General features: G+C 36.4%; 2 protein-coding genes and 1 non-coding gene across 3 annotated transcripts; 2 read left to right on the top strand and 1 right to left on the bottom strand.

Annotated features, from left to right (window-relative positions):
* Nucleotides 1–23,018: 23,018 nt before the first annotated feature.
* Nucleotides 23,019–24,191, bottom strand: Tent5d (terminal nucleotidyltransferase 5D). Its single transcript, XM_055592740.1, has one exon. It carries the CDS (start codon nucleotides 24,189–24,191, stop codon nucleotides 23,019–23,021), a length of 1,173 nt encoding a protein of 390 aa, XP_055448715.1.
* A 42,812-nt stretch (nucleotides 24,192–67,003) lies between these two features.
* LOC129665391 (charged multivesicular body protein 1B2) lies at nucleotides 67,004–117,415 on the top strand. The gene is made up of 8 exons (XM_055592027.1): nucleotides 67,004–67,217; nucleotides 76,155–76,252; nucleotides 95,127–95,273; nucleotides 95,637–95,705; nucleotides 95,793–95,900; nucleotides 111,736–111,779; nucleotides 116,528–116,600; nucleotides 117,018–117,415. Exons 1-8 carry the CDS (start codon nucleotides 67,202–67,204, stop codon nucleotides 117,060–117,062), a joined length of 600 nt encoding a protein of 199 aa, XP_055448002.1. The 5' UTR covers nucleotides 67,004–67,201; the 3' UTR covers nucleotides 117,063–117,415.
* Nucleotides 117,416–138,507: 21,092 nt separating this feature from the next.
* On the top strand, nucleotides 138,508–138,627 carry LOC129665948 (small nucleolar RNA SNORA65). The gene has a single exon (XR_008718463.1). It is a non-coding gene; the product is annotated as a small nucleolar RNA SNORA65 (small nucleolar RNA).
* The last annotated feature ends 5,552 nt before the right edge of the window (nucleotides 138,628–144,179 follow it).

The following is a 144,179-nucleotide window of genomic DNA, read 5'->3' as shown; positions in this document are numbered from 1 at the left end:
CAAAAAAAAAAAAAAAATGAAACTAGATCCATATTTATCACCCTGCACAAAACTAAAGTCCAAGTGGGTCAAGGACCTCAATATAAATACATACACTCTGGATTGGTTAGAAGAAAAAGTGGGGAAGACCCTAGAACTCATTGGCACAGGAGACAACTTCCTGAACAGAACACCATCAGCACAGGCCCTAAGAGCAAGAATAAAAAATGGGACCTCATGAAACTGAAAAGCTTCTGTAAAGCAAAAGACTCTGTCGTTAGAACAAAATGACGAACTACAGATTGGGAAAGGATCTTCACCAACCCTATATCTGACAGAGGACTGATATCTGGAATATATAAAGAACTAAAGAAGTTAAAAGGCAATAAATCAAGTAACCCAATTAAAAAAAATGGGGTATGGAGCTGAAAACGGAATTCTCTGTAAAAGAATATAGAATGGCAGAAAAACACATAAGGAAATGTTCAACATCTCTAGCCATCAGAGAGATGCAAATCAAATGACCCTGAGATTTCACCTTACACTCACCAGAATGGCTAAGATCAAAAACTCAAGAGATAATGCATGCTGGAGAGGCTGTGGAGAAAGGGGAATCCTCCTCCATTGCTGGTGGGAATGTCAACTGCTACAACCACTATGGAAATCAATCTGGCGCTTTCTCAGACAATTAGGAAGCGTGCTACCTCAAGATCCAATTATACCACTCCTAGGCATATATCCAAAAGATGTTCAAGTACACAACAAGGACATTTGCTCAACCATGTTTGTAGCAGCTTTATTTGTAATAGCTAGAACCTGGAAACAACCCAGATGTCCATCAACGGAGGAATGGATACAAAAATTGTGGTACTTTTACACAATGGAATACTACTCAGCAATTAAAAACAAGATAATCATGAATTTTGCAGACAAATGGTGGGATCTAGAAAAAATCATCCTGAGTGAGGTATCTCAAAAGCAGAAAGTCATACATGGTATATACTCACTTATATTGACGTATAAGATAGGATAAACATGTTAATATATGTACACCTAAAGAAGATAAACAAGAAAGACATCCAGGGATAAGATGATCAATCCTCATCTAGAAAGACAAAGGGGATGGACATTAGAAATAGGAGAAAACAAATAACAGGACAGTAGCCTACCACAGAAGGCACCTGAAAGACTCTACCTAGCAGTGTATCAAAGCAGATGCTGAGACCCATAACCAAGCCTTCGGCAGAGTGTAGGGAATCATATGAAGGAAGGAAGAATTAGTATATCCTAGAGGGGACAGGGAGCTCCACAAGGTCGGAATATATCTGAGCACAGGGGTCTCCTATGAGACTGTTTATCCAACCAAGGACCATGCATGGATATAACCTAGAACCCCTGCTCAGACATAGCCCATGGTAGCTCAGTATCCAAGTGGGTGCCCTAGTAAGGGGAAAAGGAACTGTTTCTGACATGAACTCATGAGTTTCCCCTCTCCCCTGAGAGAGGAGCAACCTTGCTAGGCCATAGATAAGAACATTGCAACCATCCTGAAGATACCTGATAAGCTAGAGCCAGACAGAAGGAGAGGAGGACACCCCCTCTCAGTGGACTTGGAACGGGGCAGGGAGGAGATGACAGATGGAGGAGAGGATTGGGAGGGAAAGGAGTGGGCTACAGCTGGGATACAAGTGAATGTATAAAATTATTTAAAAATAAAAAATATTAATAAAAAATATATTGTGGCACTACTCTACTCCATACATGAGATTGTCCAGGTACTCAAAAATTTTCAGAATTTCTGACCATGAGTAATAATAATAATAATAATAATAATTTGTTATTTGTAATAATTTGTAATAATTATTTGTAATAATAATACAATTTGTTCATTTTTATCCCAACTGTAGCTCCCTCCCTCAACACTTTCTGTCCAACCCTCCCTCCCTTTTCTCCCATCCCCTTCCCTTAGTCCACTGATAGAGGGAGTTCTCCTCCCTTGACCCTGACATCTGTCTCTAGTTTATTAAGTTTCATCAAAACTGCTTGGATTTCCTCTTTAGTGGTCTGGCATCGCCAGAGGGAAATGATTTATGAGGAGACAACCAAGTCTATGCCAAAGCCAATGCCTGCTCTCCTTAGTCGGGAACACACATGGAGACAAAGCTGCCTATGGGTTACATCTGAGCAAGGGATCTAGGTTCTCTCCATTCATGGTTCTGGGTTGGTGCATCAGTCTCAGTAGGACACCCTGGGCTCATATTTTTAAGCTTTGTTGGTCTCCTTATGGAGTTCCTGTCCCTTTTGTGTCCTTCTATCCATCCCCTTTTCCATAAGACTCCCTGCTTTCTGCCCAAAGTTTGGCTGTGAGTCTCAGCATTTGCTTTGATCAGCTGTTGGGTGGAGCCTGTCAGAGGACCATCTATGTTAGGCTCCCATCCTGTTCCTACTCTTCCATCTCTTTTGGTGTCTTCTGTGAGTACTCTTGAGATGTGTACTTATGGTGTTCCTTGACTCCAGGACTAGACAAAAAATTCAGAGTAAAAGTCGGGTGAGTTCACACTCTAGCAGACACAGTAATTCTTTTGAGGAATTCAGTGACATCAGGGCAAAACAAAAATAATAAATAATGCTGATTCTGAGCTACCCTCAGTTATGTCAGATAGAGGACAAGCTTTTAACCACATATGAGAGTAGTGGGATAGCAGCAGGTAGCCCTTACTCTATGTAGTCGCCAAATTTTAGGAGTCTGAATAAATATTTTCAGCCCCTCCCTATGCCTCACATTATACAGCAGGGGTGTTCCTAGACTATTTGCTCCTATATAGTACATGCCTTCTCACTTGTTGCTTCTAAAGTGTCCATTAGATCTTCTGATAAATGTTCTTTTTTGCTTCCTGTTGATGTAATGAGTCTGCTCTCCCCACAGACAGTACTAAACGAGTAAGTGATCAATAGCTGTTACATGTGTACATAACAGTGTTCTCCTTATGCGACTCTTGCTGATTCTTCCCAATGGTGTATGTCAGGTAGAATTGTGGGTCAACACTTAAGAAGTCACATTCAAGAAATGCTATGACTGAAATCTAAAGCATTCGAGGAAGTACATAGTAAATGTGATACTCTACATTTGTATAATAAAATTTCAAATTTAGTTATTTGTTAAGGCTACAGTAACAAATGAGTAGTACATGAAAAATAATTTTATTACACAATTATTTAGAAAAGTGATCAGATGGAAAAGTAAATAAGCTAAGAAATGATTATATGCTGAAATATACTGCTATGAAAATAATGCAAAACATTATTTTAAATACTTGGAATATAATTTCAATAAAATGATGGGAATCTCCTGCTTCCAATGTCCATCCCATTTGTCTTTTTTAGTGAGGGTTGATCATCTTACCCTGGGACCTCCTTCTTGTTTAGCTTCTTTAGGTGTACAGATTTTAGTATGTTTATCCTATCTTATAGGTCTACTATCCACATATAAGTGAGTATATACCATGTGTGTCTTTCTGCTTCTGGGATAACTCACTCAGGATGATCTTTTCTAGATCCCACCATTTGCCTTCAAATTTCATGATTTCCTTGTTTTTAATTGTTGAGTAGTATTCCATTGTGTAAATGTACCACAATTTCTGAATCAATTTCTCCGTTGAGGGACATCTGGGTTGTTTCCAGGTTCTGGCTATTACGAATCAATCTGCTACAAACATGGTTGAGCAAATGTCCTTGTGTGCTTGAGCATATTTTGAATATATGCCTAGGAGTAATATAGCTGGATCTTGAGGAAGCACTATTCCTAATTTTCTGAGAAAGCGCCAGATTGATTTCCAAAGTGGTTGTACAAGTTGATGTTCCCACCAGCAATGGAGGAGGGTTCCCCATTCTCCACAGCCTCTCCAGCATGTGTTGTCCCTTGAGTTTTTGATCTTACACATTCTGATGGGTGTAATGTGAAATCTCAGGGTCATTTTGATTTGCATATCCTTGATGGCTAAGGACATTGAACATTTCTTTTAGTGTTTCTCTGCCATTATATATTCTCCTACAGAGAATTATCTGTTTAGAAACAGGATAGGAGCCTACCATAGAGGGCTTATGAAAGACTCTACCTAGAGTATATCAAAGCAGATGCGGAGACTCATAACCATACCTTGGGCACAGTGCAGGAAATCATATGAAAGAAGGGGGAGTTTGTAAGACCTGGAGAGGACAGGAGCTCCACAAGGACCAAATATATCTGGCCACAGGGGTCTTTTCTGAGACTGATTCTCCAGCCAAGGACCATGCATAGATATAACCTAGAACCTCTGCTCAGATGTAGTCCATGGCAGCTTAGCATCCAATTGGGTAGCCTAGTAAGGGGAACAGGGACTGTCTCTGACATGAACTCAGTGGCTGGCTCCCCCACCGAGGGATAAGCAGCCTTGCTAGCCCACAGAGAAGGACATTGCAGCCAGTCCTGATGAGACCTGATAAACTAGGGTCAGATGGAAAGGTAGGAGGACATACCTTATCAGTGGACTTAGAGAGGGGCAAGGAGGAGATGATGGAGGAATGGTGGGATTGGGAGGGAATGAGGGAGGAGGCTAAAGCTGGAATACAAAATAAACTGTAACTAATATAAAAAATTTATTTAAAAAAGATGGAAATCAAAGAAAAAGAATCAACTCAATATAAATGAGATATGCTGAATAAAAAGACTAAAAATAGGTGAGCCAAAGTGTCAAAGTGTATGGCTGTGGCACTATGAAGAAAATTCATATTCTTTTAACTTCTAGGTATTTCATATTTTAGTAATACAAACTTCTTTCTCTGTTAAAAACAACAACAACAAAAAAAAAAAAAACAAAAAACCACTGTATGGTTATTAAAGTCTAACCTTGCTCCCTACAGAACTGTAAAATTTCATTAAATCCTTGCAATTATAATTTGAGAAGAAACCTTTTTCTTTCTCTACTCTAACACTATTTATCCTTGAACAAACTACATATCCATACTTGTGGGGACCTTAGTTTCTTTACTGATTACTGAGTTGTTTTAAGTGGTATACTAACCTGAAATGTGAAAGAGAAGTAATTCAGAGTGAGAAAAAAAACTAAATTTAATCTAAATGAGGTCATAGAGTTTGGTCCTAGACATAATTTGTACAGAGATAGAAGAGTTTGTTTTGTCTTTCTTCCTTCACCATGGAAGAACATAAGAAGAAGACAATAATTTAAAAGCCATAAAAAGGTCATCACCAGAATCCTGGTGCTGGCAGCTTGGTCTCAGACATTTCAGTCTTCAGAACCATGAAAGATACTTTTCTGTTATATAAGACACCCATCCTATAATATTTTGCTATGGAAACTTGAACAAACTAATGTATTTGTAAAAGCAAAAGTGTGAATGTTACATTTTTAAGATTTTTATATGATTAACTGAAATGATACTTATAAAGTACCTATGATAAATATTGGCATATATACCTATGTGTAAAATGTGTTTCATCTAAAGGTCTCAAATTTAAAAATAAGAAAAATAAATAAGCATGAAAGAAGAAAATGTCTACCATAAGGCTAATGGATACTACAGAAAGTGTAATTGGCAGGCAATATTCAATTAGTTAGTGGCTAATAATGTTCATTGCTGATGGCAGCCTGCAATTCTCTCACCCTAGAACTGTAGGTTGTAATAAAGATGAATGATATAAATTAGAAACCAATAAAGTTACAGATTTCTAATGGGAAAAGGTACACTTATAAGCAAGCAACAAAAATGAGAAAATGATTGTAAAGGTGCAGAAAGGACAGGAAAATATTTCATTTAATATAAAACTTGCATATTCAACTGCTAGGAAGGTAAACTAAAATTTCTGTACATTATACATAAAGCACCTCTCAAGACTTTAATAGGTGGGCCCAAAGTTAGGTGAGGACTTAACAGTTAAAAAAGACAAATTTGGTGCTGATTTTTATATTTTGTTTTTTTCCTCCACTATTTCCCAGCTTAGAATTAAAGTAACTTAAATCCTAAAAATGTAGTCCAATATGTGCAAACTAGATGGTTCAAGGCATAGAATGCCTTATATAGCTTTAATAGTTTGCAAACATTAAATTGAACTTAAAAGGATTCTTCTTGTTGTATTCTGGAAAGCTAATAACAAAACCAAAGGCCTTGGGTAAGTTAGACAATCCTCTCTCTGAGCTACGTTTTAAAATCAAGTTTCTTTATTCACTTTACATCCTGACTGAAGCCCCCTCACTCCTATTTTCCTGGTCCCACCCTCTTACCCTGATTCTCCTTTTCCCCCTTCACTTCTTCTCAGAAAAGGAAGTGTCCCCAATATCAACCCACCCCACACATCAACTCTCATCAGGACTGAGTACATCTTCTGCTAAGGCCAGGCTAGGCAGTCCTGCTACAGGAAAGTGATCCAATATCAAGCAACAGAATACATGTCAGAAACAGTCCCAGAAACAGTCCCTGTTCCACTTGCTAGGGTATCCCCATGGAGACTAAGGTGTTCATCAGTTACATATATGTAAGGGGCCTAGGTCCAGACCTTGCATTCCTTTTGGTTGGTGCTTCAGTCTTTGTAATTCCCCATGGGTCTTAAGTTAGTTGACTCTGTTGGTCTTCTTGTGGAGTTCTATCTTGTGCCCCTCAGGGCCTTCTATTCTTCCCCCCACACTTCCACAAGCCCTCTCCCCCCCCGAACTTCACCCCATTTTTGGCTTAAATTCTCAGCATCTCTTTCAATCCACTGCTGGTTAGAACCTCTCAGAGGGCAGTTATGCTAGGCTCCTGACTGTAAGCATAGTAGAGTATCATTAACAGTGTCAGGGGCTGGCACTCTATGGTGGATTAGGTCTCAGGTTGGGCAAATCATTGGTTGGACATTCCTTCAATCTCTGTTTTATCTTTATCTCTGCACTTCTTGTAGGACAGGGTAAATTTTGGGTTCAAAGATTTGTGGGTGCGTTGGTGTTCCCTTCCCTCAACTAGGAGTCCTGCCTGGGTCTAAAAGGTGGCGATTTTAATCTCCTTGTCCCCTGATCTCAGACTTTATCTGAGATAAAGTCACCCCATTTCCTCCCAGGACCCTGCCCTATGGAACGTCTCCAGCTTGTTTCAGAGATGCCTCCTCCCTTGGTTTCCTTTCTCTCTAAGCTAAATAGCTCCATTCTTTTTTTTCTTCTTCATGAAATTTGTTTTTCCTTAATTTTGAAAACTAAATCGATTTATTTACAGTTAGATTCCATTTTTTCCTATTTTTATGCTTTATTTCTCTGTATGACTAAGGAATCTGCTTTTGTATTTGTGGTAGTAATAACTACATTTTCTAAATACACATATGAGATGTTAAATCCTTATTTTAATTTGCATGTGGCCTCAGAGACTGAGAACTAATCAATTAGTATCAAAATATCTTCAGTGGATTTTAAACAGAAGAGGTAAATGAAAACTGGCTTTCCAACCTTTATCTCCATTTCTATTGCTGTGACTAAACACCAGGGCCAAGGGGCAAGTTGGGGAGGAAAGCATTTATTCAGATTACACTTCCATATTGTCGTTTTTCACCAAAGGCAGTCAGGACAAGCACTCAAACAGGGCTGGAACCTGGAGTCAGGAGCTGATGTAGAAGCCAAGTTCATTGGCTTGCTTTCCAAAGCTTTTTCAGTCTGTTTTCTTATAGAACCCAGGACCACCAGCCCTGGGTTGGCATTACCAACAATGGGCTGGGTCCTCCCACATCAATCGATCACTAATTGAGAAAATACTTTTCAGCTGGATTTCATGGAGGCATTTCCTCAACTGAGGCTTCTTCCTCTCTGATGATTCTAACTGTGTCAAGTTGATACACAAAGCCAGGCAGTACAATCCACCTCTATCTTATACAGTAGTTGAAGGTGAAGATAGCCGGATGAGTAATTACTTCGAACAAAGTTGTTAGAGTATTGTGGAATTCTTTGATTGTTGTTTCATCTTTAAAAACAGGTCTCATAACATTATATTAAGAAAATTATTCTGAGGGTTTGTTGTATGTTCCCTTGAGTATGGAAGAAACAAAAACTAATGCTGATTAACACCTCAAAACTCAGTAGAGTAAAAGTATACCAACAAACCAGTGTCACTGATGTAAGGGACAGTAAAGGGAGTCAAATATCTTTTTGCATATGATAGGAGTTTCAATTGCATTTTAATTTATATGAACCCCAAAGATGACAGTTTATCTGAGTCACTTTGGAAGGCAATCCATGGAGTAGTACTTAGTGGGGCATCACTAAAGTACCACTGCAAACAGTTGACCTCTGACATCTGTACATGCATGCACACATGAACATGTGTGCAAACACAAAACTAAAACTTAAAGCATTTCATCAGAGACTGAGGTAGATGTCATAGTTTCTTTTCCTGTTGCTATAAAAAAAAAATGCCCTGACATAAGTAACTTAAGAAAAAAGGGCTTATTCTGTTTATCAGTTTCAAAGTAATGTCTATCATGATAGAGAAGTCAAAGCGGTAGGAGCTTAAAGTAGTTGCTTGTAGGACATCCACAATCAGGAGATGAAGAGGGATAGGTAGTCATACTTAGTTCACTTTTCCCATTTTATTGAGTCCAGAACCCAACCAAGGAAAAGACACTATTCACCGTAGAGAGGTCGTTACCGCTCAGTTAATCAAGATAATTCCCACAGACCTCCAAGAGGTTAATCTTTATCTAAATAATTTTTCAGGCATGCCCAGATGGATGCCTGTCTCCTAGATGGTTCTGTCCTGTCAAGGATTAACTCCAAACATCAGAACAGATCTAAACTCCTCATGGTCCCAGAAAAAAAATAGCCAAATCATCATAATTCACAACCCTCTTAGTTTCAAGCTTTCAAGTTCTGACATAGTTTAGAGCTGGTATAAAAATAAAATGTTTAGACTGTTCCAAAGACTAGATTATTTAAATGACAAAAGTCGGTAAGTTTACGAATATGATTTTCATTTAGACACATGTATTTCCAATTATTATCTAGGAATAACTGAAAAAGATGTAGTTAAACTTTCATTTAGAGTAAAAGGTAAGCCATAGAGTATAATTCAAGGACTAGTAGAATCTTAAAATAATACAGATGATTCAATGTATACTCTATAATTTCCTATTATTTTGTTCATTTCAGATATTTTCATAATAAATTACATTTTCCCTTTTTATTGAAAATAGATTATTTTCTCATATGTTATATTCTGATTACAGCTTTTCCTTCCTCTACTCCTTCTAGTTCCTTCCAACCTCCCCACCCTAAGAATCGACTTGGCTTTTTTTTTCTGTCTCTCATTAGAAAAAAAACAAAACAAAAACAGGCTTCTAAGAGATAACAACAAAACACAACAAAGTAAAATTCAATAAAATAAAACAAAAACCTCATGGTCCTCTCCCTGTCTGTGGAACTTTCCTGCTCAAAACACCAGGTTTCATTTTTCCTTTTAGCCTCAGGCTTACAGTACATATCATGGCAGTGTCTCTAGTAATGTGCTTCATACTCATATATTGCAGAATGAAAATTTTGTTGAATAAAAACTTGAGAAAATGTATAACAAATTGTAGGAAAAGATCATTTACTTTATGATAGTCAATTTCGTTGAGAAGCAGTTGCTTGCAGAGTTATGCTATGTTTCCTATCTTCCCTTTTATTCTAAACAGTTGAAGCCTAACTTCCCTCATCACTTGACCCATAAGCAAACTAATTTTGACAGCAATATTGATCACAGTTTAAAAACAAAACAAAACAAAAATCTCCTACTTTATGGCAACAGTAGCTAGCATAAAATATACTTGCAGGAAATAGGTAATCATCCAATTTAAAAAATGTTCTGATCTTTTCATCTTCTATTCATTATGTTACAAAAATGAAGAGTTTCTGGCTCTGTTCAATATAAAATGTGATACTTACAAAAATGTGAATCTTACAACAAATAAGAACAATTGTCCATTTAGTTAAGTACTTGAACCTTACTCAATACCATAATAGAAAAACCAATTTACCTATTTCCTGCAAAGCAGGAACAGGCAAAATGAGAGAGCAATTAACTAACTCCTCTTGATTGATCTGTGCTGATAAAAGTTTAAATCAGATTGTAGATGTCTGGTATCTACAGAAAAACTTAAGGATTACAGAGGAATTTATAAATATTTCCTATCATATAGCATGATGATTTGTGAGCAACTTCCTTTTGAATTAGAGATGCTTTACCCAAGTTTATTTTCTTTTTACATTTTCACAAAATATTGTAGCTGATTGAACCACTCATCTAAAATGTTACTTGCTTTTGTCTGTAGAGGAAGAGATTGCAGTGGGAAACTCATGCTGTGAAAATTTCTCTGAATTACATTCTACTGGAATAATGTTGTTTAAGAAGTTTAGCATTTCCCACACAATTTCATTTCAACAGAAAATGATTCTTTTTAGTAATAGAATGAAGTTCTCCTTTATCTCACCATCATCTAGACCGAGACACTTCCTGAAGAACAAGTTGCAAACTGAAACAATGAAGGAAAAATCCTACATTCAATAGGAATACCACTCCTGCTCATATTGGAAACTAGACATTGTCATTTGCTTCAATGCCTAGTAGTTTTACAAGAACTTTGCACTCTAAAGAAACAATGAAACCTTTGTGTTGCTGCTTCTTTATCCAACTTGAAATCCTAACACCCTTTCTTATGTACCAGGTGTCTAACATCCTTTGATTTCCAAGTAGATAAAGAATATCAGACTTGAATCCAAGGTTCTTCTCTGGGATGCCTGATCTTTTCATCTTCCTCTTTTAACTGTAAGTAGGTTATGAATTCTATATGTTCCTTTCCTGCAAAATAATTGTGGTGTAATTGGTATGCAAAGACTACAAATACTCCATGTATACAATTTGTGTTAACAAAGGAAACTCCCATGATACTATCACCAAAATGAAGGTAACAAACACATCTAACATGTATTTAATATAAGTTCCTTTTGTGTTTGTTTTCATTATTGTTTTGTGTAGTTTTTGTGAGCTTAAATAACATTTAGCATGATAACCTAATTTTGAACTTCACATAATACTGTATTGTTATGTACAAACACTATATTATATAGTAAATAAAAATATCTCATTTATATATTTGAACAAAAAGTTTGTAAATACTAAACAAGTGTCCTATTTTTAACATCTGCAGTCCTTGGCAATCATCATATTCTCTGTTTTTATATAAGTATGACAATTATAGATTGTCCATAGAAGTAGGAACACATAAGATTTGTCTATAGGTGAATTATTTAACTTTGGATAATGTTCTCAACAAGTACCAACTCGTAAATGAGAGGACTTTTTTCATAAAACTAAATAACATACTATCATGTTTCTATACTATACTCTATTAATTTGTTGATGGATGAATGTGTGGTGGTATGGCTTGCATATTATAAATAATGCTACAGTAGATGTGCGAGTAAACATATATCTTAGTAATCTTGATTTCAGCTCTTTTGAACATATAGTGAAAATGATATGATCTGTCACAAGAAAACATTATTTTTAATTTTTGGTAACACCATCGTGCCCCATAGCTGTTGTACCTTTATGCATTTTGTTGTGCCCTTTTTACATTCCGCACAACACTAGTCAAGAGCTTCATTCTAGCTAATTGCAAATTCTGTGTGTGTGTGTTTGTGTGTGTGTGTGTGTGTGTGTGTGTGTGTGTGTGTGTGTGTTGAGACAGTATCTTTAAATATAGCACTAGTTAGCCTGAAACTTGTTAAGTAGACCAAGCTGGACTACAATTGAGGATCTTCCTGTCTTAGCCTCAAGTGCTGGGATTACAGGTATGTGCCACCATGACTAACATTTGCTTAATTTCTAACTCTTGTTTTGACATTTTATGTAACCCTTATGTCTTTTGGAAATTGACTCCTTATTCAGATATGTGGTCTTCATATGTATTGTTCTAGTCTATAGGGTACCTCTTTGTTGCTTTGCTATGAAGAAACCCTGTTTTAAAATTTTTATGTAGCACCACAGACCCTATATTTTGCCAGTACTTCATGAAACCATTGCCAAAGACACTAACAAGTACGTTTACTGTATGTTTACCTGTGGGTGTTTTGCAGTTTCAAGTTTTATGATCAAAGCTTTAATCCATTTTGAGTTGATTATCACAAATGTTGTAAGGTAAGAATAATTTTATTTTTGATTTAATTCCTTTCCTTTTCTACTTTTGGAGGGTCTGGTTGATATGTGCATGTTTTACTAACACTACAATTCCATCTCATCTCAGAAAGAAAAAAAAAAATTAACAGGGCTATTGAGGTGGCTTAGTTGGTGAAGGTGCTAACTGCCAAGCTTGACTATCTGAGCTGGATTCTGGGATGCCCTCAGAGGAACAAACTGAATCTTGCAATTTCTTCTATGACATCAGACCCTTTCTCCCCCTACACACACTAAAGAACAGGCAAATAAATGTAATAGAAAATCTTTTAAGAAATAAGGGATTATTTCAATCTTCTTATATCTGCTGAGGCTTGCTTTGTGACCAACTATATGATCTATTTTGGAGAAGGTTCCATGAGGTGCTGAAAAGAAGGTATACTCTTTTGAATTTGGGTGAAAAGTTCTGTAGACATCTAGTAGAGCCATTTGATTTAGGGCCTCTGTAAGTGCCCTTATTTCCCTGTTTAGCTTCTGTCTAGATGATCTATCCCTTTGTGAGAGTGGAGTGTTGAAGTCTCCCACTATTAAGGTGTTGGGATTGATGTGTGATTTCAGCTTTAATAATGTTTCATTTACAAATGTAGGTGTCTTGTATTTGGGTCATAAATAGTCAGAATTGTGATGTCCTCCTGGTGGAATTTTCCTTTGATGAGAATGAAGTGCCCCTCCTCATCTTTTTTTATTGATTTTGATTTAAAGTCTATTTTATTAGATATTGCGATAGCTACCCCAGCTTGTTTTCTGGGTCCATTTGCTTGAAAAGCACTTTTCCAGCCCTTTACTCTGAAGTAGTGTGTATATTTGTTGTAGAGGTGTGTTTCTTGGATGCAACAGGATGTTGGATCCTGATTCTGCAACCATTCTGATAGTCTGTGTATTTTTATGGGAGAGTTGAGTCCATTGATATTGATAGATACTAGTGACCAATGAATGTTAGTTCCTTCTATTGTGGAGTTGGTGTTCTTCTCAGACAATTAGGAATAGTGCTTCATCAAGATCCAGCTATACCATTCCTAGGCATATATCCAAAATATGCTCAAGTACACAACAAGGACATTTGCTCAATCATGTTTGTAGCAGCTTTATTTGTAATAGCCAGAATCTGGAAACAACCCAGATGTCCCTCAACAGAGGAATGGATACAGAAACTGTGGTATATTTACACAATGGAATACTACTCAGCAGTTAAAACCAAGGAAATCATGAAATCTGCAGGCAGATGGTGGGATCTAAAAAAAAGATCATCCTGAGTGAGGTATCCCAGAAACAGAAAGACACACACAGTATATACTCACTTATATGTAGATACTAGACCTGTAAGACAGGATAAACATACTAAAATCTGTTCACCTTAAGAAGATAAACAAGAAGGCAGTCCCGGAGTAAGATGATCAATCCTCAGTTAGAAAGACAAATGGGATGGACATTGGAATTAGGAAAAAACAAGAAACAGGACAGGAGCCTACCATAGAGGAGCTTTGAAAGACTCTACGTAGCAGTGTATCAAGGCAGATGCTGAGAATCATAACTAAAATTTGGGCAGAGTGTAGGAAATTATATGAAAGAATAGGGGGTTAGTAAGACCTGGAGAGGACAGGAGCTCCACAAGGAGCAAATATATCTGGGTACAGGGGTCTTTTCTGAGACTGATTCTCCAACCAACGGTCATGCATAGATATAATCTAGAACCCCTGCTCAGATGTTGTCCATGGCAGCTCAGCCTCCAAGTTAGGTACCCTAGTAAGGGGAACAGGGACTGTATCTAACATCAACTCAGTGGCTGGCTCTTTGACACTCCCCCGTGAGGTTGGAGCAGCCTTGTTAGGCCACAGAGGAGGACATTTCAGCCAGTCCTAATGAGACCTGATAAACTAGGGTCAGATGGAAGGGGAGGAGGACCTCCCCTATCAGTGGACTTAGAGAGGTACAGGGAGAAGATGAGGGAGGTAGGGTGGGATTGGGAGGGAATGAGGAAGGAGGCTACAGCTGGGATACAAAGTAAATTAACTGTAATTAATATAAAAATAAAATACCTATATATGACAAAAGTAAAGAAATAGAAACCTAAAAAGAAAGAAAGAAAATGTGTATCATTGGTAGAGAGAATACAGTGGAACATTTACCCTAGTTCACTAAAGGTAAGAATGTAACAGTCCAGTCACTATAAAAGTCAACTTGAGGCAAATGGTGGGATCTAGAAAAGATCATTCTGAGTGAAGTATCCCAGAAGGAGAAAGACAAACATGGAATATACTCGCTTATATAGACCTAAAAGATATGATAAACATAATGAAATCTATACACCTAAAGAAGATAATCAAGAAAGCGGACACAGGGTATGATGATCAATCCTTATTTAGAAAGACAAATGAGATATGCATTGAACGTATGACAGGAGTCTACTGAAGTCATCTGAAAGACTCTACCTAGCTGTGTTCCAAAGTAGATACCAAGACTCATAACCAAACCCTCGGCAGAGTGCAGGGAATCATATGAAAGAAGGGGAGTTTGATGCGGAAAGGATAGGAGCTCCACAAGGACCAAACATATCTGGGCACAGGGTCTTTTCTGAGATGGACACTCAACCAAAGACCATGAGAGGATAAAACCTAGAACCTCTGCTCGGATGTGACCCGTGATAGTTCAGTAATCAATTGGTTTCCCATAGTAAGGGGAACAAGGACTATTTCTAACAGGAACTCGATGACTGGTTCTTTGACCTCCCCACCTCCCAAGGGAGGAGCAGTACTGTTAGGCCACAGAGGAGGACTTTGCAGCCAGTCCTGAAAATACCTGACAAAACGGAGTCATATCAAAGGGGAGGAGGTCCTCCCCTATCAGTGGACTTGGAAAGGGGCAGGGAGGAGATGAGGGAGGGAGGGTGGGATTGGGGAGGGAATGAGGGATACAGCTGGGATACAGAATTAACAAAATGTAACTAATGAGAAAAATAAAATTAAAAAAAAAAACAAATACAGTTTCATAAAAAAAAGTCAACTTGAAGACTTTTTTCCAGAAAGAAAAAGAAAAGGAAACAGAAATTAAAAAAAAAAAATACTTTTGAGTCCATACCCAAAAGAATCAAACTCAGCATATTGTAGAGATTTCTGCACATCTGTATTTATTATGGCACTGTTCACAATAGTCCAGTTATGGAATCTATCAAGGTGTCCATCAGTGCATGAACTAATAAAATATAGAATATAAAGAAAAAGGAGTTTCACTCAGCCACAGAAAAGAATGAACTTGTCACTAGCAATAGATAGATGGAGCTGTAGATTACCACGTTAAATGCAATAAACCAGAACTCAATGACAAACATAACACATTTTCCTCTGATACTTGGAAAAAAGACATCAATTTAGAAGGGTGACTAATAATTTAGAAGGGACAGTGAAAAATGGGAGTTGTGTAATAAAAAGAGTCATACAGAGAGTGAATATGATCGGTGTATATTATGTGACTGTATGGAAATTTCCTAATGAAATCTCTTTGTATATTCAATACATGTTCGAAATGTAGTCTTACAGAACTCAACATGTAATTAAGAAGCATCCATATCTCAATGGGTTTCTATGTGACAGTTTCTCAAAAACATTCCTAAAGACAAAAAATTTGATGCAAATAGATAATTTGGGAAATGATTTCAGGAACCACAAGTAAGGGGCTGGGAAAAATTAGACTGGATGGGAGAAAAGGCAATCAAAAGCATACACACTCATAAAAAGAAGCCATCAATCATTGTGGATCATGATTTTAATATTTCTGGGAATTTTATAAGAACTTATATAATTGGTATTTTTTAATTTAATTTAATGTAATTTAATTTTTTATTATTAGTTACATTTTATTAACTCTGTATGCCAGCTGTATCCCGCTCCCTCATTCCCTCTCATACCCTCTCTCCCTCCCTCATCTCCTCCCTGTCCCTTTCCAAGAAGACCTACAGATTCAACTAACCTGGGACCATGGGGGCTCATAGAGATTGAACCACTAAACAAAGAGCATGCATGTCCTGGACCTAAGGCCCCCTACACATAGGTAGGAGATGTGCATTTTGGTGATCATGTGGGACCCCTAACTACTGGAGTAGGGGCTGTCTGTGTTGCCTGCTTTTGGGTTCCTTCCCCCTAGTTGGGCTGCCCTGCCTGGCCTCAGGAGAGGATAGTTTAGTCTTCTTGGAACTTGATATGCCAGAGTGGGCTGGGGCGGGGGAGTCCCCTTCTCTGAGGAGAAAGCAGGGACTAATGGAAGAGGGGTTTGAGGGTGGGACTGGAAGAAGAGGGAGGGGCCTGTGATCAGGCTGTATAGTAAGTTATTGAAAAAAAAAGGAAAGAAACATATACTTACCATACCATGTAGCAATAATAATTTTAAGTATTTACACAAGTGAGTGGAAAATGTTTGTCCCACAAAAATCTATATACAGATATTTACAGTAGTTTTGCCCAAAACTGTCCAAACTCAGAAGAAATCACAATGTCCTCCAGTAACTTAATGGATAATCAATAGTACATCCAGTCAAAAGAATATTCCTTTTAAATTATTATTATTGTTATTATTATTATTATTATTATTATTATTATTATTATTAACATTAACAATTTATTCACTTTGTATCCCAGTTGTAGCCTCCTCTATCATCTCCTCCCAATCCCACCCTCCTTCTCTCTTCTCCCCTTATCACTCTCCCCTAGTCCACTGATTGGAGAAGTCCCCTACTTTCTGACTCTAGCCTATGGGGTCCTATCAGGACTGCCTGGATCCTCTTCCTCTGTGGGCTGGCTAGGTTGCCCTGCCAGGGGGAAGTGATTAAAGAGTAGGCAAAGGAGTTCATGTCAGAGAAAGCCCCTGCTACCCTTACTAGGAGACCCACATGGAGACTAAGCTGCCCATGGGCTACATCTGAGCAGAAGAAATATAAAATGTGTTTTTACATATCAGGAATGATTTATCTAGAAGGTCACAAGCAAAGTATAATGGAAAAGCTACAGGAATACATTGAGATTTTTTTATGTATATCTATTTATTACTAAATTTAAAGTTGTTTATACACAGCAAAATACATTTCTCAAAATACAAGTCTCAAAATTGTATAACATTGTAAAAAACTCTTCTTATGTAACACATAGTCAACATTAAAGCAAATATTCACAGTTTACTAAACTTTAGGCAGTTTGGGCATCTGTATAATATTCCACTTCTGAAATACTCCTGAAAATTTTTATTTATGGAATCATGGTAAGTGATTACAACACTTCAAAATATTTGCACTAGACATTAACAGTGGTGATACAAACTGTAAAAATAGAAAAGGCACCTTAAACATTATAAAGCTATATTTATATTGCCTGCTTTCCTAAAACAAAACACAAACAATTCAGTGTATAAAGTATCATTCTTCTTGATATAGTAGAAAATGCTATTAGCAACTTTAGTTAGCCCTGGACAACTATAGTCAGATATTTTTATTTATTTTCCCAGTCTGACCATAATTTGTATCACTGACATTTTCCATAACGTTAAACATTGAATTAACTGAATGTTGAAACATCTCTTGACAAGGAATACTTATGGATACAACTTGCTTAGTTTTGAAATGAGAAGCTCTAATTCACATCTTGTCAGATGAATTTACTGAAATAGTATTGTAAGGTATTTTGTCGTATTCCATAGTCATTTTAGATCTTGACTGAGAAGACATAGTTGAATAGTGTGGCCCATAAGTAACTCCGATTAATCTTTTACTATTCATTACTTAATGACATATTTATGCTCTGAATTACCTGAGTATTTGCCTTGTTTTGCAGGCCAAGAAATTTTCTTACCAAAAACAAGAACTTTAAAGAAAAAAAAAGTGCTTTGTGGTTGGTCATACTTTTTTTGAGCTAGAAGAAAAATTCCCTCACTCTCAGCTCATGGAATCTGAACAGGAACTAAGTGAAGTTTAACAAGTCACAAGCTCTCAAAGGGGATGCTGCTTAGTTCAACCCAGTGGCAGTGTGTACATGTGATGTGGCAGTAGTTTTTACCTTATCTTCTAATGGAACATGTCATAGGGATTTTTATGCAATATGTATCTTGTATGTTTTTAGAGACTACATTTTGATCTTAAAATTTGAGTGATTTGACTGCTCATTTTCAATGTAACTCCAAAAAAAGTCTCCAGACTAGTTCAAGATCGCAAAACAATGTACACAATGGTTCTGAATATGTCTTACTGAAAAAGAAGTTAGTTTATAAATCATACCCATCTGGACATTAAGTGACAGAAAAGCCAACTAAGTGATTTCTTTATGTCTATTGTGTAGAATGAAAGGATTCTTAAATAATCCAAAAGTTAACCATATATTTCCAGAACCACACCCTCTGATTTAACATTATTAACATGAGTTAGGCAAGAGAAATCTTGAAAATCAGAGAGCCTAAAATTGTGTTCTATACATACATAAATTTACTTTTCTACAATGGAGCATCTATAAGCACAATCTTATTAAGTTAACAGCTCCAGTTCCCTTCTTACTAAGAATTAATCTTTTGTAAAATATACACTAAAAAATTACTGCTAGTTTAAATCTTTCTATCCTGTCAATGAGAAAAACAGAAGTTCCATTTTAGAAAATGAAAATGTGGAAGAGAAATAGGATGAATTAAAACCTTGCTCTTTAGTAGGAGGACACTAGATGATACTAATGCACTGTGAAATTTCAAAAGCTAGCTGTTCAACCATTTCACCATAAAGGACATGTGTCTGAGGAAATAATGTACTAATCAAATTTAAGCATCAGCAATGTTCACATGTATTAAAACACTATATGATACTCTATTAATAAATATGCTTCTAATGACATATATGCTACACATATTTTCAATAAAGATAACATCAAAACCTTCCTCCAGCAAAATGTAGAAATGCTCCTTTTTTGGAAACTGTCAAGATTACCACGAGCTGTATATCTCTACTAAAAGTATTCTAGTTTTAGTAAACAAGTACTGAAATTTATATAGCTATATGATTAGCATGTTTAAATACAGCCCTCAACATAACTAAATCATATAACCTTATGTATACAGTTTCTGTTTAGGTATACAAATATGATATTATATAGAAGGGTATCTTGTTTTTGCCTTTGTATTTGGAGTTTACTGCCGGAAAAAAACAAACAAACAAACAAACAAAACAAAACAAAACAACTGAATTTTGAAATCAGGGTACTAAACGTGCCTTTCAACTTTTAAACCTCTAGAGATGATAGGTTATAAAGAGATGAGAGGTTATAAAGAAATACATATGCTCGAGTCACCTATATGGTTAAATAAAAATCACAATTTACAGTTTTCTTTGCTCTAAATATTTGCTAATATAGATAGCATTAACTCTAATTGTGTTCGTGGAGTGTTTAAAAATTGTAAAACCCTTTAAAATAAAAATATAAATATTAATGTTTTACTAATATTGCTTTCAATCCTTCCAAACGTTTGGATGGGAAAATTATAAATATATAGAAATTTCCTTTTAATTTTGATTTTATAAGTTAATGATTTGAATATATCTTTACTTTCTTGTTTTAGAATTAAGCCATCATTTTATATAGAAAACTGTTGTTCTACTCTAGTAAAGATAAAATGGTCAGATATTGTATTAATTAGGATCTTTATATTGTTCTGTAATGTCATTTTTCAGAGAGAGCAGTCTTCCCTACACATTATCTCCAGATCTTTATAAATCCTCAAAAAAGAATCCAACCCCAGACTTCTGGGTTCTGTAGTTTAGCCTAAGGAATATCTATAAATGGGTCATATCTATAATGTGTAATGGATTAGTTAGCATTTTAGAGAGAATAAATTATATTATTCCTACTCTAGAATTATGTAACAAATCACCAAATTAATTGGATTGATATTTAACCTGTAACTTTAAATTGGGGATAATTTTGTGGAGCAGCTACTCGATGGACTGTGTCTTAAGAAGGCCATTTTATTCAGTTACAGGGGTTAATGATTTTGTTCTGAGACATTAAAAGGTTTATGTATGTGATACTACTTTCATTGGACAGGGAGGTTTGTCTGTTGAATGGGGCGTAAAAAGCACATGGATAAAAAGTCATATATAAAGCATCTGTTGTTCTTTCAAGAGGTACATTTACGTAAAATGACTTTTATTATAGTTTATTCAAATAATCTCACATCCTTCCATAAAAAGGAAAACAAAATATATTATATTCAAATATTATCAGTGACATAAAATTGGTTTCCAAGTAGTGTATCCTCCAGCTGGTATGATATCATCCCAAACAAAATGACCCTTCCTTTTAAAACTGTATATTAATGACTATCAAAAGACTTCTTCTGAATTTAAAAGTTTTACAAACCCTACTAGATCATTTATAGTATGTAGAAATTTGTGAAATGTCAGACTATTCTAGTGTAAAAGGTATGTCAGTGTCTGAACCAAATTCAACTGATAGAAATTTTTGATGTACGTCCTTTTTTTCTTTTTGGTTAGATTACTGGGGTGAAAAATAAAAACTTCCAGAATAAAACTTACTACTGGATTTTATCATTGTTTAGAATAGTCAAGGGCAGAATGGTGTGGATCTGGTAACTGAATGACATATGATGGAATGGGGTTTTAAAAATAACTGAATGACTTCTATGAGTGACTTCAGGTAAAAAGGTTAGCACCTGCTTACCTACAAAAAAATTCCACGTATTAAACTAATGAAAAGAATTAATTAGTACTGCTTTTAAGTTAGTTACCTTAGTACAGGTGAAAGGAAGGCTTAGCATGGTGATGTTATTAGAGAAACAAGGTCATGAGGAATAGGCTAAAGCTTTGTCTTCTATGGTATCATTCACATTCAACATGTTTAGATTATCTAACCTGAGAAAATATTAGATAAACACATTGAGCTTTTTCCACAAGAGAACAAGACACTTAAATATTAGAAGCATGTACCTATAGGGACATTCTCCCAACCTTACAACTTAAAACTTTAAGATAAAGACATGAAAAAATTGCTTCTTAGGAAATAAAAAGTTTGGAGCAAATACTACTATGAAGCAACAGGATCACAGATGTGATAAGATGCTCCCAAACATCTTCACAATTCTATTATTGAACGACTATAAGAAACACTGAACCTTTAGCATTTACATCACTAATACAATCCTTTCATTCTCAAGTAATTCCCCTGTATCTTTTAGAATTATTTTTGTTACTGATGAGTAACTTCAATTTTATGTATATGTCTTCCTACTTTCTGTAAAGCAAAGGACATGAAGAAGGAACAATATGCTTTAGCTAATATCAGATGTAGCTAGATACAGTAATACAATTTCTTAATATAGTATTTAATGTTTTATTTTTCTGTACCTACAGGGATACATCCAAATATTTTAAAACCCTAGGATTCTGTATTACATGTGTAATTATTTAAATACACAAATGGCCAGTGATGCATATGTACAAAAAGTCAGAAATACTGGCTATTTGAAGAAGTCCATAGAATCTGTACTAATACTATAATTCTGAGACGAAACTTTAAATACAGTCTGTAGGTAGCACATTCCCAGATTTTGATTGCTGGTTCACATTGTGATGGAAAAATACTTAAAAAGTTTCTGGTGGCCTTATTGACATTCATTCAGCATAGCTTGCTATCTTCCCAGATAACAGATTAATGGCTCTTTTAATCGAATAAAGCATATTAATTTTAAAGGCCATTCATAGATTTGCTGGTGGATATCTGCTGTACAGAACAGATATTCAGAGTAATGGCAAATACATGTAATTACTCAGAAAAGGATAGTGTTAACTACAATCTAACATTGAGGAACATATTAGAAACAAGTCTTTGGTGCTGGAAAAATGAAAAAGTCTTTATTTAGTAATAGGTGATTTCAATTACTAATGACGAACATTTCCAGTTGTATTAGGATGTTTACCAAAAAAGTAAAAAAAAAAAAGTCTTAAATGTCACAACTAAAATCTCTGTTGTTGGTGTTCTTTCTCTTTTCTCTTCCATTTAGCTTTATCTTAAGAGATGATGACTGAATAGTTTCGTGTTCAGAATTGGTCTTTTTAAAATTCTTTTCAGCTTATTTACATGCCAAAAACAAAACAAAACAAAAAAAAAACAAAAACCAAAACAAAAACCTGCATTCAAGATGTCTTCTTGGTTGTTCAGCTGCAAGGTTATTTTTTTCGATCCTCGGATTAGCTAAATTTTTATGATGAGGAGGACAAATTACTGTTTTCCAGAGCATTTCTTCCCCAGAAGTCCTTCAAACTTTAGTAGTGTTTTCAACCCAGCAAATTTTACTGGGAAACAAAGGTTTACAACCATTGTTTTAACAACACTTAACTTTGTTATCTTTGAAATTATATATGTTCCTTTTAAGAACTGTTATTATTTGCTAAGGGAAAAAGTTGCAACAAGGAACTGACAACATAAAAATGGTGTAATATATCTCCACTGCACTTCGTTTTAAAACATAAGAAGTGTTCTTTAATACCCAAAGTGCTCGCATCATTAACATACTGTCACAGCAAATGTTAAGTCTTAACTCAGTAAGATTTTAAAAATCATTTCAACTGTTCTACTACATTTGAAATATTTTATAGTCAAAACATTTGATGATCATTTCTAAAAATGACAGTGTAGAGATGATACCTTCTCTTCTATGATGACTTAAGCTGCAATTGGTGAAAAATAGTTGGCAAATACACAAAAAATAGATCTTAACTTTTATAGAATTTAGAAAATCGCTTTTCAGAGGTACGGAAGCAAAACTTCTGGTATGTGTATTTCTCACATCATACCATTTTGCATAGGATACCGCAATGGAGGACATGGCTGGTAATAAACAAATGGCGGCCCAGATGCTACATAATAACTGGGGTATCCTCTCTCAAGAACTAAGTATGGAGCAGGTTGATAAAAGCAAGTTACGTTGTCTGTACTGGGTAAGATATTCTGTTCTCCAAGTACTTTCAAAGCCAAAAGGGTGATCATGTTAAGAGTCTGCCTTCTTTCATAACCCATGAGGCAGACAGTACTTTGGTCCACAACTCCATGCAAGGTCATAAGGTAGTCATACTTGTTTTTTTCTTCACCTATGAAATGGTTGCGGAGGTATGATTCAATTTTCTTTTGCTGTTCTGCTACATCAGGAAAGTCAATGAAAAATCTAGAACACATATAACGTTCCAGAGTCTTAATTTCTGTTTTACAAGCTGGTTTGAAGTCACGAACCAACAAATTGCTGTATTTCAAAAGGCCACCACCTCTGATCTCTTCAGGCTTCCTGGTAGATATAAGCTTGTATTTCAAATGTATCATTGCTTCTTGGAAGTCCCCATACATACTCTCAGCCACCACAACAGGGCAGGATTCTTTGGTTAGCTTAGCATTTGGGACACTATAAAAATCTAACATGGAATCCAAAAGAATTTGAAAAGAATCTACACTAAATTCAAATTGTCGCCTGAGAGAATTCACAAATTTTAGTTCTACATTCTTTCCAGTGTTATTTGAAAGAGAGATGAGACTCCAACGATCCTGGTTATTGCAAATTTTAACCATTTTCTGCACATATGCTTCCTTCATGGTTTTTGGGGTAATCTTTTCTTTTTTAACACCTTTTGGTAAAAAGTCAAGAAGACAACCTAAAACTGCATCCTTAACAACATGAAATCCTTCATCACTTGGTAGGTCAACACCAAAAATAATGTCCAGATCTTTATAGCTGATTCCATTGTGGCTTGCGAGTATGTAACTTGCTGTAGAGCCATTCAATCTGGTATCTTTAACAATAATGCCCTGCTTTATGAGTTGAACTTTCACAACATGAACAATATCTTTTGGTTTTACCTCCAGCGTGGGAAAATTACCCCTTCCATGAACTGGGATTACTTCATCTAACACACGATCCAGTGTTATGATGTGATCCCAAGTGAGATTGCTGAATCTGATCTCTGACATTGTGAAGTCAATAGATCAACTAGGGGGGAAGAAAAATATTAAGAGGAAATGTTAGCATCTTAAAACTAATATTAAGTAAGTAAAATTAATGTAAGATTTAATCTAAAGCATATGAAAAAATTTCAAAGTAGGCTTACCCAAACAAATAAACAAAGTAAATATTTTGTAGACAGAGTAAATACTAGGAAGTTATTAATGGATATAATCATACTGAAATATGGCAAAGTAAACATCAAAAAGATCATAAAAAGCCTTTGGTTCATACTAAGTGCTAACAGATTTCTCAGGGATTAACTGCAATTATATAATTCATAAAACAAATAGTCTTCTTTTCTAATCTTTCCTCACATAAATGCAAAAGTGATAGTGTTTGTATCTGCTATCTTTAACAATAATGCCTTAATTTATGAGTTGATCTTTCAACACATGAACATTATTTTTTAGTTTTACCTCCAGTGTGGGAAATTGACTCTTCCATGAACTTAGAGCATAATGATCATACCGAGGTTTACTGTCAATAACTTAAATTGAGTTGAGATAGCAAGGACAAACAGAACTAATGTATATCTTTATTCCACAAGTATAAAAACATTGACAAATAATTATTGCTCTCATTTTAAATACCATTATGGAAATCTTTTATTATATTATTAATTCTCTTGGTTCCTTGACAATAAGGATAACATCAAATTCATGACCTGTTCTATATGCCTAGAAATGAATTAATGTCAGATGAAAGAAATGATGACTGTTTCTTGGAAATAAAAATAATGAAACTATCAAATTTGAACACAAAATTAAACAAAACTGTTAGAAAAATTATTCTAGCATTTTACAAATTATTATTACTATTATTATTTACTACAATTTATTCACTTTGTATCTCAGCTGTAGCCCCCTCCCTTATCTCCTTCTCTTCCCCACTATGCCCCTCCTCTAGTCCACTGACAGAGGAGGTCATCCTCCCCTACTATCTGACCCTAGCCCATCAGGTCTCTTCAGCACTGTCTGGATCCTCTTTCTCTGTGGCCTAGTAAGGCCATCCCACCAGGGGGAGATGATCAAAGAGCAGGCAACTGAGTCCATGGCAGAGACTACCCCTGCTCTCTTTACTAGGGAACCTCCATGGAGACTGAGCTGCCCATGGGCTACATCTCAGCAAGGGGTCTACGTTCTCTCCATGCATGGGCCTTGGTTGATTCAACAATCTCTGCCAGTCCCCTGGGCCCAGATTTTTTTTTTTTTGGCTCTGTTGGTCTCCTTGTGGAGCTCCTGTCCCCTCTATAACTTTCTATTGACCCTCTTTTTTGTAAGATTCAATATCCAGTGCAGGTATCTGATAGCTGCTATCTGATTATAATATGCTAAGAAAATTTTAGAAATGGGGAGCATAAAAACCTACATTTTATAGTATGCATAAACATGATGGTTGCAACTTTATATAATTACATATCTAGGACATCTAAAGTGATTACATGGAGCTGCCAATACTCTATTAAGCTGTTCAAACAAATTAACCTAGGAGAGAAAATGAAGTTCATCATGGACACACTCTTTGAGCTAGGCATTACTTCCTGAATCCCAGCAATGGGGAAAAAAAGAACTGTACTATGATTAAAGCAGAATTCTTATTTTGAATATTTAGGGAGCTAGCTGAATGATATTTAGAATTCAATGCTGTATGTATCTCAAGTATAACTAGAGTAATAGAATCATATTGTTTTGTATTTGTAGAACAATCTTGAACAATTCAATTATTAAGTCACAGCAGAACTCAGTGAGAAAACTAAACATATCATGGTCCTCTATATATCATCCTCATAAATACGAATTAAAGACACAATTTAATTTTTATTATATACTAGTAAATTTTTATTATATACTAGTATGGATTATATTAATGGGTTGCATGTTTTCTTTTAAACCACTTTAATTGTGAATATTTGTACAATGTGACAAACTATGTAAGTATGCTGATCAAACTTTATACACGGGAGAGCCAAACAGAATTGCTTCAGATTTTTTGAATTTAAGTAATTAATCTAGTAAGCAAAATGAACAATGAAAAGAACAAAAATTATACTGGTTGCTAGTGCATTCAATAAGCAATTATGAGACTATTTTAAAATATATTCTCATAGAAATTATCACTGAATTATTTTAAGCTAATGATTTGTTATGTTCAAGTTATTAGACTGGAAAACAGACTTCACAATAATATCTGGATTTATGTCAATGTTTTGGGAAGTTCTAAAATTTATATAAGTTAATAGTTGAGAAGTATAACCTATCTAACTTAAATCACTGTCATAAGCTTTAAAATTTTCCTTAATATTCAAATTTGTTTGAAATTAGAAATTTTTGGTTCATCAATGGAAAACTTCCTTTGTTAATATTATTAAAAAACTAATAGTTTAATACTAGGCTTACAACCAGTGGGAGGAGAATATTAACATTGCTATTTATACTTTCTTAAGTAAAAAATTATTTTCCATATAGAAGTCCATAGGAACTTTATATGGAAATAAAGCTATCCAAATCAAAGATTAAATGAACTAACTGGAAGAATAAATGAACGATTGATAAAAAAGGGGTCTGTCAGGTAAAACAAACTAGGAAGAGCTACTTAATATTTGGGATCTACACATAAATATTATAGGAGAAAACATTTTTTACTAGTTAGATTCATACTATTTGCAAAGAAAATTAAAAATTGACATTTCTTTTTACTTTATGCTATGAATATGGTATAGAAAAACTGCTCATCAGTCTGTAGCATTCTATTTTTCACTTGACCACCTATAATAATGATTCTAAGTCTTCTCGTCTCTAAAATAGCCTGCAGATTTAAGTGTGTGTGTATATATGCATATATACATATATGTCCGTGTATAATAGGTTATTGTTAGCATTTGTTAAATATGAACACATGAAGTTAATTTGGTAAGGTCTGAAGAAATGCTGTCATTGATCAGTATATATTTCAACTTCCTAAATGGCATTAAAAAATAGTTTAGATTTTTATTTTAGCATTCTCTTGCTACAACTAAATAAACTTCTATTTTACATAAACTCAACTTTCTGCTAAATTAGCATATCATTACTAACTGAAGAGTTTTAAATTACCATGTTCTGGTCACCTGTAGTTATGTTATATCGTCAAGAATTGTGAATTACAAAATTGTAAAGCATCATAATTACCATACACTAATTTATACCATACATAAACTTATAATCTATTACTATATATTACATATATTATGCAAGTGTTATTGTATAATAGCATATAACCATATATAAGTACATAAAATTCAATAAAGTATAACATGATGGAATACAATGATTTTTATTAATATCTATAATTTTATTATATTTATATATAAAGTATATATTATATCTATATAAAATATCTATAATTTTATTAATATCTATAATATATGGTTTTTATTAATATTTATAATGCCTACACAAATGCTCATCTCTACTAACATGGATAATTCGAGATTTGTACATAATGTTATACTTCTCTTACATAGCTACTATCTATTTTAAACTTCTGGCAAATACCTGTAATACTAAATTAATATGACTTGTCATACATAATTAACAGTCATATGTTCATATAGTACACTCAGTTCCCCATATATCAAATACAAAAATTAAACAATCTATTAGGAAACAGAATTTCCTGTACCAGAAAGCACAGCTCAATATAATTTATCATCATAAAGTCATAAGTGCAAAAAAACTATCCACATTGCTTATTTCACAATGTTGTGTAAGATAGAACTCTTAGCTACAGAATGTGTGGCTTTTGAACATAAAGCACAAGCATATATTTCCGTGGGCTAAATATCTAAACTTAAGGCAAAATTCTTCTAAAAATGTGTTACATAAACCTAAACACAAGCACAAAAGCTAAAATTACTAATCATTCTCAGAATGTGTGGTTCATATTTGTCGATTCATAAAGACCTTGTTTTGAGTCTCTGACTTCTTCTCATTCATTCATCCTTTAACTAACCAATTTCCTATCTAGCTTAATTTCATCATACCTACAATAAATATAATATAATAATACATATGACTAGAGTAGACACTGAAATCAAAATAAGTTGTTTCAGTTATTTAATCAGTTAAATTCATCTGTAGTGTAAGACAATTGTCAAGCTCTCACAAAGGGTCAGAAATGGTCACTTTTATAGTAAATAAATTACAATTGTTTTCCTTGACACAAATTTATTATCCTTCTGGCCACAGAAATAAAAGTGAAACTGACTGACAATATTCCAATGATATTAATATTAGAAGTTTGTCTTCAAAGAGAATGAGGAATGACTTAAAACTTACCTTGTAAAGATAACTTTTGAGATCTCTATATAGTCAATATGATGATTTGGTGTGTATTTCAGACAAGATAGGAATTTTCATCTTATCATGGAGTAAAGTCATGAGACAATCTAAAGAAAGAAAAACAAAGACCATTTTGATAATGTTACACATGAAAAATCTGATGTTCCTGATCATATCTTACATACTGTGTGTATACATACATATACAAACATGCACACCAAAGGAATGATGGTAAAACAATTGCCCTGAATTAGAGGTTCTCAACTTTTATGATGTATCATTACATAAAGGATTTGTAAAATATTTCTTGATTCCACTCCAGAATTTCTGAATAAGCAGGTCAAAGAGAGAAGCTGAATATTTGCACCAACTTCCCAAATGGTGTTGATGTGGTTATACTTTAAGAACTGTATCACTAGAGAAACCCATAGGCCCACCTGCCACATGACCTTCCTGTAGCAGGAGACACTATGATGTGCAAGTATGTGGTAGAGAGAAAGAGAATCACTGGAAAAGGTTTGAGCACTGTGAAGATGTGGAACTGGATAAATGAGGGTAATAGGGAACAGCCTGATGTGAGTAGCTCGTCTTGCCACACATGAGGCTATGCTGATGGTCATGTCTGGGTCTGTGGTCAAGCAGCAGCAGGGGTCTGTGTCAATGTCCATGGCTCATACTACTACCAAAGGCCATGCAGACATTCCTGCTCTGGGCTGCCACCTGGGACCATGTTGATGTCTAAAGGCTGTGCAGAGCTGGCCTCACCTTCACTGGCTGCAGCAGTCCAAAGAACAGGACCTGCACCTCACTTGGGTACCAGAGTAGAGCAGGCCCTGGTGGTGGAAGGGCAGATGAGCCAGCTCAAAGAGCATGAGCTCCAGAGAGTTAGCTGGGCTACTCTTCTGCTTCTACCTTGAGTTGGTATGGGCACTTGAGAGATGCCCTCCTGCAACCTCCACAACCTCCAGTAGGCTGGAGAGCTGGCCCTGGGGTCATGAAAGCATGCCCTGTACCTCATCACCTAGGCAACAGAGTACAGCCTGCTAAGAGTAACTTTGTGTGAGAAAGCTGGCAGCATGCTACTTCTGGAGAGAAGCCTAGCCCTCCTCCAAACTCCAGCCACTCACCACCTGTGACAGGCTAGAGTGTTGACCCTGGGGTCATGAGAACAGGCCCTGAAACTCACCTATGTAGCACAGTAGAGCAGGCCCCATACGTGTTTGTGCAGGAAAACAGAAAGTGGAATGGGATACTGCTGGGAGGTGGCATGGGCGCAGAAAAGATGCTCCACTCCCACCCCCAGTCACTCACCACCTCTAGCAGGCTGGAGAGCTGGCCCTGAACTTCACATGGGCTACACAGTACAGAGGCCCTGAGGGCCATGGTATACTTCTTCCTTGAGGCAGTGTAGGCATTGGAGAGATGACACCTTTGCCCCTTACCACCTCCAGTAGGCTGGAGAGCTGGCCCTGGGGTCGTAGAGCAGGCACTGAATCTCACCTAGGTAGCCCAGTAGAGAGGGACCCAAGAATGTTTGTGAGGGAAAGCCGAATCTGTTAGATTCGGCTGTGAGGTGGTAAAGGTGTCAGAGAGATACCCCTAACACCGTAGCCCTTACCACATATGACAGGCAAAAGAGGTGGTCCTAGGGTCATGAGAGCAGGTCTTGAACCTCACCTGGGCAATGCAGTTAGAGCAGGGCTTAGGGCATGAGCTCAGGAAAACTGGCCCCTAGGGTGTGAGCCAGGTAGAGCTAACCCTGCTACTTATCTCAACCTCATACAGGTTGAGGCATTGGGCCTTTTTTTTTGGGGGGGGGGAAGACAGTGCTAGAGAGCATACCCTGGTGGTGAAGGTGCAGGAGAGCTGGCAGTCTGACCAACTTAGCTACCAAGTAGGCCCAGATCCAGGGCTTTGAGTTGGTACACCACAAAATACTTTATCTATGATCTCTGACATCTACCTCATCTATGAACTGCTGGAGCACATGAAGGGGCTGGTCCTACAGATACAAAGCTGCAGGATCTCCATGACACAGGGCAACAGAATATCTGACAGGAGTTTTGGTGAAGATCCTGTATAGAGAACGTAGCAGAAGCCAGAGGTCTTCGACCAGACCAATGACTCATTGCAATGAATATTGCAAGTAAAGATGGATGAACAAAAGGGTATACAGCTTTCATGACAAAATTTTGTTTTTGTTTTGTTTTATTCTTGATTTTTGTCTCCAGGAGACGTTACAAAAGCAGTGGACGACTACAACATGATGGGGAGATGAGTGGGATATTTGTGTATGATGTGAAATTCACAAAGAATCAATAAAAAGGTTTTAAAAATAATCATAGGCATCGTAGAAGAAATGCTAGAAGACCAATACTATCAAGAGGTTACCTCATGATAGTAACAGAGTACAGCCTGTTTCTATTTCATAAAAAAAAATAAAAATATTACACTGAAGGCTGGGGATATGACTCAGCTGTCAAAGTACTGTGTAAATATGAGGATCTGAGTTTGGCTATCACCAGCACCCTCACAAAAAACAAGCATGACAGTGCACATCCATAATCACAGTGCTGGGGAGATGGAAGCACAGGGATTCTCAAAGGCTCACTAATCAGCCATTCTAGCTGAAATGGCAAGATCTAGGTTCAGTGAGAGACCTTATCTCAAAAGATTTGATAAAGTGAGAGAGACACTTGATGTTGATCTCTGATCACCACAAAATAAATTAAAAATAGAATTTACAATGAATACAACAGAATTTTCATCCAAGCAAATGTCCTTTTATAGGTGTTTATAAGCATTTAGTTCAATGTTATTTTTTCAACTGGATGTTAACACTAATGAGGTCTAAAACTTGTATAATGATTCTAAAATGCACATATTGCTAGATATTTTACTTACAGTAATGCTTATATGAAGCAGTAGATGTCTCCTATTTTGGAAAACGTCAAGATTAGTATCCACCTATAGTTAAATAAACAAACAGACATTAGTAATACTATGTACCATATTTCACAAATTCGAGGAAGTATGAAGTATTATTTGACTACCAGATTGCATATTTTATTTGATATATTACATCTGTTTCTAGAAGAGAAGACTGAGGCCCATGAGAAATGAAGCTGGCGTATTAAAAAAAAAGTTTAATAACAACTGGGCATTAACTTTTTTAATTTAATTTAATTTTTTTATTATTAGTTACATTTTATTAACTGTATCTCAGCTGTATCACCCTCCCTCATTCCCTCCCAATCCCACCCTCCCTCATCTCCTTCCTGCCCCTTTCCAAGTCCACTGATTGGGGAGGACCTCCTCCCCTTTCATCTGACCCTGTTTTATTAGGTATCTTCAGGACTGACTGCAAAGTCCTCCTCTGTGGCCCAGCAGGACTGCTCCTCCCTTGGGGGGTGGGGAGGTCAAAGAGCCTGCCATTGAGTTCCTGTCAGAAATAGTCCCTGTTCCCCTTACCAATTGGTTACTGAGCTACCACGGGCTACATCAGAGCAGAGGTTCTAGGTTATATCAAGTATCCCAGAAGGAGAAAGACAAATAATATGTGATAAACATAATGAAATCTATACAGAAGATAAACAAGAAAGCAGACACAGGGTAAGATGATCAATTCTCACTTAGAAAGACAAATGGGATGTGCATTGGATGTAGGACAGGAGCCTACTGCAGAAGGCATCTGAAAGATTCTACCTAGGAGTATATCAAAGCAGATACTAAGACTCAAAAGCAAACCTTGGGCAGAGTGCAGGGAATCATATGAAAGAAGGGGAGTTAGTATGACGTGGAAAGGATAGGAGCTCCACAAGGACCAAATATATCTGGGCACAGGGGTCTTTTCTGAGACTGACACTCCACCAAGGACCATGTATGGACATTAACACTTTAAAAATGAAAATACCTGCTTCAGAAGAAAGTCACATGTATATCATGATAAAAACAGATTGCTTTGGTATTGTCATGGTATACTGAGTAAAGCAGTAAATAGAATAGCCTGGCTAACATTAATAGTAATGAGACATCATCCATGGAAACCCCTTTCATTGCCTGTGCTCTGCAAAAAGTAAATTTTGGAGAATTTTAACACAGAGGAGACTCTAAGATGTTAGGTGCATACTGTAATGGCAGATGTTTGCTTGGCACATATAAGGTCATGGGTTCAACCTCTAGCACTGAGAAAATAAAACAAAGAGACAATTTCAACCCATATTTGACTACAAGTACAAAAGAATATTTAATATAATGTTAATTGTGTGATACCTGAAATTACCTAGCTAGATAAAGGTCAGAAAAAAGTATTATATGATTGTGGTCTCCTTTTCTGTGGCTGTCTGTTATGCTTGTTACAATAAGTTATGCTAGAGTCTAAAACATATACATATATAAACACAAATGGAAATAACAAATGAAAAGATAGCAAAAGAACTAATTTTTACTTTAAACTAAATTATTACTTTGCTTTATTAATTTCTTTTTTAATTCTTTATTAATTACACTTTATTCACTTTGTATCCCCCTGTGGTCCCCTCTCTCCTTCAGTCCCAATCCCTCCCTTCCTCCACCCTCTGCATGTATGCCCCTCTCCAAGTCCACTGATCGGGGAGGTCTTCTTTTCCTTCCTTCTGATCCTAGTCAATTAGGTTTCATCTGGAGTGGCTGCAGTGTCTTCTTCTGTGCCCTGGTAATGCTACTTCCCCCTCAGGGGGAGGTAATTAAAGAGCAGGCCAATCAGTTCATGTCAGAGGCAGTCCCTGTTCCTATTACAATGGAACCCACTTGGACACTGAACTGCCATGGGCTTTGTAGCAGCCTTATTTGTAATAGCCAGAAGCTGGAAACAGCCCAGATACCCCTCAGTGGAGGAATGGATACAGAAATCGTGGTACATCTACACAATGGAATATTACTCAGCAATAAAAAACAAGGACATCATGAAATTTGCAGGTAAATGGTAGGATCTGGATAAGATCATCCTGAGTGAACTGTCACAGAAGCAGAAAGAGCACACGGTATATACTCACTCATATAGACATATAATATAGGATAAACCTACTAAAATCTGTACACCTAAAGAAGCTTTGCTAATTTCAAAGCAGGTTTTGTTTACAAATGAAACAAATGTTTATGTATGTAGCTCAACTATAGATATATTTGAAGGATATTTGTTATCCAAAAGATGTAATTTTAACATAATTCTCTTTTGAAAGTCTATATATCTTTATGAAAACACAATCTCAACATATTTACCAATTTTTCTACATAGATGGATATTTTATAATTTGTTCAAATGATAAAAATTAATTAATTTCTTCATGCTTGGAAGTTTTTTCTCTTAGCTCCTTTTATTAGTTTAAAAAACTAATAAAAAAGTAACCTTAAACCCTCTTCTGGATGATCAATCCTCATTTAGAAAGACAAATGGGATGTGCATTGAACGTATGACAGGAGTCTACCACAAAAGGCATCTGAAAGACTCTACCTAGCAGTGTTTCAAAGCAAACACTAAGACTCATAACCAAACCCTCGGCAGAGTGCAGGGAATCATATGAAAGAAGGAGAGTTAGTATGATATGGAAAGGATAGGAACTCTACAAGGTCCAAATATATCCGGGCACAGGGTCTTTTCTGAGACTGACACTCAACCAAGGACCATCTATGGATATAACCTAGAACTTCTGCTCAGATGTGGCCCGTGGTAGCTCAGTAACCAAGTATTTTTCCAAAGTAAGGGGAACAAGGACTATTTCTAACAGGATCTCAAGGGCAGGCTCTTTGACACCCCCCAGGGGAGGAGCAGTCCTGTTAGGCCACAGAGGAAGACTTTGCAGCCAGCCCTGAAGATACCTGATAAAACAGGGTCAAATGAAAGGGGAGGGGGTCCTCCCCTATCAATCAGTGGACTTGGAAAGGGGCAGGGAGGAGACCAGGGAGGGGGTGTGGGGTTGAGGAGGGAATGAGGGAGCGGGATACAGCTGGGACACAGAGTTAACAAAATGTAACTAAAAACAAAAATAAAATTTAAAAAAAATTAAATTTAATTTAAAAAAAACCCTCTTCTGGTTAGATACAAAAAAGGATAAAAATTTTTAATTAAAAACTACAGACATTTTTAAAAAATAACATGTTCAAATATTTTTATAAACTGTTGAATTTGGAACTGTAATACAAATATGTATTACAAATATATTTCAAATAAGCCAAATATAACTTATTTAAGTAAGCATGAGGAACTCACAGTAAGGAAGGTTAAGTTATTTGAAGGTTTATATTAAGCTTTTACAATTGTGCACATGAAAATTTTATATAGTCAAGACTTAGAAAAATAACTACATCAAAAGTACTGTCTCAGTTAGAGTCACACCCATATCCTCTCAAGAGCCTACCTTGATGCAGGCCTCCAGCTTGTCAGAGATTCTCCACCCCACCCCTGCCTTCAGTTTCCCTTCTTGTTTCCAGCCCTCTGGCCTCCCAACCCCATTCTCCCCACATCTGCTCCCTACCCTTATTTTCCTTCCCACTCCATTGCCTGCCCAGTTCTCTCTCTTCATCCATTTCTGCTGTCTATTCTATTTCCCCCTTCAGACATTCCAGCACCCTCTTTTGGGCACTCCTTGTTACTTAGATTCTTTGGGTCTGTGGAACCTAACAGCAGGGACATGGAGACTGAAGTGACCATTTCTTAGCCAGGCAGAACTAGTGGAAAGACAACCCGTCCATAAAACCTGTTTCAAAAATTACCCTGCCTAGAAGAAGTGCAGAGGTAAAGAGGGAACAGAGATTGAGGGAATGTCTAACCAATGATTGGACCAACGTGAGACTCACCCCACAGTAGAGAGCCTGCTCTGACACTATTAATGGTGCTCTGTTCTGCTTGCAGACAGCCTACCATGCCTGTCTTCTGGGAGGCTCAACCTAGCAACAGATCAAGACAGATGCTGGGACTTGCAGCCAAGCATGAGGCGAAGTTCTGGAGGTTTTGGGAAGTATTGGCGGGAAAATGGAAGGACCTGGAGGGGACAGGAACCCCACAAGAAGACTAAGACAACTAACATAGCCCCATGGGGGCTTACAAAGACTGAGACATCAAATAAGAAGCATACCTGGTATGGACCTAGGCTCTCTGCACATGTGTGGGCGATGGGCAGCTTGGACTTTATGTGGGTTGCCTGGTGAGTACGGGTGGGGGCTTATTTCTAACATGGACTCTATTGCCTGCTTTCGGATCAGTTCCCCCTGGCAGGACTACCTTGCCTTCCCTCAGGGGATGATGATATGCTCAGTCCTGATGTGACTTGATGTGCTGGGGAGGGTAGATACAGGGAGAGGAGGGCTCCCGTTTTCTGGGGGAAAAGGAGCGAGGAAGAGGAGAAGAGAAAGGGGTACTGGGAGGGGAGAAGGGAAGGGCATCCTTAGGACATAAAGTATATAAACTTAAATTTTAAGAAAAGTACTATGCCACTTATATCATAATGTACTGTTGATATTGCGAGTCTTGTTTAAACATCACATGATGTTCTCTATTGTGTTCACTTTTGGCATTAGTCATTTCCAAATTTGGTTATGAAAAATTAATCAATCACTACTGATGTTAAAATAGTTTTAGTTTAAGTCAATTCACAAACTCAATTTAGTTTCAACATGGTCCATATCCCAAAACAGTTGCAATAATCCATTTGTCCTAGATTATCTTAATAAAATGGATAGTAATTGTTAAAATTAATAGCTAATAAAAATATGCAAATGATAATTTTCAAGCCTTATGGAGGGTGTTGACTTTAAACTGTTCTTAGTTTTAAATATTAAGATATTTATTTATGTATATTTTAAACAACTAGAAATTACATAGTTCTCAGAGAGGAAATAAGGCTTATAATCAGAGTTAGGGTCATGATCAGAGAAAGAAAACATCAATTTCTCTTGTGCTAAAAGATGATGGAATTGTTAAAGGATTTAATTCTACTTAGGTATACAGTAATATTATATTATAGTGTATTTTCTATTCTAATATTACTTATACATTTATCTGTACTTCACTTTATGATCATGTCTTTTCAAATATCATGCTCAAGTCCAATTTTTTTTACTCGAAGAACAAAAGTATTACCACTGCATATATTTACACAAATATCCAATATCCTGTCACTATTGTAGAGAAAAGAAACTTCTCAAAATTCCTATATGTAGGAATCATGCTATAAGAAGGCCTTTGAGTACAAAGGCTTAGGTCAAAATGTGAATTGGAAGAATTAAGAAAGAAGCTAGGTATATACTCACCCAAAGCAAGGAACACATAGGTTTGGAAAAAGATCACCTTTGGATTTAAAGGCTCGGTGCTCATAAAAGAATGACTTCCCATCAAGTTAAACCTATGCCTTTAATTCAGTAAAAACAAACAAAACCTTGTCACTTTCATTTTTGCCTAACACACATGCATGCATTTCTTCTGCTTGTTTTTTTTGTTTGTTTCATTTTGTTTGTGTGTGTGTGTGTGTGTGTGTGTGTGTGTGTGTGTGTGTTCTAGTTATCTGTTGCTTTAAAAAGTGTGCACTGTTCTGAATGAATCACCTCCTTCCTTTCAGGTTTAGCACAAATGCTTTACAGTTAAATGTATAAGGAGGTGACATTATAATATCTTTCTTCTTGTTGTTGTATTACCTGGTAGAAGGTGGTCACTATGAAATTTCAATAGCTATTTTTTACATTCCTTTTGCTTCTGCTATTACCCAGTAAAACTGCTGCCTCTGGAAACTGCTCCAAAATTTAGAGAGATGAATGGGCTAGATACAACTCCAGTTTGCTTTCAATAGAATATACGACTAGGGCACCACTATAAAGTCTTTAAAATTCAAAGACAGAAGCCAAAGCTACCTAGTAAGACAAAGTTCATGCTCTCTGTACTGAACACTCTTTAACTAACACAGCACACATCCAGAAGCCTAATAAGCATTTACCAAGTAATTTAAGATCTCTAATTTCTTTTATGAATATGCCTATCAAGACTCAGGAATTAAAAACTATATAGTGACTAAGAGGACTCAAAAATTATAGTCAACACTGCATACATGCTCCACATGACTTAAACATACTACCCAAAGAAGCAGGAAAGTAGGAACTCATCAGAATAGTCTAAGAAAACAAAACAAAAAACCTCTTAAACACATACCAAAAACCTCTGTTCATGACTCTCCCCAGTCCCTCCCCTCCATACTCTCAACCCTTGGAACTCACTTCACCAACTGCTGATCTCTTCAAATCCGATCAGTCAAGGAGCAACTGGAAGGGAAGGCGGGATGGTAAAGTGAGGCTTCTGAAGAATTCTGCTGATAAGCATGCAGGAGAAAATGGTGGGGAGTTTTAAAGAAAGAAACTGAAAGAAATAAAAAAAAAAAAGATGTTGCAAAAGACAAGGAAGGAATAAGAGAAAAGGGAAGGAAGACAGAATGAGCTTCAGGAAGTGCACAGAGAGCAAAGCACTTGCAAAGCTGGCAAGGCTGCTACACTGCTGCTGTCCAAGGGCTACTGGGTGCTGAAATTTCCATAACACAGCTCTCTAGTCCCACTCACCCACTCCACAGACTTCCCTTTCTCCCAGGCTCATCACCCTCTTGTAGTGTAAAACCATTTCCATGGCAACCTGTCGTCATACAGTTTAAAGTGGTCTTTAATTTCGAGTTATGTGAGTTTTTCATAGCATAGGCAGGACAATGTATTACTCCAATTCTCCTTTAGCATTGAACTTTCCCTGGTATGATAATACTACCTTTTCTCTCCCAAACTGAAAATCAATTTTCCCTTGCAAATGCTGCCTGGCCTCACAGCTTTTTTACCTCTCACCTACATAATCTACTCTCTCGCGCGCGCACACATACACACACACACACACACACACACAGAGAGAGAGAGAGAGAGAGAGAGAGAGAAAGAGAAAGAGGGAGAGAGATGGAGAGATAGAGACATAGACAGAAAGACAGAGACATAGACAGAGATGAAGAGAGAGGGAGGAGACAGACACACACAGAGAACAGAATGCATGAGAGGCAGACCAGACAAATGCACCAGGGCGCACACGCACGCTCGTGCGCGCACATACACACACACACATGTACACAAACACACACAGAAAGAGAGAAAGAGAGAGAGAGAGAAGAGAGATTTTTTCTTTCTATCCGTTTCTTCAGTCCTTACTAACTCAAGGTGAACTAAAGTTTATGACCATGGGCAGTTTTGCTGAAACAAGTACCTTGTTTTGCTTACAGAAGATTTCTGCACAATTTGCATTATCATGGGAAATCTCCTCCCTCACTTCAACACATTTTGCTCTCAGTTTGCTTAGAAGCATTCATTTCTCCTATATCTGCAGACATAAAACTGTAGCACAAAGGCATTTATTTATTTGTTTATTTATGTATTTTTGGTTTTTCAACAGAGCCCAGGCTGTCCTGAACTTACTTTGTAGACCAGGCTGGTCTCAAATTCATAGAGTTCCACCTGCCTAAGTCTTCCAACTGCTGGGATTAAAGGCCTGAGCTACTACATACTAACCACAAAGATAATCTTTAAAAAATAACTTTAAAATCCAATCACTAAAAGCTTAAAAAAGGATTGCTTTAGTGAAATCAAGTTTACTATTAATTTAATTATTATTTGTATTACTTACTTTCATTAAAATTGTCTGCTATAGGAAAACAAAGTTAACTCACTTTTCAGCTGCTTAAAGACTATACCAAATGGATGACTCATGAATGTTCATTTGGAAGAAAAATTTGGGGCATGTAATTTTAAAATGTTTTAAAAATACTTAACAATGTAAATATGTATACTTGTATAATTGCTTATTTTACTGTAACTTTCATTTAATGAAATGCCAAAATTAAGACTTCATGCTACCTAAAAAAAGAGAACAAATACTATACTGCTGCTTTTATATGCTTCAGTTTAGAAACATCTTAAGACAAATTTGGTAAACTATTCACTATCAGTAAATGTGCCCAATTAATCTAAGGAAGTTCTATGACCCCTTTAACCTAGAATTATGAATAAATAAAGTTATGGGTAATGCCAATATATTAGTAATATATCCTTTCTTCCTCATAAGTAAACTCAAAAATGTCTTGAAGTAGTTACTGATGAAGTTTTTCGTTAATTAGTGGCTATTTTACCACAGTTATGATTATTATGATTATTAGCATAATTATTCATAAACTACATTTCATGTATTTGGAACAGAACTTCATTTCAGCTGAATAAAATGTTTATAAATAAAACAAAACTGAAACGTCAATTTCAGCATCCTCTCACAGTAGAAACTGAAAGAGTAATGAAATTCCCTTTGTATGGGATCTTACCAGTTTTGATGACGTACTTTGTTGAATTCGTATTTAACAACACTCCAGTTAAATACTAAGTTCCCTCTCTAAAGTTCCCCATGTATTTATCTCCCCACAGTTCCTGCACCTTATTTCTCACAACACTTGGATACTGTTGCTAAGAGACAAAGGATATTACTATTGCATCACTAATGCTCATAGCTAGGACAATATTTTAAATGAGAAATTTAGATGAACCAAATCTGTCTGAATATAGAAATGGATAGGATATATTAAAGGTGATTTTAACTTAATTTATTCTTTTAACAATTTCATACACCCCTTCTTACTCCCTTCCTCTCCCACTAACTCTCCTCTCTTTTCACCAAGTACCCATCCCACTGTCATGTCTTTTCATCTTGATTTTGCTTAGAAATTAAAAATAATAAACATAAACAAATCCTATAGATGCTCACAGGTTACCAGATATTAGTGTTCTATATGATTTATAACACCTACTGTGACTTCAGAATTAAGGTCTAAGTTTTGAAATACAAACGCTGGAAAAGTACTGTGCATTTGTTTTATATTATACTTCACATATGAACATTGTTTAAAAATACCTTTAAACAGCCAAAATAAATTCTATTTAATATTTATAATTTGTTTTGACTTCCAAAATGAAAAGTCATAAAACTTCCTTTCCATAGAAATTCACTACCTTTTCATAATGTATTTTGTTGAATCTGAATTTAGCAATTCTCCAGAGCTAAATACTAACTTCCAAAGGCATGTTGCCAACATAAAATCTTGTTACCCTATAATTATTATCTCATAAATATTAAAATAGGACTATCAAATTTAAAAAGATAAGTAAGTAATAAAACGAAGAAAATTATTTGGAATTGTAAATGATCCATTTTGGACAGCCTATTTAAAGACATATTTTTCAATAAAATAGGTAAAGGACTGAGTATATTTTGGAACGACTGAAGATAAATCCTGGTACCTGCTTTTTTTTCCACTGGAACTGTAGTATACAGGACAAACAGAACAGAACAATTGTGAACAATTATCTTTTTTTGTTTGTTTGTTTTTTTAAAGACAAGATTTCTCTGTGTAGTGTAGTGCTGGCTATCCTGGAATTTGCTTTGTAGACCAGGCTGTTCTCAAACTCACAGAAGTCCATCTGCCTCTGCTTCCTAAGTGCTGAAATTAAAGCTGTGTACGACCATTGCTCTGCAATTGTGAATAATTTATAAGACAACAAATCCTATAAATAAGGAAAGAGGATATTCTTAGCTTAACTATAAAGAAAAAATATATAAGTATCTAAATGAAAATATGGAAAATACATAAGATTTTTATAAAGAATACTGAGTATAGGTTTTCAGTTTTATAAATTTTGAACATATAACTTTAATAACTAAATTTTATGTGACATATGCTAAATACTTTAATTAGCTCATTTAATTCTCACTGAAAAGAATGTAATCAGAACTCATAAACAAGATAAAAAATAAAGAATAAATTATATAAAGCAATTCATGAATAGACTAGATAAAATATCTCAAAATGAGCTAAGTGTTACATAGATAGGCATAGAATGAAGGAAAAGTTTTAAGTAGAAGAAAACAAGTATTTTGAGTTGACATTTAATATACAAGAAACAAAAGTCCTAAAATAGCACAAAAATTTCACTGATAGTAATAGTTCAGGAAACTACTATAAAAAAAAAAACAAAATACCTATCAAGTGTGGCTCAGACGTTCATTTATCTTGTTAAAATGGTCTTAATTCTTATCAGTGTATATATGTGGAAACAACTTATTAGTGTAATATCATTAAAAGATCAGAAGGAATCTTGGTAGTCAAAGACAGCTACCATTAAATACTGGAGCTAAAATCCAAACCTCAAATATTCTACAAAATATCTTATCACTGAGCTATATCATAAGATCTCTTTTAACTAAGTTATGGTCTGTTCTAAAGTACAATTTAAGACCATGTTTCAAACAAGAATCATGTCCTCAACTTCATATGAAAGGAATTTAAGTAGAGTCACCAAATACTAGAAAGACAATGCTCAAACTACATAGCTTATGTTACAAATAAAATCTTCAGTGTCAGGAACGGGTTACATCTTGTTGAGTCATTGGCCAAAGAGGGTACAAAAGAGTTCTCCAAACATCACAGGGTATTGCAAATGCTTTCGACTACCCTCCACAAGCTGATGGTAAGTCCCTATTGCCAAATATACCACTTACTTATGACAGTGAACATGGAGAAATCAAGCTGGTGACCAGCTAGAACCTTCTTTCCCACTAATTAGTGTTTATGGTGCTTGAAGGTACTTTGAATGCTATCAAAGGAGAGAAGTAATCATCACAGCTACAAACTTTGTGAGCTACACTGGTGCACAGTAAGAAAAATGTTATGGGAATAACCAACTACTTTTATATTGGATTTTAGGGTCACTCCATGAGCTGGAACCCATACCTAATGATATTAAAATTGCCCCAAACCTGAGACTAGATAGATCATAGGCCCTTAGAGAAAACCTCCTCTTATTCTACTAAATGAACATGGCAATAAAATGACTCTTAATTACATAGTGCTATACCTATAGATAAGTACATTATTTAACTATCATCATAGAAACTTCACATTGCAGGAGATGGTAATTAACACATAGTCCCACAAATGGGAATTGTATAGAAAGAAGGTGGAGAAAAGAGGGGAGGGAGGTGGAGATTAAGAATGGAGAGAGGAAGAGAGAGAAGAGGGTAAGGAAGAGGGAGTGGGAAAGTGAGAGGGAGATGGAGAGAGACTGTAGAATCCACTCCTAAATAGAATGTCTTTATCAAACTACTCCTCTCAAGACTAATGGATCTATGTGGAAGAGGAGGCAGAAAGAATGCAAAAGTCAGAGGTGATGGATGACTCCAAGGAAACAGCATCTTCCAGACACATGACTGATACACATTTGAACTCACACAGACCATGTAACACACACAAGACCTGTTCAGGTTCAAGCCAAACAAAATCCCAGCACTGATCCTAACCAACAAGCCATTTGCAACTGACTGATCTTCCTTTCAGATAAGGCGTTTCTTTTACTTTCTGGGATGCACAGTTACCTGGTTTTCCTTTACTTTCCCGGCCATCCTTTTCTTTATCTTTTTATTGGTTTTGCCTTTCTACATTTGGAGTAAACCCAAATCTGGGTTTTTATTGTATGTTTATATACTTAGTCTAATGACTAAATAATTCCATAGAATAGTATGTTTCTTGATTTTAATGTTTCCAAAATTGAATTAGGGAGCATTTGTTGAACCCAAGCATATCTCCACGGAGGTTTTATACACTTAGTTAACTATGTAATAATGGAGTTTGACCTTCTTTCATACATAAATATAAACCATCAAAATGAATTGTTGCTTCCTGTCACATAATAACCAGAACCCAAGTCATTTTTTCCAATACCATCACTTTCACTCTAATCCAAGGTATCATATTTTGCACACATTAATGCAACACTTTCCTAGCTGGTCTCCATGCACTTGCCTTTGACTCTCAGCATTCTTATCAATAAAGAACCCACAGCAATTCATTCAGTCTTGTAAAATGAATCCTATAGAGAAGATCTTCACTATAGTAAGCCAAATAAAATACCAGTAAAAATAAGCTTGACTATGACCTATAAGGGCCTACATAACTTGGCTCTCTTATTGTCTAGTGTGTTTCAATTTGCTCTTTCCACATCAACTCCTGTGTTCCCTAAATATGCTTAGTATACTAAAAATGAGAACTATTTGGTTCTTCCATGTATCTACCGTGATTTCACACTTTTCTCAGCTTTAACTTAAAAGTTACTTTTTCAGTAAGACCTTCTTTAGGCACCTTACATAAAACTATGTTCCTCCTCCCATGTCTAAACCCGTATCCCTTTCCCTTTACTTTGCTTTTTATCCTTAGTATAGTTTGGAATTCTCTTTTTTATGTATTTTGTTTACTGTATCTTACCACAGGAAAGGTAGGGTTTCTGTTCAGAAATGCTTATTTGAGCATTACTCTTAGCAAATAAAATAATTATCTGCAAGCTGGGTGTGGTGGTGCATGCCTGTAGCCCCAGCACTCAGGGAGGCAGAAGCAGGTGGATCTCTGTGAGTTTGAGGCTTGTCTAGTCTACAAAGTGAGTCCAGGACAGCCAAGGCTACACAGAGAACCCCTGTCTCAAAAAGATAAAAAAAAAGATGATCTGTATATAGTATTCAACAAATAATTATTAGCTATATGTAGGAACTTGCTACTACTTAGGCACTTTGCCAGGCATTGTCAATTCAAAACTCATCAAAACAGTTACCTTCACACAGGTACTTCATGTTCTAGTAGAGGGTATACACTTAAAGTAAGAGTTCTAGTTATTTATATTTTATTTAATATTATCCACACATATTTGATTATAAAAATAAAGTATTCCCAATATTCCTTAATAGCAGAAGTCTTGGCTTACTCATGTTTGTAATGATTACATAGTTAATACTAAAATGGTAATGAACAATAATAGAAAACAGATGAATTATGTAATATGGTAATAGCTAAATACACAATATATAATAAATGTTACATATAACTAAAGTAAAATGTAGCAAAGAGAAATGTGAGGATAACAGAATACAGGGTGGTTTATATATCAAATAGCCCTTTTTATTGGCGCCTGTAATCGTGTTCTAAAAATTCTAGAAATGGAATCTTCCTAATAGCTTTGATTAAATAAATGCTTGAAACGGAGTTTGACATTCTACCCTTCATTAAATACAGGTAATATAGAGAAACTTTTGCTTGAAACAAGATAAAATTTCAACATTTAAAAATAACATGTTGGGATACATTTGGCAGGGCACATACATAATCTTCACACTTGGGAGCTAGAGTCATCCTCAGCTACACAATGAGTTTGAGTCCACCCTGGGCTGTATAGAAACTGATAGGTTCAGGGTGGGGGATTTCATGTTAGTAAGAAAGAACATTTCTACCCATTCATATTCCTTTGGAGAAAATTACTTCATGAACAATTTAAAACATTTATCTTCAATTTTAGTTACACTTTAGTGTTTCTTATTTTCAGTTTTATACTTTCAAGAAAATAAGCCTACTTAATGAACGATTCTTAGACACATATTTAAAGATGTAAAATATAGATGAGACTTCAAAAGTCCTTCCCATGCTAAGCCTGGTTGTCATCAATGCCATGTTTAGCATGTTCAGAATATAGTACCAATATTGTGCTGGATATTAGTGAGTAAAAGTACAATATTTTATAAAAAATACTGCTTGCAAATGTGAACACACAAGTCATTGTTTAGTTCCATTGAATTCTATTTTGTTCGCATACAAGATTTATGAGCCCATACATGTACAACTAAATATAAAACTTACCTAAATGGTAGATTAAATTGTTGCATATATGTGGGATTTCTTTAAGGTATAAGATTTTTAATTGCTTTTGTTAAAATTAATATATTACAGCACCATCATGCGCCATTTCAAATGGGGCTTGTTCACCTAAGGAAACCAAATGTGATCTGACTCCTCTAAATTATGGTATCATAATAGTATCTGATTATATAGAGTCACAAAAAAAACTTATTGATGTAGTTCATTTGACTTTTTAACTGCATATGACATCAGTAGTTTATATATACCTTTGGTTGTCAAAATCGAGATAAGTTATATAATTCTTGTAGTTTTTATTTTGTGGCACTAATTTTATACAATAATAATTTATGTTCTCTTATCACTGCATGAATTGTTTTCATTATTGCTTATTATGAAGCAGTCTGTTTGTACTATAGTAAATGAAAAGAAATTGTTTTCATGTTGCATACCTATTTTCTTACTTTTAATATTTGGAATATATGCTTTAGTGGACCATTTTGAGTTTTTTTCAATTTTAGTTATAAATGTGTGTGCATGTGCACACACGTGAACACACAAGTGGTCACATGAATGCTATAGTTCCTATATTAAGGTCAGAAAACAACATGAGAGAGCCTGTTCAATTCACTTGGGTTCATAGAATTGAAATCAGAGTTGTCAGGGTTGGTGGCAAACATATTTTCCAACAGTCTGTTTCTCCTTTGCATAAGATTCTAAAGAATAAATGCATATATATTATCATAAATTTTGGTTGTTTCTATAAGAACTATGGCATTCCTTTTATTTCTTCTAAATGTAGATTTTATATTTTTTCAATTTTATTTTTTTGTCTATGACCTTAAATTTTTGATGGTGTTCTATTTTAATTTCCACCCTTTTCTTTGTAAATTTGAATTAAAGCTTGACACTATTTCCAAATATTTACTTTTTCTCCTGTATTTTGAAGCATGAAGAAAACATTATTAGGGTTCAAAAGAAAAACCCGAGAGCACACAAGCTATAAATCATACCATCTTTCTGGAGGAGGAGAATGAAGAGAAGAGGAAGTGCCATGTTTTGGGGGGGATAAGTCAGCATGGAACTCAAATACATGGTAGCATGCAGACACTTGGTGAGGAAGTCTTCAGAGAAGGAGTAAGAAAAAAACTAAGAGTGGTGCTGAAAGCATGCTTAGAAGAGAGACAGAATACGAGAAAAAGTTTTGTTCTTTGATTGATAGCTAATAATTCTAGTCCTTTCTTCATGTTTATAGAAGGTGGATTATTTTATTTCACTATAAAATTTGTATAAATTGATTTTGCTAGGTGACAACTGTTGTCACAATTTCTAGCTACTTTAAGATAATTTCAGGCATCTATAGTTTCTACAAAATGCTAGTCCTATTGTGTTTATTTTTGTAAATTAAGAATAATTGTATTTTATTGTATCCTTGACTGCCTTCTTAGTTTTAATAATTGATTTCTATTGACTAAAATATTTCACAATAAAAGACAGCTATGACTCGGCTGGTAGATTTTTATCAACTTGAGACAAACTTAGACATGTGTGGGTAAAAGAACCTCAGTTGAGAAAATAGGCAAGTCTGTATGACATTTTCTTGATGAATGAGTCGTGTTGGAGGGGCCACCTCAATGTGGCTGGTGGCTCCCTTAGGCAGGTTTTCCCAGAGCAGAGAACCTTCATGGATCTACTTCAGTTCATACCTCCAGTTCCTGCCTGACTTTCCTCCAATGATAGACTATGACACAGAAGTGTAAGTCAAATTAACCTTTTCTTCTTGAAGTTGCTTTTGTTGACAGTATTTATTGCAACAAAAAAAAAAAAAAAAAACAAACTATGATAGATATTGGTACCAGATTCATGGCCTATTGCTGTCATGGACTTGCTCATGTTACTTGGCAGAATTATGGAAGGCCTCCAGAACTTTGACCTGGAAAAGCCATGGAGTGCTCAAACCTTTTTTTAAAAATCCTTTTTAAAGTTACTTTTTTGAGATCATAAAATAATTATAACATTTCTCCCTTTCCTTTTCTCTTTTCAACTTTCCAGTATACGCTACATTTAAAAAAAAAATCAATCTTAGTGGGCTGGTTGTGAGAGCTTGAAAGACTGAAATGCTAAAAATGATGCAAACAATGGAGGCATGGCTGATAAAGTTTAAGAGTGAAGCAATAATCTACTAAGGCCATTTATGTGACATTTGAATTAAGAATATGTGGTATCCAAAGCAGATACTGAGACTCATAACCAAACTTTGGGCACAGTGCAGGGAATCTTATAAAAGAAGGTGGAGATAGTAAGACCTGAAGAGGACAGGAGTTCCACAAGGAGACCAACATAGCCCCCGCCCAAAAAAAATCTGGGCACAGGGGTCTTTTCTGAGACTGATATTCCAATGAAGGACCATTCATGGATATTACCTAGAACCCCTGCTCAGATGTAGCCCATGACAATTCAGTATCCAAGTGAGTTCCCTAGTAATGGGAACAGGGACTGTCTCTGACATGAACTCAGTGTCTAGCTCTTTGACCACCTCCCCCTGAGGGGGGAGCAGCCTTGCCAGGCCACAGAGGAAGACAATGCAGCCAGTCTTGATGAGACCTGATAAGCTAGGTTCAGATGGAAGGGGAGGAGGACTTCCCCTATCAGTGTACATGGAGAGAGGCTTGGGAGGAGATGAGGGAGGGTGAAATTGGGAGGGGCTGAGGGAGGGGGCTACAGCTGGACACAAAGTGAATAAACTGTAATTAACATAAAAATAAAAAGAAAGTACTAAAACACACACACAAGAATATGTGCTATCTAGTTAGTTCAGTGGTTTTCAACTTTCTAATGTTGCAAACCTTTAACATAGTTCCTCATGTTGTGGTGACCCCCAAACATAAAATTATTTTCGTTGCTACTTCATAACTGTAATTTTGTTGTTATGAATCATAATATAAATATCTGTGTTTGCCAATGGTCTTAGTCAACCACTGTGAAAGGACTTTCGAGCACTAAAGGAGTTGTAACCCTAAGGTTGAGATCCAATGAGTTAGCTAGAGGCAAAGACTCAGCTATGATTGAAAAGAAACCAGCACCACTAACATGAACCTTTGCTTTACCGGGACAACTGATAATCTTAGCTGAAGCTGAGACATTAACTATGATTAGAAAGAGACCAGCATCACTGAGCAGACATATTCTGGGAATATTAACTCAGGGTCAGCAAATACAAGCTATAGTCCAGAGTGGATCATCCTGGCAGCTGAATTGGGGAATTTATAATAGTCACCCAGTGGTGGTTTTGAAGGCATGAAGGGTGTCATTGAGAGCACCTGAAGCTTGGCACTGCAGCAGGCCTGGAGAGGTCTCTGGTAAAGGGTACAAGCTCAATCAGGGGAGATCCAGAACTGAAGGAGTCATGAAAAGAAATTTAGGCCTGTCACTATGCTGCAACAAGGGTTAGAATCCCTAGAAGAGGCTATTTGTAAAGGTGCATTCCAAGCTGTGATGGAGACCCCAGAATGTTTATGATATTGGAGACCAAGTAATGAATACCAAAGACAGCAGCAGCTGAGGAGTGTCACTGGCCTGACCTTATGAGACATGGTTTAAAAGTTATATATTTGTGTGTCAAGTTCATCAAATGTTAGTTGTTTTGGTGATTTTTGTTAACTTGACACAAACCTATCTGGGTAATAGGAACCTCAACTGAGAAAATGCCTCTACATAAATGCCTGTAGGCAAGTTTGTAGGACATTTTATTGAACACCGATTGATGTGAGAGGGCCTAGTTCACTGTAACTAGTGCCAACCATGGACAGGTAATCTTGGAGTGTATAAGAAAGCAAACTTAGTAAGCCAGCAGGCAACATTATTCCAAAGCCTCTGCTTCAGTTCCTGCCTCCAGGACCCTGCATTGAGTCCCTGCCCTGACTTCCCACTGTGATTGACTGGGGTCTAGATGAGTAAGCCAAATAAACCTTTTCCTTCCCAAGTTGTTTTTGGTGTTTTTCAGAGAAAATAAAAAGGCAAATTAATACAACAAAAATATGGTTATAGAAGCTCACAGTTAATCTGTGAATACAATTTTGGTGCTGTGATTATTAGTTGATATGGCTGTAAGTCTACTGCATTTAACAGAGCAATTTACATGAATCAGAAAAGACACTGTCAGAAAATTACTACACACTTCAGTAACTGTTTAACTTTAAACAATTTCATTTCAAAATTAAATTACTGACTGAGAACACTGTGGCTTAAGGAGATTAGAAAGCCAGAATGCATGCCCAATTAAATATGTATCAGAGCACAGCATATATTTTGTCATTTAAAGAGATTGCACAAAAGATCCCACTGATTTAAAAGCCATCAATGATAAAAATCCAAACATGCTAACAGCATTTATATTTTTGTGTACATGTGCTTTTAGTTTCTTCTAGATTTATTTATTTATTCATAGCTAGAGCATTGTGTTTCGCAAGCTGGCCTTAACTGGTTATATAGTTGAGAATGACCTTGAACTTCTGATTTTCCTGTGATGTTGGTATATATGTTACTAAGAATTAGGCCTAAGGCTTTGTGCATACTACACAATCACTCTACCAACTGCAATATATTCTGTTTGCCTTTTAATGATGTAAGAATTCAAGGCCACAAAAGATGTCTCAATCTTTTTCACCTTCTCCCTGTCCATTACTAACTTTTATATTCACTTTACTTTATGGGTATTTTTAACAGGTATCATATAGTACACGTAGATATTTAGATTACTATGCATAACTAATTTAACAATATTGAAAAATGTTGAGTTATTTACAATTAGTCAGGTTTGGTGGCATACACCTGTCATCTCAGTATTAGGTTAGGTGAGACAGAAAGATTGTCATGAGTTTGAGGCAAGACTGGTCTATATTATAAGCTGCAGGCTTGCATAACAAGGTAAAATAAAATACAACAAAATATATTAATTATTAATTATCTTGATTTTGAGTCAGCGTCTTAATATATAGTCCTGATAGATCTAGAATTTGCTATGTAGACTAAGCTATTCTAAAACTTGTGATAATCCTATCGTCTCAGTATTCCTGGCACAGGAAGTCTAAACCTGTCCAACTGTAATAAACTGGTTTTTAAATCAAAGGGAACCCCTTATTCTATTTAAAAATAATTCTATAACAATTTTCAGAATACCTCATACTCCATACTATTTTGAACCTCCATACTTTATTTAAATGACAAAAATACAATATTATATTTAGAGCTGGTATTAATTGTAGATACATTTCAAAGGGTATAGTACAAGATATTGTATTATATTACGATAACATACAACTACTGAATTGCGGTTATTTCTCAATAGTTATTTGAACTAAAGTGTGGTAGTTTTACTAGACTTAAATTAGGGTATTTTCTCATTAATTGATTTATTTATTCACTTTATATCCTGATCACAGCTCCCTCCTTTCTTCCCAGCCCCGCCATCATAACCTGCTCTGTTGATCTCCCCCTTCCCTTCCCCTCAGAGAAGGAAAGGTTCACAATGGTACCCATGCCCTGAACATGAAGGTGTTGTAGGACTAAGGGCATGCTCTTACACTAAGGCCAGACAAAGAGGTTCAGCTAGGGTAAAGTGTCCCAAAAGCAGACAACAGAGTCAGAGACAGCCCTTATTCCCATTGTTAGGAGAGCCACATGATGAACAAGCTGCACATTTGCTACATATCAGCTCTGATTTAATAGCTATGTAATCAAAGGTTAATTACTTGACTTATTTAGGCTTCATATCTTTTGTTTATAAGATATCTCATGGATGCTATGAAAGTTAAAACAGTATTTTGTAAAGTCCCCAACATGGTACTTAAAGAGTACTTAACCTTAAGTACTTAAGGTTCTTAAACCTTAAAGAGTCTTAAATAAAGCAACATCACATAGTAGGAAATATTATAGCCTTGGAAGCCTAACATGCTAACATCTGAATATTTGTAACTTGAAAACAATGTTACTGTAAGTTACTTAATATTTATTCCTGTTTTTCATCTGAAAATGGGAATAATAACAACACACTTCATATGACTACTGATGTTTAAATGGAAAGAAAAGAACAATAAACAATTCAACACAAATCCAAACCTTTATCCTTCATTACAGAGCCAAAGGATTACATGACTGGTTTGATGAATATTTAGAGGCTATGATAGGAAGACCATTGTAAATTCAAGGCAAGCGTTGGCTACAAAGTAATTACCATGCTTGACTATGTTAGAATGAGACCCTATGTTCAAAAACCAATCAAATCAAATCAAACCAAAACAGAGTTTACAGCCAGGTGTGATATCTCACATCTGTAATGTTAGAATTTGGCCAGCTGAGGTAGAAGAATCACAGGAGGTTGAGGCCAGTCTAGGCTTCAGAATGACATTCTGTCTCAAAAACTAAGAAAAAAAAAATGAAGAGGGACAAAAAGCACTTAGCTTTCAAGTCCACTGACAAAGACTATCTCTGAAATCTTTACAGAAAATGACAGTCAAACCATATTTTTTAACTTTTTTGTGGAATGCATTACAACTTAAGTATACTTCATGAAACAACCAAATCCTGATTGTAGTTCATGCAATAAATGATATTAAAATCTATATTAGAGTCAAAGTAATAACTTTTATTTAAATATCGAATGTGCAGTCACATTAAGGATTTCTGATGAATTTGTATAATGAGTTCCATAAGAGATATACACACACGTAACTCACAGCCACACTGCAGCAATCTGTTTAGTGACACAATAATTCCAACTTTTCTTGACATGTGATAAAAATCTATTAAATATCATAAGTGAGATTTAACACAATCAGGTTAATTGAAAGCTGACCAAAAGACTACATACTATGGCAAAGAAAGTACAGCCATACTATACTGATATTATAATTATTATGCTACTGATTTTGCTGCTCTTAAAAGTAAAATGTCATTCTGAATATTTTTTGAAATTATTTTCCCATAGTCTGCTAAATACATTAAATAAATCTTCTCATTTAATCCTTATGAGATCTCTATGGAAAGGGAACTACTGTCATTTTATAGTTCAGTCAACTGATTTTGCCAAAGTTATGGGTGGCAGTCAGGATATAAAATTCAAGTTTAATTCCAAATATCTCCAAGGAGCCAGGTATGGTAGGACTACTTTAATACCAACATTCTAGAAGCACAGGCATGTGGTTTTCTGAATTCTAGGCCAGCCTGGGCTACATAGTGAGTTCCTGTTTTGCATTCTCTCTCTCTTTCTCTTTCTCTCTCTCTCTCTCTCTCCCTCTCTGTCTCTCTCTCTCTTCTAAAATAGCAGTCCATGGCAATCAATCTTTGTTTGCTGATATTAACCTGGTTATATTTTATCTACATTTTTTTTTGCACTGTCTTTTCAAGATGAGAAATCCCATGTTTGAAGTCCATGGCAAAGTCCCTAGTTCTTTATACTACATTTGTTTATAAGAAGTGGAAAGCTTCTTTCATAAGATTCCCTGCACTCTGCCCAAAGGTTGCCCTTAAGTCTAAGAATCTGCGTTGATAGTCTGCAGGGCAGAGCCTTTCAGAGGTCTTCTGTGTCAGGCTCCTGACTTGTTCCCTCTTTTCTCCTTCTTCTGATGTCCATCCTCTTTGCCTTTCTGGATAGGAATTGAGCATTTTAGCAAGACGCCTCCCTCTTGATTAGTTTCTTTAGGTGTACAGATTTTAGTAGGTTTATCCTATATGTCTATATGAGTGAGTATATACTGTGTGTATCTTTCTGCTTCTGGGAATGCTCACTCAGGATGATCTTTTCCAGATCCCACCATTTACCTACAAATTTCATGATATCCTTGTTTTTTTATTGCTGAGTAATATTCCATTGTGTAGATGTACCACAATTTGTGCATCCATTCTTCAATTGAGGGGCATCTGGGCTGTTTCCAGCTTCTGGCTATTACAAATAAAGCTGCTACAAATATGGTCGAGCAAATGTCCTTATTGTGTACTTGAGACTCTTTTGGATATATGCCTAGAGGAACTCCCAAGGAGAGCAACAGAACCAAAAAATCTGAGCAGAGGGGTCTTTCCTGAGACAGATACTCCAACCAAGGACCATGCATGGAGATAACCTAAGACCCCTGCACAGATGTAGCCCATAGCAGTTCAGTATCCAAGTGGGTTCCATTGTAATAGGAACAGAGACTGACTCTGACATGAACTGATTGGTCTGCTCTTTAATTACATCCCCGTGAGGGGGAAGCAGCACTATCATGCCACATAAGAAAACAATGCAGCCACTCCTGATGAGACCTAATTGACTAGGATCAGAAGGAAGGAAAAGAAGACCTCCCCTATCAGTGGACTTGCAGAAGGGCATGCATGCAGAGGGTGGAGGAAGGGAGGGATTGGGATGGGAGGAGGGAGGGAACCACAGGGGGGATACAAAGTGAATAAAGTGTAATTAATAAAGAATTTTAAAAAAAACTTAAAAAAAAAGAAGGGGAAAGCACAAACTACTTCCTTCTATCTTTCTTTGGTCTGGCTTCATTTATACTGCACTGAACTGAATTTCCTTAAAATTTCTTTCTTATATTCAGACATTTCACTTTAGAGTCTAGTGATAACTCAAGGAAAGTTATTTGCTTTCCTTGTTATATGTTACTTTGGCTACTTAATGAGAAATGAGAAATTATGGAACAGATTCTGGTATTTAGTTTGGATACTTTATATATAGATTTTTTTGTTGTTGTGTTTGGTTTGGTTTGGTTTGGTTTTCAGTTTTTTTAAAGACAGGGTTATTCTGTGTAGTCTTGGCTGTTCTGGACTCACTTTGTAGACCAGGCTGGCCTCAAGCTCAGAGCGATCCACCTGCCTCTGCCTCTCTGAGTGCTGGGATTAAAGGTATGTGCCACCACAACCGGCTTCATATGTAATTTTTTATAGTATTAGGAAAACATTGGCAAGAATTATATTTCCAAGTTTTTATATTACTTTGTTAGCTTTATTAATGATATAAATAGTAATTTTCTTTTTTAATTTTTATTTTTTAAATATTAATCATAGGTTATTTACTTTGTATCCCAGCCGTAGCCCCCTTCCTCATTCCCTCACAATCCCACCCTCCCTCATCTCCTCCCTGTCCCTTTCCAAGTCCACTGCTAAGGGAGGTCCTCCTCCCCTTCCATCTACCCTAGCTTATCAGGTCTCATCAGGACTGGCTGCATTGTCCTCCTCTGTGGCCTAGCAAGGCTGTTCCTCCCTTGGGGGGGGGGGGGTTAAAGGAGCCAGTCATTGAGTTCATGTCAGATATAGTTCCTGTTCCTCTTACTAGGGAAACCCATTTGAATACTGAGCTACCATGGGCTACATCTGAGCAGGGGTTCTAGGTTTTATCCATACATGTTAAGGAGATTATTGTTTAAGGACATACATCTGATGCAGAGTAAAATTAGACATACGTTTTATGCAGAAATATATAAATTATCTGGTACTCACACTACCATAGCTTAGCTTTTAATTCTAAAAAATTAAGGGGTGATAAAATTCACAAGGCTTTATTTATCTGTTTAATATGTCTATGAATATATATATATATATATGCACGTGTCTACTATATATATGTATATATAGTCTTCCCTCTAGTCTTTTCTTCTTTCACCCTCTTTTTTGTCTTTGTCCCTGTCTCTCTTTCTCTGTCTCTCTCTCTCTTACACACACACACACACACACACACACACACACACACACACACACTCATATATGCAAATATGGATTCCATGTGTTAGGGCAATGAAAGTGAAGGACTTGAATGAGTAACAACAAAATATCATGATATATATGTATGAAAAATCCACAATGAATCTCATTATTTTGCATGCTAACTTAAAAAGAAGAAACAGAACAATCAAAAAGCTTTGAATGTACATACTTTAGAGAATAAATTTTTTTTATCACTTGTCAAATCAGTTTATTCCATTCCAGTAAAAGATCACATTTATTTTCCATACACAAGTGTATAAATACTACATATAAAGACATACATGATTAAAAACAAGCCAGAGAATGTATTGCCTAAATTTAGATAGAACTCATTTTTTTAATCAGAAAAATGAATAAAAGTAACAGAATAGAAACTCAATCTGTATGAGAGAACTAAAATTCAGTGGTCTGTAATTTCTATGAAATTCTTTATTTTTTAATGCTTTGTTTAAACATATTTTTATATTTCCTTTAGAATCAAAATTATACCATCTATAATACATTGATTCTGTTGTTTTGGAAAATAATTTTTATTTTTTTTTCTTTTAAATGAGATAGCGGATTTGATGATATAACATATGTATCAGGTCATAGCAAAGGTCACAAAGAGTTATTCATTGGAAACATGTCTATAAAATACATATAAAATATAATTTCTGGTTCTCTAGTGTCAATGTCTCTGTGTCTTTATATATACAGTGCTAAGTCATATTTCTACTACATAAAATGTGAATCAGAAGTTATAAACTTCTATATATAGAGTCTCCTTCCTTTTCTCTACAATTTTTGATACATAGCTTGTCCCAAACAAGGCAGCCTTTGATCCTTCTATGCCTTTATCACAAATATGCAGAAAAGTGGAGCTAATTTTATAGTATCTCTGAAAGTAAGTTATTAAATACAACACATCATTGTTCTCCCATATCACATATAACTAACAACATTCCACATCATTCTAGTAATTTCTTCATTCCAGGATCTTTTTTTTTTTCTTCATTAAGAAAATAAAACCACTGTTTCTTACTAAAAACTATTTTCTAGTTCTAATTTAGGTTAAATCCTAAATTAATTTGTTTATGCCACAATTCTTTGACAGTTAAAATGTTTTACAAGAAACATTACTATTAATCTCTAAGATGAATGACTCAAAAGATAAAAATTCCCTGAAAATCAAGAGTTACCTGAAATATATTCTGAGTAATTTGATTCAACACAGGTTTCCCTTGATTAGTTTGACATAACAGTGATATATACAGAGAACTTTTATACATAGAAAACTTCTCTAAATGAAACTGAAACTGTAAGTCAGATACAGGCAGCAAGGTAAACTAATGAGTACAATAAAAAATATACATTTCCCCAATGTATGTGATCTCATTTTCTTATGACTGTAACCTTCAAGATTTCCCTACTCCATCTTAGAAATGACACTCTTTTTGAAGTACTTCCTTCATTTCTACAGGTAAAAATGCTTCATACAGTCCAAAAATAATAATAAAACAGAATTTATTTCCTGTAACATCAACATGATATAGTGAGGATTTGGGGGCTATTCGTAATATAAAGGCACCCTTAACTAGCAAACTGATCAAAAAAGGTACTCTCATAGAAACTTAATAGCTGAGACATTATAGGTTCATTAGTCAAGTAATATTATTATTTCATTCTTAATCATATTACTGTCATGAAATTACAAACAATTTGCTAGCCTCAAATTTATAATTTTTTATCATTATTAGACAGGTCACCAGAAATTCATGGGAGTATCTTATATTGTTAATTTTATTGAAAGCAGATTTATGTCTAATTACTGATAGTCATCAAAAGTATCTGACTGTCTAATTCCTGACAGTCATCAAAAGTATCTGATGTACTTTAAATACCTGGGCCAATTAGATGTCTCCATTGGTAAACTTGTTGCCAAGTCTGATGACTTAAATTCTATCACCAAGAAGACAGAGAACTGATGATACCTGCAAGTTGTTCTCTGACATGCACAAGTACATGTTACATGGACATGGACACATACACACTCAATTAAGTGTAATTTTCATTTAAAAATATTTGCTATATACCTCATACTAGTAATAGCTGAGTGAATTTATTTCACTAGGATTTAAGAGGCTATTATTGGCCACTGAAAATAAATCAAATTTTTAAAGTTATTTAAGTGATTTATCTCTTACTACTTAAAAATTTACACAGCTTTTTCCAATTATAAAAATGAAATGGGATATGAAGACAGGTCTCGAATAAAAGATGTAGCTCTAATTTATGATAGCTCTAATTAAAACATGTTAATGCCTCACTAATATTGAAACCTAGTAAGTTTTGACAGTTCGTAAGGAATTATGTTGGTCTGACTGTTCAAAAGCTGCATGAGAAACAAAATTACTTGGCCCTTAAGAAGCATATAAACTAAATGAAGAAACGGCACAAATAAGAGGGTAAATATAATGTATGCAATAACTACTGTTACTTTTTAGGAGATGTCACATTGATTGTACCATTTTTATTTCAAATTTATAGACAGCACATGGTAAGAAGGTTTTATAGATGTCAATATAGAATAGAAAATATATTGAAAATGGATCGATTAAGAATATATAACAGTAAGTGAGGTAAACAAGTGAAAGAAAAGCAATTAAAAAAAAAGCATGTGTTGTTCCTCATATACAGATCCTAGCCCATAATGGATATATATGTACACAAATAAACATCAATAAGTGTGGGTATAGTACAACATTTAGAAAGGAGACCAAGAAATGTTAATTAATATTAAGTGATGAGGAAAGAGTTAATACAGGCAAAAGAGTTATGAATAATAAAATACTGTGCAGATAATCTGTTTTCTACTTTTAAATCTGTCATTTTTTTTCTTCTATTTATGGTAGACATGAGCTTAAAAACGTAAGTGCAAAATCTTAAAAACTGAAAGTACAAAATCCCTATGCAAAGTTATATATCTAAGTATCATAAACATAGGATATAAAAATTCACAGAGATGTATAGAGTTTAATCTGGGCAAGTGTTTCAGTGGCTACATTAATCTACCTGGATAATGTTTTATTTTGTGTGTTCCTTACAGTAAAGTGATTTTTATATGAAACATATTTTAAAAAAGGAAAAAGGAATGTGGAGTTTCTGAACCTTAATGTACCACATCTTTGGTTTGAACCTCTTTTGCATAATATAACAACATTGACTAGAACTTCATGCTAATTACACAGCTTTCTATATATCCCAAAAAAATCCCTAATATGGATCTAAAGTATAGAAAATAAATTCAGCTTGAGTTTGTTTTTGTCTAGTTGGATTTCCAAGTATCTACAGGTTATAGTTAGCATATGAAAGGAAGATGGTAATGATAATAATAATAATAATAATAATAATAATAATAATAATAATAATAGTAATAATGTAGACCAATAAGGAGAAAAGAATAGTGTGCTGGTTAGTTTTTGTCAACTTGAAGCAAACTAGGTGCACTTGGAAAGAGAGAACCTCAGTTGAGGAATTGCCTACATCAGTTTGGCCTGTGGACAAGTCTGTGGGGACATTTCCCTTAATGAATGACGTGGAAGGGCCCAGTCCATCGTGGCCAGTGTGACCCCATGGAAGATGGTTCTGGGTAGTATAAGAAAGAAAGCTGAGCAAGCTTTGGGAAGCAAGCCACTAAGAATCATTTCTATGTGGTCTCTACTTTGGTGTTTACCCAGACTTCTTTCAGTGATGGATGGACTGTGACCTAGAAGTATAAGATAGAATAAACCCTTTCCTCCCCAAATAGGTTTTGCTCAGTGTTTTATCACAACAACAGAAACCAAACTTGGACAGTCAGACATTTCACTGGCTTAAAGAGAAAGAGAGAGAGAGAGAGAGAATATGAATAAAATAAAAGAGAACATTCTTTCTAAATACATGCTCATAATTTTTGCTTTTCCCCAAAGTTGAATAATCATTTACTAATGTAACTTTCCGAGATTTCTTAAGATGATGCTTTCTATATTGTTCATAAGTACATCTTTATCTGCAGGCTAAAAATTTAAAATTAAAGGCTTAATTCATATCATCAAGAAAAATGTTCTTTTACAAGTTGAGTAACCTTATATTTCCTTGCAATTTATAAATATGTCTTGCTAAACTTTATATCTTACCTCAAGTTAATGAAACTTCAGTGAGCTAGACTTGAAGTGCTGGACAATTTCATTTATTTTCACTGAGAAGTCTGAAAAATGGGACAAAATACATGGCTATTATTGTCTCCCTGCCTCCTTCTCCAACCCCTTTCCTCCCTTCCTCTCCCACCCACACCCTTTCTTCTCCTTCCTTTTCCTTTCTCTTTTTTCTCCCCATTCCCTAGCTCTCTCCCTGGTGCTGGAAATAGAATCCAGAATTATATGAATTCTAGGTTGGACTAACATTATGCCACTAGGACCTAAGGTTATTATTTTCCACATATGAATCACTGCCTGATTTTTTTATTGTTTTAATTTAGGACTTTCAGTAAATCCATGATAACCTCACAATAATAGTCTTATGAGATTCACAGAGGATGAAAAAATAGGACAAATTCTTTATATAGGGCTATTTGAATGAAATAGACAATCTGATATGCCTATATATTACAAACCTTTGTCTAATATAATAACTGTTTCCTAAAGATGGCTATTCTAAATGAACCAGATCAGAAAAAAAGGCATTCTAGATGAGACCAATAATTTATGTGGACAACACACTTTATTTCTTAAGTGTAAGTTCCTGAGTGATGAACACATAATAAGGAATATTTCATTTTAGTATCCATGAAATAAGTATGTATGTATAACTTCTGAGGTCACATTTGAAAATGATAGATTATCCATAAAATTAATATGACTTAATTATTTCCTGAATCTTAATTTTTAGTCAAAAAAAACATTTCATGTATTAAATAGCATTAGTTTTACTTTCCTTAAAGTAAAATAATGTTCCATTATTCTAGTATATACCTCATAGATGTCTTTAAAATAGTGAGGTGTGGTGGTACATGCCTTTCATCCCAGCACTCAGAGAGGCTAGCCAGGTCTACAAAGTGAGTTCCAGGACAGACAGGGCTGCAGACAGAGAAACCCCCAAAAACACACACACACACACACACACACACACACACACACACACACACGCACACACACAGACGTTAGGGAGATGGATCATTAGATAATGTGATTGCTGTGCAAGCCTGGGGACTAGAGTCTGGATCACCATAATCCAAGTAAAAGCTAGACAGAGGTGGTAGCTTGCAATCCTAGCTCTCAGGAAGCAAAAACAGAAGATCTCTGGGGAATGCTGGCTAGCTCGACTAATAAGAATTCATGAGCACTGTTGGTATAGGAAGAGATTCTACCTCAAAAAATATAGAGTAAAGACACCTAGACACCTAAGAATAAGTTTGGGCTTTCACAGTACATGTTCACAAACAGGTGCATCCACACCCATAGAAATACAAATGCAAACACATACACATATTCGTGCCCATGCACACACACACACACACACACACACACACACACACACACACACACGCAACATATCTGGATTTTAATTTTACCAACTTTGTGTGTATGTGTATAATTTCAAAAGTTAGACATGATAATATTGTTTTGTTCTTACTATAATGTCTGAGCAAAGCAGGATGACATCTGTTTCTGTTACTGTTACTGTTCTCAATCTTGAAGGCTTAATAATAGAAGCAATGTTACACAATTGTAAAGTGAAATTAAGCAAATCATAACTGGTAATTTTATCCCCTAGAGAATACTTAGTGATGTTTGGAGGCATATTTGGTTAACATAACTTAGAGAGAGGAGTGTTTAGCTGCTATGTGAAAACTGAGGCCAGAAATGATACTAAGCATCCTATCCCACATAAAATAGTCCCATCTTTCAAAGAAATGCCTCAAATGCCTATAGCAACACCTCAGAAATCTTTACCCAGAGATAAAAAGGTATAGACCACACTGTGGAATAAAAATATTCCCAAATCACTAATATACTTTCTGAATATAATGTATATCCCCAAATTACTGAGTGCAGTAAAATATAGAGAACTCAAAATTATATAAAAAATAAATTAGGCATTGTTCTAATCAATTTACTAGACAAAGTAATAAGAGCCATGAGAATAACTCTGATAGAATTGACTTGAGAATCAGTCAGAGAGCTCCTTCAGCTGATAAACACCTTCAGCAAAGTGACTGGATACAAAATTAACACAAAAAAATTCAGTAGCCCTCAGGTATACAAAAGACAAAAGGGCTGAGAAAGAAATTAGGGAAAGAACACCCTTCACAATAGCCACAAATGACATAAAGTACCTTGGTGTGACTCTAACCAAGAAATTGAAAGACCTGTATGAAAAAAACTTCAAGTCTCTGAAGAAAGAAATTGAAGAAGATATTAGAAGATGGAAAGATCACCCATGCTTGTAGATCAGTAGGATTAACATAGGGAAAATGGCTATCACTATCCTTCCAAAAGCAATCTACAGAGTCAATGCAATTCCCATAAAATACCAACACAATTTTTTTCTGACCTTGAAAGAACAATTCTCAATTTCATATGGAAAAACAAAACAAAACAAACAAACAAAAAAACCCAGGATAGCTAGAACAATCCTATACAATAAAATTTTTTTTGGCGATATCTCCAACCCTGATCTCAAGATGTAATATAGAGCAACAGTAATAAAAACGACACGGTACTGGCATAGAAAAAGACTGGTAGATCAATAGAATGGAATAGAAGATCCAGAAATAAACCCACACACCTTCAGATACTTGATTTTTGAAAAAGAAGCCAAAACAATACAATGGAAAAAAGACAGCATCTTCAACAAATGGTACTGCTCTAACTGGATGTGTACATGTAGAAAAATGAAAGTAGACCCGTATTTAACATCCTGCACAAAACTAAAGTCCAAGTGGATCAAAGACCTTAACTTAAAACCAGACACAATAAACCTGTTAGAACAAAAATTGGGGAAGAGCTTGGTACTTACTGGCATAGGAGACAACTTCCTGAACAGAACACCAACAGCACAGGCTCTAAAATCAACAATCAGTAAGTGGGACCTCATGAAACTGAAAAGCTTCTGTAAAGCAAAGGACACTCTTGTCAGAACAAAACGACAGCCTATAGATTGGAAAAGGATCTTCACCAACCCTACCTCTGATAGAGGGCTAATATTCAGAGTGTGTAAAGAACTTAGGAACTTAAACACCAACAAATCAAGTAATCCAATTAAAAAATGGGGTACAGAGCTAAACAGAGAATCCTCAATAGAGGAATAGCTAATGGCAGAGAAACACTTAAAGAAATGCTAAGTGTCCTTAGTCATTTGGGAAATGCAAATCCAAATGACCCTGAGATTCTACCTCACACCCATCAGAATGGCTGGGGAACAGGGTCTGTCTCTGACATGAACTCAGTGGCTGGCTCTTTGATCACCTCCCCCTGAGGGAGGAACAGCCTTGCCAGCCACAGAGGACAATGCAGCCAGTTTGGATGAGACTAGATAAGCTAGGGTCAGATAGAAAGGGAGGAGAACCTCCCATGTCAGTGGATTTAGAAAGAGGCATTGGAGGAGATGAGGGAGGGAGGGTAGGATTGGTAGGGAATGGGGGAGGGGGCTACAGCCAGGATACAAAGTGAATAAACTGTAATTAATATAAAAAATAAAAATTTAACCCCCCCCCACATACAAAAAAGAAGAAATCACAGAGGCTGAAGCAGAAGTCAAAGGGCCTACACGGTCTGAACCAGGTACTTTATATAGAGAGTATAGCTTTCAGGTTAGTATTTGTATAGGATACATGTGGGTTTTAATGAGTTGGCATCTCATTCTTGTGAATTCTCTTGGGTTTTTTCCTTCTGGTGTATACCCTTGTCCATCTTTGATGTGACAGGTTTTGTTTTACTTTATTATACGTTATTTTGTTAAAAATATCAGTGTGATAAAATATAAGTAAAAGTATGTTTGCTTTAAATAAATAGTAATACATAAAAAAAAAAAAAACTCCAGGGGTGACTCATGCTGGAAAAGGTCGTAGAGAAAGGAAACTACTTTTAACAAAATCATCTTGTTCCTGGCTGGACTAGAACTTGCTAGATTTCTAGGCCTATGATACCACACCTGACCGTATTGCTTCTGTTTAACCTATTTTTTATTTGGCCCTCTATTTGCCTTAGGACATAGAGCTTTATCTGTTCAGTGGCTCTAATCTCTTTCATCAGTTACTTGAATAGTTTTTTGCTAGTACAATTTGCAAATGAAATCTGAAATGGCAGAACAAAATGTTTTTCTATTATGAACAGGAAAGCTTCTGTAGCATTTCTTATACTGAACTTATTTCTCTTATAGACAAACTTGAGAGACTGCACAACAGGGAAATAATTTGTTTCTCTTAGAGTAAATGGGTAGCTAATGTAGAAAAAGCAAGGAACAGAAGCGGTCTCACTTTTGATAACTCGTGCACTCCTATACAGTCTACCTGCTGTACATAGTTAAAAGAATTGCATTAGAATCTTAGGAAAATGGGTATAAATAAGCCTATCTATTTAAAACTATCTCAAGCAAAACATCTTTTTAAAGCTTTTGTTGTTGTTGTTGTTGCAATTATTTTCTAATTGGTAAAGATGTTGATAATACCTGGCCAGGTTACCACAAAATATGAACTATCAAATGAAATAATTATGAGACACTTTATAAACTGTTAAATTCCATCTAAACTAAGCCATTACATTCAGTAAAGAATTCATGATTATATACTTGAATATTCGTTTCTGCTTTGTAAGCAGAGGCAAAATACAGACTTTTGGGGGCTATCTCCAAATTTATTCTATCATACTTTAAAAAAGTTAGGGTTATCTACCTGAAATTATAATAAGAACAGAAAAATTTGAGAAATATTATATAAAGCTACACTATGTTCATTCCTTGTGCATTCCCACCCTCCCCACCTTTTTTTTCATTCAGTGGGGCTTAACTTCAATGAGCCATTAAAGTTTCTAGGTACTTCAGCGTCATTTGCTAAAAAGTCACAAAAACATTGTCACAAAGCAGTCAAATTAAATATTAAAATTTTATTGTTTAGGATCCTAAAACTATTTTTTTAAATATTTTCATTTAAAATGTTTATTCATGTAACTGACTCAATTATAGAACTAACCATGATTAATCATGAAAACAACTCAATTTCTTCAGGAACTATTATAATTATTCATATTAGCTTCATTTAGGCCATGGTTTAAAAAATGTAATAGCTACTGAGTCAAATTAAGACACAATATTCACTCATACTTTATATCTCCATTATTCCAGCAAAAAGTCATAGAAATTACAGTGCATCCTTCCAAGTACAAGAGATGAAATTAACCATATTTACTTATCCACATGTGACTTATGTTGTTATATTTACATCTTCATAGTTAGCTTGGACCCCAAAGAAGCTATGGGTAACCATATTAAAAGGAAGCACCTTACTTGATGAGACAGTGTTTTGTTACACCCAATAGAAAGGCAGTCACATAAGCAAAAGAATAAGATTATTAAAAAGAAAAGGACATATGAATATAAGAAAACTGAGAAAATAAATTTGCCTAAGCTTACTAAGAGAAGCAAAGTTTTTATAGATACCACTTGGCATTTTAAAAGCTATCTTTCATCAAAATAAAAGTTAAATGAACACACATGTAAGGTCATATCAACCTAAAAACAACCCAATAAGCCATCATTAGGAAAACAGATAAATTAGGGTAAATTCATGCAGTATACTACTTCAGAGCGGCAAAATAAATACAGCACCACTACATATTATAACACAATTGAGGAACTTTATGATGACAAGATAGGAACACAAAGCAGTGTGATTTAATTTATGTAAGAAAGTCCAAAAGCAGGCTACCCTAAGTTATATAATGATTGGAAATCAAACACTATAGCAAACTAGTTTTAAAAAAACAGGGAAATTATACATGAACTTAAAACAAGAGGCTGCTTCTGAAAAGAGGACTGAAGTTAGAAAAGTGTATTAAGTATATGCAGGTGAATTTATAGAAAACAGTAAGTTTTCTTCCTTAAACTGGGTGACATGTCACAAATGAATTATTTTAAATGTCATAGACAAAAAATTATGGTGCATATATTTTATGTATTTTACAAATACTATTTAATACGTATCAAACAATAAAACAATTTATTCTACAGTCTATTTTCTATTTTTTTTCTAACTTGCTTTATGATCTTAACAGCCATTTCTTTCACCAGCAGGTATTGTGAGTAAATACACATAAATGTTAAGCAGGTTAATTTCAGTGGCTAAGTTAAATTTTTTTTTTCTAAAACTAACCTTAAAATCAGAAATTCATGAACATACAAGGGTAACTTTGGGGATTCAAAACAGAAAAGAAGTTATAAAAACTAAATACCTATTAAGTTTCTATGTATTTAGCATAGGCTATAACAATATTTTTTAAATTAAAACAGACAGCAAAAGCAAATACTCTCTCTAAACAAATATCTTATATTATACGTGAACTTATCCAAAGAAGTTGCTTCCTGAGAAATTCTATAATTTGATTTTTTTAAATTTAAGGTTTAGTTTTACACATTACATACATATAACTACCAATAACCTTTTAAACTTCCAAATGTTTAAGTTTTGGTAGAGTGTTATGGTACTTACAGTTTTATTGACAAAATGATGTTAAAAATAATAAGTGCTAAAGGAAAGTTTTTCAAAGCGTCTATCTTTACCTTTATCCCCTAAACTTAGTTTTCCAGCAATGAAATACAACTTTTTAACTCACACAAAGAACGAACGAAATTTCCAGTTTTAATTTTTGTAAGTACTATTCTTCAAATATAAAATGAGATGCAAAACTAAAAATAATTATTACATGGTTCTGCCTAATGGAATGATTTCTAGATTGCATTTTCACAGAACCTTGTATTGTAAAAGTGTTCTTTTTTTTTTTTTTTTTCAAAGAAGCACCGGCAGTTTATAGTTAGAAAACAGTCTGAAGCTTATGACCAACTATCATTAACACAAAATAAGAAAATATTCAGTTTTAGAGCCAGTTCTGTTGAAAAAGTAATAATCCTAAGGACAAAAAGTTTATGACATTGCACACACACAGGGTGAATTTAAAGACGAGGTAAACGCCAAACTTCTGAAATTCATCAGTTATAATTATAGCATCCTTCAGAACAATATGTGACTACATGTAGTTTTATGGTACTGAATTGAAACGCCAAAATTATGCTTAACATTCTCTTTTACTAAGTCCAGAGAGAGTGTCTAATAAATTCACCTCTGGACATTTTCGTTAAGCTGAATGTAGAAACGCCAAGCACTATCTGCTGTTTATAATAACCCACTTCCACTCATTATAAAGATTTAATATTAATTTTGTATCATATATCAGATATGCTTTAGAAAAATAAAATAACCCGACTAGTATGAGAAGGTATTTCGTAGCAATATTGCCTCGTTAGCAGAGCCTAACTTTTCCCTTCTCCCCTTCCAGGCTAAAACTCTAAGGCTCTCAAAACTTTAAAACCTCAACATTATCAACCACACTAACCCCTCAAGCCATTTTTTTACACTGTTAGAATTTTTAAAAAGTACTTTAAAAGTCCTATACCTTTGTCTTCATCCTTTAAGACTTAAGCTCTGAGAAAAAGGGATGGGGGAATGCCAAAGACAGTTTGAAAGCAGAGGGACGAGGTGGGGAAGAAGATTAAGCAGAGTCCCGGTTGGCAAAAGAAAGAACTAGAAGACTGGTTGGATGCCTGACCAGGTTAAACGCAGTTATCAAGAGCGCACGTGAAGCATCTAAGGGGGAGGGATCTAAGCTTAAACTCTCAGACCTCCACCGCCCCCGTGCGACCGCAGCCTTTTCTAACCGAAGCTACTCACTGCAGCCATTTTGGCGTCGTCCCAGGCCCGCGGGTTCCAAACCGAAACAGGAAGTGGGCTCGGAACCCTCGAAACCAGGCACAAGGGCTACCTTTCGCGCGCTCTAGCAACCCACCACTTGTGGGTCCCTCTGCCCCGGTCCTGCGTGTTACCGGACTCTCGCCCCTCCTCCCGCCCGGCGAACCCGTGAGATCATGTCGAACATGGAGAGTATCCTTTCCGTCGCTCAAGGTGCTACCGGGGTCTAGGGGGAGCCGGGGACACGCCAGAGGGTTGACCTTTTGGTCCGCGTGTGGAATAAAGGCGAGGTGGCGCGGAAGGGTATGCTCCTGCAGCCGGGTTTGGCTTTTTTGCCCTCTCCTCCCTCCTTGCCGCAGCCATGGTAGGATGTAGGGAGAGTCAGGGGAGCCTGTGGACAGACCGAAATAATTGAGCCTGTTCAGCCGCTTGTGGAGGATTTCTGTCACCTGCCTTATCAGTGAATTTTGGCATAATTGAAATTGAAACGGGGGGGAGGCGCCTGGAGTTTGCCTACGGTTTGGGGGCGGAGATGCAGGTTCTGAAAGCAGTACGTGGACAAATAGCTTTTGGCGAACTGCCGTCTACTGAATGCAGGTGACTGGTGATGAGGTTGGGCAATTGCAACTAATTGTGCTCGCTTTCTGTTCCCGCTGCATGCTTGAGGAAGCTCAGGTTGCTCAAGCCAAGAAGTCCATCAGCAAAACCTGTGCAGCCATTTACGCAATTAGTATGAGCTGAGACTAAAGCTGCCTGGTGATGTCATGAATATGAAATTGTTTTTCACTACTATAACTCTATCCATCACAGCAGCTCCACGTTGCTGCAATCCTTACTTCTTCCAGAGGTTGGCATTAGACAAAATAGAATAATTTGGTTATTTTTCCAGGTGGCAAAAAAATAAAATGTGGGTAATGGTAATTGTTCAGTAGCTCATGTTAGACCATCTTTGGCTTCATTAGTTTATAAACCTGAAATACAGGTAAACTTTGTGATGGATTAAACTATGTCACAGAGAAAATATTACTACCATAGCTTGTGCAGGACCAGCCAAGATGCGCCGAATATTAAAATGTTAGCCTTTGAGGAAAGGTGCAGATCATGAAAAGAATGGATGGCTGAGAAAGCTCCAGTTTCAGTTGCACTTTAAAAAATAATGCACTGTAACTTTAATAGTACAATAAAGTGGAGAGCACTGAACTGTGAATCAGTTTTATTTCCCCAGTTCTTAAAAAAAAAAAAAAAAAAAAAAAAAAAAAAAAAAAAAAAAAAAAAAAACCTTCTGATTTAAGGCATGGCATACATCCCCTGTCACCCACTTGACTCATTTGGAAAGCATATTATCTAACCTTTCAACCCTAGAAAGGTATTTTTAAGGGAAAAAGAAATGGTACTGTCTATCAAAGTGTATTTTATGAACATACTGTGAAGTGTGAGATACTTGAATCCCCAGTAACTTAAAATTTATTAGCTCTTTCCTAAATAATTTGGAAGGATTGGAGGCAATAACGTTGAAAGTTTTTGTTTGCTGTTCTGATAATGCAGGTTACTTTTATTTTGTCTAGCCTGCCTTGTGTTCCCAATAACAAAATATGCGGTTACTATATCTTTTAAATGAAAAGTATTAAAGTGTTCTTTTTTTTTTTTTTTTAACTCACAGAGTCCAGTTAGTGCTGCGCCTATTCACATGGGTGTGGGGTCATCCACTGAGGCATGGGCAAACTTCCAGTAGTCACCACCTGAGGAAAGTGATTCTCCCAACTCCAACAGCTTCAAGTGCCAGTACTTCAAATGCCAGCTAGAGGTGGGGCCCCAGTAGCCCCTCTCCCACTAGTGCTGGGACTTTAATGGGCTTGAACCTGTATTGTAGAGGTAACTACAACTTCTGTGTGTTCTTGTGTACAGTAGCTAAGTCAGGTCCAGAAAACTGTATTGTATAATACTCCTCAGAAGAACCCTCAATATAAATAACCTGTACCTAGTAAAAATGAACTGCCCTTCAATCTATTATATGAAGTTATGGTCAGGTGTAACTATCCAAATCATTTGATTACTCATTTTGGTTCATTTATGTATAAACCAGCCCCCCCCCCCCCCCCCCCAGTTTAGAGGCAGAAAATAATTGGGACTCAGGCTACCTTCCATAAATAACCTGAAGTAAAATTTGAAGAATATATCCGTTTATAAAATGTAAAAATCTCATCATAGTGTATGGGAAGATTGGCTGTGATAGAACAATTCAGCCTTATAACTTTTTGTCCTGTCTTTGGATAAGTATGCTCATCTACTATTTGTACAATGGTGTAACTCATTTTAAAAATTTAATTGAAGCTGGGTTGAATTACTGTGACTTTATATAGATTTTAGTGCTGAGTTACAGGAATGAAAAATTAGTAGGTAAATAAATAAGGGCTACTCCAGTAGTATGTGCTATCTTTCCTCCCTTCTTATCACCCCACTTGTAAGTCATCATACTATTGGATTTAATTTGAGTGCAATTCATTTACTGGAAGCTTTCTGTTTTCCTAGTCTAAACTGATGTCCTTCCAACACCTGAGGATGTTAAGATGAGTGTTTTCTACCAGTTATTCCTGTTCCTTTCCTCATCATTTTACCTTTTATTTAAGCAGCTCCACCCTTGGAAGCATGTTTACCTATCTCTCTTTCATTAGACTGAATTCCTGGAGAATGGGGACATTTATCTTAAAATGCTTATTTTCATACACAGCACTGGAGGCATAGGAGAGACAAAATGAGCAAATGACTTTCTGTTAATAGTTAATTGTTAATGTACTTGAATTTGAGTCTTTATTATAGACTAAGTCATATAACTATGTAGTGGATATATGAAGTTAAGAATACTACTGTCTCTGAGCAACTTCTGATCTACGGGTCAGAGGTCACACGTACATGAGGATAAAGATGAATACCATTGCAAGGTAACTCCTACTAATTCAGATGAATGCTGATGTGTGGACTTACTAAATGTTTTAAAATTGTATGCACAGTTTTGACTATTACTTTGTGCATTGTTCTGGGGCTATTTTCTGTAGCTATGATTTTTTAATAGGCATTCTAACTTGAAGGCGGTTACAGACCAATGAAGTAGATAATAAGTACTGGACATGCTCTGAGTTCAAAAAGGGAATTCTGGACTGGTATCACCTGGGGCTGTATTTATACAAAGAGATAGCTAGCTCCTTGAAATTAGCTGTTAGTCATTGCAGATCACATGAGTCACCCACCTGAAGTCCTAAAGCAAAACAAGTTAGATATCAGTATCAGACTTGCCAGCATTTATGTGTTTTTATCAAGGCACTGTCATCATAAACAACTGTTCTCACTTCAAAGGGGGTAACATAGTTAATTCTGAAGCCAAATATAATTAACCATGGCCTAGGAACATAGATTCTGGTTCTCCAAACTCCATGTTACAACATGGTGATAGTTCACTGATATTTTTATTGTAACAGAAGAAAGTCATAAATAAAGGCTGTTTTATAATACATGAGTGGAGACATCAGATAGGTGGCTTTTATAGCAAAGAGGGAAAATCTCAGCTATGGGCCTCATGTCTGAGAATACTCTTAGCTTTTTGGTTGGTGGAAGCTGCTGCTCTGTGATACATTTCAGAAGGTTTTATCTTTTAGTCACTGGGTGTTAGGCCAGACAGAGGTGATCAAGGAATGGCTGTTAAGGGGACTAAAGATAGCTCAAGGCAAATTGTAAATTAGACCCCTGACCTGCAAAATTCCAAGCCCTCCAGAGTCATGGAAATTCTAATCAGTTAAGTCAGCCTTACTGAATGCCAATGGAAGTGTAACCTCTTTACCAGAATTAGTTTCAGTATTTACAGTACTTCAAATTTGGCCATTAAATTGGTTCTCTGCCAATGTATATGTAATTTATAGCTTTTAGAATCAACAGAATGCTGTTAATGCTTTATTTGGGTCCTCCTTTCAATACAATTTAAAGATACATTCTGAGAAATTCCCTGTAACAGTTAAAATGCATTTGAGTATCTCTTTCTCTATTCCTTATTCCATGCTTATCCAACTATTATAGCAGCTGTTCTTAGCCTGTGTGTTGAGAACCCTTTGAGGTGTCAAAGGACACTTTGACAGGGATCACATATTAGATACCCTGATTGTCTGTTAGAGGCCTCTAACAATAGAGCAATAAAAGTAACAAAATTGCAAATATGGAGTAGCAATGAAAATAATGTTACAGTTGGTGTGTCACTACAACATGAACAACTACATTAAAGGGTTGTAGCATTAGGAAGGTTGAAAACCACTAATCAATAGGTTTATGTTTCAAATAAAATTATCTTTAAAGTTGCTTTTAGTTCAGATGGTCTCACTTGATTCTTTGATCCCAAATTTGCCTCCCTAAAAAACACACAATAGTAATCAAAGTGCTGGTAACTTAAAAAGCCAGAAAATGGAAAGCATAATGCCACTTATCAAATACATAGTCTGTGGTATTGGTACCACTGTCTTATGCTAGAATTGCTGTTAGTGGAGCACTTTAAAAAGTATTTATTTGTAATTACTTGAATGTGTGTGTACTTGTATCAGAGTATATGAACATGAGTGCGGGTATTCACAGAGACCAAAGGAATGTCAGATTTCCTGGAACTGGAGTAAGAGATTATTGTGAGCTAAATGATATAGGTGCTGGGAACTGAGCTCTGGTCCTCTGCAGGAGCAGCAAATGCTAGTAATCACTGAGCCATCACTTTAGAGTGTCCAGCCTTCTCTCTGAAACTCTTTTGTTTTCTTTCTCTTGCCAGTATATTTTTCCATTCCACTTTTGTCATCAAGAGAATTATATAATCTGGCTGGTGGCATTTGTACTACAATAGCCTTTGAACTGTTGTATTTATAGGACTTGCTAACAGTTTAAAGAATATATTGCCACAATTTTTTGTAGTAAGTGGATGAATTCTATTTTAAACTAAGACTTCTTTCTTTATATACAGTGACTTTTATGAATCCTAATTTTTTGGCATGTTATAATACAGAAAACTATTATATAATAACACATAGTAGTTTTAAGTATGTTTTAAAGACAAAAACTTCTGATATAAATTTCTCAATTAAAATAGGTGACTTAGTAAATGATGCTATAATTTATGAAATCCATACTCTATGCTAAACAAACACTAACTTCTGTAAATTCTTTTTAACTCCTATAATTTTAATTCTTCCCTCTTAAGAAAGTTAAGAAAAAGAAAGAAAAAAAAACATTCCCAAGAGCCTTCTATTTGGCTTAGAAAATACTATAAAACATCATCAATTAAATTCTTCTTTTCTACAGCTGCCACTATCTAAAAGTTGACAATTATGACTTTAGTATATTTCTTTATATATTACATAAAACTTGTACACTCTTAAAGTATATTGATATATTTCATGTTTTTAAATAGTATATATGCAGTATCATTACTATTTTAAAAATATATTAGTTATAATTCATTAAGTGTTTAAAAACACATTTTCATTCTTATGTAGTTTTTCAGTGTATTATATACCACAATTTACTTTTTCATTCTTTTAGTGATGGGATTGAGATTAGCTTCCCTATCATTATAAGAAATACCAGTATGATAATTTTTTAATATATGTTCTGTGTACATTGGGAAAAATTGGGTGATATGTGACTAAGAATAAGGTTGTTGTATTGGAGAATATATGCATTTAAATATTTATATTATCTGAAAAGTGTTAGTTTGATTATTTCTTTTGTAATGAGTACTTTTTATTCCTTTTTGTTGTATATATACAAGTACTCCAGAAAGGTGTTATACATTAAGAGAAATTAGAGCAAGGTCACTTTCTTATCCCTGATTTTAAGAGGATTTCTAACTATTCATAAATAGTATGATGTTTGTAATAGATTTTTGGTTAGGTGCACTTTTTTTTTTTTTAGAATTTCATTATGAGTAGTTCATCTCAGAGTTGATTTGATTATCAGCTGAATGTTGGGTCTTCATTGCCCTCTGTATACACCGAATGTTACATGTTTTTCTTAATACTTGTATGTTATTAAAGTGCATGGATAGTTTTAGTTTTTGAAAATGTTAAACTATCTTTGGATTTCTAAGACAAACTCATTATGATTATGAGGCATCTATAATATATAGTCTGTCTGTAATGATTGCCAATATTGTTTAATATTTTTGCATCTTTGCTAATGAGTGAATGTAGCCTTTAATTAAAGTCTAGTTTCCAAATGAAAAGGTGTTTTTCCTTTTTCCAAATACTTCAGAGAGTTTGTGTATGGTAAGAGGTGCCATTTTCTTAAATATTTGACAAAATTCACTAGTAATACTTTTAAGTCTGCTCTTGTAGCTTCATTTAAATGTTAAAATATTGTAAAGTGTTGCAACAGAAATCTGAATTATTCAGACTTTTTAAAGTTTATTTCTATTATTGATCTAGTACTATACATTTTACCCAAGGCTTCCAAGTATTTTGGGTTAATGACATAATTTAGTATTTTAAAGTATCTTTATAGTCATATTCTTTTTCTCATTCTAGTTATGCCACTTTTTGCTCTTTCAACAGTAGCATGTCAGGTTTTATAAAGAACTCAGTTTTGGACATTTTGATCACCTTGTCTACTCTATTTTGGGTTTCTGTTATCATTTCACCCACTTATTTTTTTTTCTTTTTGCCTTTTTATGGCCTTTAGGAGCATATAGCCTTTTCCTCTTTTATGTTGTAAATGTTTGCATCATTAATTTTCAGTCTTTCTCTGTAATGTGAGACTATAAGGCTAGAAACTCCCAGTTAACTATATTTAAAAGTTACATTTCAGTCATTTCATTGTCACTAAATACTAAATATAGAAGACAGTTTTCCTCATTTTTCTCCTTGATTATACATAGAAAACTTTTTAAGATTTCAAACACAGATTCTTAATTCTTTTTATCTTAGCATTAGTTTCTTCTAGAAAAGCATGAAGAAAACAAATATGTTAACTACTGAGTTGTGTTCAGATGACAGATTTTTTTTGATATTTATTTCAGTTTATGGCCCAAAGAATAAGTTTTCTTATGTCTATTATGACTATTGGGGGCAAGGTCATCTCTTATTCTCCATGCATTCTTTTAAAAGTTTGGGGGTTGTTTTGTTGTTGTTGTTTTTATTTTTGTTTTTACATTTGGTTAGTTTACAAAATAATGCATTTAATTCTATCATATTAAAACATGTATATCATACTACATTGTTAATATGCTTTTCCAGTAGCATTTTTTTTTCTCCTTACTCCTCCTGGCTTGCTTCCTTTCCTCCTTTGAATATTCCCCTTCTATTTTCATGTATTCTTTTTATATGCTTAAAACTAGATTATATACATGAGTGAAAATATACAATATTTATTTTTTTAAAAATCTCCTATTTAGTTCCCTTTCTCCCCATAATTAGTTCCTTTTAGCCTTTCATGTAATATGTATCCGTGTGTATTTGTGTATATATTACCTCATATACATATATATCTACAATCAACATAGGACAGAATGTATGTTAATGTTCATCTTAATCTGACATATTTCATTTGACAAACCATTAATTGATTCTTTCACTTTATTTTATGTTTATGTGTGTTTTGCATGGTTTATGTCTATGCATTAAATACATGTATATTATTTTTAATCCATCATGATATTTTTAACTTACATTTTAATTTCCTTTTATGGTATGAATGTTTTGCCTTGCAAGTATGTCTGTTTGCCTTGTACATACCTGGTTCCTGTGTAGGGCAGAAGTTATCAGGTCTCCTGGAGTAGGAGTTACAGGCAGCTGTGAGGCACTCTGGGTGCTGTGAGTCAAACACAAATTCGCTGCAAGAACAAGTAGTTCTTAACTGGTGAGCCATCACTCTGCCCCCATCATGATTTTAAAATTGTTTCTTTTTGTTGGGTTTTATTTGTTTTCCATTTATTATTTGTGTCTGCACTATAGTACAGATAGAGAGGTCAGAAGTCAGTGTTTGAGAGTCACTTCCTTCCATCTACATTGTAAAGGCAAGATCTTTCTTACTGTTGCACTGTGTATTTCAGAATAGGTGGCCCAAGAACTTCTGGACTCTAGTCTTCCCATCTTTCAATAAGTGTTCTGGGATTATAAATGTATTCTACCGCACTCAGCTTTTTTTTTTTAAGAATCATATAATTTTTATTAAATTTCTTTATTAATGTATGTGAATGCTCTATCTGCATGTATACCTGCATGCCAGAAGAGGGCATTAGATTGCTCTATAGATGGTTGTTAGCTACCATGTGGTTGCTCAGAATTGAACTCGGGAACTCTGGAAGAGCAGACAGTGTTCAGAGCCATCTCACCAGCCCCACATTCGGCTTTTCAAAGTGTGTCCTGGGAATGAAACTTTTTTTTTCTTTCTGTCAACTTGACACAGGCTAGTCATCTGGAAAGAAAGAACATCTGTAGGCAGGTTTCTGAGGCATTTTGTTGATTAATAATTGATGTGGGAGGACCCAGCCCACTGTTTGCATTGCCACCCCTGAGCAGGTAGCCCTAAGTGGTATAAGAAAACAATCTGGGAAAGCCATGGAGAACAAGCTAGTAAACAGTGTTCTTTGATGAGATGGTCTCTATTTCCTTCAGTTCTGCCTTCCAGATTTTTGTTTTGGCTTCCCTCAATAAGAACTATTGTTAGTTTTTCAGAGCCTTCCAGTAATGTCAGTCACTGTGCCAGTTATTCAACTGTTTCTTGCTCTTGGTGAATTTGACACTTGATGATTTTTAGTGCTCATTTATAACAAATGTTATTGTTTCTTAGCAACAATGTCATGACATTAATAATGTTTTATTCTCAAAGCATCATTGCAGAAATAAGGAATATTACTACTGTTAAACTCAACTAAAACCCCGTTTCTTCAGAGTATTCATTCTTCTTTTGCAATTAATATTATACCTTCTACTAACTTGATTATGGGTGAAAGTTTAAAAGAAATAGTCTGTTCTCTTTCCTCAGAGATATTCTGATTAGTTGGCATAAATTATATTAGCTGATCATTTTTTAATTATTTTAACATCAAGTTGGCAGATCTTTATGCTGGACAGATGACTTTGACTAGCTAGCCTTAACCTATATTTTCAGAACACTTATTTAACATGAAGTTTGCTGCAAAAGAACTTAATAGGAATGCCAAGAGGTGTGATAAGGAAGAAAAAGCTGAAAAGGCCAAGATAAAAAAGGTAGACTACTTTTAATATTATTACTTTTCTAATTCACAAAATAAGTACCAATAAATATAGAAGAGTAGTTAATTATGCATTTTCTCTTTAGACAAATCATTATTGTACATACTTGATAATGCCTTCTTTACTTAAATGTTTTTGTTATTTATATGTGTAAAGATACCTACAAAATTGTGTAATTTCTGAGTTACTTGCAAATAAAACCTATCCTTAGGTGATTTCATTCTATTGAGTAGCCTATAAATAAAATAATATTTAGGTTTGGGCTGATTTTAATGCCTGTATTTTCTAAGGTTTTCTAAACATTCTATATAATTAATGCATATTCTGCTTTGGTATTTACTAGCCGGAATCAAAGGACACAATAGGTAGTTTTCTTCAGGGATATAGTAAAAGGTTTCAAAGCAGACTCAGCAAAGAAAATCACTACGTGGGGCAGTCTGTGAGATGTAGGTTCACACTTCCATGAGTCCTTTTTCAGTGGAGTCACATTGGGAAAAGCTTAATTTCTCCAGCAAGTCAGAACAGATGTGAAATATTGCCTAACAAAGAAGCTCTGGACATAGAATTCTGAAGGTTTTATTGGTAATCTGTTATATTGGGATTTGTGCTTAGAATATACTAGAATTCCAGTTCTTTGTAATGAAATTAGTTGTTTGACATAAAATAGCCCTATTTGCACAAAAAATCAGGCATAGTAAAACAGTTTTTATTAGTATATATTCATTATGATTGGTTTCACAGACATTTTCAAATAGGCATATCATGTATTTTGACAATATTCATGCCACACTAGTCCAATAGGTCTTTTTATTGACCCCAACTCTGTTCATTACCCTCAGAACTCTTACTTCTACTTTCATGCACTATATGCATATTTGAATTTGTGTATCTGTATAAATTTGTGGATCTATGAATGAGAGAAAATAGCCTTACTCTGCATCTGACTTAACTTCACTTACTATTATTCTCCTCAATTTTATCCATTTTCCTGCAAACAAAATTTAATTCTCCATTTGGTGGCTAAATAAACTCCATTGTGTGTGTACATGTGTGTAAAGTGACAATTTTCCTTTTTCATCTGTTGGTGGATACTAACCTGATTCAATAACATGGTGATTGTGAATACTCCCTTTTTCAAGTATGTTATGTTAGTTAGGTTTTGTACATGTGTATTTACATGTTTTTTTTTTAAGTTTTTTTTCTTGTTTGAGAATTCCATACAAACATATGATGTGTTTTGGTTAAATTCACTCCCATTCCTTCCTGTAAATTCCTCCTCTATCCCTTCCACTATTCTCTCTCAGTTTCTTGAGCTTTCACTTTAAGCCCACCAAGTCTATTTGGTAATGCCCGTATGTACATATGCCAAATTGGCATAAATCTAGGCAGCACACCAAAGGTCTTTTGTGTTCCTTACCCCGTACTCCCTCCTGTACCTTGCCCTCCTATCTACCACCCTAACCTATCCTTCTTGCTCCATTGTTCATTATCTTTCGTACCTCCTACGTTTTATCATCCTTCTTTTGAAAGCCCCTCCATTGTCCTCCTCCTCCAAGTTTCTTAACTCCTGTGTGTACTCTGGTAGAAACAAATGTATTCAAAATTTTAAAGATATCATCCATATATGAGATAGAAAATGTGGCTTTTATCTTTCTGGGTATGGGCTGCCTCCATCTGAATAATTATTTCCAGCTTTATCCATTTACCTGTAACTTCATAATTTTATTATTCCTTACAGATGAAGAGTATTAGATATTTTCATTATGTATTTATTAGTTGATGGGTGCTTAGGGTATTTCTATTTACTTGCCATTGTCAATAGAGTAGCAATGAACATGGATGAGCAAGTATCTCAGTCAGATATAGATCCTTTGGGAGTATACCCAAGAGTAGAAAGGCTGAAATATATGATATATCTATTGCTAGCTTTTTGAAGAACCTCCACGCTTATTTCCATAGTGGCTATACTAGTTTGCATCCTTACCAGTAATTAATAGCATTATCTGATGTTATGTGTTTTGTTGTTGCTTTTGTTTTTTCTTCATCTTTTGACTGCAGTAAGATGAAATCTCAAAGTAGTTTTAATTTGCATTTCTGTGATAGCTAAGGATGTTGAACATTAAAAAAAAATATATTACTTAGCCATTTTTGTTTCTTCTGAGGGCCCTGTATTTTAGGGTTCCCATTTTTTTATTTATTTCGTTGATGAAAAATGATGTTTATGTAATATATTCTGATCATGGTTTCCCAGCTACCAGTTCTTCCCATCCATCCATCCATCCATCCATCCACTTCCACACATGCTTTTTCACACTCTTTAGAAAACAAACAGGCAAATTAAAAAAAAAAAACATGGTAATTAAAAAGATTAGCACAAAAACTTATACACATGCTACCAATAAGAAAAATCAGACTATAATATATAAGTAAAAGAAATGCCCAAATAAAGCAATATGAGACAAAAAAATTACAGAAATAACTTCTATTGGCCATCTACTATTAGGCAGAAGACCTACCCTTAAGTGTTTTATATACCCAGTGAGACTCCACTGAGGCAAGCAAATTTTTCCTTTTCAAGTTTTTTCAATTAAAGATATCTTCTTGGTTAGGGATGGGAAATCATATCTACTTTTCACACCCTCTCAGTGCTGGGACCTAGTCTGGCTTGATTCTGTACAGGCCTTATGCATGCTGTCATAGTCTCTGTTAGTTCATATGTGCTCCATCAGTTCTGTTGTGTCTGGAAGGCCTTGTTTCCTTAGTATATTCATACCCTCTGGCTCTTATAATTTTTCTGCTTCCCCTTCCACAGGGTTCTTTGAACCTTGAGTGGAGAGATTTGATGAAGACATCCCATGTAGGGCTATGTTTTCAAAGGTCTCTCACTTTATGAACATTGCCCAGTTGTGGGTCTCTGTATTTGTCCTTATCTACTTCCTGAAAGAAGAAACTTCTCTGATGATGGATTATTGAATCACCAATTTATGAGTATATCAGAATGTCATTAGAAGTCATTTTATTGATGGGTTCATTTAGCTGAACATAGTATTTGGAATTCCACTGTGTTCCTGGCCTATCAAGTCTCAAGTTCTTGCCACCTCACCAACCCCAGGCAGGGTTGGATAAGGATTCCGTCTCACAGACTGGGCCTTAAATCCAATCTACAAGTGGTTAGTTATTTCCACAAATTTTGTACCACTACTCTACCAGTGTATCCTGCAGGCAGGTCACCATTGTAGATCGCAGGGTTTATAGCTGGATTGGAGTTTACCTTGTTCCTATTGTTGCATGCAGAGTACTTTTCAGTACCATAATTGCTAGTCAGTAGGATTGAAGTCTCTAGGTCGGTACCAGCTTGTTCCATGAGTTATCTAACTGTTGTCTTTAGCAATAGAGCCTTACAGTAAGTTTGTAGAGAGCAACTAATAGCCTTGGCACTAGCCTGGGATTTGGGGCGGGGGGAAGGGACGTTTCATGGGGTTCCTTTAGCCAACAATTCAATTAGATATAATCCATTTCTGGCACTGGAGGTTTTATTTGGTACGGAGGGATGTCTAGTTGGGGCTTTGTCTCCTACTTTATTCATTTATTGTAGTGGGTTTTCATATGACCCCTCAAATGACTTTTAGCCATCCATCCCTCACATTCCCTCACTTACGATCCTCTCATTCCCCTTCCCATTTAATTATCTTGTTCCACCCTGAGCACAAAACACACTGCTCTTCCATGACTTTCTATATTATTTCCCCTTCCCAAGGAGCTCCTTCTCTCTTCCCTAATATCTTCTTGTATACTTAACCCTTGTGGTTAGGGGAACTGCAGCCTGCTTATTGAGAACATAACAACTAGATTTGTTTTTAGGTTTTTTTATCACATTTTTCAAAATTTTCTTTATTTTTTTATAATTTATTCATTTTATATCTCAATTTTAGCCCCCTTTCTCATCTCCTCCTGGTTCCTCCTCCTGGTCTCACCCTCTCTCCTTCTTTCTCCCATCCCCTTCCTCTAGTCCGCTGAAACTGGGAATTCTCCTCCCCTGCGCTCTGACCCTTAGCTTATCAAGTCTCATCAGGCCTGCCCGGATCCTCTTCCTCTGTGACCTGTATCGCTAGGGGAGGTGATCAAAGAGCAGGCAACTGAGTTCATGGTAGAGGCAGCCCTTGCTGTTACTCAGTAATCCACATACAGACTGAGCTGCCTATCGTCTACCTCTGAGCAGGGGTCTAGGTCCTCTTTTTAGTTGTTTAAAGGATAGTTTTAAAATTGTATTTTTGTGCAGAAAACTTAGCAGTATATATTTAACTCAGTTTAGTGGCTAATTCTTTGACCTTTGTATTCCTTTTTTAGCTTTATAGTAGGAGCCATGGATTTAGAACTAAAATTTAGGTCCCAGGACTTTGCCTCCCCATTTGCAGTGGTTCTCATCTTATCTGTCCTTGTCATTGGACATAATAGCTTCCACCAGCTTATCCAAAGCACCTTTGTCTTCTGAGTTAACACGTGAGAAGTCAACAGAAGTGCATGTCTTCCTTTGGACTATTGTCTTCCTTTGGACTAGCTATCCCAGCTTTGTCTTCCCCTTGATGATGCTGTAGAGGTCCCCCATCTTGTAACATAGGGCAAGCAGGTCACCACCAGCTAAGCCTTATTGTTCTCCACCAGTTGGTAACTGTTTTGACGAAGCTCAAAGGACAGGTGATCCCTTAGTTGGGACATTTTCTTTCCCAGCAGCTTTCTTCTCAGGATGGGCCAGCACCCTTTGCTTCTCCTGCTTTGTCTCTGGCATGTACTATGGGCAAGCTTATGCAGCTGGGTAGCTGTTTGCTGGTTCAGGGCCTAGGTAAACTGCTTAATGGCAGGAAGCACTTTGAGCTGCTTATAGAGGATGGCACTTTGCCTTTGTAGCCTGAGGTAATAAGGCCATTTGAGAAAATGAGTGAGATTTCTTGGGTTGAATTTCTTGCACAGTGCTGAAGTTCTTAGGCCTTTTCTCAGAGGATTCACCACCTTTTTTGCCTCCTGTTGTTTCATGAAGGTAGAGATGGGGCACTTCCTTCCTCTTGGCCTTCTTTCCTTTGGGTATCTTCCTTGGCTGAGGGAGAGCCTTTTTTTAAGAGGTAAGATTCCATTGTGTAAGGCCTAGTGTGGTGGCACAGACCTTTAATCCCAGCAGATTTCTGTGAGTTTGAGGCCAACCTAGTTTAAAAAGCAGGTTCTAGCACAACCAGGGTTGTTACATGGAGAAACTGTCTCAAGGAGAAGGGGGAGGAAAGGAAGGATTGGGAGGGGAGGAGGTAGGAAACTAGAGGGGGGATACAAAGTAAATAAAGTATAATTTTAAAAAAGAGTGTTAAATTAAAGGGACAAGATAAAAAAATAAACAAAACTAAACTAAAACAACAAAAATAAGTTTGCATTCTGTACCTAGACTATATTTTCTTTATCTATTCATTTGTTGATGGACACCTAAATTGTTTCTAATTTTTGGTATTATTATTCTTGCACTTTGAGAGTTCTATGCAAATAGAACTTTCTTGTACCTGTATGTTCAAGTGTATCCCTACAGTATCCTCTAACAAATTTAGGTTATCATGCCAGGGTGAGAGCAGGGGTTGTGGTTGCTACCTGGGGAAGTATGTGAGAGTGGGACTGTAGAAGTTCTTCAGGCATCAGGGCTGAGGCTACCATGTGGTTATACATTAATTTTTTAATGTTGTGTTCAGATATTCAGCTACTTCATAAGTGCATGTCTCATTCTTAAACTGAGTGATTTGGGGGACATTTTGTCCTTTCTTACTTAAGAGAATTATAATAGAAAAATAAACTTAGAGAAAGTGGAAACACCTATGTGGATTTGTTTAAACAGTGAATGAGGATGAAAGAAGGTGGGACATGAATATGGTCAAAATACATGATATACTTGTTTGAAAATATCTTGAGAACCATCATCATTATGTGTAATGAATGTGTACCAATTACTGTATCTGAATTCCTTGTGCACACAGTGGTGTTTTATGTCAATCTTTATTTTAAAATAAGTGTACAACTCTTAACAAGAAGAGAGAAACCCCGAATAGATTTTTGGATAAAGTGTTTTTATACGCTGAGGATTTTAATAACAATAAACCATGATACTTTAAGGTATCAAGTTTCAAGCAAGCATAAACATATTAATTGTGTAAAATATTCTATCCTTATATCATCCTAATGTTTCATGCTGACAATTGGCTGACAGGGAGAAATATTTCTTGAGCTTTTATTTAGTACATTGTAACTACGTTCTTCCTTCAGAAATTTCTTCACAGTTTACCTTTTATTTTCATATAACTTCTGGTCCCATACTCCTTCCTTAGTTTTCTATTCCTTCTTTGTTTATATTCCAGGTTTGCCCCAATCCATTGTTTGCATTTTTTTTTACAATGAAAATGTGTTAAAATGATTTTCCATGGAAAATTCAACATAAGTTCTTTGTGCTAATTTATTTTATTTTTAGACTTCATCATTTTTAATTAAATTTTTATTTTTTATATTAGTTACAGTTTATTTACTTTGTATCCCAGCTGTAGCCCCCTCCCTCATTCACCCCCAATCCCACTCTCCCTCCCTTGTCTCCTCCCTGCCCCTCTCTAAGTCCACTAATGGAGGAGGTCCTTCTCCCCTTCCATCAACCCCAGTTTATCAGGTCTCTTCAGGACTGGCTGCAGTGTCCTCCTCTGTAGCCTAGCAAGGCTGTTCCTCCTTTGGGAGCTGGGGAGGAGGTCAAAGAGCCAGCTGCCTTTGAGTTCATGTCAGGGACAATCCCCGTTCCCCCAACTAGGGAACCAACTTGGACACTGAGCTGCCATGGGATATATCCGAGCAGGGACTCTAGGTTATATCCATGCATGATCCTTGGTTGGAAGAATCCGTCTCAGAAAAGACCCCTGTACCCAGATATATTTGGTCCTTGTGGAGCTCCTGTCCTCTCCAGGTCATACTAACTCCCCCTTCTTTCATAGGACTCCCTGTTCTCTGCCCACGGTTTGGTTATGAGTCTCAGGATCTGCTTTGATGCACTGCCAGGTAGAGTCTTTCAGAGGCCCTCTGTGGTAGGCTCCTGTCCTGTTACTTGTTTTCTCCTATGTCCAATGCCATTCCCATTTGTCTTTCTATGTAAGGATTGATCATCTTACCCCTGGTCTTCTTTCTTGTTTATCTTCTTTAGGTGTACAGATTTTAGTATGTTTATCCTATCTTATAGTCTAGTATCCAATTATAAGTGAGTATATACCATGTGTGTCTTTCTGCTTCTGGGATACCTCACTCAGGATGATCTTTTCTAGATCCCACCATTTGTCTGCAAAATTCATGATTATCTTGTTTTTAATTGCTGAGTAGTATTCCATTGTTTAAAAGTACTACAATTTCTGTATCTTTTCCTCCACTGAGGAACATCTGGGTTGTTTCCAGGTTCTAGCTATTACGAATAAATCTGCTATGAACATGGTTGAGCAAATGTCCTTGTTGTGTACTTGAACATCTTTTGGATATATGCCTAGGAGTGGTGTAGCTGGATCCTGGGGAAACACTATTCTTAATTTTCTGAGAAAGCACCAGATTGATTTCCAAACTGGTTCTACAAGGTTACATTCCCACCAGCGATGGAGGAGGGTTCTGGCTTCTCCACAACCTCTCCAGCATGTGTTGTCACTTGACTTTTTGATCTTAGCCATTCTGATGGGTGTAAAAATGTTTTAGGTAGATTAAAATTGGGAACTTTTCTTTCTTTTTTTATTTGTGTATATGTGTGTGTTCTATGCATGTATGTTTTTTAATTAAATTTTTATTTTTATATATTAATTACAGTTTATTAATTTTGTATGTATGTTTTTACATGGTTGTAGGTGTGTTTGAGTGTGTATGTGCGCACACACAGGTATACATGTATGTGGAAGTACGAAAATGAGTCAGGAATCATTTTATATCTCTTTTCCATTTTATTTGTTAAGGCACAAATGTGTCATAGCAGAATCAGCATACTCTGCTCTGCAGTTTAGATCCATCTTGCAATCTTTTTGTAAATGAAATTTTATAGGAAATTAAGATAAAGAAAAAGGAACACCATAGTTGTTGGTTCAGGAAAGCAACTGACACACATTTGCCCTTTAGGAATTAGCTTTTTTGAGAGTGAGGGTCTTTGAGCCTTGATCAGACCTTAAGGGAGGAAAACACAAGAAAGGAACAGTATAGCACATTAAAGACAAGGCCTCAGCTGAGTGTGGTGGCATATGCCTGTAATCCCAGCACTAGCGGAGGCAGAGGCAGGCAGATCTCTGTGAGTTCTAGGTCAGCCAGCTCTACAAAGGGAGTCAAGGACAGCTAAGGCTACACAGAGCAACCCTGTCTTTAAAAACAAACAAAAACAGGGTCTTGAAGAAAAAAGAAAGCCTTCATTTAAAACCTACGGATGGAGAAATTTCTTGTAAAAGGATAACTGAACTTAGAAGAGAAGAAGCTTTTGTGGACAGGATGCTAGGTGGGAAGACATTCAAAAATGAAAGTTTTCAGAGACTTCCTACAGTGAATGGGGCTGTCTGACTTTTACAAGAATTCCATTTGATATAACATTAGTTTGGGATAGCTTACATGGTAAGGATATTATAGGACCCAGGTCCTTGGGAGGGGTAAACCTACCCAGACAAAATCACAGAACTTCTCTTTTGTCAGCTGGTTTTGTTTGTTTTTCAGGTTTTTGTTTTTCCAAGACAGGGTTTCTCTGTGTAGCCTTGGCTGTCCTGTACTCACTCTGTAGACCAGTCTGCTCTTGATCTCACAGAGATCAACCTTACTCTGCCTCCCCTAGTTCTGGGATTGCAGTAATGAACCATCATGCCCATCTCACAAAAGAACTTCTTAATTAACTGTTCCAGAGAGAGAGAGAGATGCAAAGGTAGATGGCATGGCCTAACTTCTTTAGACTGTGGGAACTGGCCTCTTACAGTGAGCACTATCATAAAGGAGCAGGCACATGACCTAAAAAAAAAAAACCATGCAGCATTAATTCCTGCATAAGTCATAGTATTTTCTGTACTGTAGGTATAGTTATGTAGTTCCTGGTAGTTATCCCACCCCCTAAATAAAGAGCTACAGGCAGTTAGTAACTGCTGAGAGAGAGAGAGAATCAGAGAAATTAGCATCCTTATTGGTTGTTTTCCAGTATCAAATGGTCAGCCCTAACAATATATACGCATAAACAACACTAAATGGACTGAGCAGATTGTATTTATAAATGTATTCATTTATATAGGTAAGAGTAAAAAAGAGGTCATGTATTTGAGAGGAAATGGGGAGGGCACAGAGGAGCTGGAAGGAGAAAGAATATTATAAATATAGTGTACATATATGAAAATTTTACAAATTTAAAAAAGTTTTCAGAAACAAAATAATACAGACAGATGGAGGGAAAAGTTTCTTGTTCAAATTTGAATGGTAATTGTTAAAACAAAAAAGAATGGGTTGCCTTTGGTAGGGAAGTAGTGATAGGAACAAAGACAGAGTGAACAATTAAAAATTGTTGAGGGACTGAAGAGATTGTTCAGCAGTGAAAAGCACTTTTGTGCACACTTTGCAGGTGGATCTCTGTGAGTTCGAGGCAAATCTGGTCTACAAAAAGAGTTCCAGGACAGCCAGATCTACGCAGAGAAACCCTGTTTGAAAAAGCCAAAAAAAAAGTATTTGCTGTTCTTCCAGAAGACCGCAGGTTTACTTTTCAGCACCCACACGTTGGTTCACAGCTATGTAACTCCAGTTCCTGGAGATCCAATGTCCTCTTTTAGGCTCTGTGGGTACCAGGCATATAAGGGGTATATAGACATGCATGCCGCAAAGCACTAATAAAAATTAAAGTTTTTTAAAACAAAAAGCTGTTGATGTGGTAGAATCTGATTTTGATGAGTGGTTAGGGAGGGAAAGAGGAAGTCATCAAGAATGACTCTGAGTTCCAGCTTGGGCAGATGGGTAGAAGGGGGTGGTGGCTTTTGTTTCAGTGTAAAAATACCAAAATTTTATTAGGTTGTTTGAGAGAATGTTGAGCTTTTGATATGCTAAGTGAGATATGTTACTTGTTGTAGTGGCCTAATAAGAAATACATTTTTTTTCTAGGAATCTAAGAAGTAGATTTCATTTGGAGGTAACAGATACGATTAGACTTAGTGCTAGAACCATGGGCATATGTGGGAGAGAGTAAACAGTGAGGACCATACAAGGCCAACTAAAATGATCTGGGGAATGCAATGGGATAGGAGAGAGGAGATAAATGAAAAAGCAGCAAAGATTGGAAAGGAATAATTAGGGAAGATCCAGGACTGAAAGAGACGGGAGGAAATCAAGGGAAAAAGGTCGACAGGCAAAAGATAGAAGATAATTCAAAATGATTTGTTGGATATGAGCAGCGGAAAGACAGCAATGATTTTAGTAAGAGCAGAGGTGAAGTCCTGGTTACACCAGGTTCAGGTATGAGTGAGAGGAAAGAATTTGAAGTTATGTGTCTTCCTTGCATACAATTCTGCCTTCTGCTCCAGACTTGTATATTTGCCTATGATTGTATCACTTCTACTTAATGCACTTTACTATTTATTTAGGAAAATTTAATATTTTCCTAATTAAATGCTTGATTTCAGCTTTCTGGATACAGAAAAACATTACTTGGTTCTGAGCCCTTATTTTTATTTCAGTAAAGAAGAACTCATGCTTTTTATGCAAACCAGAAGCCTGAGAGTCTTTGTTACTTAATGTTTTTCGGCTTGTTTTCCACAAGTCTGTATTCAAAATAGATCCTGAAATTAGGTCTTACCACTTCTACCACTCTTACCCTAAACCAGACTGCATCATTTTTTATCTTCTCTCTCAGCTGCTACCTTTCTTACCCTACCTCCCAGCTGGTTTATCTCTATCTACCATCGTCCTCTTCAGCTGTTTCTCCCCTGGGTGGCCATAGTGGTCAATTTGAACAGCATATTATGATTGTGTTTATCTTTTGTTTAAACCGGTGTTTCTCAACCTTTCTAATGCTACAACACTTTAATACAGTTCCTCATGTTGTGGTGATCCCCAGCCATAAAATTATTTTGTTGCTACTTCATAACTGTAATTTTGCTACTAGTATGAATCATAATGTAAATATCTGATATGCATCACCTGTGAAAGGATCATTCAATCCCCAAAAGAGGTCATGGCCCACTGGGTGAGAGCCCCTAGTTTAAAGCTTCCAAGTGGCCTCACAGCACATTTAATGTAAAACCTACAGTCTTGCAAGGTCCTCTCTGTTCTACTCTGGCTACATTCCCAGCTTCGTCTCCTTAATGTGGTCCAAAACCTCAGCACATATAGTTCAGCCTTTTCTTTAGGTTTTATTACTTATGTCCTTTTCCTACACAGATTTGTTTTCCCTTATGTATTTGTAGGGATGGTTCCTTCTAGTCCTTCATTCATTTTATACAGCATTTATTTTCAAGTGATTGTTCCTAACTACTTACCTGAAAGTACTTTAGTCTACCCTCTTGCCCCATAATATCATCCATTTTATTTTCATTAAGGTACATGCTTTGCTTACTCTTTTGTTTCCTTCCACCTGTAGCGATCATTTATTGCTAAGTATTTTATTAGTACCTGACACACAAAAAGAATTCTGCTGTTAGTACTTGGAGGAGATGAAAAAATGGCTTATGTATCCCTATTGTTATTAAAATTTGAGGTTGCCCCCAATGGCATTAGTAAATTATCTGCAATATCTGCAATCCTTTTTATATTAATGAAACATTATTCTGTCATGTGGATATAATTTACTCAATTATTCCTCTGTCTTTGAATATGTAAGTAATGGCTGTTTTGTACTTTCTTTGCTTGTTGTATCTAGGTCTTACACATACTAGCAAGTACTCAGCAACTGAACTATATCTCCAGTCCTAATACTTTGGGTACTTTAAATACCTTATTCCTGCATATAAATTTTTGTGGCGTTTTCTAATTGTATCCTTAGGATTGATTTTAGAAAAAAAAAAAAAGGCTGCATAAGAGTGTTTTAAAGTTCTTTTATACATCTTTCCAAATTATTAGATGTGAAATGACTTCAGGGAGTCACTATGATGTGATGATAGGTTAGAATATATGTCCTTAATTCACTTATTCTTACATTAACTTCAGTGACCGTATCATGTCTTCTTTCTTTGTAAATGTCAAGATCCGCTTTCTCAATCTTGACTGATGCTCTTGCTTTCAGGTTCATTGAGAAATATTTGATCAGTATAGATAGCAGCCTCAGTTGCCATAGACTGTCCTTTCCTCCTCTAAAAATATATGCGCTTGCCATGGTTCTAAGAATCAAAGGGAGTATGTTCTTTTGCTGATGTCTGTTCCTCCAAGTATTACTACTCATGTAACATTCTGTTTTACATTATCAGTTTTCTCCTGTGTGCTGAATAAATTGTGTTAACGTGTAATCATCCTTAAATCTTTCAAAGCTCTTGTATGAAAGTCTTTTCTGCTTCTTGATGCTATCATGTTTTTGCTACTGTTTGTGTAAGGAGTTTTTTGGTGGGGAGAGGTGTGTATTTATTTGGTTTTGGTACTAGATAAACAGTTGACCAACAGGCTCTGTCCCCAGTACCTTTCCTGTCCCCCCTACCTTTTTCATTACTTGCAAAACCCTTTGAAATAGCCTCCTATTTTTATTAACTTCAGTTCCCCCATTTCAGTTTTTTTTGTTTTGTTGTTTGTTTACACTTATACCTCTACCTGAGTAGAAACCAAAAACGTTTTTACCTCATTCCAAGCCTCCTTTCATATTTTTTCAACGTACTCCTTTATTTTCTATTTTTGGAGTTTATTTATTATTATCATTTATTAAAATTTATTCAGTTTGTATCCTGGCTGTGTCCCCCCCTCCCTTGTATCCTCCCAATCCCACCCCCCTTCTTCCCTGTACCCCTCGGATAGTCCTCCTCCCCTTCTATCTGACCCTAGCCTATCAGGTCTCATCAGGACTACTTACATTGTCTTCTACTGTGGCCTGGCAAGGTGGAGGTGATCAGAGAGCCTGCTACTGAGTTTATGCCAGAAAAAGCCCCTGTTCCCCTTACTAGAAAACACACTTGGAGACTGAATCTACGGGCTATATCTGAACAGGGGTCTTAGGCCCTCTCCATGCATTGTCCTTGGTTGGGGTATCATTCTCTTCAGGGGCCTCAGGTCTCATAAGCAGAAAGACAATCCTTTCCTTTTTTTATTTATTTTTTATGTGCATTAGCATGAAGGTTTCAAATCCTTTGGAACTGGAGTTACAGACACTCGTGAGCGGCTATGTGGGTGTTGGGAATTGAACCCGGATCTTTAGGAAGAGGAGACAGTGCTCTTAACTACTAAGCTATCTCTCCAGCCCCAAATCTTCCTTTCTTGATTCACATTTTATTAAAACCACCAATAGCATTTGTTAGGGCTCATTACCCCTTCCTTCAAACACTTTGTTGATTTTGCTTTTAGGAAATTACTTTCACCACTGCCCAAGATAAGTTCTTTTGACTGCCATAGTTTCCTTTTGTGATTTCTGACCTACATTGACTCCAGAAGTGAGTTCAACTAGTCTTCTAGCTTTATTTGCATGGTGGTGGATAACTCTAGCCTAGCCTGTATAGCTGAACAGAAGACTCCTGTTTTCAACTGCTTTATTGCTTTTACTTGGATGACCAAGGAAAATAAATCAAGCTTGAAACAGAGCTCCTTATGTGCTAAAGTCCAGTACAGTGCTCCTGGTAAGACATTTTCTGTCATTCAGATAAAACAAACAGCCTTAGAATGGCATTATGGTTAACCTCTTGTTTCATACACTACATCTCACCCTTGAAAAGTCTTTCAAAGGTATTTAGAATCTTTAAAAGATACTTAGATTCCGGGTACTTCTTACCACCACTAATGTACCTATCTCCACCCAGGCCATCCTTATCTTACCTCACTTACTGCAAATAAGCTTCCATTTGGCCTTTTTGTTTTGACTCTGTTCCCATAATGGTTTTGTTTAGTTTAGTCCCTCCTCCCCCAGGGCTAGGAATCAAACCCATCACCATTGTTCCTGTCAGTCAAGGACTCTACCACTGAAATTCCAAGCTACATCCCTCAAACCCCATAAAATAATCTTCACACCTGCGACCACAGGAAGTGTTTTAAAATTAAAAGTCTTATCCTGTCAGTGTTCTGCTCAGAACTATGTCTTAATCTCTTCAAGTAAAATCCTGGAATTTTAAAATGGCTCCAAAGCTATGTCTAATTTATTACTAGATGTTATTACTGATTTCTCCTTTTTTTAGATTTTCTTTAGATGTCTTGACCTTCTCTGCAGTGCTAGTAACCTGTTTACACAGGGTCTTCTTCAAGAACCAGAGTAGAAATTTTTCTTCAAAATTTTAATTTTTAAGATTATGATTACATTATTCTGCCCTTTCCGTTCTTCCCTTCAAGTTATCTCTTACACATTTTTACTCTTTTTCAAATTGATAACCTTTTTGTATTGTCATATCCTACTATTTCTCTCCATACTATTTTTTTTTTTGAGACAGGGTCTCACTGTGTAGCCCTGGCAGGCCTGGAACTCAGAGACTGCCCTCTCTCTGCCTCAAAAGTGATGGGATTAAAGGTGTGTGCTACATTTTGGGTATATTGTCATCTTATCAGACTCTGTATTTGGATTTTACATTCCATAACAACCAAGGTATTTCTTTGAATTCACTACTAAATACCCAGTCTCTAAAATGCTGCCTTTCATTTGCTAGATGCTAGACTACCAGAGAGAGTGACTGAGTTGAGAGAAAACCTTTTTAATATCAGGTATTATTTTTCACTTTAATGCTGTATTCACACGTAGGTGTTTTGTACAAATTTTTAATTAGCTAACATGAACAAAGTTAGGCATTGAAACAAAATCTCTTAAACATATTAAACAAGAAAATGATTAGTCAAGAAAGCAATTATTGTTGGAACACAATAGCTATATCCAGGAGTGAGAAGCAAGCCTGTAGTATGTGCCCACCATCCCAGCTATTCAGCTGTTCTGGGAGACTCACACAGAAGGATTGAGAGTGCAAGGCTCACTTGGGTAACTTAAGGAGAGCCTATATCAAAATGAAAAATATTCTGCAGTAGTAGAAATATAGATTAATAATTCAGCAACCTAGATATTTCATTCAAATAAGCAACAACTATAATAGATATGTAGATACCAGAAATGAAAAATTAAAAATGATGAGAAATTACCTGGAGATACAATGGCATTTAGTGCACAGTAAAATAGACATCTCTTTAAAAGCTGTCATCTCATATAAAATGAAATACTATTCAGCAATATAGTAAAACCTGTATTACATATAACAAATACATAGCCATTTAATAAGAAAAAGTTCAAAAAGTTGGAATATATGCAGTATACTCAGATAAAAGCTATGAAACAACTTTATGTAATGTAAAAGTTAATGGGATTATGGTTTTTCTTTTTTTTATAAATGTTTTTCCTGTAATGTGTTTTGATCATATTTTTCCTCTTCTCCAACTCCTCCCAGATTCTCCCCACCTACATACTCAACATTATGTTCTCTCATTCTCCCTCCCTCTCTCTTCCTGTCTTTAAAAAAAAAAAAGAAACAAAACATTTCCATACAAATATATAATATACTTCAGTTATATTCACTTCCTATTACCTACACTTTTCTTTTTCCCTCCTCCTATTGGTCCCGCCACCAAAATGTTCCCTTCTATTTCCATGTCTTTAAAAAAACATATCTAGATTCTACTTGAAATAAAATAGGAGTTGTTTCACTTTCTGAGTCTGGCTTATTAAAATTACCATGATGATGGACACTTCTGTCCACTTCTGTACAAATCTCATAATTATATCCTTTATGACTGAACTGTACTCCAATGTATGTGAAATACTCCATTTTCTTTATCCACATATCTATGGATAGGCATCTAAAGTGTTTCCATAACTTGGCTATTGTAAATAGTGCCATAATTAGTAGTATTGCATGCTGGCTTTGAGTATATACCCAGGAGGAGTAAAACCAGATCATATGCTACTTCTTTTTAACTTTGCAGGAACTTCCATATTGCCTCCTAAAAGGCCAGAGTACTTTATAGTCTGATCAACAGTATATAAGCAGTCCTTTTTCCATGTACTTACCAACATGTTCAATATCCCTTTTAGTCAAAGTTCAGTGAGGCACTGCTTTTTTCCCCTCTTATTGAAAATATATTTTTTTTATACAGTATACATCCTGATTATGGATTCTTGTCCCCCAACTCTTCCCAGTTCCTACCCACCTCTTCTATCTCCCTGTCTTATTAGAAAACAAGTAGGCATCTAAGGAACACTAGTAAAATAGTACAAAAACAGACAAGTGGGAATAGAACAAAACAAACAGGTAACAAACAAAGCAACAACAACAGAAAAGCACAGGAAATACATAGGTTCACACACACAGGTCTCCCATGAAAATATAAAACCAGAAGCCATAATATTTATATACAAAGGACCTGTAAGGTGTTAAAAATAATAAACTGCCTTAACCCAACATTATGAGACAAAGAACCTCCAAAGATGCCACTGAGTTTGTTTTGGCAAGTGGTTATCAATTGGAGCCAGCTTCTGGTTGGGGATGGAGGCTCTAGGACCGCATCTAGTTGCAGACTCATGCAGACCTTACATTTGCTGCCATAATGTCTGTGAGTTCACATGTACATCAGTCCAATTATGTTTAGAGGGCCTTGTTTTCTTGGTGTCCTCAATCCCCTCTGACTCCTACACTTTTTCTGCCTCATCTTCAAGCAAAGATCCCTGAACCCTAAGGGGAAGGGTTTGATAGAGACATCACAATTAGCACTGAATGTTCCAATATCTCTCATTCTGTACAGACTGTCTGGTTTTGAATATGTATTTGTTCCGGTCTGTTGCAGAAGGAAGCTTCTCTGATGATGGCTGATCCATGAGTACAGCATAATGTCATTATGAGACATTTTATTGCTACCTTCCTTTCATACAGTGGTTCTCAACCTGTGGGTTGAGATCTCTTTGGGGCTTGCATATCAGATATCAAACATATCAGATTTACACTATGACTCATAATAGTAACAAAATTACAGTTTTGAAGAAGCAACAAAATAATTTTATAGTTAGGGTCACCACAGTATGAGAACCTGTGTTAAAGTGTGGCAACATCAGGAAGATTGAGAACCAGAGTTTAATAAAAACGTAGTATTTAGTTTTTCCCTATGTCTCTGGCCTATCTAGTTTCAGGTTCTTGTCTGGCTACACATACAGTGTCAGGTATGAGTTCTATCTCATGGAAAAGTACATTTTACTTCTTAGATCATGATGGACTATAATAATAATATCCTATGTTGATATGTTTACCTGTGAATAAAGCAATAACACTATTCTAGAAAATGAAAATTGTTGTAAGCATCATAAGAAGTATAATAAAATGTCAATATACATCTGTATCCAGTAATTGAGTATCCAGGAATTTGTCTTATGAAAACATTCGTAAAGTATGTAAAGCTACATATACTAGGAGAGTTATAAAGTTGCTATTTATAGGCTAAGATCAAATAGAAGGGGAGGAGGCCCTCCCCTATCAGTGGACTAGGGGAGGGACATAAGGGGAGAAGCGGGAAAGATGGTGGGATTGGGAGGAGATGAGGGAGGGGACCACAACCGGATACAAATTGAATAAATTGTAATAAATGATAGTAAAAATATATTGTATGGAAATTTTCAAATAAAAATAAGAAAACAATTAAAATACTCACCCCCCCAAAAAAAAGAACAGAATTACAAAACTTACTCTTTAATTGTTTACTGAGCAATGTGCTGCTTCTGAGACTGGATCACATAGGAATCTGGGTTTACCATATTTACACATGTTAAATAAAGCTATTGAGTGATTTAAAAGAAAAAATGGCATGTCATTCTTATATTTCTGTCATTTCTATATTACCCATTGTACTTTGTTTTGTTAGAGGACAACAAAGTCTGAACTATTTAATATTTTTTTCTTTAGATGAATTTGTTTTTCTTTTAGCTTTATCCTTGAACTGATGTATTATGGCAGGAAAAGGCTGGATTCCTGTTACTTGCTGCATTTTCATGTGTATATTCAGTAAAAACATACAGACACTGCTTAATGTCTGTGTAATACCTAGAATCATTTTATATATGATCAGTAGTCCTTTTAGTGCATGTCACATCTGCATGATGCAGCCCTTAGAAATGTTGTGTTTTTAATTTGGTGATTTTTTTTCACGTTAGAGAGAACTAGATACAGTGCCTGTTTTTGTTACAAACTATATAATAATAAATGTGTTTATATCTTTGGATAGTATATACTAAAATAATAACAGTGAAAATAGCATAGTAATATAATTAGGAGAAATTTTTAACTTTTAGTTTCTTTCTATTGTATTTTTAAATCAAAGACTCACTATGTAGCCCTGGCTGGACTGGAACTTGCTGTAGACCAGGCAGGCCTCAAACTCAAGAGTCAGCTTGCCTCTGCCTACAGATTGCTGGGATTAAAAGCATGTCCCATGTCCAGTATATTCTCATTTCTTAAACTGTTAATACATGTGTATTTTCTAATCATGAGATTAAAGGAAAAAAGGATTGTAAATTATTCCTTTACTGTTTTAACCATTATTACCTATTAAAAAGCCAAATAAAAGCTCCTATAGAATATAGTTAATAAGGTGTCATTTACATTTTTAAAATATCCATACTTTTGTTCTTTTTCTTCTCTGGTGTCTTAGTTTGCTGTTTTTCTCCAACACTCTTTACTTCTGTTTAAAACAGGCCATTCAGAAGGGCAATACTGAAGTTGCAAGAATACATGCAGAAAATGCAATCCGTCAGAAAAACCAAGCAATCAATTTCTTGAGAATGAGTGCTAGGGTTGATGCTGTGGCAGCCAGAGTTCAAACTGCAGTAACCATGGGCAAGGTAAGACTGAGCTCCTGACAATAAAATTAACAAATGACTGAGTTTAATAAGAAGAGAAAGACTTACAAAAATAACAAGTCAGTCCATTGCAAGGTCTTACAAGGTGTTAAAAAAAAGAACTTCTTGGAAAATTAGACTTTGTGATGAAAAGGACTTTAGAAGTGGACTTTTCAACTGTTTACTAAGGAAATGTCAAAAATATAAAACAGTACCTAGTAATATAATATAAAATAGTACCAAGATACATAATGTGATTTTAGTGTTAAGGAAGTAATAGACAAATTTTCTAAGTTGATACATAAATGTTATATTTAAAAATTACAAAATGTACATGTTTTTAAATCAGTTTTATATTCCAAATAGGTGACAAAATCCATGGCAGGTGTTGTTAAATCTATGGATGCTACATTGAGGAGTATGAACCTTGAGAAGGTAAAAATATAAACAATTACCATTATTACTTGATGTTCAAACAGCACATTTTCTTAACACATTTTTCTTATGACCACATTTTTATAGATTTCTGCCTTAATGGACAAATTTGAGCATCAGTTTGAAACATTGGATGTTCAAACACAACAAATGGAAGATACAATGAGTAGCACTACAACCCTAACAACACCACAGGTGAGTATATCATTACTTAGAATGGTTTCTTAAAAATGACTTGATCTGGGCATAGTGACACATGCTTGTAACTGTAGTACTTGGGAGCTGAGGCCAGATTTCTAAGAGATTGAGACCAGCCTGTGCTGCGGAGTAAATTCAGGCCAGTCTGCTTTACATGATGGGAACCTCTCTCAAAATAAGAAATCACCTGCTTTTTGCTTTACCCAGGAACTTGCATATGCCGGGTAAGCACTGTATCATGACATTACATGTTATAGCCCTCTAAGATATTTTGTGGACCGAGTTAGAGAATGCATGGAAAGAACACAACATAGAAATGATTGGTAGCTAAGCCAGTTGGGCCAGTTGCTGTTTTTTTTTTTTTCTTTTTCTTTTAATATTTATTTATTATATATATATATATATATATATATATATATATATATATATATATATATATATATATATAATGTTCTGTCTTCATGTACATTTGCATGCCAGAAGAGGGCACCAGATCTCACTATAGATGGTTGTGAGCTACCATATGGTTGCTGGGAATTGAATTTAGGACCTCTGGAAGAGCAGCCAGTGCTTGTAACCTCTGAGCCATCTCTCCAGCCTCGAATTACCCACTTTTAAAAATACAGTGGCTTTATGAATATAAATCATCTCCTTACCTTATATAAGCACAATATATCCCAGATGCAGATAAGCAGCTTGTTACTGCTCTACCCTCAGATTTTTCAGAATATTGTAGAGAATAATGTTTCCTAACACCTAGCATGGGTTAGAATTCCAGTGATTTTATTGGACTCTAGAGCCTATTTACACATGTTTGCTAATGCTTTTATTTTATTAATGAAATTAAAATTTAGGCACATAATATTTGTGTAACATATTTTGATACATATATTGTTTAATGTTTAGATCAATGTTTACATATCTATAGATATAGCCGAAAGCCATTAGGAGTCATTATATTGTTATATTTCTTTAGAAGAATAATAGTATTTTATTTTGCCCTATGTCCATGGCCTACCTAGTCCCAGATTCTTGGCCATGTGTGCAGGTTCCTTCAAGAGTGGGTCTTAAATCCAATCAGACAGTGGTTGGTTACTAACACAGCTTTTGTGCCACTATTATACCAACTATTATGTAGGTAGGATGCCATTGTAGATCAAAGGGCTTATAGCTGGATTGGTGTTTTCCTTTTTTCTCTGGTAGCATGAACAGAACCTTACAGCACCATGAACCCTAGTCAGTAGGATGAAGGCTGTAGTAGGGATCAGCTCAGCTTCTCTGTGTTCCATGAGTTATTTAGGTATTGTCTTCAGCAATGGGGCCTTACCATAAGTTCATAGAAAGCAATCAGTAATCTTAACATTAGCCTGGGATGTTAGGGTTTTCCATGCAAGCCCTCTAGCCAACAACTCAATTATATGCAACCCATTTCTGGCACTGGAGGTTTCATTTTGGTGATAATAAATGTCTAGTTGGGGCTTTGTCTCCCTTTATTTGGTGATTTCATTTGTATTTGTATATATAAGCAATTTCTGTATAGTAGGTTTCCACGTAACCCCTCAAATAGCCCTTATTGTTAGTTTATCCACACCATATTCCCTCCCTTACCCCTCTTTTCTCCTCCTCTTCCAATATGATCCTCCTGTTCCAGTCCCTCTTATCCTGTCCACTTGTAACTATTTTTTCCCTCTTCCTAAGGATATCCTTCCATCCCACTTAGTTCCTTACTCTATACCTAATTTCTGTGGTGATATGAATTGTAGCATGCTTATCAAAGACTTAACAGCCAACATACACATATAAGTGAATATGTACTATATTTGTCTTTTTGTGTCTAGATAACTTCACTCCGAATGACTTTTTCCATTGTGTGAATATGTCACAGTTTCATTCTCCATTCTTCAGTTTGTGGGCATCTAGGTTATTTCCAGTTTCTAGCTATTATGAATTGAGCAGCAGTGAACAAGGATAAGCAAGTGTCTTTGTAGTAGGTTAAAGTGTTCTCTTGTGAATATATACTCAGAAAGGTATACCTAAACCTTAAGGTAGATCTATTGCCAGCTTCCTAAAGAACTGCCACACTGTTTTCTGTAATGGTTGTACAAGTTTGCATTCTGACCAGCCATGGATGTGTGTTCCCTTTATGTGTGACTAGAGCAAGCTGTCAGGTGTTTTGATTTCAGTCATTCTGACTGGTGTAAGGTAAAATCTCAAATTAATTTTCATTTTCCTGATGACTAAGTATGTTGAACATTTGTGTTCCATTTTTTGAGAACTCTGTTTAGATCTGTATCTCTTTTTAAATTGGGTTGTTTTCTTGGTGTACCTTTCCTTCAGTTCTTTATATATTTTAGATATCAGTCCTCTATCAGATGTGTGATTGGTAAATATCTTTTCCCTTTCTGTATGCCACTGATTTGCTTGAATGATGGTGTCCTTTGCCATGCAAAAGCTTCTCAGTTTCAAGAAGTCCCATTTATTGTTGATCTTAGTGCGTATGGTATTGGCTGCTGTTCAGAAAGTCTATTCTTTTGCCAATGAATTCAAGACTATTCCACTTTTTCTATTATGAGATTTGGAGTATCTGGCCTTATATGGATGTTCTTGATCATTTGGAACTGAGTTTTGTGCAACATTATAAGTCTAGATCTATTTAGAGTCTTCTATACATAACTATCCAATTTGACCAGCACCATTTGTTGAAGATGTCTTTCCTCTAGTGTGTATATCTGGCTTCTTTATCGAAGATGAGAGAAGTCCATAGCTGTGTAGATTTATGTCTGAGTTTTTAATTAAATTTCATTGATCAACATGTGTGTTTTTATGCCAATACCATACTGTTTTTATTACTATAGCTCTGTAGTACAGTTTGAGATTGGTGATACTACCAGAAGGTTTTGTTTTGTTTTTTTGTTGTTTTTTATTCAGAAATATTTTAACTATCCTGGATTTTCTGTATTTATGTATGATGCTGACATTTGTCCTTTCAATTTTTTTGGAGAATTGTTTAGGAATTTTGAATCTGTAGATTGCTTTTTATAAGATGGGTATTTTGACTAATTCTACCAATCCATGAGCATGGGAGATCTTTCCAACTACTGCTTTCATGAAGTTTCTTTCTTCCAAGACTTGAAGTTTTTGTCATACAAATCTTTCACTTACTTGGTTGGAGTTAACCCAAGATACTTTTTGAGGTTATTATGAAGGTCCATTTGTCATTTGTATATAGGAGGTCTACTGATTTTTATGTGTTAATGTGTCTTGCTAATTTGTTGAAAGTGTTCATTAGCTGTAGAAGTTTTCTGATAAAGCTTTTAGGGCTGCTTACATATAAAATCATGCCATCTACAAATAAAGATACTGCCACTTCTTCCTTTCCTAATTTGTATCACCTTGATTTCCTTTAGTTGTTCTATTGTTCTGGCTAAGACTTCAAGTAATATATTGAACAGATATGGAGAGAGTGGGCAGCCTTGTCTTCTCCCTGATATTATTGGGAATGTTTTGAGTTTCTTTCCACTTAGGTTATGTTGGTTGTGGGCTTAATGTATATGTATTTAGTATGTTGTTCTCTGTCCCTTGTATCTCTAGTATCTCTAGGACTTTTAACATGAAGAGGTGCTACCTTTTGCCAAAACCTTACCTTTTCTTCGTCTAATGAGAATGTTTTTTTTTTTTTGTTTTGTTTTTTATCTTTTAGCCTGTTTATGTGGTAGATTACATTTATAAATTTACATATTTTGAGCCATAACTCATCTCTGGGATGAAGCCCACTTGATCATAGATAATCTTTTTGATATGTCCTTTTTTATATTCAGTTTGAGAATATTTGATTGAAAAAATTTACATCTATGTTCATATGTGGTTCAGGTGTCAGGATAATTGTGGCCTCATTAAAAAAATTAAGTAATGTTGAGAAGTATTAGGTGTTAATGCTTTGAACATCTGCTAGAATCTACTCTGAATCCATCAGCCCTGGGCTTTTTCTTTTTAATGGGATATTAATTACTGCTTCTATTTTATTGGGGTTAACAGGTCTATTTAGGTTGATCATGTAATCTTGATCTGGCTTTAGTAGATTTTGATTGATAATTTTCTGGGTGTAGTAGTCTGGGCCGGCATCTGTGGTCTCTTAAAGCTTTTGGAACATCTGTCTAGGCCCTACTGGCTTTTAGAATTACATTTAGAAGTCAGTTGTTATTCTAATGAGTCTGCTGTTACTGTTACTTGGTCTTTTTTTTTGTTGCAGCTCTTGATAGTCTTTCTTTGTTCTGTACATTCAATGCTTTGATTATTGTGTGTTGTAGGGAGTTTCTTTTCTGTTCCAGTCTATTTGGTATTTTCGATGCTTCTTTTACCTTTATAGGTATATCCTTCCTTAGGTTAGTATTTTTTTTTCTATGATTTTGTTGAAAATAGTTTCTGTACCTTTGACCTGGGTTTCTTCTCCTTGCTCTACCCTGTAGATTTGGTCTCTTTATAATGTCTTAGATTTCCTGGATGTTTTCTGCCCATTTTTTTTTGCATTTTTAAAATTATTTTATTTTAATTAATTACAGTTTATTCACTTTGTATCCAACTTGTAGCTCCCTCCTCCCCTCCCAAACCCACCGTCCCTCTTTCTTCCCCTCCTGTGCCCTTCCCCCAGTCCACTGATAAGGGAGGTCCTCCTCCCCTTCCCTCTGATCCTAGTCTATCAGGTCTCATCAAGAGTGGCTGCATTGTCTTCTTCTGTGGCCTGGTAAGGCTGCTCCCCCCTCAGAGGGGGGTGATCAAAGAACAGGACCATCAGTTCCTTTAAGAGACAGTCCCTGTCCCCATTACTATGGAACCTACTTGGAGAATTGCCATGGGCTACCTCTGTGCAGGGGTTCCAGGCAATCTCCATGAGTGGTCCTTGGCTGGAGTATCAGTCTCAGAAAAGACCCCTGTGCCCAGGCTTTTTGGATCTTTTGCTTTCCTGTGGAGCTCCTGTCCTCTCCATGTCTTACTATCTCCCACTTCTTTCATAAGATTCCCAATGGAATACAACTTAGCAATAAAAAAAAAAAAAAAAAAAAACAAAGAAATCATGAAATTTGCAGGTAAATGTTGGGAACTGGAAAAGATCATCCTGAGTGAGGTATCCCAGAAATAGAAAGACACACAGGGTCTATACTCACTCATAAGTGAATATTAGGCATATAATATAGGATAAACATACTAAAATCTGTATGCCTAAGGAATCTAATCAAGGATGATGACTCTGGCTAAGATGCTCAATCCCCATTCAGAAAGGCAAAGAGGATGGACATCGGAGGAGGGAGAAAACAGGGAACAGGACAGGAGCCTACCATAGAGAGCCTCTGAAAGCTTCTGCCCTTGCATGGTATTGAGGCAGATACTGAGACTCATAGCCAAACTTTGGGCAGACTGACCATTTTTTAAAACGTTTTATTTTACAGCGGTATCAATTTCTTCTATCTTGCCTTCAATGACTAAGATGCTGTCTTTAGTATTCTCTCTACTGAGGTTTTAGTTTGATTTCTTACATTCTTTATTTCCAGTTTTACTTTAGTTTGAGTTTTCTTTGGTGTTCTTCTTTCTAGTCTCATGTCTTGAACTGCATTCATCATTTCATTTCACCTTTTGTGTTTTCACAGACTTCATTAAGGGTTTCATTCATACCCTTTTTAAGGACCTTGAACATGTTCATAATAACTGCTTTAAAGTTCTTGTGTTTACAATTCTCAGTGCCTACTGTAGTGAGGTGTCTGGGTTCTGGTAGCTGGTCTTGGCTGTTAATGATTATGCTTTTGTGTTAGAGCTTAGGCATCTGGGATTGGGATGATTGAGGTGATTCTAGGTGATGATGTCTGGCCTTGTCTTTGTTGGGTGGGTGTTCTGTTCCTTGCTTTCTCGTTCCCTCTCTGAATCTTAGGAAAATGTGATGGTTCTGGGTTTCCTGGAAGGGAGTGCTTCTGTGGTCTGATGGATGGCAGAGTGGAATTGAGAAAAGCCTGAGATAGGTTTCAGGAAAGAACTAAGGGGATCCTGTCAAGAGGGTTGAAGGTATGGTAGGAAGGGGGTATCCTGCAAATAGATTACAGTAAGTCAAAGAATTATCTAGAGAGCAAAGGATGAAAAGGCAAGTGGTACTCTGGATCCGACCCAGGTTTTGGAGATGGAAATGAATGAAGTTGAGGTTGGAGGAGGGGCACCTGTGAGGAGGTACTTGTTACCAGGCTGAGGGGCAGAATGGAGAGACTATAATGGAAGACATGAAGGATAGTGCATTTCATCTTCTTGAGTCCCTGCGAAGTGTAGCCACTGGGGGTCTTGGGTATTTTCTAGTATTGGGGACCTGCCAGGAAAGAAAGGGAATGAACTTAAAGCAGGGATTGCTGAGAAGGTCAACAGGAAGGAGGAAAGCTGGGTCCACTGCAAATTTCAATTGATGGAGTCCTCAAGGAATGGAAGCAGATTGAGAGAACAGGTCACGGCAAGTAGTCTACCACAGGTCTAGAAATGAGGCAGAATAGTTATTATAGAGAACAGGAAGGATAGTAAAGATGACCTACCTGCTTTCTATCCTCTTGTGGACACTAGGTTCCCAGGTAGACTACCTGCTTTCTATCCTCTTGTGGACCCTGGATTCCCAATTAAGAGACTGTTTCTAGGCATCAGCCAGTTGTCAAAAGGAACTTGATTTGTCTAGAAGAGGGATCTGAGAGGGTCAGTGGGAAGAAAGAAAGCTGGGTCCATTGCAGGTTTGGGTGGAGGCTGTAAGGAAGGAAGACAGAGGGAAGACAAGCCTCTGTAAATGGTCTGTTACAGGGCTAGGGATGTGACTGGGGAAATTGCAATGCCAGACAGGAAGGAAAATGAAGATGGCCTGTTTGTGTTTGTTTGTTTTTTTTCTTAGTGGGACCTGGAGAGGACAGGAGCACCACAAGGAGAGCAACAGAACCAAAATATCTGGGAACAGGGGTCTTTTCTGAGACTGATACTCCAACCAAGGACCATTCATGGATATAACCTAGAACCCCTGCACAGATGTAGCCCATAGAAGCTTAGTCTCCAAGTGGGTGCCCTAGTAATGGGAACAGGGACTGTCTCTGACATGAACTCAGTGGCTGGCTCTTTGATGACCCCACTGCCCTGAGGTGGGAAGCAGCCTTACCAGGCTACAAATGAGGACAATGCAGCCAGTCCTGATGAGATCTGATAGACTAGGATCAGATGGAAAGGAAGGAGGACCTCCCCTATCAGTGAATGTGGAGAAGGGAATGTGAGGAGATGAGGGAGGGAAGGTGTGATTGGGAGGAAATAAGGGAGGGGGCTACAGCTTGGATACAAAGTGAATAAACTGTAGTCAATATAAAAAAATAAAAATTTAATTAAAAATTATTTATTTATTATTATTTATTACAACTTATTCACTTTCTATCCAGGCTCTAACTCCCCGTCCTACCAGTTCTACCCACTCTTTCTCTTCTCCCCATATGCACCCCCTCCCCACCAGAGTCTACTGATAAGGGAGGACCTATCTGACCCTAGCCTATCAGGTCTCATCAGGGCTGGCTGTATCATCTTCTTCTGTGGCTTAGCAAAGCAACATCCCTCTAGGAGGAGGTGATCAAAGAATCTGCCACAGAGTTTACTTCAGAGACAATCCCTGTTCCCCTTACTAGGGAACCCACTCCCCTCACTAGGGAACCCACTCCCCTCACTAGGGAACCCACTTGGAAACTGACCGGTTTATGTATTTCATCTGAGTAGTGGGTCTAGGTCCTCTCTATGCATGGTCCTTTGTTAGAGTATCACTCTCTGAAGGACACCCTGGGCCCAAGTGTTTTTTTTTTTTTTTTTTTTTTTTTTTTTTGGTCCCCTGGTCTCCTTGTGGATCCCCTGTCCCCTCCAGGTCCCATCTTCCATAAGATTCCCTGTACTCTGCCCAAAGTCTGGCTATGAGTCTCAGTATTTCCTTTGATACCCTTATGGGTAGGGTCTTTCAGAGGCCCCCTGTGGAAGGCTCTGTCCTCTCCTACTTCCAAAGTCTATATCCTGTTTGTCATTCTGAATGAGGTTTCAGCCTCTTCCTTAGGGTCCTCCTTGTTGTTTAGCTTCTTTAGAACTATAGATTTTAGTATGATTATACTATATTATGTGGGTAATATCTACTTATAAGTAAGTATATACCATATGTCTCTTTCTGCTTCTGGGTTACCTCACTCAGGGTGATCTTTTCTAGTTCCATCTATTTGCCTTCAAATATCATGCTTTTCTTGTTTTTAATTGCTGAGTAGTATTCCATTGAATAAATGTCCCACAATTTCTGTATCCATTTTTCAGTTGAGGGACATCTAGGTTGTGTCCAGATTCTGGCTATTATGAATAAAGATGCTATGAACATAGTTGAGCAAATGTCCTTGTTGTATGATTGAGCGTCTTTCTGCTATATGCCCAGGAGTGGTATAGCTGGATCTTGAAGTAGAACTATTCCTAATTGTCTAAGAAAGCACCAGATTGATTTCCAAAGTGGTTGTACAAGATTACATTCCCACCAGCAATGCAGGAGGGTTCCTCTTTCCCAACAACCTGCCCAGCATGTATCACTTTAAGTAATATCGATATTCCTCTACTGAGAATTCTCTGTTTAGCTTTGTTCCCCATTTTTTAATTGGATTGTTTGGTTTGTGGTGTTTAATTTCTTGAGTTCTCTATATATTCTGAAATTAGCCCTCTGTCACATATAGGGTTGGGGAAGATCTATTCCCAGTCTGTAGGCTGTTGTTTTGTTCTGTTGACAGTGTCCTTTGCTTTACAGAAGCTTTTCATTTTCATGAGGTACCAGTTATTAATTGTTGATCTTAGAGCCTGTGCTGTTGATTTTCTGTTCAGAAAGTTGTCTCTTGTGCCAATGAGTTCTAGGCTCTTCCCCACTTTTTCTTCTAATTGGTTTACTGTGTCTGGTTTTATGTTGAGGTCTTTGATACAGTTCGACTTTAGTTTTTGCAGGTTGATAAATATGGATCTATATGCATTTTTCTACATATAGACATCCAGTTAGACAAGCACTGTTTGTTGAAGATGCTGGTATTTTAATGGGAATTTCATTAAATCTGTAGATTGCTTTTGATAAGATGGCCATTTTCACTATGTTAATCCTAGCTCTTCACGAGCTAGGATTTCCTTCTTCTGATACCTTCTTCAATTTCTTTCTTCAGAGATTTGAAGGTTTTTTGTTTTTGTTTTAGTTTTTTACAGGCTTTTCAATTGCTTGGTTAGAGTCACACCTAAACATTTTTTGTGTTTTTTGTGGGTATTGTAAAGGTGTTGTTTCCTTAATTTCTTTCTCAGCCCATTTGTCTTTTTTTATACAAGGGGCTTTCAGATTTTTTTTTTGAGTTAATTTTGTATCCAGTCACTTTGCTGAAGGTGTTTATCAGCTGAAAGAGTTCTGTGGTAAAATTTTTGTGGTTGCTCATGTATGCTCTCATATCATCTGCAAATAGTGATACTTTGACTTCTTCCTTTCCAATTTGTATCCCCTTGATCTCCTTTACTTGTCTTATTGCTCTAGCTAGGACTTAAAGAACAATGTTGAAAAGATATGGAGGGACTGGGCAAACATGCCTTGTCCCTGATTTCAGTGGGATTGATTTAAGTTTCTCTCAGTTTAGTTTGATGTTGGCTATGGGCTTGCTGTGTATTGTCTTTACTATGTTTAGGTATGTGCCTTATATCCCTGATCTCTCCAAGACTTTAAACATGAATGGGTGTTGGATTTTGTCAAATGCTTTTTCAGCATTTAAGGATATGATCATGCTTTTTTTTTTTCATTCAGTTTGTTCATATCTAGGATTATATATTATATTGATGGATTTCCATACATTGAACTACCCCTGTATGTCTGGGATGAAGCCTATTTGGTCATGTTGGATGATATATTTTATGTGCTCTTGGATTCGGTTAGTGGGTATTTTATTTAGTATTTTTGTATCAATATTCATAACAGAGATAGGTCTGAAGTTCCTTTTTTGTTGTGTCCTTGTGTGGTTTAGGTATCAAGATGATTGTGGCTTCATAGAATGAGTTTGATAATGTTCCTTCTGTTTTTGTTTTGTGGAATAGTTTGAAGAGAATTGGAGTTGGCTCTCCTTTGAAGGTTTGATAGAATTCTACACTGAAACCATCTGCCCCTGGCCTTTTTTTTTTTTTTTTTTTTTGGAAGGGAGACTTTTGATGACAGCTTTTATTTTTTTGGGAGTTATAGGAGTATTTAATCTATTTACTCTATTTACCTTGATTTAATTTTGGTAAATGGAATCTCTCAGAAAACTTATCCATTTTCTTTAGAGTTTGAAATTTTGTGGCATATAGGCTTTTGTAGTAAGACCTAACAATTGTTTGGATTTCCTTAGTATCTATCATTATGCCCCTCTTTTTGTTTCTGATTTTGCTGATTTGGTTAGTTTCTCTCTGCTTTGACATTAGTTTGGCTAAGGGTTTGTCTATCTTGTTGATTTTCTCAAAGAACCAGCTTTGGTTTCATTGATTCTTTGAACTGTTTTCTTTGTTTCTAATTTATTGATTCCAGCTCTGAGTTTGTTTATTTCCAATCACCTACTCATCTTGGGTGTGTCTGCTTTTTTTTCCCCATAGGGCTTTTAGGTGTGCTATTAAGTTGCTTGTACGAGATGTCTCAAACTTCTTTCTGGAGGCAATTAGTGTTATGAACTTTCCTCTTAGCACTGCTTTCATTGTGACCCATGAGTTTGGGTAAGTTGTGCCTTCATTTTCATTGAATTTTAGGAAGTCTCTAATTTCTTTTTTCATTTTTTTCCTGACCAAGCTGTCATTGAGTAGAGAGTTGTTTAGTTTCTATGTGTATGTAGGTTTTTTGTTATTTCTGTTATTGTTGAGGCTTAGTTTTAGGCCATGGTGGTCTGATATGATACAAGGGATTATTTCGATCTTCTTGTATCTTTTGAGGCTTGCTTTGTGCCTGACTATATTGTCAATTTTTGAGAATGTTCTGTGAGATTCTGAAAAAAAGGTATATTTTGAGTTAGGGTGAAAAGTTCTGTAGACATCTATTAAGTCCATTTGATTTAAGACCTCTGTAAGTGTCATTATTTCCCTAGTTAGCTTAACCTAGAACCCCTGCACAGATGTAGCCCATGGCAGCTCAGTCTCTAAGTGGGTGCCCTAGTAAGCAGAACAGGGACTGTCTCTGACATAAACTCAGTGGCTGGCTCTTTGAATACCTCCCGTTGAGGGAGAAGCAGCCTTACCAGGCCACAGAGGAAGACAATGCTGCCAGTCCTGATGAGACCTGATAGGCTTGTGTCAGATGGAAGGAGAGGAGGACCTCCCCCTATCAGTGGACCTGGGGAGGGGCATGGGAGGAGAAAAGAGAGGGAGGCTGGGAGAGGAGGGATCCGGCTGTGATACAAAGTAAATAAATTGTAATTAATTAAAACATAAATGAATTAAAAAAAAGATAAAATGCTTTCTTTCTTTTATCTTCTTTCTGTCTTTTCTTAGAACTAATAATCTGTTACTCATCAATGACTCAATAGCATGTAAAATAATATAAACACATATTGACTTTTTTCATACTGTTGGGCATAATTGGGTAAATGAAAATATGCATACTTACCCTGGGGTTCCCCTTCCAAGCTCATTCACCCGGAAGTTTACACATACACATGGTTATTTATTTAACCATTGTCTAGGATAGGAATTAAGGAAAAATGAATGTCCAGAAAGTGAATATATATGCTAAATTTAATATGCTTACATATTATAAGTATCCATCAAAGAGTTATATTGAATGAACTAAATATCTAGATAGCAATAAAACTAAATCTTAGAAGATTAAGGAAATTGTAGAATAATACAGTATTTAAATTTCAAGACAGTGCTACTTTAGATATGGATATAAACAAAACCTGTTTATGTGTTTTTTATTATTTTTTTAATTTTTTTTACATTTTGAAAACATTTTGAAATGGTTAAAAAACAAGCAAAAGTAAGGTACCAACAATAAGAGAATTAGTTTCCTTTAAGCCATGTACCTTATTACTCTTAAAACAATGACACTTTAGAATTTCTTCTTGTATCCTCAAAATATTTTTAATAACTTTTAAAATGAGAAGAGATTTTTTAAAGATTTATTTATGTATTATGTATAAAATGTGTGTTTGTATTTACATCTGCATGCCAGATTTCATTTTATATGGTTGTGAGCCACTATGTGGTTACTGAGAATTGAACTAATGACCTCTGGAAGGGCAGCTCTTAACCTCTGAGCCATCTCTCCAGCCCCAAGAAGAGATTTTTGATTAAGCATATTATAAGGAGGACTCTTATACTATAGTAAACACTTCGGTGTAGGACTGTATATGATGGTGTGCATCTGTAAGCCCTGGACTTGAAAGCTTGAAACTAGTGAACCTCAAGTTTCAGGAATTCTAGACTACCTCAGTTACACAGTGAAGCCCTGTCTCAAGAAAACAACAACAAAATAAGCAGGAATCCATACGAGATTGGTTCTAAGATTTCTAGTAGACATCAAACCCTAGTGATACTCAATTTCCCTATTTATAGTCTCTCTATATATAACATACATACATCTCATATAATTTAAATTGCCTCTTGATTACAAGTAATGCCTAACACAGTGTAAGTGCCATATAGTTAGCTTCCTGAATTGTAGAAATAATAACAAGCTGAAAAGTCTGTAAATTACAGGTGGCAGTTCAGTATCCAAGTGGCCTCCATAGTAATGGGGACAGGGACTGTCTCTGACAGAAACTGATTGGCCTGCTCTTTGATCACCTTCCCTGAAGGGGAAGCAGCCTTACCAGGCTACAGAAGAAGACAATGCAGCCACTACTCATGAGACCTGATAGACTAGGATCAGAGGGAAGGGGAGGAGGACCTCCCTTGTCAGTGGACTGGGAGAGAGACAAGGGTGGGGAAGAAGAAGGGTAAGATTGGGAGGGGAGGAGGGAGGAAGGTACAGGAGGGATACAAAGTGAATCAACTGTAATTAATAAAAATAAAAATAATTAAATAAAAAAATATTACAGTTACTATTGCTTCTCTGAATGTCTATGTTTTGTAATTGGTTAAGCCTATAGTCAAACCCTCATAGAGTTCTGTGCCATAGGTAAAATAATGTAGGTATATTTTGTCTGCTGTTTTTTTTTTTTTTGTCAAAAGTCATTTTAATGTCAGATTTGTGTTATTTTACAGAATAATGAATCTAAGCTAATTTAAATCTATGACATACAACTAAGACGGATTATAATGGAGATTTAAGTTGGATCACTCCTTTGCAGTGTTGTATCACTCAGATATATGAACTATATGCTAATCTCACTGTCAGCATTGTTTAGACAACTTCAGTTTTAGGCTTTGATGCAACATTCAGGGAGTTACTCTCTGAAATGGTGTAGTGCCCTCTTGTGACAAAAAATATTTTAAAATTTTATTTACATCCCAAGGGTGCCCCCTCCCATTTCTCCTTCCCCTCCTTTCTTCTTCTACTCTCCCTTTCCTCACAGGAAAGGGGTTGCCCCCTCCCCTGGTGTCAAATCTCCCCATCACATCAAAACTGAGCATATTCTCATCCCCTGTAGCCAGGCAAGGGAGCACTACCAGGGGGAAGTGACCCAAAAGCAGGCAATAGAGTCCATGTTAGAAACAGCACCACCAACAACCCCTACATTCGCCAGGCGCCCCATATGAAAACCAACCTGCCATCGGCCACATATGTGCAGGGGGCCTAGGTCCAGACCATGTGTACTCCTTGACTGATGTCTCAGTCTCTGAAAGCCCCCATGGGACTAGGTTAGACTAAGTCTTGTGAGGTTTCTGTCCCCTCCAAGTCCTTCCAACTTTCCCCTAACACTTCCTGGAGCTCTACCCCATGCTTGCGTGAAACTCCCAGCAGCTTCTTGCTGGCACCTCCCAGAGAACAGTCAAGTTAGGCTCCTCTCTGTAAACATTGCAGAGCATCATTAATAGTGCCATGGGCTGGCTCTTTACTGTGGGATGGGTCTCAGGTTGGGTCAATTATTGGTTGGACATAATCTCAATCTTTATACTCTCTTTATCCCTGTACTTCCTGTAGACAGGGTAATTTTTGGATCAAAGTTTTTATCGGTGGGTTGTTGTTCCCCACCTTCCATTAGTCATTCCTGGCTAGGAGGTGGTCACTTCAGTCTTCATTCCTCCGTTAAGAGTCTCAGCTAGAGACACACCCATAGCCTCCCAGGAACCTACCCTGTTGCAGACCCCCAGCTTGACAAAAAGATGTTCCCTCTCAGTTTCCCTTCTTGTTCCCAGCCTTCTCACCTCCTGCCTCATTCTCCCCACATCTGATCTCTCCCTATTTTTTCTCTCCCTATTTCATCTCCTGCCCAGTTCCCTCCCTTCATCCACTTCTCCTGTCTATTCTATTTCCTCTTCTGGAAGACATTCTGACCCCCTCCTTTTGTCCCTCCTTGTTACTTAGCTCTTTTGGGTCTCTGCATTGTAGTATGGTTATCTTGTACTATAGGTCTAATAACCGTATATAAGTGAGTACATACCATGTGCTTCTTTCTGGGCCTAGATTACCTTACTCAGGGTGATCTTTTCTAGTTCCATCCATTTTCCTACAAATGTACCACAATTTTTGTATCAATTATTCAGTTGAGGGACATCTAGATTGTTTCTAGTTTCTGGCTATTACAAAAAAATGTTTCAATGAGTTGAGCAAATGTCAACTTCAATAGTTGAGCAAATGTCCTTATTGAAGTGTGGGGCATCTTTCAGGTATATGCCCAGGAGTGGTATAGCTGGATCTTAAGGTAGTACTATTCCCAATTTTCTGTGAAAGCTCCAGATTTCATTTCCAAAGAGGTTGTACAAGTTTGCACTCCCACCAGCAATGGAGGGCTGTTCCCCTTTCTCCACATCCTTGCCAACATGTGTTGTCACTAGAGTTTTTGATCTTAGCCATTCTGACTAGTGTAATATGGAATCTTAGAGACATTTTGATTTGCATTTCTCTGATGACTAAGGATGTTGAGCATTTCTTTAAGTGCTTCTCAGCCATTCATGATTCCCCTGTTGTGATTTCTCTGTACCCTATTTTTAATTGTATTATTTGATTTGTTGATGTTTAATTTCTGAAGTTCTTTGTGTATTTTAGATATTAGCCCTCTGTCTGACATAGGGTTGATGAAGATCTTTTCCCAGTCCTTAAGCTGCCATTTTGTTCTATTGACAGTGTCCTTTGACTTACAAAAGCCTCTCAGTTTCATAAGATCCCATTTATTGATTTTTTTTATCTCAGATCCTGTGCTGTTGGTGTCTTGTTCAGGAAGTTTTGTCCTATTCCAATGAATTCCAGACTTTTCCCCACTTTGTCTTCGAATAGCTAAGGTCTTTGATCCACTTGGACTTGAATTTTGTTTAGAGTGATAAATATGGGTCTATTTTTTTAAAGATTTGTTTTAAAAGTTTTGCAAGGAGTTTTTGTTTGGTTGGTTTGGAGTTTTGTTTTGTTGTTTGCTTTATTTTCCAAAAGATTGGCTTTACTTTCAATTATGTAGTGGTCAGAAGACTTTGTACTAGTGACAAAATGTGCCTGTGGAGGACAGAGATTTTATTTATCTGCCAGATTTTGGAGTTAAAGGAAGTTGTGAGCCTCTGGACATGGTTACTAAGAATTGAACTGCGGAGCCCTCTCTGAAGCCCTTATTTTAAACATTATAGATTAGTTTCCCAAGCCAAACCAAACCCCAAAACCTAATCCTATAAAGTATGAATTAATATTTTCTTGTTTTAGAACCAAGTGGATATGCTGCTGCAAGAAATGGCAGATGAAGCTGGGTAAGGTGTTGCTACTCAAGTCCGTTTTTTTTGTTTGTTTGTTTGTTTCTCTTCTCTTTTTTGTAAATTATCATTTTTTAATTTTTTATATTAATTATGATTTATTCGCTTATATCCCAGCTATAGCTCCCTCCCTTATTCCGTCCCAATCCTACCCTCCCTACCTCTTCTCCTCCCATGCTGCTCTCCAAGTCCACTGGTAGGGGAGGTCCTCCTTCCCTTCCATCTGACCCTAGTTTATCAGGCCTCATCAGAACTGGCAGCATTGTCCTCTTCTGTGGCCTGGCAAGGTTGTTTTACCCCTCAGGGGGAGGTGGTCAAAGAGCCAGCCACAGAGTTCATGTCAGAGATAGTCCCTGTTCCCATTACTAGGGAACTCACTTGGATACTGAGCTGCCATTTGCTACATCTGAGCAGGGGTTCTAGGTAATAGCCATGAATGGTCCTTGGTTGGAGTATCATACTCAGAAAAGACCCCTGGGCCCAGATATTTTGGTACTGTTGCTCTCCTTGTGGAGCCCCTGTCCTCTCCAGGTCTTATGAACTCCCCCTTCTTTCATAAGATTCCCTGCACTCTGCCCAAAGTTTGGTTATGTGTCTCAGCATCTGCCTTGAAACACTGTTGAGTAGTCTTTCAGAGGCCCTTTGTGGTAGGCTCCTGTCCTGTTTCCTGTTTTCTCCTTCTTCCAATGTCCATCCTGTTTTTCTTTTGGGTGGGGATTGATTGTCCTACCCAGGGTCCTCCTTCTTGCTTGGTTTCTTTAAGGTGTACAGATTTGTGTAGGTTTATCCTATATTATATGTCTAGTATCCACTTATAAGTGAATATATACCGTGTGTGTCATCTTTTTGCTACTGGGATACCTCACTCAAGTCCTTTTAAATAATCTTAATTTGATATTTAGATGTCTTAAATGTTTGGTGATATGAGGTTAGAGTGTTGCTAAGAGTTTTTGCCTAGCATATGTAAGGCCCTGTACAGAAGCATAAGCACCACTAAAAACTTGCTATGGATTAAAAAAATTTGTCTTCTCAAGGTATCAAAGCAGATGCTGAGACTCATATCCAAACTTTGGGCAGTGTGCAGGGAATATTATGAGAGAAGGGGGAGATAGAAAAACCTGGAGGAGACAGGAGCTCCAAAAGGAGACCAACAAAGACAAAAAAAAACCTGAGCCCTGGGGTCCCTGGAAAGAATGATACTCCAACCAAGGACAATGCATGGAGAGGGCCTAAGATACCTGCTCAGATGTAGCCCGTAGATTCAGTCTCCAAGTGTGCTGCCTAGTATGGGGAGCAGGAGCTTTGTCTGGCATAAACTAAGTAGCAGGCTTTCTGATCACCTCCGCCTGGAGGATGCAGCCTTGCCAGGCCACAGAAGAAGACAGTTACAAGAAGTCCTGATGAGACCTGATAGACTAGGGTCAAATAGAAGGGGAAGGGACAGAGGACAGGATTGGGAGGAGATGAGGAAGAGATCCACAGCCAGGATACAAATTGAATAAAATGTAAAAAAAATAATAATAATAAATTTGTCTTCAAGCTGAGAGTGGGGACACACCCCTATAATCCCAGCTCTCAGGGAAGCAGAGGCAGACAGGTCTTTGTGAGTTCAAGACCAGCCTGGTCTACAAAGTGAGTCCAGGACAATCAAGGCTACATAGAGAAATCCTGTTTCCAAACACCAAAAGCCAAAAAAAAAAAAAAGTCTTTAAAACCATTATTCCAACTTGGGGTTTTGACTCTTTACAGAGTTAGTGCTTCAAAGGCTTTTAACAGTTACCCTCTTTTAGCCATTAAAATATGTCTTTTCAAACCATAGTAGGTTTTTCTTTAAAATATGTGGAGATATATTCATTCCAAGTGTGATATGAAGAAATGGCTGGAGATGGTCAAGGGTAAGAATGTTCAAACATTTGCTTAATCTCTATTATACATAACTTACATATATCAATGTATAGATAGTTTCTAAAGCTTTTGGGAAAAAATATCAATGATCAGGCATAAATCCAGTGTGATTCCTATAAACTGAGTACTTTGTGTAAAATGTTCAAAGGACAAAAAATAAAAAAAAAATGACACGTAACAGCTGGTTATTTTTTTTTCTTAAGTAATCAGTACCCCTTTGCATATAGTTATTGAAATGTCTTATGGAGTCTTCAAATCTTTCGTATTTGGGGGAATAACTTGACCATGATATCTGTGTTACAGACATCATGCTTTATCAGTGTTCTCTGTAGTAATATTTAAATCAGTAACAGTAGTAAACAATAAAATGTTTAGAATTGAATCATAATACTTTAGGCTCTTCCTTCAAACCTAGATTAATAAGGTGAAATAAAGTTTATATATTCTCCCTATTTTTTCTTGAAGAAATAGAGTATTGAGCAATAATTAAGAAAATAGAGTTGAGAAACAATGCTCTATGGTCTAAAATAACTCGTGACTAGAATGAACAATGATTGATATTAATCAGCTTTTTAAAATAGTACTGTATTACTAGTAAATTAAATCCATGTTAATAAATGCTAAATGAGGTTTGCAGTGTTTGAGAACAAGGCTTGGAGGATAGGTTGTATACCATTTTGCTCCATTAGTATTGTGACAGGCCCACAGGCCAGCACAGAGAGATAATTGTAAAGGGTGATTTGATCATAAACTCGAGCATTATTTGTTATAAGACTCTATCTTAGTAATAAAAGAGTAAAAACTTGTTTTTGTTTTTCCTAAAGATTAAGTGAGAGTACTTGTACTTAAAAAGATAGTGCTAGAGAGCCCAGAAGAGTTGCACACACCTTTAATCTCAGCACTCAGGGAAGCAGAGGCAGATGGATCTCTGTGAGTTCAAGACCAGCCTGGTTTACAAAGGACAGCCAAGGCTACACAGAGGAATCTTTTCTCAAAAAACAAAAGATGGTAATAGAGATCTTATAAAATGAACATTATCAAATATTATAGCCTTACCTCAATCAGAGTTAAATAAAGATTAGTAGGCAACTTTTCATAAGGCTATAACACGATTTCCTAACTTTTGCAGTGCTGACATCTTAGAGTAAAGAACCAAAGGTCTTAAGCACTGAATGTTTAGCAGCAAGCTGGCATCTACCCACTAAAAGTCAGTAGCACAGTTTCTCTCAGTTGTGTCATCTATATCCTTCTCTAGATATTGGTAGCTATTCTTTGGGAAAATGAGACCAGTATTGAGAAATTAGCTAACTCAGTATCTGAAGAAAAAGAAGCAGGTAGAACCACTGATATATAAATATTAATATTGACTATAAGGACTCTTAGGTATCCAGTTGTTTGAATTAACAATTTTCATAATAAAATTTTAGTATAGTATGTTTGTCTTTCTTTAAAAAAAAAAGCAACCCATAATGCTTTTTTAAATTACTGTTTTACTTGTAGCACTTTCACATTAGAATACACTATTTTAAAGACAAACAGAAAAAAATTTATATCCTAAAGGAATAGTGCAATAACGATTAGATTAAGGTCATGGATCCTGGAGGTAAACAAAGAAAAAACCTAGATCTATGTATATGCTATCTCTTTTACTGGGGTGCTGTGAACTTGGACAGCTGTCTAAACCTTTTGAAACCCTAGTTGTGTAGTTAGATAAAATTCTTGGTTCCTCAAGGCCCTCTGAATCAACTGAGCAAAGCTCATATGAGCTCACAGAGACTGAAGCAGCAAGAATGGAGCCTATACAGTCTGCACCAAGTCCTCTGCATATGTATTATAGCTTTCAGTATATGAACAAGTATGAACTAGTGAGTCTCTGATTCTTGTGCCTGCTCTTGATGCTTTTTTCCTTCTGTTGGCTTACCTTGTCCAACCTCCATGTGATAGTTCATGCTTTATTTTAGTTTATTTTGTTATGTTTTGTAGTTACCTCTTAGAAGCATGTTCTTTTCTAGTGAGAGACAGAAAGGTAGTTGATCCATAAGGGAGGGGAGGTAGGAAGAAGTAGTAGGAGTAGAGGGAGAGGAAACTCTAATCAAGACACATTGTATGAGAAAAGAATCTATTTTCAATGAATAGAAAATTATACTTTAGATTCTAAAATGATAAAATTATCTAAATAAAATGAAAAAACTCTTAAAAGGTTAATAAAAAACAAAATTTTGGTTCCTACTAAGAAATTTCAGGAACTGAACACTAAAATGGAAATTAACACAAATATTAGATCTGAGCCCTAAAGCTTCATTTATATAGACTGTGCTGATTTTTTTTAACAGTTTCTTAAGTTTTTTCATAGTAAAGAAGACAAAGAATATCCTGGAAATATAGTACAATAAATGATCCTTACTTTGATCTTTTATTTGTCAGTCTTTAGCTTTTCTATTCAATATTTTACCATCTGTGCAGATCATTATTTGAACTCAAGAAAAATACTTAAAAATCATCAGTCATGTATCCAAGATCATTTTAAAACATTCATGTTCAATTTACATGTAAATATGGTTTTATTTTTACTGAAAGTGATAAAACAGCTGGGTGCGGTGGCACACACCTATAATCCCAGCACTTGTGGAAGCAGAGGCAGACAGATCTGTGTTCGAGGCCAACCTGGTCTGCAAAACGAGTCCAGGACAGCCAAGGCTACACAGAGAAACCCTATCTTGAAAAAATAAAAAAAAGTGATAAGAGGATTTAGTGCTCAAGTTTGCAGTGTCTATTTGATTATTATAAAATGTCTATATTAACATTCATTTATTCTGATTACTTTTTAAATTTATCTTTAGGCTTGATCTCAATATGGAGCTCCCCCAGGGTCAAACAGGCTCAGTTGGTGCAAGTGTTGCTTCTACAGAGCAGGTAGAAGTTGAATTTTATTTTGATTCATGAACCTGATTTATATATTAATAATTTAGGGAATATATATTTTATGTGAAACATGTATATATTCACATACAAGAAAACATGTACCTATTTTTCTAACATTCACCTTTTATAAAGAGTATTTTTTTCTACTATGATATTCATCATAAATGAACAAAGTATGAGCAGCCATTACCTCTGTAATGGTAGGTGTTTTCAATTTGAATACACATTTCATTTTTTATATTGTTTTGTTAACCTTCATAGCTGATGCTCTAAAAAACCAATGCCTAATGTTTACGTGAATTTTATAAGTAAGACTTTAAATTGTATTTAGAATATAAGGGGATTAAAATTGTTAGTGGTGTATTTTTGTTACAGCCTTTGCTAATTGGTACCTTTGGCTTCGTCTAGGATGAACTGTCACAGAGGCTTGCTCGTCTTCGTGATCAAGTGTAACTTAAGTGACTGGTGCTTCTGTTTCTTCCATGTGTTTCTGAAACATCATTTGTGTGTGTTGACATAGATAAATTACACTCCAGTTACAAAAATACCATACATGCCGGAATGTTTGAACATTATTTATACATGATGTGTTCTTTTGCCTTGTGTATTTCACAGTACATTAAGAAATTCCAAGGAATTTCCACATTGGAAGATTTTATAGTTCTGTATATTATGTGTAAAAGTGTCAGGGTCATATTTTTGTAGATGTCTTTAACAAAGCCAGCATTAGTTTTATATATATTATGCATATTCCTCAAACATTAGAACAAACATCTAGCATGGAAGTACTACTTAAGTAAAGTAATTTTGTCAGAATAATGTGTAGAATAAAGGCTTTGCCTGTTGTTTTTTTTTTTTTTTTTTTTTTTTTTTTGAAAATAGTTTTTTTTTTTTTTTTTTTTTTTTTTTTTTTTTTTTTAGTTGGAAGTAATTTTCAGTTTTTATCTGTGATGAAATTTGATTTTGTAAAAATGAAAACACAGAAAGCATGTTTATTTAGTGTTTTCATAGCCCAGACATCTTATTTTAATAGTATCACAAAATACACTGTATTGTTTTCTATGGGATTTTTGAAAAAAAAAATTTTTATTTTGAATATGTGGCTGTTTTGTCCGCTTGTATATTATTTATTACTTGTGTGTCTCTGGTACTGACAGAGACCAGAGTAAGACACTGGATCCCCTGGAAATTACAGACAGTTGTGAACAAACAAGTGGATGCTGCTGGGATTCAACCCTATTTCTTCTAGAAGAGCGGCCAGTTCTCTGAATTCTGCCATGTGTTCAGCCCCTGTTTTATGTTGTTATTTTTTTATTTTGTTTTTTGCTTGTTTATTTTAGAGACAGGGCAGGAATATATAGCCCAGAGTAGCCTGAAACTCAGTGAGTCTCCAGACTTGGTCTCTAGGTGTATGCCACCACACTCAGATCATTTTCTATAATTAATGAGGATTTTTTTTTTGTTATGTGCATTAGTTATTTTTCTTTTTCTGTGATAAACAACAACAACAACAAAAATATCCAGAAGTGGCATATGGAAGAAAGAAGTTATTTTAGTTTATGGTTCCAGAGTGATAAGGTTCCATCATGTTAGGTAAATGTGGCTGCAAGAGCAGGTACCTGAGCTGTCACATGTTCTGTAGCAAACACAAAGCAGAGGGAAGAAACTTAAAGAGGTACAGGGCTATAAGCTCTCAAAGCCTGCCCCAGTGACATACTTTGTTTCATAAAGCTCCATATCCCTAAAATTTCCCCCAAACATCATCACCAGCTGGGAAACAATTATGCAGAGGCATGAGCCTATGGACCATATTTCTCATTCAGACCATCACATTCCTCTCCCTGTCTTTTATAGGCTCATGGCCTAGTAAATGTAGCCACCCCAACGATAAAATCTAAAAGCAAATAACATGCAATAGCACAGAATAGACCTTATCATTTTAAAAGGGATGAATGGGGCCATAATGAGGAAATGCTGGACTACAGAAAGACTAAAAGCTTGCAGGGCAAACAAATAAGCAAATCCTGTAGCTCCATGTTAGATGTCTGAAACTTTACACTCAAAGGGCCTGGCTGGCTTAACCCCAGCAGCTTTGCTACCTGAAGCAGCAGCCCACCTTCTGGTATGAACTTATATTAGTTACTTTCCTGTTGCTGTGATTTAAACACCATGGCCAGAGCCAATTTATATATGAAAGAGTTTATTTGGGCTCATAGTCCAGAGGGATAAGAAAGAGTCCATCATGGCATGGAGGCATGACAGCAGGAGCAGGAAGCTGAAAGATTGCATCTTCCATGGCAGACATGAAGCAGAGAGAGCAACCTAGAAGTAAGGCTAGGCTGTACATTCTCAGTGCTTCTTGCTTGTGACATAATTCCTCCATCAAAATTGCACAATAACCTTCCCAAAGAACAGCACAAACCAGTGATCAACGTTTCAGATATGTAAGCCTACTATGGCAGATATTTCTCATTCAAACTACCATAGTATGTATGGAGGAACACAGTAACTATTTACTCTGTTTTCATCAGTTGTTAAGTTTAAATTTTTACAATTTTATTCAATAATTTAATGCTGACTGTTCATTAATTTTTAAGGCCTTTTCATTGGCAATCTGTTTTATAGGTAGGAAAATTCTGCAACATTAATTCAAAGAAATTAAGATTTGTTTCTTTTTTAAATTTTCTTTTGCAATATATTATTGTTTCAGTTCCCAGAAAACTCTTTTTTATGGTGTCTCCTAGGTAATGGCCAGGTCATGATGAAGCTGAATATCTCCTTCCTAGGCACCAGCTGTCAAAAATTCGTGGAAGTAGAAAATGAACACAAACATGGTACTTTCTCTGAGACTTGCATGCCCAAAAGTGTAGCTGCTGGTGCTCTGGGTTATATAGTCTAGATAAATGGTGGGAATGGCAAACAAGGTTTTGTTTTCCAATGAAGCAAGGTATCTTGACGATGCCAGTGTTTTCCTGCTGTTGCATAAAGGTCATTCTTGTTATAGGCCAAAGAGAACTGGAAAAAGAAAGCACAAGTCTGTTCATGGGTGCATTGTGGGTCCAATATGAGTGTTCTCAATGTAGTTGTGAAATAAGGAGAGAAGCATATTCCTGGATTGACACTGTGCCCCAGCAATTAGGGTCTCAAAGAGCTGGCGGATCAAAAGGCTCTAAACAACATGGTATCTGAGAAAGAAGCTGAGGGTCAAAGCACCCAAGGTTTAGTATCATGTTACTCACATGTACTGCATCACAGACTCCATTGCATTGCTCTGAAGAAACAATGCACTAAGAAAAATGAGGAAGCTACACAGTATTATAAACTTGTGGCCAAGAGAATGAAGGAAGCCAGGAAAAAAAAAATGCCAGAAACAGGTTGTCAAGATGTGGAGGCTATCCTTGCTGAGAGCTTCACCTTGTATTTCTGAGTACAATCGAAATAAGTCTTCATGAGTCACATAAATGTTCACACCTTGAAAGAAAAAGATTCTTAGAAAAATGGCTTTTTATACATTCATATGAAATTTTTAACATATTTAATGGTTCATTTATTTATGTCTAATTTTTGTTATGATATATTAAAAAAGGCCAGTTAACATTATATTAATGTCACAGTTGTACATGTGATTATTAATTCATTTCCCAGAATCATTTTTTAAGACAGTACCTTTAATAACAAAATAATAAGTAGAGGTAAATAAAATAAAGTGTTTTGTCTAGTCATACAAGCACCCTCCATCCCAGTGAAAGTTGGGAGAATAAGATAGAGTCAAGGTCCACCAGAGACAGCATTGTACAAAATACAGACTAATAAACCAAAGCCCTAAGAAAACACCTCTGATCATTTGCTGTACTACTTGTAATATTCTCAGGAATATTTATATTTGACCAAGTAAAAGTAAACACTTTAGCACTTGTCTGCATTTTTCATGTTAAAGTTTCAATTGTAAGAAAGTGAAGAGATTATTTTTTAGCAAGTATGCTGCTAATCTATGGTAAGACCAATCCAAGAAAGAATTCTAGCATATCTTGAAGTTCAATTGAAATATGACACTCTGTGTTTTCTCCCCAGTAGTCCAAATTTTATTTTCCTTACAAGTCTTAAAGGTATTCAAAATGAGAATACTTTTTCACTAAATCACTACATACTCAACTACTTATATATGATATCTCTTATGCATAGGAGTGTATATAAGTGAAGATTCTATTGCTACTAAGTGAAGAACATTTGTTCTGAACGTTGACTACACATTACAGTTGGAAAGCTTAAAAATTCTGTCTCTCTATCCCTGAGTGTGTGTGTGTGTGTGGGGGGGTGTGTCAGGGGTGATCATTTGGTACTGGATAACTAATTGGTGAGCTCTTCCCTAGGGAAGTCTATTTTCCTGCTCTCAGCATTTATTTGCCTATAGTTTCAATTAATGAAAAAAAGAAGTCACAAATTTGAAAGAGTGTAAGGAGGAATATATAGGAGGGTTTGGAGGGAGGAAAGGGAAATAGTGTGATTATATTTGTAACCTATAAAACAATTTAAAACAAAATCCTGAATTGAAATTATACTAATTAACTACAGTTTTCTGGGGTAACTCCTCTAGATACTGTTCTACCCCTTTCATTTCAAAGAAGAGTATCTATGGCAATGATTCCAGCTTCATTGGTTTTAGGGACCTAGTAGAGATGAGGATGCTAGAAGACAATTGTATACTATATGTTAACAATATTGCTTTTTTTTTTTTTACTTTTTCAAATTTTTTATTTTTATTTTTTATATTATTTATAATTTATTCACTTTGTATCCCTCATTCTCTCCCGATCCCCATCCACCCTCTCTCATTTCCTCCTTGCCCCTCTGTAAGTCCACTGATAGGGCAGGTCCTCCTCCCCTTCCATCTGACCCTAGTTTATCAGGTCTCATCATGGCTAGATGCATTGTCTTCCTCTGTGGCCTAGCAAGGCTGCTCCTCCCTTGAGGGTGGGGGTCAAAGAGCCAGCCCTGAGTTCATGTCAGAGACAGTCCCTATTCCCCTTACTAGGGTACCCACTCGGATACTGAGCTGCCATGGACTACGTCTGAGCAGGGGTTCGAGGGTACATCCATGCATGGTCCTTGGTTGGAAAATCTGTCTCAGAAAAGATCCCTGGGCCCAGATATATTTGGTCCTTGTGGAGCTCCTGTCCTCTCCAGGTCATATTAACTCCCCCTTCTTTCATATGATTCCCTGCACTCTGCCCAAGGTTTGGTTATGAGTCTCAGCCTATGTTTTGATACACTGCTAAGTAGAGTCTTTCAGAGGCCCTCTATGGTAGACTCCTGTCCTGTTTCTTATCTGCATGTCCAACGTATTTTTTTTTAACTTATATGCTCCTTCTATTCTTACCTTTTATTCCCAAAGGCAATCTTGCATTTAGTTGCAATATGTGACATGTTTGTTGTATGTAATACTTTAAAACCATGGAGTTTGTCACTTTCATGATAACAAGTGTGCTGGATGGTTTTATGTCATTTTTGCATGAGTTAAAGTCATCTGAGAGGAGGGAATATCAATTTAAAAGATATCTCTGTACCATCAAGTTGTAGGCAGGCCTGTAAGGCATTTTCTTAATTAGTGGTTGATGGAGGAGGGCCCAGCCCACTATAGTCCTGGATTCTATAAGAAAGCAGGCTGAGCAAGAAATGAGGATCAAGCCAGTAAGCAGCACCCCTCCATGGCCCCTAGATCAACTCCTGCCTCCAAGTTCCTGCCCTGTTTGAGTTGCTGTCCTGACTTCTTTCTATGATGAACAATGGTATGGAAATGTAAGCCAAATAAACCCTTTCCACCCAAATTTGCTTTTTGGTCATAGTGTTTCATCACAGTAATAGAAACCTGAATTAAGACAACAGGCAAGTAAGTGAATTTCCTTTGTGCTTCATCATCTTCATTTTTACTGTAAAATGTAAATTATTTTGTTACCTAACATAAAAGTTCTGAGTGGAACACTTCAAGGACATATTTTCATTGAGCATTGAGACATCAGAGCACTAATTGATCCATGTCAGTCTCTGAGAATCAAATTTTCAACTGTCATCCCAGAAAAATGATATTCAATTTGCTAAGAATAATATTTTTAGAATCAAATAATAGAAAACCTGAGCGTATACTTTGAAGTATAAACTAAACCCTGTAGCTAAAAGAGGTTATAAAGTCTTCTTCTGAAGGTAGAGATAGTCACTGTGAGAATTAAAGGAATTCCTACGGTCCTTGGCCTAGAAAAGTTTTTAGCACCATTCATCCAACATCTTCATTGGTTATACAATACAAATGGAAGTTATAAAGAAAATTACATACTCGAAGTCACCGGAAAATAGTAACATAGCTGTGATTTGAAGATAAGAACTGATCTTGAATACCAGGCTTTTGCTGCCATTTTACATTCTGTACCCGTCTTTGTGACTGTCTATATCTGAGCTCTTTGTGTCCCACACTAAAAACAAAGATTTGATGTGAGCCATTAAACAGCAGGCCTGGGTTTTGGAAGACATGGAGTTCATGTGATCAGTTATGGTTCCCTGTGCACTATACAAACTGTATGCATCAGAGACGTGGGGATCCGGAAATTTGTGCTTAGGGACCTTTCTTTTTTTATTTTTTTTTTTATTTTTTAATTTTTTATTAATTACACTTTATTCATTTTGTATCGCCCCCATAAGCCCCTCCCTCCTCCCCTCCCGATCCCACCCTCCCACCCCTTTCTGCATGCATGCCACTCCCCAAGTCCACTGATAGGGGAGGTTCTCCTCTTCTTTCTGATCTTAGTCTATCAGTTCTCATCAAAAGTGGCTGCATTGTCCTCTACTGTGGCCTGGTAAGGCTGCTCCCCCCTCAGGGGGAAGTGATCAACGAGCAGGCCAATCAGATTATGTCAGAGGCAGTCCCTCTTCCCATTACTATGTAAACCACTTGGACACTGAACTGCCATGGGCTACACCTATGCAGGGGTTCCAGGTCATCTCCACGAATAGTCCTTGGTTGGAGTATGATTTTCTGGGAAGTTCCCTGTGTTCAAATTATCTTGTTCTGTTGCTCTCCTTGTGGAGTTCCCGTCCCCTCCAGCTCTTACTATTGCCCACTTCTTACATAAAATTCCATTCACTCTGCCCATCAGTTGGCCATCAGGCTCAGCATCTGCTTTGACAGTCTATACTGCAGAAGCTTTCAGAGGCCCTCTGTAGCAGGTTTCAAGGTTGTTCCTGTTTTCTTCTGGCTTTCATAGGCCCTCTGTAGCAGGTTCCAAGGTTGTTTCCTATTTTCTTTTTCTTCTGATGTCCATTCTCTTTGCCTTTCAGGATGGGGATTGAACATTTTAGTTAGGGTCCTGTCTTTTGCTTAGTTTGTTTAGATGTACAGATTTTAGTGGGTTTATTCTATATTGTATGTTTATATGAGTGAGTGTATACCATGCGTGTCTTTTTGCTTCTGGGACAACTCACTCAGGATGATCCTTTCCAAGTCCCACCATTTACCTGCAAATTTCATGATTTCCTTATTTTTCATTGCTGAGTAATACTCCATTGTATAGATGTACCACAGTTTCTGCATCCATTCTTCAGTTGAGGGGCATCTGGGTTGTTTCCAGCTTCTGGCTATTACAAATAAAGCTGCTACAAACATGGTTGAGCAAATGTCCTTTTTGTGTACTTGAGCCTCTTTTGGGTATATGCCTAGGAGTGGTATGGCTGGATCATGAGGAAGCGCTATTCCTAGTTGTCTGAGAAAGTGCCAGATTGATTTCCAGAGTGGTTGTATTTAGTGCAAACTGCTATTCATTTTCTATCACCAAATAGAAAAGTGCAAGCCATAGCTGATTGTTTAGCTTCTACATACAATATAATTTGTATGTATGTGTGTCCTTTTTAACAGGTTTAAAGGATTCAAAGTTCAGGAGTTAATAAAGCAGGAGTGGACAATGAGGTAGCTCAGCAGGTAAAATACACCTAGAGTGCAAGCTTGATGACCTGAATTTGATTCCTGGAATTCACATAAGGTAAGGAGAGAACTGACACCTCAGAGCTATTAGCTCCACACACATACACATACACACACACACATGCATGCATGAACACATCTTGATTCTAAAAATAATGTAATAATAAATGAGGTCAGAATAATGTTTTTAGTCTTAAAATTAAAGCAAGCATTATGCCAAAGGAGCAGATAAATAGTACATGGAGAGGTTGTGGATGGATGTTTAAAAGTTTTATATAAAGAACCTCTGCTCAGATGTAGCCTGTGGTAGCTCAGTAACCAATTGGTTTCCCATAGTGAGGGGAACAAGGACTATTTCTAACAGGAACTCAATGACTGGCTCTTTGGCCTCCCCACCCCCAAGGGAGGAGCAGTCCTGTTAGGCCACAGAGGAGAGCTTTGCAGCCAGTCCTGAAGATACCTGATAAAACAGAATGGGGAGGAGGTCCCCTCTATCAGTGGACTTGGCAAGGGGCACGGTGGAGATGAGGGAGGGAGGGAGGGACTGGGAGAAAAAAAAGAAAAAAAAGTTTTATATATGAAAAAGGATCTTGATTTTTTAGGATATGGTTCTGGAAATACAGTATCTTCAAGTGTCATTACCTTATAGATGAAATGAATGCTTTCAAAAACACAAAGTCCACCTACATCTTTCTTCCTGCCCTACATACAAAAAAAAAAAAAAAGATTTTCGAAAAGTAATAAAAAATTGAGTCAACAACCATCAAGAGCTCCTTTAAAATGCAAACCTTAATTTGCCCTCCATTCATGTTATATGTTAGTTCCAGCCTGTTAGAAAAGACCGAGATAAATTGATATGACCTGGAACTTGATAAAATCCATGACAGTTAAACACTAACTTTTCCTTCAAACATTTAACAGAGAATTACTTTGAACATCCCAAAATGCCTATACTGACATCTTCTGCAGTTGTTCTTTGTTTCCATGATTAAATGTTAATGTTCCCAGACATTTCAATTGTTTAGACAGAAAATATTAAACTAGTATTTATTATATTAATACCAAAATGCTAATTTATCTAATCAAAGGAGATTGTAGAATGAGACTAGAAACCTTGCTTCAAGAGCCTTCCATGGAGGATCTCTGAAAGACTGTACCCACCAGGGTACTGAAGGAGATACTGAGACTCATAGCCAAACTTTGGGCAGAGTGCCAGAAACCTTGTGGAAGAAGAGGGAGATAGAAAGACCTGGAGGGGTCATAAACTCCACAAGGAGAACAGCAGAGCCAAAAAACCTGGGCACAAGGGGGACTTCAGAGATCGATACTCTAACCACAAGGACCTTGCATGGAGAGGCCGTAGACCCTCTGCTCAGAGGAAGCCCATAAGCTGCTCAGTCTCCAAGTGGTTTTCATAGTAAGGGGTACAGGGGCTGTCTCTGACATGAATTCAGTGGCTGGCTCTTTGATCACCTCCCCCTCTGGGTTGCAGCCTTGCTAGGCCACAGAGGAAGATGATGCAGCCAGCCTTTATAAGACCTGATAGGCTAGGGTCAGAGGGAAGAAGAGGAGGTCCTCCGCTATCAAGGGACTAGGGAAAGGGCATAGGGGGAGAAGAGTGAGGGTGAATGGGACTGGAAGGAGATGAGGGAGGGGGCTGCAGCAGGGATACAAAGTGAATAAATTGTAATTAATTAATTAAGAAAAGTTAGAACATATGGCTTTCTCTCTCCCCTAAATCCTTTGAGCTTTAATTTTTTAGTATTTAAATTCTGTACTGCAATTTTAAGTATATTTGTGTACAAAGATCCACTTAGCTGAAATTATTATAATGAATAATAATTATTCATTATTATCCACATAATGAATAATGTGATCACATGAAATGAGTAAGATGCAGAGGCTATTCAGAAATGGTTTGGCAAACCCTGCTGATTAAATTCTCAGCAAATTTGTGACTTGGTTCACTTTATTCTTGTAATTGGTCATGCTGAGAACATATGGAAGAATGTATTGGTACTTTTTAAAGCTCAATTTGCTTTCAGTAAATTGTTAGAACTTTATTAGCCTTGACAGCTACTTTCAAAATTGTCCACGTGTTTCTTGACATATTCAAGTGACTGTTGTGAAAACAGCACTTCTGTTCCACTTTTACACATTGCTTGTAAGCTATTAATCACCTCAGTTTTATTTGATTAATTATATTAATGTATTCCTATTATCATCATTTTAGAGCTTAAGATATTTATTACTATATATATATATGTGATGGGAACATTTTATAGGCCATATCAACTTATGTTTTACGTTTCTTTATCCAGCATTTACAGTCTCCCTTTTAATTGGGGCATTTAGACTATTTTCACTTGATATAAGGAATGTTAATAAACAAGTGGACAATTTTGAAAGCAAGCAGTATATTTAGCCTTAAACTGATCCTCTTATTTGTTTCCATTTCTGTTTGCATTCATTTAATCAAGCATTTTTCACGATGATGTCTTAGGTGTTATGTCAGCTGATTAGGTATAATTAGTTAGAATGTGTACATATATATATATATATATATATATATATATACACATATATATATATACACATATATATCACTTCATGTAGAGTATAACTTTTATCTCTCTTCTCATCTTGAATTTTGTTATTATCTTATAAGAATATTATGTTTTAATTGTTTTTCTAAATGTTCTACCATATTTTAAGGAGATTTAAACAAATTTAGAGATAATTATTCTAATTGTAGATGTTGTGTATATGCATACACACACGTGTGCCTATATCATCTTTGTATTATAGAATTGGCCAGTGTCGATTTCTGGAGACTTTGGTATTTTGTTAAATGTGACTGTTGTGTAAATATTCTCAAATTTTTTTTTCTAGTCACTTAGATTTATGAAGGACTGGTAGTCATTGAATTTGAAGCAGTCATTCTTTGCTGTTTAATAGAAAAGGAATCTGTATTGTCCATATTTGTTAATTTATTGTTGTTAGAGTTGGACTCTGGAGGGGGGTACCGTGGAGGTACACATGCATGAGTGTGAAGGGCAGAAGAAAACCTCAGGTTTTGGTCCTATACCTTATTTGAAATAGGGTCACTTTTTGTTTTGTTTGCCTCTGCAAAGGTCAGCGTAGCTAGATTGGGAGATTGCTGGAACTCTCCTGTCTCTGCCTACTATGTTTTTTCTTTCTTTTGTAAGTTTTCTTTTTACGTCATTTTTCAGATTATAATATACTTTCAACACCACTCCCTTTCCTCCCTTTAAACCCTTCCATGTACCCCTTCACTGCTCTCCCTCAAATTCATGGCCCCCCTTTTTACTAATTGCTATTTCATGCTTACATATTTGTGTATGTATATACGTATGCTTGAATATAACCTGCTCAGTCCATATTATGTTATTTGTATGTATGTTTTCAAGACTGATCATTAGGCTCTGAACAACCAATTAATGTTCTCTTTCTTCCCTGGGAAAGACTACCTCTCCTGTTCCCAGCATTACTTAGTTACCTATAGTTCTTTGTCTAGGGTTGAAGTTTTTGGGTTTGTCTCCGTCCAGTTCCATTGTGTCAACTTTGTTCAGCTTACATTTGGGCAGTCATGGTACTTTGTATTAATAGTTATTTTTTATTTTGGTAGCTTACTAGCATATTTTCACCTATTTCAAGCGTATTTTATGTTCTGTCTTCTAATTTGAAGGATATCACTTTTATTAACTTTACTGTCTTTCTACATTTTGTCACCCACCCAGTCCCATGCCTTTAAATAGTACCTACATACAAATAATTAATTTTTATTTCTAGCCCCAGACATTCTTCAGAACTCCTGGATATCCCCAGGACTTATCTTGTGTTTTTTGTATTCCTTATACTCAGGTTACTGTTCCTCATCAAAATATAATTTTGATAAACTTGCTTCTTATTACCCATACTACTACCACCCACATCCAGTCATTATCATTTCTGGCTAGGATTTCCATCACCTTCTAAACAGTTTCCATGAGTCCATTTTATTTTTTAAATAAAACTTATTTTAATTGATATATACTTTTGTAAAATGAACATATTCATGGTGTAATAGTATTAGAACCCTCAGTCCTAGCCAGAGTACCTTCTTCATATAGCAAACAACCATTTAGTTGTTCTACCTGCAAAATTTCAACAAAATAAGCCGTTTTCCCATTGTAGGCCAGTATTTGCTGAAACCAGCAGAATCTCTGATAAGGGAAAGAACAGTGCACATAAAAAAAAAAAAAAACTTTCTATGCATAGAGAGGACCTAGACCCCCTGCTCAGATGTATCCAATTGGCACTAAATGTCCATGTGGGTCCCCATATAAGGGGAGCAGGGGCTGCCTCTGCCTCTGTCATGAACTCGATGGCCTGCTCTTTGATTACTTGCCCCTGGTGATGCAGTCTTGCCAAGCCACATAGCAAGAGGATCATGACAGTCCTGATGAGACTTGATAAGCAATGGGCAGATGTCAAAGTAGAACTCACCCTTTCAGTGGACTGGGGAAAAGGGACAGGGGGCAAGAGGGAAGGAGGGTAGGATTGGGAAGTGTTGAGGGAGGGGGCTTCAGTCAGGCTATATAATGAATACATTGTAAAAAAAAATAAAATAAAAACAATTAAAAAAAACTTTCCTGTTCTAAGCATTCCTCAGTTACCTATATTTCTTTGAATAGGGTTGAGGTTTCATGGGCATTTCCCCATCCACTTTGTCATATTCCTTAGTGTCTTCTCTTTTCCACTCACATTTGGGCAAATCATGTTAGTTATACAGATTATGGCTGCAGCGTCTAATATTAGTAGAAAACACAGCATCACAGAAAACTCCCTGATCCTCTAGCTCTTACAGTCTTTCCACTGCCTCTCTGCAATGTCCCCTGTGCCTAAGGTGTGTCTTGTAGGTGTATCTACTAGACTGGACTCCACAACTCTGCATTTTGATTGTTTGCAGTTTTTTTGGTGGTCTGTTGCAAAGACAAGTTTCCTTGATGAGGAGTGAAAACTACTTTTATCTGTAGGTATAAGAACAAATGTTTATCCATTGTTGTTTGGGATTATGCTGGCTTAGTAAATTAGTGGTTGTAGATTCTTCTCCAATAACTTTGACTTTACTAGCACTGAGTAGTTAGCTAAATTTCTAGTACCAATCATGGTTTTCCTCTTTTTTGAGAGTATCTGAAGTTCCAACCAGAACGCTGTTGGTTACCAACTAGTTATGTATGCCTTTACTGCACCCTGAGGGTTATTGTGCCATGCTGGTCACTGATGTGGTTCATGGGTGTCAAAGCTTGACAGGACTATTACATCCCTCCCAGTTTTTGTAATCTTTCATGGTACCAAGAGTAGTTTTTATGCTTATAGCATAATTAAGATAAGAATAAAAGTACTAGAATTACAGCCATATCCTATCATACCAGTTTTACATGGATTCTGGACTCCAAATGATTGCTTAGCAAGTGCTTTATCCACTGAGCCATCTCCCCAGCTCTGCTGTTAGATTTTTAAATATATATTCTTTGAAATTTTCATGCAATGTATTTTGAACATATTCACCTACCTCAACTTCTCCATTTACCACCATTCCAACCTTACAATTCCTTCTCAGCCAACTTTGAAGTTATTTCTTTTTATTTTTAATTTCCCTTTTTTATAGAATCCAATTTATGTTTCCCAGCTTACCTTGGGAATAGGGCCTGCTTTGGTGTGTGATCAGCCTACCAAGGATACATAATTTAAAGGAAAAAACCTGACCCTCCTTTTATCCAGCAGCTATCAAATGCTAATAGCTCCTCAGCTAGATTCTTGAGACCATTCTACTTTTCAACAATAAGCTTAATCTGCTAAACTTACTTTATGAACAGTTTCCCCCTTTTTCCTTACGATATCTCAGTGAGGAAAGGGAAGAAAAGTAGAAAAGGAAAGAATGAGCAACAGCTCTTCAGATCATCATACTGTAGGGAACTTTTGAACTGAGTTTCCGCTGAGAGAAAACAGAAGATCCTGAAATTCACTGAATCCTCACAATGGTATTATCTCTTCCTCTAAACTAAACATGTTCTTCTTTTACTTTATTTGGGTAATCTAAAGAAATTATCCTTCCTACAGTTTGAAGGCTTCGAAAATTAATTGTATATGAAATAATAAAATATGTAATGGTACAGGTACTGAGTTTGATAATTGTACATTGTTTTATAAGGTTCTGTGATTATTCTTGGAAATACACACTGAAATATTTAGAGGCAAAGAGTCATAATTTGAAGTCTCCCTCAATGGTTCAGTAAAGAAAACAGAAAGATAATTAAATTTTTAAAGACTTTTATTTATCTGAAAGAGAAAAAGTGTCAGATTTCCATCCAAAACTTCAGGCACTGGCTATAGCAACAAGTCACATTTCCTTGCCCCAGGGCCATACAGCTGGAAACTGACAGTTCTGAGACAGAACCCTGTAGTTCAGGCTTTTCATTCTTTTATTTATTTCTTTTTTAGGTGCATATGGCATCTAAACTTACATTTATTTCCTCTTTTGACCTATGGAAAAACTAACCTTAAGATTTAAGTGAAAATATTGATGACATCTCTTTAAACTCAATTTTTGTTGACAAAATAACTCAGATGAAGGCTTTGCTAAGTTGCCCTCCCCTCAAAAAATGAGGCGAATTGTATTTGCACTTTCAGCTCATGAACAATACATCTTACTATTGAGATTAGTGAGAGTCCATGTATGTTGGCAGTCAAGAACTAATAAAATGTGGTAGCCTGCATTAGTGAATTCAGTGAGTCACAATTAGATTTTAATCTTCCCTTTCTCTTAAGTATTATTATTAAAATTGTCTGCCCATAGGATGTATAGGCTGTTGTTTGGATAAACTCTGTTCAAACACTCCCTTTTGAAGGAAGTATTAAGAATTTTAGATGTGGGTAATCAAAACATGTAGGTTTTCCAATGCCATTTTGTTTAAAATTCTAATTAGATATATTACAAATATATATCACCTTAATTTCTTGTAGAGCGCATTAGAAACAGGAAACAATTCCATGAAGTACTTTTGGCAGCAACCAGAAACCATGGACTATGTGGTCCAGTGATCACACACAGATCGTTCAGCCCACTGCTTGAAAGTAATGTAGCATTCATTAAGTTGTTTTCAGAGTTTTGTTTTGCCTTAAATAGAAAGGAACTCAGCATTTCCTTTGATCAATTAAAATATAGTTCTCTGATACACAGATTAAATCATTTTTCTATGAGATGGGTAGAAATAAAACCAAAATTGAGAGGAAAAAAAAAAAGAAAGATAAAGATTTGGGGGAGTTTTGCCAATACCCGAGAGCATGTTGGGTAGCGAGGGTCAGAAGAGTCTAGAGATTTCAAGATTGCTGGTTACTACATTGAACAGTGGAGAGTGCCATACTTGTGCTGTGTTAATTAAAATCTCTTCAATGACAAGTAGAAACACTAGTTGGTGACCTAAACAGAACTGAAAATAGTGTTTGTTCCTACAAATCAATTACCGTCTTCATGTTGGTGAGCAGAAACATCCCACAACTCTGTGAGGATGGGTTGCTGAGGACTAACAACAAATGGAAACTAGAGTATTACTCATAGCTCCTTGGGGTAACTGACCTTTGTAACCCCACGTGAAACACAAACAAAAGGAAAACAAGAGCCAAAAAATCAGAGAGTAAATCACCAAACTAAACTATGAGTATTGATACAGGGCGCTTCCAAACATTGATTAATGTCAGGTAGTAGACTAACATGAAACACAGAGAAGTAGGACCATCATGAAATCCATCTAGCTCAGACCTGTGAAGGTCCACATCTGCTTGTTGTCTTTCCCTTGGTGCTGGGAAACACACACAAAAAAATTGATTATATGCTTTCTATTGCTGTCCCAGCAGATAATTGATCATTTAAAAGTTTTCTTTCTTTAACTTGGCTATTTTCTATGACAATTCACCACCCCCTTTATTTCACCCACTTTAAAAAAAAAAGAACACAAGAAAAAAAAAAAAAACTTGCTTTGACCTCTGTTTCACTGCAGTATAATTCAACATGCCTGAGAAGAAAACCATATAATGAGGCCCATATGCTATTAATAGAAAAATTGGTTGCCCTGAGTTTTGTCTAGAATAATGTTTAAGAACTTTAAGATTGTTTTTTTTAACTGACAAGTCCAGAAACTCAAAGTTTGGCATCACTGGTAGTTTGGAAAGTAGGAGAGAGAGAAAGAGAGAGAGAGAGAGAGAGAGAGAGAGAGAGAGAGAGAGAGAATAGAAAAACAAGCAGACAATCACAAAGTATTTCTTACTTTCTACCTCCTGAACACAGGTCATTTTTTTTTCCTGAATAATCTGCTTATTTTCACTCTACTGAAAGATAGTTTGACTTTTATCAATATATATACATATATATTAGTTGTATAAACTAATGCATTTCACTGTGACCTTTTCATATTTGCCAGTACTATATTTTGATCATATTTATCATGTTATCCTTTTTTGTTTGTTTGTTTTGGTTTTTTTATTTATTTTATTTTATTTTTCTTTTTAGTTACATTTTGTTAACTCTGTGTCCCAGCTGTATCCCGCTCCCTCATTCCCTCCCCAACACCACACTCCCTCCCTGGTCTCCTCCCTGCCCCTTTCCAAGTCCCCTGATAGGGGAGGACCTCCTCCCCTTTCATCTGACCCTGTTTTATCAGGTATCTTCAGGGCTGGCTGCAAAGTCCTCCTCTGTGGCCTAACAGACTGCTCCTCCCCTGGGGGGGGGTGTCAAACAGCCTGCCCTTGAGATCCTGTTAGAAATAGTCCATGTTCCCCTTACTTTGGAAAACTACTTGGTTACTGAGCTACCACAGGCCACATCCGAGCAGAAGTTCTACCCTCCTCCATTGCTGGTGGGAATGTAAACTGGTTCAACCACTCTGGAAGTCAATCTGGCGCTTTCTCAGACAACTAGGAGTAGTGCTACCTCAAGACCCAGCTATACCACTCCTAGGTATATACCCAAAATTTGCTCAAGTACACAACAAGGACATTTGTTCAACCATGTTCGTAGCAGCTTTATTTGTAATAGCCAGAACTTGGAAACAACCCAGATGTCCATCAACAGAAGAATGGATACAGAAATTGTGGTATGTTATCCTTTTTTTATAGCCCATTTCTCTGAAAATTTTCCTGGGAGAGATATGTGTATACATGTAGGGACTGTCACTTCTCGAGAACTTGATTTCATCAAGATATGGATATCAAAGTTCCTGATGAGTTTGTCATTTATATTTTGTTCAGAAACCAAACAGGAAGGCCATTTTTTTAAGTATACATGGTTAAGAAACTATATGAATAAAGCTGCTATGAACATAGTTGAGCAAATGTCCTTTTTGTGTACTTGAACATATTTTGGACATATGTCTAGGAGTGATATAGCAGGATCTTGAGGAAGCACTTTCCTAATTGTCTGAGAAGCGCCAAATTGATTTCCAAAGTGGTTGTACAAGTTTACATTCCCACCAACAATGGAGGAGAGTTTTCCTTTCTCCACATCTTCTCCAGCATGTGTTGTCACTTGATTTTTTTTTTTTTAATCTTAGCCATTTTGATGGATGTAAGGTGAAATCTCAGGGTCATTTTGATTTGCATCTCCCTGATGACTAAGGATGTTGAGCATTTCTTTAAGTGTTTCTCCGCCATTCTATATTCCTCTACAGTGAATTCCCTGTTTAGCTCTGTACCCCACTTTTTAATTGGATTAAGGAGCTCCACAAGGATAGCAGCAGAACCAAAATACCTGGGCACAGGGGTCTTTTCTGAGACTGATGTGCCAATCAAGGACCATTCATGGATATAACCTAGAACCACTGCTCAGATGTAGCCCAGGGCAGCTCAGTATCCAAGTGGGTACCCTAGTAAGGGGAACAGAAACTGGCTCTGTCATGAATTCAGTTGCTTGCTCTTTGACCACCTCCCCTGGATGGGGAGCAGCCTTGTCATGCCACAGAAAAGGACAATGCAGCCAGTTTGGATGAGACTGGATAAGCTAGGGTCAGATGGAAGGGGAGGAGGACCTCCCTTGCCTGTGGACTTGGAGAGGGGCATAGAAGGAAATGAGGAAGGTAAGGTGGTATGGGAGGGGAGGAGGGAGAAGGCTAAAGCTGGGATACAATGTGAATAAACTTTAATTAATATAAAAAATTAAAGATGAAAAGAAACTATATGAGAAGCAAAAGCAATAATCAGGATATTTGACAACTGTGAGAATTCCCACTTAAATTTGGTAGAGAGAAAAATATAATAATTTTTTTCTTATATATGTTTCTATATAAAATATAGAAACTCAGATTAGCATCGTCATTAGTCATTGAAAGTACTATAATCAGAAATGAGTCTAAAACCTTTTGTAAGTATCCTCAATCCTTTACACATACAGTAGGTATAAACTTATTCACAACTCTTTATAACAGAACATATTTATAAACTCTACTAAAACAAAACCATGCCAATGTCGGGAGGATTTTTTTTTCCGTATTACTATAAGTTCCTTTATGAAGGCAGGGACTTTCTGCACTGAAGCCAACAAAATTTGGAATAAGATAACTAATATTGTTTAAATATCTGCCACATGTCAGGCTATTTGTGACCATCATTTTATTACTATAACTTTAAATTTTCATGTTTTGACTGAAATGTATTTTTATATAATTTTGACTCACAATGTTATATTATGTATCTTGATTAGTGATCATCTGAGAGTAAAAATAGAACTTTTATTTTCATTTTACAGATAAGGAAATAGTCTTACTGATTTTACAAAAGTGGTATAATTAGAAAGTAACATAATTGGGATTTGAAATTGAGGCTGATGATACTATGCCCATCTTGCGGTTTGAAGTGGAAGTGGTGAGTCTCCTAAATTTAGAATGGGTTAGAATAGATGCTCTAAGTGGAGTGCAATGTAGTAAAGTTGGCCTGAGAAAAAATGGACCACTTTGGAGATTTCTCTTTCAAGATTCTTAGTGAGGTTAATAGTTAAATACTCATTTATCCTAAGCTGTTTATTTTTTCCAAGAATGAAAAGGTAATGCTTATCTTACAGAAGGGAGTAATGACAATGATATTAACTTATAGCACTAAATTATGTAGATGGGGTTTGTGGCAAGGTATCCTTCAAATCTATCCTGTGGGCACCTTCTTCTTTGTTTACATTTTCATTTTTTTTTCTTTTTAAACATTTTTAATTGAAATAGAAATATATGACTTACCCCCTCGTAGCTACCAGTCCTCCAACTGCTACTGTGATCCTCCACTCTCAAGGTGATAGTCTTTTTTCTTTAATTGTTATGTTAAATATGTATGTGTATTCACAAATACATATGACTATAAACTGCTGAGTTTGTTTTGTTTGCTTAAGTACATACGGTTTCAGGGATGACGATTATGCACTGGACAACCAATAAGAGGGCTCATACCTGGGAGAGGATAATTATTCTGATTATTCTGATCTCTTTTATGAAGCTGTTCTTAGGAAAGGTGTTCTGGCTCCTACAATCTATTGGCCCCAGAGCCCACAATATTCCCTGAGTCATAGATACAGGAGCTTTAATATAGATGTATCTGTTGGGACTGGGCTTCCCGTGATTTACAGATGTTCTTACCTCTCCAGATTTCTTTTCTTTTTTTTTTAAATCTTCCTTCCTTCCTTCCTTCCTTCCTTCCTTCCTTCCTTCCTTCCTTTCTTTCTTTCCTTCTTTCTTTCTCTTTCTCTCTTTCTCTCTTTCTCTCTCTTTCTTTCTTTCTTTCTTTCTTTCTTTCTTTCTTTCTTTCTTTCTTTCTTTCTTTCTTTCTTTCTTTCTTTTTTTGAGACAGGGTTTCTCTGTGTAGCCTTGGCTGTCCTAGCCTCACATTGTAGACTAGGCTGGCCTCGAATTCAAAGAAATCTGCCTGCCTCTGCCTCTGCCTCTGCCTCCAAGTGCAAAGGTGTGCGCCACCACTGTCTGGCTCTCCATATTTCTAATGTGATCTGTATATACATAATTTGAATTTTATTCTGTCCTTACTAGCTGTGTGGCCTTAGAATGGTAACTTTCTTGAACTTTTATCTTCCTGTTGGCTAAACAAACAAAATAATACTAATTGTTACTTCACAGAGTTATTTCGAGAATTGAATAAGAAACTGTGTTTGAATGCCTGTTTATTCTGTAACTAACTACAGCCACCATATTTATGTTTACTGCTTCAGATTTTGTTTTGTGTATTTACATTAATTTACACAATCACAAGGAACTCATGAAACAAATATACTATCAATTCCCACTATGTAGATGAGGAAACTCAAGTAGACATAGGTTAATATACCCAAAGTAACATAACTGTGAAGTGACAAAGCCAAAATTTGCAAAATGGCTGATTTTTACCTTCTTGCAAGTGTTTTTTTTTTTTTTTTTTCAAAAAAAAAGATAATTACATAAGATAAAAATTTCAAAAGCATTAAGTAATAATCCTTATATGGCCACTACTGCATAGTAGATCTTATATTACCCTGGAAAGAACCTCTACCCTGTTACTACTGGCCAATAAATATTCATATTTGCTATTGTTATTATGAAGCACACAATATAGTAGAAACAAATAATATATACATAATTATATTATATATATGTAAATAATATAAGGTAGAAAACATGGGGAAAAGCATTCAGAGAAAGAAGAAGAATCAGGTCTTCTTAGGCTTCGGATTTCTATGTTGCTGACAAACCAGGCTTAAGAGGAAAGGCGGGCAAGTGGATCTACAATGGTGACTGGGAACCTGCAGAAACCCAGGAACTTTTTCCAATAACTCTGTGCTGTGTGTGGGTGGGTGGCTGAGTGCCCTGAGGTTGTCCCCTATCAGTGGACTGGAGGTGAAGAAGAGGGAAGGATGATGAAATTGGGAGGGGATGAGGGAGGGTGCTACAGTTGGGATACAAAGTGAATAAACTGTAATTAATAAAATAAATTAAAAAATACTTTATAAAAGTTGTCATGGTAATCGTGTCTCCTTACAGGAATAGAACACTGACTATAACATTGAGCTTCACTTCAAAACCAAAACTCAGAATGATGCCACATATATATTAGATTCTCAGAGCAACATCAGCAGGCTTCTTCTGGTGTTGATTGTACTTACTATAAGTTCACAGAAATGAAAAGTGCAAGATTTCTAGGCAGTGACATGCTATTAAATAAAATCTTGGTTGTTTTTGTTTTTATTTTGTTTTGTTTTTATTCCAGGAAGAAAACAAGCCATGCTTTAGTGTTAAATATAGTCTGTATAATTGCAACCTAACTGCAGATTCAATAACAAGCCATTAATCAATATAATGTTAAGTTAAAAAAAAGAAGAAAGGCAGTTAGTACATAAACATGTGAAAAGGATCAGCTTTAAAAAGTGCAGAACAGAAAGTGGAGCCCAATTCTGAATCAAAGGTACAAAGTCAGGGAAATGATCATGTTTTGGGAATCAGTAATTTGTTTTGATTGTGAAAGTTACATGTGAGACATGAAATGAGAAAATTAAGAAACATTCAGATTTAAGAAAGAAGAGATGTGATAAAGTCAAAGAAAGAGTTTGAACTTTATTCTAGGAATTTATGGAGTCAGTGGAGACGTTTCAAAATGTTTTAATATCAACAGTGAATCATGCTAGCAGCCAATTGGGGGAATGAATGAGACATTGCTTTGCACAATTATTAGGACAGTGAGTCAACATTGATGAAAATAGAAAGGGAACATTTGCTCCCTTGGTTAGAGAGGGACAGTTCAAAAACATTTACTCAAGTACTCATTAAATACTCTCTGTGGGAGAAGCACTTTGGTGAATTCTCTCCCCTCTTGAAGAGGCTTATGAAAATTATAATTTGGTAACTGTGGTTAAAACTCCCTAAGTTGTATTGTTGGCTGGTGTAATCAGTGGTGAGCTGACAGTAAGCCCCAGCTTTCAGGAAACAGGGTTGTCCTACATGTAGATGAATCTGGGCCAAAAGCATGGGAACCGCCTAGGAGACAAAACAAAACAAAAAACTCTCTAAGTTGTACATGCTATGAAAAGAATCCTTGACAAGCAGCAATTCCATCTTTTTCAAGAAATGCTCTGGCCATGAAATCAAAGGATAAAATCACCTTTCAGGAGTGGACAAAAAACAAGCTTGCTAATTCTCATTCACAGCCATAGTCTGTAATGAAATCCTGTGACCAGTAGATGGCGATTATGAGCTTTTGCCTATGCAACAAGTAGCTGTGGAACCATGGATGAAATTGGAAGTCTAAGAACGGGGAGGTTGCTATGGCAAGTGAAGGGAAGAAGAGACTTGGTGATTACACAGTGAGATGTCAAGGTGATGAAAGCTGGGCTGGCATTTCAACAGAATTCCAGAGAAGTCATATAATTTGGAGCTATCTTTCTAGATTTGTACCGCTACCTGCTGGTGAGGAAGGAATTTGTACTGGCATTCAGGCAAATACTGAATAATGCTCCTGCTCTACAATCCCTCAAACACAGTTTATAAAAGTGGTTGTAGATGTGTTTCAAAGGTGTCAAACAGACCTTTTGGCTCAGTGTAACAACAAAGGAAACTTGAAAATTTGAATTATTCTTCTCCCTAAGAGTCTCTTTGTATTTCTACTGAAAATTCTTTCTAAGAGCAAAATTTCCCACCACTGGAGATGTAAGATAGAGAAAATCCCCAATTTAACAGGTGGACTATGCTTAATATATGTGCCAGGAGTAACAGATTTAAAGCTGAATAAGGGAAGGCAAAAGAAGGCAGAAGACCACCCGGCTTTTTTGAGAATGTGAATTTATTTTTACTCAGTTTTGGGGTAGTCAGAATATCTTGAAGTAGAATGTAGATCTGCCTTGATAGGAATTCAAAGGGTTGAGAACAATTTTCCTAAAACAGGTTCTCTTTTAAACTGTCTAATTCTGTGGGTCAGAAATCTGGCATGGTTCTCATCAAGCCAAAATCAAGATCTGTATTCCTTTCTGGAAGTTATAGGGGATAGTTTGTTTATTGCTTTCACAAGCCACTAGAGGCCACCTTTAGTTACTTGACAAAGAGCTCCATATATTATCTTCAAAATCATCCATATTGTATATCTTACTATTATTCCTTAATCACATTTCATTCAGTGGCCTCTCAGAAAGTCCAACTTTGTTTAAAATAATTTACTTATTTTTCTTTGTACATTGGCATTTTGCCTGCATGTAAGACATAAGAGGTTATATACAACTGGAAAAAAAAAAGAAAAGAACAGTGGCTGCCCTTCTGAATGATAATCAAGCCTCTTCCCTGGGGTCCTCTTGTTGTTTAGCTTCTTTAGGACTATGGATTTTAGAATGTTTATCCTAGGATAGAACTTGGAAGTAGAAGACAGGAAACTTGACAGGAGCCATCTTTCACAGGGGGCCTCTGAAAGATTCTACCCACCAGGATATCAAAGCAGATGCTGAAACTCATAGCCAAAATTTGGGCAGAGTGCAGGGAGTCTTCTGGAGGAAGGGGGAGATGGAAGCACCTGGAGGAGACAGGAGTTCCACAGGGAAACAAACAGAGCCAAGGGATGTGGGCTCAGAGGGTCCTGCAGAGACTGATGAATCAATCAGTAACCATGTGTAGAGAGGACCTGGGCCCCTGCTCAAATGTAGCCAATGGGCAGTTCAGTCTCTGTGTGCAATTCCTAGTAAGGGGAGCAGGGGCTGTCTCTGACAAGGATGCAGTGGCCAGATTTGATCACCTCTTCCTGTTAGGGACACAGGGAAGGAGGCCTAACTAGGCCTAAGAGAAGAAGGATGAGACCTGATGGGCTGGGTCAGATGGTAGGGGAGGACAGGCTCTCCCCTGTCAGTGGACTAGGGGAGGGACATAGGGGAAGAAAGGGAGGGAGGGTGGTACAGGAGGGAGATGAGGGAAGGCGCTGCAGCCAGGATACAAAGTGAATAAATTGTAATAATAATAAAAAAGAAAAAAAAGACATAAGAGGGTATCCAATCCCCTGAACAGTAGTTACAGACCGTCGTAAGCTGTCATGTCATTGCATGTCCTAGAATGGAACCTAGGTCCTCTGGAAGAGCAGTCAGTGCTTTTAAATATTGAACCATCTCTCCAGCCCCAGAAAGCCCAGCTTTTGAGGACAAATCATATCAACTAATTGGGATCACTCAGGTAATTATAGAAATATCTCATATGATGATCTGTAATATTTTATACCTACAACTGAACTCCATAAAAGTGGACATAATGGGGCTAGCAAGATGGTTCAGCAGGTAGAGGACCTAGCCTCCAACCCTGACAACTGAGTTTGATCACTGAAACTCATATGGTGTAAGAAGAGAACTGACTTCTGCAAATTGCCCTCAGGCCTATGTATGTGTTCCATGATACATATTATGTACACACACACACACACACACACACACACACACACACACACACACTAGATGGATGGATAGATAGATAGATAGATAGATAGATAGATAGATAGATAGATAGATAGATAGATAGATAGATAAAATATTAATAAGAGAAATGAACAAAATGGGTCACTGAGTCTATAGGACAGAAGCTTAGGAGCTTCTTTCAATGCTTATAATAAGGACAGCCCCAAGCTTTAAAAATCTATCCACCTTTTGGTTACTCTCTGACAGTTTCATACTGGTATAGAATATATTTTGTCTATATTCATCCTCAAGTCCTTCACCTAACTCTCACTGCAGGGAAACCCATAAAACAACCCCTTTGCAACTTTCATACCATTGCCCTACCACCTCTCCATAATACACTGTGTCTCATTAGGGCTATCTGCTATAATGTTGACTTGATCCATGGCAGGTAACTCTAGATTTTGTGTATTCATGAGTGAAATGGCCTCGTTGTGTCTAGAAGACAGTGTTTCACGGAACTTATTTTTGTCTTCTGGTTCTTACATTCATTCCACCTTCTCGTCTGTGATATTCCCTGAGTCTTGGGGAAAATATACATATGCTATTTAGGGCCGAACACTCAAAAGTCACATATACTTGGCACTTTGATCAGTTACAAGTCTCAATTAATTGCCACCTACCACTGAGGAAGCTTCTCTGGTCAGTGTTCAGATAAACACTAATATTTGGCCACAATCATAAATATTTAGAAATAGCTTGATAATGTCAAAAGAGCAGTAGTAGGTTCCCACCTAGGGCCTATCATCTCCATAGCCATGAGGTTTTAATCAGTTTTATAGTACAATACATGAGTTCTCTCTCATGGATCAGGCTTGAAATTCCATCAGAAAAGTTGGTTACTCGTATAGCCTTCATACCACTGTTGCACCAGTGGGAAGATCTTGCCTGGAAGATCAGTATTGGAGCACACAGGGTTTACCACAGGGTTATATTGTTGATTACTTTCCTACCCTCAGTGGTCTGCATGTCATTATTCAGCATTATAAAAAACTAACAAGCGAGTTTCCAAATTAGTCTGAGACTGATTTCTCTCCTGAGCCAAAGTGTGTAGTATCTTCCAAAATAGTATCTTACCATGTAATTGTAAAGAACAACCAAGAGAAATGTCAGTAATCTGTGTTACTAGGGGTGGGGATGGGTCCTAGAGCCTCTCTAACCGATGACTTATAAGGGAGTATCCCAGTCTGTCACTGAGATTTTAATTTAATAATCCTTTTCTTCTTGAGGAAGCATTTTTAACTCATGCATGGTTCCTGTATTCATAATTCTTTTTACAAAAATTATACACACAGTTATTCACTGTACAGACAGATCACAGCTTCACCTCCCTCCTTTCCTCTTAGTCCTTCCCCTATTCACCCCTTTCTGGGGAAAAGGCCTCTAGTGGACATCAATGAGCCCTGACATATCAAGCTGCAACACATCCTCTTTCCCTGAGGCTAGACAAGGCAGCCCAGTTAGGGGAAAGGTAGTTCAGAGACAGTCCCTGATCCCACTTTAGGAGTTCCACATAAAGACCCAGCTGCACAACCGCTACAAATATGCGGAGGGCCTAGAACTATCCCATGCATGCATTCCATGAGTCCCCATGGGCCCAAGTTAGTTGACTCCTTAGGTCTTCTTGTGATGTCCTCTCAATCCTTCCTCACTTGCTTCCACAGGATTCCCGAAGCTCCACTCAGTGTTTGTGGGTCTCTGTATCAGCTTCTAACAGTTTCTATGTGAAGCCTCTCTGTTGACATTTACACTAGGTGCCTGTCTGCAAGTATAACAGAATATCATTAACATTGTCAGGGGTGGGCTCCCTCTCACGGCATGGCTCTCAACCTGGGCCAATCATTGGTTGACCTTCCCTCAAATGATGCTCTGCACGTCTTCTAGGCAAGACAAATTGTGAGTCTAAGGTTTTGTGGTTGAGTTAGTGTCCTCCATTGGAAGCCTGGTTGCAGAAGATAGTCAGTTCAGGCTCCATAACTCCTATTACTAAGAGTGTTAGTTAGGGTCACCTCATAGATCCCTGGGAGTTTCCAATGCCCTAGGTTTCTAGCTCATCCCAGAGATGACCCACTCTGTTCCAAATGTCTCTCCTAGTACCCTCTCCTACTGCCCTCCTCACTTCATCCCCCCACCTCACTCAGATGATACGTTTAATCAATTTATTAGGTTTTTAAGCACCACAATATTTACTCTGTCTATTTTCATATTACTAGACACATAAGTTTTTTATCACACAGATTTGGATATAATAGAGGAAGCTTAAGGGTAAATAAAACAAAAATAAACTCATGCAGGCATAGACGCATAGGCCTATAATTAAATTGTTTGGGACAGGGAGGCAGGAGATTTATGAGTTTGAAGATAGCCTGACCTACACAATGATGCAACATAGACTGTCTCAACAATAAAAATTTAAAACATTAACAGGACTGGAGAGATGGCTCAGCGGTTAAAAATACATACTGCTTTACCCCATGATCTGTTTTTACTTTCCTGCTTTCTGTGGCTACTCCAGGTTATATACTCATATCTGAAACTTTAGAACTAGGAGCTATAGATGCAAGAAATCATATGTCATTGATCTTTCTGAATTTGGATTGCCTCACTCATTAGAATATCAATTTACCTTCAAATTTGATAGTTCCATTTTTTAAAATTGGGTTTGCTTGTTTACTTCACTCTGTATTCTGGATATGAATCCTCTATCAAGATACAGAGCTGAAATGATTCTTTCGGACTTTGTGGACTTCCTATTTACCCAATTGATATGTTCCTTTGCTTTACAGAAACATTTTAGTTTTATGAAGTTCCACTTGTCAATAATAGGCCTTAATTACTGAATGAGTAATATTCATTCAGTAATTCAGGAATATTATTCAGAAAATCTTTTCTTGCACATTTATTCTGTGGGATCCTGCCTATGCTTTTTTCCTCGCAGTTTCAGAATTTCATGTTTCACTTTGAGGTCTTTGATCTATTGGAAATTTGTGTCCAGTAACAGATATGGGTTTAATTGATCTTCCACATGAATAACACACAATTTCCCTTAATACTGTTTGCTGAAGAGGTTGTCTTTCTTCCAGTGTATGTTTTTGGTATCTCTTTTCCTTAT

Source organism: Psammomys obesus, unplaced genomic scaffold (genome assembly GCF_907164565.1).
Source record: "Psammomys obesus unplaced genomic scaffold, mPsaObe1.curated_primary_1811, whole genome shotgun sequence".
Taxonomy (NCBI): Eukaryota; Metazoa; Chordata; class Mammalia; order Rodentia; family Muridae; genus Psammomys; species Psammomys obesus.
The sequence above is the reverse complement of the archived record's forward strand: the minus strand, read 5'-3'. Positions and strand labels throughout refer to the sequence as shown.

Excerpts from the sequence above, each read along its gene's own strand:
- Tent5d (XM_055592740.1), bottom strand. The coding sequence starts at position 24,191 with ATGTCAGAGATCAGATTCAGCAATCTCACTTGGGATCACATCATAACA.
- LOC129665391 (XM_055592027.1), top strand. Across the intron at positions 76,253-95,126 it reads AAAAGGCCAAGATAAAAAAG|GCCATTCAGAAGGGCAATAC; the intron begins GTAGACTACTTT and ends TGTTTAAAACAG. Across the intron at positions 111,780-116,527 it reads GAAATGGCAGATGAAGCTGG|GCTTGATCTCAATATGGAGC; the intron begins GTAAGGTGTTGC and ends ATTTATCTTTAG.